Genomic DNA, 144,179 nt, shown 5'->3' with positions numbered 1-144,179 from the left:
ACACATAGCTGCATCAAGACTTGTTTGTGTAAAAACTGTTCCTGAAATGGAACCTGTACACCTGTGATGTCAGCCCCAGCAGAATGTCCAGCAACAAGTGATGTCACAGGTGTTTAACACCCATTTAGAATCCTACCCTTTTCTCCATACTGTATTTCTGCCCTGGGGGCCTGTATCTTATTATAATATATATAGGGGGGGGGGGGTTCATAATGATCATGAGCCCAAAATGTAAATTCATTACCCCCGCCCCCCCCCCCAAAAATAAAATAATAATAACACCGCGCTCTTCAAGTTAAAAGGTATTGGTTCAAACTGTACTTACTGGCTGAAATTATGATTATTATTATCATTATATATACAGTATATATATATTGTTACAGAGTGATATGTGATTGACATGTGATTGTCAGGGACCCCCTTGTTTAATTATAATATGTCAATTTACGTCTTTGCATCAGAGGATCAAACAGGAAGTGGGAGTGGCTTAGAGATTATATCCGTGGCATTTCAGGTGCGCAGGCCCCCCCCCCCCCCTCTCTGCCATGTTGGTCTGCTAGTCTGATCAGGAAGCCATGTATCGCTCCTGTTCCCCAGTGCTCTATAAAATAGGTTATACACATTCAATAGCTCCCATATTTTTATAGGAGATGTAAGAGGCTTTGATCCACGTCCCACCGTCAAAAAACGCAATTGACGAACATACTCGTCCTTGGCACTCTACGTTAGTATTTGAATTGACGAACATACTCGTCCTTGGCACTCAATGAGTTAAGAGATATCCTTGTCAGTGGATGGCTGTTAAACACTGTCTGAAATTAAAAGACTACAGTTACCTTAGCAGGGGGCAGCTTCCGCTTCACTGCTCCGCCGAGTCAGCTTTCTGAGGCACCACAGCTTCTTGCTCCTCCTCCTCCTCGCTGCCTCCGCCAGCGTTACTGCCCTCGCTGTCAGACGAGCTGGCAGGCTGCAGATGAATCTGGATAAGGAGAGATGAGTACGTATGAATTTTCTCATTAAAACATACTGATATCTTAAAACCGTAGGTCCCTGGCACATCTGTCACCAAGTATTGTAGTCGACAAATGTCGACAAAATGTGTAACCCCCCCCCAGACACACACACACACACACACACACACACAGTGTCTCACACTTGCAATTGCAACATTTCAATAGGAAGAAATTCACAAGTTGATGTACAGTTGTTTTGCTAATGAGTTCTACAACAACGGACATGACGCAGACTACCACAGACATCACAGATTTCGACCAAATGATCAATTATAGAAATGAGGATGATAAACGACAAAAGATCAACAGGCAGGTGAAAAATCTGTGGATAATACAGGATGAGACCTGAAGGGAGAGTAACTGCTAAATCGATAGCAAAGGAATCTATCAGATTCTGTTTCAATTTACAAATATGCATATTTCCCTACTAGTAAACAAAGTTAGCCGGTGTGACAGCCTAACTGGTCGCTCCACTATCCTGTCTCCATACAATATGCGTGCGTGTGATTGTTGTTTACTGTGCGTGTGATTGTTGTTTACTTCCTGCAGCAGCTGTTGTGCACTTCTGTCCGCATATTCAACAACTCCACAATGAAACACTGAAGTCTCCGGCGGATGAAAACTACCCTTCTTTGCTTTTTTACCATCTTTTAATCTCCACTGTGCCTGTCCAACAAATAAATAAACTTAGGCTGTCACACCAGGGCTAGAGTCAGACACTCACGCCTCGCGCCACTTGGCGCTAATGGAACTAGGTTCCATTGCCGTTGCCACCCAGTGACGCGGTTTGTTTACCAAAATACTGCTCGGCTGATCCCTCGTATAGCACTTGTCTTAGTGACAAGCAAGACAACAGTAAACGGACAGGTTTTGGCATTGAGTTTGGCGTTAAGAGAGCGAGCTCCGACCCCCAGTAAAACAGCAGGAGTAACGTTAACTCTAGCCCCATAACATGACGCCACTGTACTTACTGTAGCCTACAGCAGTCAGTAAGTACAGTAAGTGGCGTCACGTTAACTCCAGAGTGTCCCTACTTAAGCTTAAGCTTAGTTTTCATTACATGTAGCAGCATTTAAATACAGTACTGCGAAACGCTCATCCCATAATACAAATGTTCGCATCGCATCCCATAATAGTATGATGATACTTGGGATGCCATTGCGAACATAGATGCGAACAGGTTAGCTAAAAGTTTAGCGTCACCAGCGAGGGGCCCCACCGTTGCGGTCGAGGTACATTTCGAAATCCCTCCAGGCCTGAAAATCTTTCTAGGGGAAACACTGCAGGAGGCGAGACATAACGCTGCAACGAACGCGGCTTTCACAGTCTGTGTTAAAGGGGCTATAGATTGAGACAGCTTTCCTGATTTCCCCTCCCCTGATCAGGTAACATAATGACTTTGGAAAAACAGTTAGCAAGCACGACTCCCATAAAGATATATAAAAAGTATACGGGTGCCTGGGTCGGAGGATACTAGTAGGTGACAGATGTCCCGGCACACGCGGTTTAAGAAAAAATATCTTATTTATTGTGGGCAAGCAAGGTGATGAACGTTTCGCCTAGAAGCCTTCTAGGCGAAACGTTCATCACCTTGCTTGTATAATAAGATATTTTTTCTTAAACCGTGTGTGCCGGGACATCTGTCACATAATGACTTTCCCACACTGAGAGGCTATGTTCAAGTGAGTGGATGTACCCGATGGAAGTCAGCAAAGGAGCTGTGGTGGTCATTGCTGAGGTGTCATATATCCTATGGAAAAAGAAAAGAAAATGCACATTCAATTTAGAGATGTAATTCCAAAACAAGTAGTGCAGTGCAAGTGCTTTAAGCTGTGTCAGCCCCACCTAATCGTGTTGTCCATACAGGAGCTGAGCACTCTGTTCCCTGTACTAGGGGAGAAATAAGCACTGGTTATGCTTAAAGAGTGGCCGTGCAGCTGGCAGACCGCCTGGCTCTCGGTCTTCTTCAGACAGCGGCTATCGTAAATACTCACAAGCCTGCAGAGAAGAAGGAAAATTAGTTTGGACTATTTATAGACTGGACAGACTACAGCTGAACTGACTACAAGCAGGCAATCCAATTTAACAACTTTAGAAAACAAATGATCAAAGTGATTACTGCTCTGGAGAAAATATAAATTAATCAAAGATATGAGTCATACCTGCTCTCGGCCACTGCAAAGTACTGCTTGTTTAGTGGATGGACGCTAACACAGTGAAGGCTCTTGGGGTTGAGGGTGTAGAGGGTGTGGAGGGACTCATGGGAGTTGCTGCAGAGAAATTAAAAACATTAAGAGATTAGAAGCAGCTTTGTACCAGTCTGGAAAACATTATGCATGTTTCTGACAATGTTGTTTATGATTAATAAAAAAAGAGAGCAGGCGGTTAGCACTCTTCATGCTTACTGACATTCAACATGATGAAGAGAGATGGTAAAGAATAGAGAAGTGCTGCATTTTTTAAATCATTAATACAACAGTTGAAGAAGATGGCAGTATGTTACCCTGGGGTGCGCCTATCCACAATGGCAACATCTCCACCAAATTGCCCGACAACTAGTGTCATACAGTCATGTGACAGGAAGTCAAAGGTTTTCAGGCCATCTTCAATAGAATACACCTGGTAGGAAGTAGAAAATGATTCAGATCAGCTGGTGAAGTAGGAATATCTTAAAACTGGAGTGGGTTTACAATTCATGCACGATTTTACATCAACTTAATGAGGACATGGAATGTTTTTTTAAACATCTCCACTGATTTATAAGTTTGTTGCAAAGCAGTAATGAGTAAGTCCAGAATATTTCAGCAAAATTAACAGATGTTGTGCTTGAGGGCGGCTGTTCCAACTACAGATTGTTTATTTTTTCTATATGCACACATCCAGGGAGAATCGAATTGAAAACCTTAACAAGCGTTAATGACCCATGCCAGCAGGCGGGGGAGGATTTCTCAATGCAGAAAATATATAGAGAATATATAGAGAAGGTAAACACTGTCCATCTGCTTATATTACGGAGATTGTAAACTGATGCAAAGTGGGTTGAAAATCGGCAAAGCCTTCCTTTAATTACACATAGCTGCATCAAGACTTGTTTGTGTAAAAACTGTTCCTGAAATGGAACCTGTACACCTGTGATGTCAGCCCCAGCAGAATGTCCAGCAACAAGTGATGTCACAGGTGTTTAACACCCATTTAGAATCCTACCCTTTTCTCCATACTGTATTTCTGCCCTGGGGGCCTGTATCTTATTATAATATATATAGGGGGGGGGGGGTTCATAATGATCATGAGCCCAAAATGTAAATTCATTACCCCCGCCCCCCCCCCCAAAAATAAAATAATAATAACACCGCGCTCTTCAAGTTAAAAGGTATTGGTTCAAACTGTACTTACTGGCTGAAATTATGATTATTATTATCATTATATATACAGTATATATATATTGTTACAGAGTGATATGTGATTGACATGTGATTGTCAGGGACCCCCTTGTTTAATTATAATATGTCAATTTACGTCTTTGCATCAGAGGATCAAACAGGAAGTGGGAGTGGCTTAGAGATTATATCCGTGGCATTTCAGGTGCGCAGGCCCCCCCCCCCCCCTCTCTGCCATGTTGGTCTGCTAGTCTGATCAGGAAGCCATGTATCGCTCCTGTTCCCCAGTGCTCTATAAAATAGGTTATACACATTCAATAGCTCCCATATTTTTATAGGAGATGTAAGAGGCTTTGATCCACGTCCCACCGTCAAAAAACGCAATTGACGAACATACTCGTCCTTGGCACTCTACGTTAGTATTTGAATTGACGAACATACTCGTCCTTGGCACTCAATGAGTTAAGAGATATCCTTGTCAGTGGATGGCTGTTAAACACTGTCTGAAATTAAAAGACTACAGTTACCTTAGCAGGGGGCAGCTTCCGCTTCACTGCTCCGCCGAGTCAGCTTTCTGAGGCACCACAGCTTCTTGCTCCTCCTCCTCCTCGCTGCCTCCGCCAGCGTTACTGCCCTCGCTGTCAGACGAGCTGGCAGGCTGCAGATGAATCTGGATAAGGAGAGATGAGTACGTATGAATTTTCTCATTAAAACATACTGATATCTTAAAACCGTAGGTCCCTGGCACATCTGTCACCAAGTATTGTAGTCGACAAATGTCGACAAAATGTGTAACCCCCCCCCAGACACACACACACACACACACACACACACAGTGTCTCACACTTGCAATTGCAACATTTCAATAGGAAGAAATTCACAAGTTGATGTACAGTTGTTTTGCTAATGAGTTCTACAACAACGGACATGACGCAGACTACCACAGACATCACAGATTTCGACCAAATGATCAATTATAGAAATGAGGATGATAAACGACAAAAGATCAACAGGCAGGTGAAAAATCTGTGGATAATACAGGATGAGACCTGAAGGGAGAGTAACTGCTAAATCGATAGCAAAGGAATCTATCAGATTCTGTTTCAATTTACAAATATGCATATTTCCCTACTAGTAAACAAAGTTAGCCGGTGTGACAGCCTAACTGGTCGCTCCACTATCCTGTCTCCATACAATATGCGTGCGTGTGATTGTTGTTTACTGTGCGTGTGATTGTTGTTTACTTCCTGCAGCAGCTGTTGTGCACTTCTGTCCGCATATTCAACAACTCCACAATGAAACACTGAAGTCTCCGGCGGATGAAAACTACCCTTCTTTGCTTTTTTACCATCTTTTAATCTCCACTGTGCCTGTCCAACAAATAAATAAACTTAGGCTGTCACACCAGGGCTAGAGTCAGACACTCACGCCTCGCGCCACTTGGCGCTAATGGAACTAGGTTCCATTGCCGTTGCCACCCAGTGACGCGGTTTGTTTACCAAAATACTGCTCGGCTGATCCCTCGTATAGCACTTGTCTTAGTGACAAGCAAGACAACAGTAAACGGACAGGTTTTGGCATTGAGTTTGGCGTTAAGAGAGCGAGCTCCGACCCCCAGTAAAACAGCAGGAGTAACGTTAACTCTAGCCCCATAACATGACGCCACTGTACTTACTGTAGCCTACAGCAGTCAGTAAGTACAGTAAGTGGCGTCACGTTAACTCCAGAGTGTCCCTACTTAAGCTTAAGCTTAGTTTTCATTACATGTAGCAGCATTTAAATACAGTACTGCGAAACGCTCATCCCATAATACAAATGTTCGCATCGCATCCCATAATAGTATGATGATACTTGGGATGCCATTGCGAACATAGATGCGAACAGGTTAGCTAAAAGTTTAGCGTCACCAGCGAGGGGCCCCACCGTTGCGGTCGAGGTACATTTCGAAATCCCTCCAGGCCTGAAAATCTTTCTAGGGGAAACACTGCAGGAGGCGAGACATAACGCTGCAACGAACGCGGCTTTCACAGTCTGTGTTAAAGGGGCTATAGATTGAGACAGCTTTCCTGATTTCCCCTCCCCTGATCAGGTAACATAATGACTTTGGAAAAACAGTTAGCAAGCACGACTCCCATAAAGATATATAAAAAGTATACGGGTGCCTGGGTCGGAGGATACTAGTAGGTGACAGATGTCCCGGCACACGCGGTTTAAGAAAAAATATCTTATTTATTGTGGGCAAGCAAGGTGATGAACGTTTCGCCTAGAAGCCTTCTAGGCGAAACGTTCATCACCTTGCTTGTATAATAAGATATTTTTTCTTAAACCGTGTGTGCCGGGACATCTGTCACATAATGACTTTCCCACACTGAGAGGCTATGTTCAAGTGAGTGGATGTACCCGATGGAAGTCAGCAAAGGAGCTGTGGTGGTCATTGCTGAGGTGTCATATATCCTATGGAAAAAGAAAAGAAAATGCACATTCAATTTAGAGATGTAATTCCAAAACAAGTAGTGCAGTGCAAGTGCTTTAAGCTGTGTCAGCCCCACCTAATCGTGTTGTCCATACAGGAGCTGAGCACTCTGTTCCCTGTACTAGGGGAGAAATAAGCACTGGTTATGCTTAAAGAGTGGCCGTGCAGCTGGCAGACCGCCTGGCTCTCGGTCTTCTTCAGACAGCGGCTATCGTAAATACTCACAAGCCTGCAGAGAAGAAGGAAAATTAGTTTGGACTATTTATAGACTGGACAGACTACAGCTGAACTGACTACAAGCAGGCAATCCAATTTAACAACTTTAGAAAACAAATGATCAAAGTGATTACTGCTCTGGAGAAAATATAAATTAATCAAAGATATGAGTCATACCTGCTCTCGGCCACTGCAAAGTACTGCTTGTTTAGTGGATGGACGCTAACACAGTGAAGGCTCTTGGGGTTGAGGGTGTAGAGGGTGTGGAGGGACTCATGGGAGTTGCTGCAGAGAAATTAAAAACATTAAGAGATTAGAAGCAGCTTTGTACCAGTCTGGAAAACATTATGCATGTTTCTGACAATGTTGTTTATGATTAATAAAAAAAGAGAGCAGGCGGTTAGCACTCTTCATGCTTACTGACATTCAACATGATGAAGAGAGATGGTAAAGAATAGAGAAGTGCTGCATTTTTTAAATCATTAATACAACAGTTGAAGAAGATGGCAGTATGTTACCCTGGGGTGCGCCTATCCACAATGGCAACATCTCCACCAAATTGCCCGACAACTAGTGTCATACAGTCATGTGACAGGAAGTCAAAGGTTTTCAGGCCATCTTCAATAGAATACACCTGGTAGGAAGTAGAAAATGATTCAGATCAGCTGGTGAAGTAGGAATATCTTAAAACTGGAGTGGGTTTACAATTCATGCACGATTTTACATCAACTTAATGAGGACATGGAATGTTTTTTTAAACATCTCCACTGATTTATAAGTTTGTTGCAAAGCAGTAATGAGTAAGTCCAGAATATTTCAGCAAAATTAACAGATGTTGTGCTTGAGGGCGGCTGTTCCAACTACAGATTGTTTATTTTTTCTATATGCACACATCCAGGGAGAATCGAATTGAAAACCTTAACAAGCGTTAATGACCCATGCCAGCAGGCGGGGGAGGATTTCTCAATGCAGAAAATATATAGAGAATATATAGAGAAGGTAAACACTGTCCATCTGCTTATATTACGGAGATTGTAAACTGATGCAAAGTGGGTTGAAAATCGGCAAAGCCTTCCTTTAATTACACATAGCTGCATCAAGACTTGTTTGTGTAAAAACTGTTCCTGAAATGGAACCTGTACACCTGTGATGTCAGCCCCAGCAGAATGTCCAGCAACAAGTGATGTCACAGGTGTTTAACACCCATTTAGAATCCTACCCTTTTCTCCATACTGTATTTCTGCCCTGGGGGCCTGTATCTTATTATAATATATATAGGGGGGGGGGGTTCATAATGATCATGAGCCCAAAATGTAAATTCATTACCCCCGCCCCCCCCCCCAAAAATAAAATAATAATAACACCGCGCTCTTCAAGTTAAAAGGTATTGGTTCAAACTGTACTTACTGGCTGAAATTATGATTATTATTATCATTATATATACAGTATATATATATTGTTACAGAGTGATATGTGATTGACATGTGATTGTCAGGGACCCCCTTGTTTAATTATAATATGTCAATTTACGTCTTTGCATCAGAGGATCAAACAGGAAGTGGGAGTGGCTTAGAGATTATATCCGTGGCATTTCAGGTGCGCAGGCCCCCCCCCCCCCCTCTCTGCCATGTTGGTCTGCTAGTCTGATCAGGAAGCCATGTATCGCTCCTGTTCCCCAGTGCTCTATAAAATAGGTTATACACATTCAATAGCTCCCATATTTTTATAGGAGATGTAAGAGGCTTTGATCCACGTCCCACCGTCAAAAAACGCAATTGACGAACATACTCGTCCTTGGCACTCTACGTTAGTATTTGAATTGACGAACATACTCGTCCTTGGCACTCAATGAGTTAAGAGATATCCTTGTCAGTGGATGGCTGTTAAACACTGTCTGAAATTAAAAGACTACAGTTACCTTAGCAGGGGGCAGCTTCCGCTTCACTGCTCCGCCGAGTCAGCTTTCTGAGGCACCACAGCTTCTTGCTCCTCCTCCTCCTCGCTGCCTCCGCCAGCGTTACTGCCCTCGCTGTCAGACGAGCTGGCAGGCTGCAGATGAATCTGGATAAGGAGAGATGAGTACGTATGAATTTTCTCATTAAAACATACTGATATCTTAAAACCGTAGGTCCCTGGCACATCTGTCACCAAGTATTGTAGTCGACAAATGTCGACAAAATGTGTAACCCCCCCCCAGACACACACACACACACACACACACACACAGTGTCTCACACTTGCAATTGCAACATTTCAATAGGAAGAAATTCACAAGTTGATGTACAGTTGTTTTGCTAATGAGTTCTACAACAACGGACATGACGCAGACTACCACAGACATCACAGATTTCGACCAAATGATCAATTATAGAAATGAGGATGATAAACGACAAAAGATCAACAGGCAGGTGAAAAATCTGTGGATAATACAGGATGAGACCTGAAGGGAGAGTAACTGCTAAATCGATAGCAAAGGAATCTATCAGATTCTGTTTCAATTTACAAATATGCATATTTCCCTACTAGTAAACAAAGTTAGCCGGTGTGACAGCCTAACTGGTCGCTCCACTATCCTGTCTCCATACAATATGCGTGCGTGTGATTGTTGTTTACTGTGCGTGTGATTGTTGTTTACTTCCTGCAGCAGCTGTTGTGCACTTCTGTCCGCATATTCAACAACTCCACAATGAAACACTGAAGTCTCCGGCGGATGAAAACTACCCTTCTTTGCTTTTTTACCATCTTTTAATCTCCACTGTGCCTGTCCAACAAATAAATAAACTTAGGCTGTCACACCAGGGCTAGAGTCAGACACTCACGCCTCGCGCCACTTGGCGCTAATGGAACTAGGTTCCATTGCCGTTGCCACCCAGTGACGCGGTTTGTTTACCAAAATACTGCTCGGCTGATCCCTCGTATAGCACTTGTCTTAGTGACAAGCAAGACAACAGTAAACGGACAGGTTTTGGCATTGAGTTTGGCGTTAAGAGAGCGAGCTCCGACCCCCAGTAAAACAGCAGGAGTAACGTTAACTCTAGCCCCATAACATGACGCCACTGTACTTACTGTAGCCTACAGCAGTCAGTAAGTACAGTAAGTGGCGTCACGTTAACTCCAGAGTGTCCCTACTTAAGCTTAAGCTTAGTTTTCATTACATGTAGCAGCATTTAAATACAGTACTGCGAAACGCTCATCCCATAATACAAATGTTCGCATCGCATCCCATAATAGTATGATGATACTTGGGATGCCATTGCGAACATAGATGCGAACAGGTTAGCTAAAAGTTTAGCGTCACCAGCGAGGGGCCCCACCGTTGCGGTCGAGGTACATTTCGAAATCCCTCCAGGCCTGAAAATCTTTCTAGGGGAAACACTGCAGGAGGCGAGACATAACGCTGCAACGAACGCGGCTTTCACAGTCTGTGTTAAAGGGGCTATAGATTGAGACAGCTTTCCTGATTTCCCCTCCCCTGATCAGGTAACATAATGACTTTGGAAAAACAGTTAGCAAGCACGACTCCCATAAAGATATATAAAAAGTATACGGGTGCCTGGGTCGGAGGATACTAGTAGGTGACAGATGTCCCGGCACACGCGGTTTAAGAAAAAATATCTTATTTATTGTGGGCAAGCAAGGTGATGAACGTTTCGCCTAGAAGCCTTCTAGGCGAAACGTTCATCACCTTGCTTGTATAATAAGATATTTTTTCTTAAACCGTGTGTGCCGGGACATCTGTCACATAATGACTTTCCCACACTGAGAGGCTATGTTCAAGTGAGTGGATGTACCCGATGGAAGTCAGCAAAGGAGCTGTGGTGGTCATTGCTGAGGTGTCTATATCCTATGGAAAAAGAAAAGAAAATGCACATTCAATTTAGAGATGTAATTCCAAAACAAGTAGTGCAGTGCAAGTGCTTTAAGCTGTGTCAGCCCCACCTAATCGTGTTGTCCATACAGGAGCTGAGCACTCTGTTCCCTGTACTAGGGGAGAAATAAGCACTGGTTATGCTTAAAGAGTGGCCGTGCAGCTGGCAGACCGCCTGGCTCTCGGTCTTCTTCAGACAGCGGCTATCGTAAATACTCACAAGCCTGCAGAGAAGAAGGAAAATTAGTTTGGACTATTTATAGACTGGACAGACTACAGCTGAACTGACTACAAGCAGGCAATCCAATTTAACAACTTTAGAAAACAAATGATCAAAGTGATTACTGCTCTGGAGAAAATATAAATTAATCAAAGATATGAGTCATACCTGCTCTCGGCCACTGCAAAGTACTGCTTGTTTAGTGGATGGACGCTAACACAGTGAAGGCTCTTGGGGTTGAGGGTGTAGAGGGTGTGGAGGGACTCATGGGAGTTGCTGCAGAGAAATTAAAAACATTAAGAGATTAGAAGCAGCTTTGTACCAGTCTGGAAAACATTATGCATGTTTCTGACAATGTTGTTTATGATTAATAAAAAAAGAGAGCAGGCGGTTAGCACTCTTCATGCTTACTGACATTCAACATGATGAAGAGAGATGGTAAAGAATAGAGAAGTGCTGCATTTTTTAAATCATTAATACAACAGTTGAAGAAGATGGCAGTATGTTACCCTGGGGTGCGCCTATCCACAATGGCAACATCTCCACCAAATTGCCCGACAACTAGTGTCATACAGTCATGTGACAGGAAGTCAAAGGTTTTCAGGCCATCTTCAATAGAATACACCTGGTAGGAAGTAGAAAATGATTCAGATCAGCTGGTGAAGTAGGAATATCTTAAAACTGGAGTGGGTTTACAATTCATGCACGATTTTACATCAACTTAATGAGGACATGGAATGTTTTTTTAAACATCTCCACTGATTTATAAGTTTGTTGCAAAGCAGTAATGAGTAAGTCCAGAATATTTCAGCAAAATTAACAGATGTTGTGCTTGAGGGCGGCTGTTCCAACTACAGATTGTTTATTTTTTCTATATGCACACATCCAGGGAGAATCGAATTGAAAACCTTAACAAGCGTTAATGACCCATGCCAGCAGGCGGGGGAGGATTTCTCAATGCAGAAAATATATAGAGAATATATAGAGAAGGTAAACACTGTCCATCTGCTTATATTACGGAGATTGTAAACTGATGCAAAGTGGGTTGAAAATCGGCAAAGCCTTCCTTTAATTACACATAGCTGCATCAAGACTTGTTTGTGTAAAAACTGTTCCTGAAATGGAACCTGTACACCTGTGATGTCAGCCCCAGCAGAATGTCCAGCAACAAGTGATGTCACAGGTGTTTAACACCCATTTAGAATCCTACCCTTTTCTCCATACTGTATTTCTGCCCTGGGGGCCTGTATCTTATTATAATATATATAGGGGGGGGGGGTTCATAATGATCATGAGCCCAAAATGTAAATTCATTACCCCCGCCCCCCCCCCCAAAAATAAAATAATAATAACACCGCGCTCTTCAAGTTAAAAGGTATTGGTTCAAACTGTACTTACTGGCTGAAATTATGATTATTATTATCATTATATATACAGTATATATATATTGTTACAGAGTGATATGTGATTGACATGTGATTGTCAGGGACCCCCTTGTTTAATTATAATATGTCAATTTACGTCTTTGCATCAGAGGATCAAACAGGAAGTGGGAGTGGCTTAGAGATTATATCCGTGGCATTTCAGGTGCGCAGGCCCCCCCCCCCCCCTCTCTGCCATGTTGGTCTGCTAGTCTGATCAGGAAGCCATGTATCGCTCCTGTTCCCCAGTGCTCTATAAAATAGGTTATACACATTCAATAGCTCCCATATTTTTATAGGAGATGTAAGAGGCTTTGATCCACGTCCCACCGTCAAAAAACGCAATTGACGAACATACTCGTCCTTGGCACTCTACGTTAGTATTTGAATTGACGAACATACTCGTCCTTGGCACTCAATGAGTTAAGAGATATCCTTGTCAGTGGATGGCTGTTAAACACTGTCTGAAATTAAAAGACTACAGTTACCTTAGCAGGGGGCAGCTTCCGCTTCACTGCTCCGCCGAGTCAGCTTTCTGAGGCACCACAGCTTCTTGCTCCTCCTCCTCCTCGCTGCCTCCGCCAGCGTTACTGCCCTCGCTGTCAGACGAGCTGGCAGGCTGCAGATGAATCTGGATAAGGAGAGATGAGTACGTATGAATTTTCTCATTAAAACATACTGATATCTTAAAACCGTAGGTCCCTGGCACATCTGTCACCAAGTATTGTAGTCGACAAATGTCGACAAAATGTGTAACCCCCCCCCAGACACACACACACACACACACACACACACAGTGTCTCACACTTGCAATTGCAACATTTCAATAGGAAGAAATTCACAAGTTGATGTACAGTTGTTTTGCTAATGAGTTCTACAACAACGGACATGACGCAGACTACCACAGACATCACAGATTTCGACCAAATGATCAATTATAGAAATGAGGATGATAAACGACAAAAGATCAACAGGCAGGTGAAAAATCTGTGGATAATACAGGATGAGACCTGAAGGGAGAGTAACTGCTAAATCGATAGCAAAGGAATCTATCAGATTCTGTTTCAATTTACAAATATGCATATTTCCCTACTAGTAAACAAAGTTAGCCGGTGTGACAGCCTAACTGGTCGCTCCACTATCCTGTCTCCATACAATATGCGTGCGTGTGATTGTTGTTTACTGTGCGTGTGATTGTTGTTTACTTCCTGCAGCAGCTGTTGTGCACTTCTGTCCGCATATTCAACAACTCCACAATGAAACACTGAAGTCTCCGGCGGATGAAAACTACCCTTCTTTGCTTTTTTACCATCTTTTAATCTCCACTGTGCCTGTCCAACAAATAAATAAACTTAGGCTGTCACACCAGGGCTAGAGTCAGACACTCACGCCTCGCGCCACTTGGCGCTAATGGAACTAGGTTCCATTGCCGTTGCCACCCAGTGACGCGGTTTGTTTACCAAAATACTGCTCGGCTGATCCCTCGTATAGCACTTGTCTTAGTGACAAGCAAGACAACAGTAAACGGACAGGTTTTGGCATTGAGTTTGGCGTTAAGAGAGCGAGCTCCGACCCCCAGTAAAACAGCAGGAGTAACGTTAACTCTAGCCCCATAACATGACGCCACTGTACTTACTGTAGCCTACAGCAGTCAGTAAGTACAGTAAGTGGCGTCACGTTAACTCCAGAGTGTCCCTACTTAAGCTTAAGCTTAGTTTTCATTACATGTAGCAGCATTTAAATACAGTACTGCGAAACGCTCATCCCATAATACAAATGTTCGCATCGCATCCCATAATAGTATGATGATACTTGGGATGCCATTGCGAACATAGATGCGAACAGGTTAGCTAAAAGTTTAGCGTCACCAGCGAGGGGCCCCACCGTTGCGGTCGAGGTACATTTCGAAATCCCTCCAGGCCTGAAAATCTTTCTAGGGGAAACACTGCAGGAGGCGAGACATAACGCTGCAACGAACGCGGCTTTCACAGTCTGTGTTAAAGGGGCTATAGATTGAGACAGCTTTCCTGATTTCCCCTCCCCTGATCAGGTAACATAATGACTTTGGAAAAACAGTTAGCAAGCACGACTCCCATAAAGATATATAAAAAGTATACGGGTGCCTGGGTCGGAGGATACTAGTAGGTGACAGATGTCCCGGCACACGCGGTTTAAGAAAAAATATCTTATTTATTGTGGGCAAGCAAGGTGATGAACGTTTCGCCTAGAAGCCTTCTAGGCGAAACGTTCATCACCTTGCTTGTATAATAAGATATTTTTTCTTAAACCGTGTGTGCCGGGACATCTGTCACATAATGACTTTCCCACACTGAGAGGCTATGTTCAAGTGAGTGGATGTACCCGATGGAAGTCAGCAAAGGAGCTGTGGTGGTCATTGCTGAGGTGTCATATATCCTATGGAAAAAGAAAAGAAAATGCACATTCAATTTAGAGATGTAATTCCAAAACAAGTAGTGCAGTGCAAGTGCTTTAAGCTGTGTCAGCCCCACCTAATCGTGTTGTCCATACAGGAGCTGAGCACTCTGTTCCCTGTACTAGGGGAGAAATAAGCACTGGTTATGCTTAAAGAGTGGCCGTGCAGCTGGCAGACCGCCTGGCTCTCGGTCTTCTTCAGACAGCGGCTATCGTAAATACTCACAAGCCTGCAGAGAAGAAGGAAAATTAGTTTGGACTATTTATAGACTGGACAGACTACAGCTGAACTGACTACAAGCAGGCAATCCAATTTAACAACTTTAGAAAACAAATGATCAAAGTGATTACTGCTCTGGAGAAAATATAAATTAATCAAAGATATGAGTCATACCTGCTCTCGGCCACTGCAAAGTACTGCTTGTTTAGTGGATGGACGCTAACACAGTGAAGGCTCTTGGGGTTGAGGGTGTAGAGGGTGTGGAGGGACTCATGGGAGTTGCTGCAGAGAAATTAAAAACATTAAGAGATTAGAAGCAGCTTTGTACCAGTCTGGAAAACATTATGCATGTTTCTGACAATGTTGTTTATGATTAATAAAAAAAGAGAGCAGGCGGTTAGCACTCTTCATGCTTACTGACATTCAACATGATGAAGAGAGATGGTAAAGAATAGAGAAGTGCTGCATTTTTTAAATCATTAATACAACAGTTGAAGAAGATGGCAGTATGTTACCCTGGGGTGCGCCTATCCACAATGGCAACATCTCCACCAAATTGCCCGACAACTAGTGTCATACAGTCATGTGACAGGAAGTCAAAGGTTTTCAGGCCATCTTCAATAGAATACACCTGGTAGGAAGTAGAAAATGATTCAGATCAGCTGGTGAAGTAGGAATATCTTAAAACTGGAGTGGGTTTACAATTCATGCACGATTTTACATCAACTTAATGAGGACATGGAATGTTTTTTTAAACATCTCCACTGATTTATAAGTTTGTTGCAAAGCAGTAATGAGTAAGTCCAGAATATTTCAGCAAAATTAACAGATGTTGTGCTTGAGGGCGGCTGTTCCAACTACAGATTGTTTATTTTTTCTATATGCACACATCCAGGGAGAATCGAATTGAAAACCTTAACAAGCGTTAATGACCCATGCCAGCAGGCGGGGGAGGATTTCTCAATGCAGAAAATATATAGAGAATATATAGAGAAGGTAAACACTGTCCATCTGCTTATATTACGGAGATTGTAAACTGATGCAAAGTGGGTTGAAAATCGGCAAAGCCTTCCTTTAATTACACATAGCTGCATCAAGACTTGTTTGTGTAAAAACTGTTCCTGAAATGGAACCTGTACACCTGTGATGTCAGCCCCAGCAGAATGTCCAGCAACAAGTGATGTCACAGGTGTTTAACACCCATTTAGAATCCTACCCTTTTCTCCATACTGTATTTCTGCCCTGGGGGCCTGTATCTTATTATAATATATATAGGGGGGGGGGGTTCATAATGATCATGAGCCCAAAATGTAAATTCATTACCCCCGCCCCCCCCCCCAAAAATAAAATAATAATAACACCGCGCTCTTCAAGTTAAAAGGTATTGGTTCAAACTGTACTTACTGGCTGAAATTATGATTATTATTATCATTATATATACAGTATATATATATTGTTACAGAGTGATATGTGATTGACATGTGATTGTCAGGGACCCCCTTGTTTAATTATAATATGTCAATTTACGTCTTTGCATCAGAGGATCAAACAGGAAGTGGGAGTGGCTTAGAGATTATATCCGTGGCATTTCAGGTGCGCAGGCCCCCCCCCCCCCCTCTCTGCCATGTTGGTCTGCTAGTCTGATCAGGAAGCCATGTATCGCTCCTGTTCCCCAGTGCTCTATAAAATAGGTTATACACATTCAATAGCTCCCATATTTTTATAGGAGATGTAAGAGGCTTTGATCCACGTCCCACCGTCAAAAAACGCAATTGACGAACATACTCGTCCTTGGCACTCTACGTTAGTATTTGAATTGACGAACATACTCGTCCTTGGCACTCAATGAGTTAAGAGATATCCTTGTCAGTGGATGGCTGTTAAACACTGTCTGAAATTAAAAGACTACAGTTACCTTAGCAGGGGGCAGCTTCCGCTTCACTGCTCCGCCGAGTCAGCTTTCTGAGGCACCACAGCTTCTTGCTCCTCCTCCTCCTCGCTGCCTCCGCCAGCGTTACTGCCCTCGCTGTCAGACGAGCTGGCAGGCTGCAGATGAATCTGGATAAGGAGAGATGAGTACGTATGAATTTTCTCATTAAAACATACTGATATCTTAAAACCGTAGGTCCCTGGCACATCTGTCACCAAGTATTGTAGTCGACAAATGTCGACAAAATGTGTAACCCCCCCCCAGACACACACACACACACACACACACACACAGTGTCTCACACTTGCAATTGCAACATTTCAATAGGAAGAAATTCACAAGTTGATGTACAGTTGTTTTGCTAATGAGTTCTACAACAACGGACATGACGCAGACTACCACAGACATCACAGATTTCGACCAAATGATCAATTATAGAAATGAGGATGATAAACGACAAAAGATCAACAGGCAGGTGAAAAATCTGTGGATAATACAGGATGAGACCTGAAGGGAGAGTAACTGCTAAATCGATAGCAAAGGAATCTATCAGATTCTGTTTCAATTTACAAATATGCATATTTCCCTACTAGTAAACAAAGTTAGCCGGTGTGACAGCCTAACTGGTCGCTCCACTATCCTGTCTCCATACAATATGCGTGCGTGTGATTGTTGTTTACTGTGCGTGTGATTGTTGTTTACTTCCTGCAGCAGCTGTTGTGCACTTCTGTCCGCATATTCAACAACTCCACAATGAAACACTGAAGTCTCCGGCGGATGAAAACTACCCTTCTTTGCTTTTTTACCATCTTTTAATCTCCACTGTGCCTGTCCAACAAATAAATAAACTTAGGCTGTCACACCAGGGCTAGAGTCAGACACTCACGCCTCGCGCCACTTGGCGCTAATGGAACTAGGTTCCATTGCCGTTGCCACCCAGTGACGCGGTTTGTTTACCAAAATACTGCTCGGCTGATCCCTCGTATAGCACTTGTCTTAGTGACAAGCAAGACAACAGTAAACGGACAGGTTTTGGCATTGAGTTGGCGTTAAGAGAGCGAGCTCCGACCCCCAGTAAAACAGCAGGAGTAACGTTAACTCTAGCCCCATAACATGACGCCACTGTACTTACTGTAGCCTACAGCAGTCAGTAAGTACAGTAAGTGGCGTCACGTTAACTCCAGAGTGTCCCTACTTAAGCTTAAGCTTAGTTTTCATTACATGTAGCAGCATTTAAATACAGTACTGCGAAACGCTCATCCCATAATACAAATGTTCGCATCGCATCCCATAATAGTATGATGATACTTGGGATGCCATTGCGAACATAGATGCGAACAGGTTAGCTAAAAGTTTAGCGTCACCAGCGAGGGGCCCCACCGTTGCGGTCGAGGTACATTTCGAAATCCCTCCAGGCCTGAAAATCTTTCTAGGGGAAACACTGCAGGAGGCGAGACATAACGCTGCAACGAACGCGGCTTTCACAGTCTGTGTTAAAGGGGCTATAGATTGAGACAGCTTTCCTGATTTCCCCTCCCCTGATCAGGTAACATAATGACTTTGGAAAAACAGTTAGCAAGCACGACTCCCATAAAGATATATAAAAAGTATACGGGTGCCTGGGTCGGAGGATACTAGTAGGTGACAGATGTCCCGGCACACGCGGTTTAAGAAAAAATATCTTATTTATTGTGGGCAAGCAAGGTGATGAACGTTTCGCCTAGAAGCCTTCTAGGCGAAACGTTCATCACCTTGCTTGTATAATAAGATATTTTTTCTTAAACCGTGTGTGCCGGGACATCTGTCACATAATGACTTTCCCACACTGAGAGGCTATGTTCAAGTGAGTGGATGTACCCGATGGAAGTCAGCAAAGGAGCTGTGGTGGTCATTGCTGAGGTGTCATATATCCTATGGAAAAAGAAAAGAAAATGCACATTCAATTTAGAGATGTAATTCCAAAACAAGTAGTGCAGTGCAAGTGCTTTAAGCTGTGTCAGCCCCACCTAATCGTGTTGTCCATACAGGAGCTGAGCACTCTGTTCCCTGTACTAGGGGAGAAATAAGCACTGGTTATGCTTAAAGAGTGGCCGTGCAGCTGGCAGACCGCCTGGCTCTCGGTCTTCTTCAGACAGCGGCTATCGTAAATACTCACAAGCCTGCAGAGAAGAAGGAAAATTAGTTTGGACTATTTATAGACTGGACAGACTACAGCTGAACTGACTACAAGCAGGCAATCCAATTTAACAACTTTAGAAAACAAATGATCAAAGTGATTACTGCTCTGGAGAAAATATAAATTAATCAAAGATATGAGTCATACCTGCTCTCGGCCACTGCAAAGTACTGCTTGTTTAGTGGATGGACGCTAACACAGTGAAGGCTCTTGGGGTTGAGGGTGTAGAGGGTGTGGAGGGACTCATGGGAGTTGCTGCAGAGAAATTAAAAACATTAAGAGATTAGAAGCAGCTTTGTACCAGTCTGGAAAACATTATGCATGTTTCTGACAATGTTGTTTATGATTAATAAAAAAAGAGAGCAGGCGGTTAGCACTCTTCATGCTTACTGACATTCAACATGATGAAGAGAGATGGTAAAGAATAGAGAAGTGCTGCATTTTTTAAATCATTAATACAACAGTTGAAGAAGATGGCAGTATGTTACCCTGGGGTGCGCCTATCCACAATGGCAACATCTCCACCAAATTGCCCGACAACTAGTGTCATACAGTCATGTGACAGGAAGTCAAAGGTTTTCAGGCCATCTTCAATAGAATACACCTGGTAGGAAGTAGAAAATGATTCAGATCAGCTGGTGAAGTAGGAATATCTTAAAACTGGAGTGGGTTTACAATTCATGCACGATTTTACATCAACTTAATGAGGACATGGAATGTTTTTTTAAACATCTCCACTGATTTATAAGTTTGTTGCAAAGCAGTAATGAGTAAGTCCAGAATATTTCAGCAAAATTAACAGATGTTGTGCTTGAGGGCGGCTGTTCCAACTACAGATTGTTTATTTTTTCTATATGCACACATCCAGGGAGAATCGAATTGAAAACCTTAACAAGCGTTAATGACCCATGCCAGCAGGCGGGGGAGGATTTCTCAATGCAGAAAATATATAGAGAATATATAGAGAAGGTAAACACTGTCCATCTGCTTATATTACGGAGATTGTAAACTGATGCAAAGTGGGTTGAAAATCGGCAAAGCCTTCCTTTAATTACACATAGCTGCATCAAGACTTGTTTGTGTAAAAACTGTTCCTGAAATGGAACCTGTACACCTGTGATGTCAGCCCCAGCAGAATGTCCAGCAACAAGTGATGTCACAGGTGTTTAACACCCATTTAGAATCCTACCCTTTTCTCCATACTGTATTTCTGCCCTGGGGGCCTGTATCTTATTATAATATATATAGGGGGGGGGGGTTCATAATGATCATGAGCCCAAAATGTAAATTCATTACCCCCGCCCCCCCCCCCAAAAATAAAATAATAATAACACCGCGCTCTTCAAGTTAAAAGGTATTGGTTCAAACTGTACTTACTGGCTGAAATTATGATTATTATTATCATTATATATACAGTATATATATATTGTTACAGAGTGATATGTGATTGACATGTGATTGTCAGGGACCCCCTTGTTTAATTATAATATGTCAATTTACGTCTTTGCATCAGAGGATCAAACAGGAAGTGGGAGTGGCTTAGAGATTATATCCGTGGCATTTCAGGTGCGCAGGCCCCCCCCCCCCCCTCTCTGCCATGTTGGTCTGCTAGTCTGATCAGGAAGCCATGTATCGCTCCTGTTCCCCAGTGCTCTATAAAATAGGTTATACACATTCAATAGCTCCCATATTTTTATAGGAGATGTAAGAGGCTTTGATCCACGTCCCACCGTCAAAAAACGCAATTGACGAACATACTCGTCCTTGGCACTCTACGTTAGTATTTGAATTGACGAACATACTCGTCCTTGGCACTCAATGAGTTAAGAGATATCCTTGTCAGTGGATGGCTGTTAAACACTGTCTGAAATTAAAAGACTACAGTTACCTTAGCAGGGGGCAGCTTCCGCTTCACTGCTCCGCCGAGTCAGCTTTCTGAGGCACCACAGCTTCTTGCTCCTCCTCCTCCTCGCTGCCTCCGCCAGCGTTACTGCCCTCGCTGTCAGACGAGCTGGCAGGCTGCAGATGAATCTGGATAAGGAGAGATGAGTACGTATGAATTTTCTCATTAAAACATACTGATATCTTAAAACCGTAGGTCCCTGGCACATCTGTCACCAAGTATTGTAGTCGACAAATGTCGACAAAATGTGTAACCCCCCCCCAGACACACACACACACACACACACACACACAGTGTCTCACACTTGCAATTGCAACATTTCAATAGGAAGAAATTCACAAGTTGATGTACAGTTGTTTTGCTAATGAGTTCTACAACAACGGACATGACGCAGACTACCACAGACATCACAGATTTCGACCAAATGATCAATTATAGAAATGAGGATGATAAACGACAAAAGATCAACAGGCAGGTGAAAAATCTGTGGATAATACAGGATGAGACCTGAAGGGAGAGTAACTGCTAAATCGATAGCAAAGGAATCTATCAGATTCTGTTTCAATTTACAAATATGCATATTTCCCTACTAGTAAACAAAGTTAGCCGGTGTGACAGCCTAACTGGTCGCTCCACTATCCTGTCTCCATACAATATGCGTGCGTGTGATTGTTGTTTACTGTGCGTGTGATTGTTGTTTACTTCCTGCAGCAGCTGTTGTGCACTTCTGTCCGCATATTCAACAACTCCACAATGAAACACTGAAGTCTCCGGCGGATGAAAACTACCCTTCTTTGCTTTTTTACCATCTTTTAATCTCCACTGTGCCTGTCCAACAAATAAATAAACTTAGGCTGTCACACCAGGGCTAGAGTCAGACACTCACGCCTCGCGCCACTTGGCGCTAATGGAACTAGGTTCCATTGCCGTTGCCACCCAGTGACGCGGTTTGTTTACCAAAATACTGCTCGGCTGATCCCTCGTATAGCACTTGTCTTAGTGACAAGCAAGACAACAGTAAACGGACAGGTTTTGGCATTGAGTTTGGCGTTAAGAGAGCGAGCTCCGACCCCCAGTAAAACAGCAGGAGTAACGTTAACTCTAGCCCCATAACATGACGCCACTGTACTTACTGTAGCCTACAGCAGTCAGTAAGTACAGTAAGTGGCGTCACGTTAACTCCAGAGTGTCCCTACTTAAGCTTAAGCTTAGTTTTCATTACATGTAGCAGCATTTAAATACAGTACTGCGAAACGCTCATCCCATAATACAAATGTTCGCATCGCATCCCATAATAGTATGATGATACTTGGGATGCCATTGCGAACATAGATGCGAACAGGTTAGCTAAAAGTTTAGCGTCACCAGCGAGGGGCCCCACCGTTGCGGTCGAGGTACATTTCGAAATCCCTCCAGGCCTGAAAATCTTTCTAGGGGAAACACTGCAGGAGGCGAGACATAACGCTGCAACGAACGCGGCTTTCACAGTCTGTGTTAAAGGGGCTATAGATTGAGACAGCTTTCCTGATTTCCCCTCCCCTGATCAGGTAACATAATGACTTTGGAAAAACAGTTAGCAAGCACGACTCCCATAAAGATATATAAAAAGTATACGGGTGCCTGGGTCGGAGGATACTAGTAGGTGACAGATGTCCCGGCACACGCGGTTTAAGAAAAAATATCTTATTTATTGTGGGCAAGCAAGGTGATGAACGTTTCGCCTAGAAGCCTTCTAGGCGAAACGTTCATCACCTTGCTTGTATAATAAGATATTTTTTCTTAAACCGTGTGTGCCGGGACATCTGTCACATAATGACTTTCCCACACTGAGAGGCTATGTTCAAGTGAGTGGATGTACCCGATGGAAGTCAGCAAAGGAGCTGTGGTGGTCATTGCTGAGGTGTCATATATCCTATGGAAAAAGAAAAGAAAATGCACATTCAATTTAGAGATGTAATTCCAAAACAAGTAGTGCAGTGCAAGTGCTTTAAGCTGTGTCAGCCCCACCTAATCGTGTTGTCCATACAGGAGCTGAGCACTCTGTTCCCTGTACTAGGGGAGAAATAAGCACTGGTTATGCTTAAAGAGTGGCCGTGCAGCTGGCAGACCGCCTGGCTCTCGGTCTTCTTCAGACAGCGGCTATCGTAAATACTCACAAGCCTGCAGAGAAGAAGGAAAATTAGTTTGGACTATTTATAGACTGGACAGACTACAGCTGAACTGACTACAAGCAGGCAATCCAATTTAACAACTTTAGAAAACAAATGATCAAAGTGATTACTGCTCTGGAGAAAATATAAATTAATCAAAGATATGAGTCATACCTGCTCTCGGCCACTGCAAAGTACTGCTTGTTTAGTGGATGGACGCTAACACAGTGAAGGCTCTTGGGGTTGAGGGTGTAGAGGGTGTGGAGGGACTCATGGGAGTTGCTGCAGAGAAATTAAAAACATTAAGAGATTAGAAGCAGCTTTGTACCAGTCTGGAAAACATTATGCATGTTTCTGACAATGTTGTTTATGATTAATAAAAAAAGAGAGCAGGCGGTTAGCACTCTTCATGCTTACTGACATTCAACATGATGAAGAGAGATGGTAAAGAATAGAGAAGTGCTGCATTTTTTAAATCATTAATACAACAGTTGAAGAAGATGGCAGTATGTTACCCTGGGGTGCGCCTATCCACAATGGCAACATCTCCACCAAATTGCCCGACAACTAGTGTCATACAGTCATGTGACAGGAAGTCAAAGGTTTTCAGGCCATCTTCAATAGAATACACCTGGTAGGAAGTAGAAAATGATTCAGATCAGCTGGTGAAGTAGGAATATCTTAAAACTGGAGTGGGTTTACAATTCATGCACGATTTTACATCAACTTAATGAGGACATGGAATGTTTTTTTAAACATCTCCACTGATTTATAAGTTTGTTGCAAAGCAGTAATGAGTAAGTCCAGAATATTTCAGCAAAATTAACAGATGTTGTGCTTGAGGGCGGCTGTTCCAACTACAGATTGTTTATTTTTTCTATATGCACACATCCAGGGAGAATCGAATTGAAAACCTTAACAAGCGTTAATGACCCATGCCAGCAGGCGGGGGAGGATTTCTCAATGCAGAAAATATATAGAGAATATATAGAGAAGGTAAACACTGTCCATCTGCTTATATTACGGAGATTGTAAACTGATGCAAAGTGGGTTGAAAATCGGCAAAGCCTTCCTTTAATTACACATAGCTGCATCAAGACTTGTTTGTGTAAAAACTGTTCCTGAAATGGAACCTGTACACCTGTGATGTCAGCCCCAGCAGAATGTCCAGCAACAAGTGATGTCACAGGTGTTTAACACCCATTTAGAATCCTACCCTTTTCTCCATACTGTATTTCTGCCCTGGGGGCCTGTATCTTATTATAATATATATAGGGGGGGGGGGTTCATAATGATCATGAGCCCAAAATGTAAATTCATTACCCCCGCCCCCCCCCCCAAAAATAAAATAATAATAACACCGCGCTCTTCAAGTTAAAAGGTATTGGTTCAAACTGTACTTACTGGCTGAAATTATGATTATTATTATCATTATATATACAGTATATATATATTGTTACAGAGTGATATGTGATTGACATGTGATTGTCAGGGACCCCCTTGTTTAATTATAATATGTCAATTTACGTCTTTGCATCAGAGGATCAAACAGGAAGTGGGAGTGGCTTAGAGATTATATCCGTGGCATTTCAGGTGCGCAGGCCCCCCCCCCCCCCTCTCTGCCATGTTGGTCTGCTAGTCTGATCAGGAAGCCATGTATCGCTCCTGTTCCCCAGTGCTCTATAAAATAGGTTATACACATTCAATAGCTCCCATATTTTTATAGGAGATGTAAGAGGCTTTGATCCACGTCCCACCGTCAAAAAACGCAATTGACGAACATACTCGTCCTTGGCACTCTACGTTAGTATTTGAATTGACGAACATACTCGTCCTTGGCACTCAATGAGTTAAGAGATATCCTTGTCAGTGGATGGCTGTTAAACACTGTCTGAAATTAAAAGACTACAGTTACCTTAGCAGGGGGCAGCTTCCGCTTCACTGCTCCGCCGAGTCAGCTTTCTGAGGCACCACAGCTTCTTGCTCCTCCTCCTCCTCGCTGCCTCCGCCAGCGTTACTGCCCTCGCTGTCAGACGAGCTGGCAGGCTGCAGATGAATCTGGATAAGGAGAGATGAGTACGTATGAATTTTCTCATTAAAACATACTGATATCTTAAAACCGTAGGTCCCTGGCACATCTGTCACCAAGTATTGTAGTCGACAAATGTCGACAAAATGTGTAACCCCCCCCCAGACACACACACACACACACACACACACACAGTGTCTCACACTTGCAATTGCAACATTTCAATAGGAAGAAATTCACAAGTTGATGTACAGTTGTTTTGCTAATGAGTTCTACAACAACGGACATGACGCAGACTACCACAGACATCACAGATTTCGACCAAATGATCAATTATAGAAATGAGGATGATAAACGACAAAAGATCAACAGGCAGGTGAAAAATCTGTGGATAATACAGGATGAGACCTGGGAGAGTAACTGCTAAATCGATAGCAAAGGAATCTATCAGATTCTGTTTCAATTTACAAATATGCATATTTCCCTACTAGTAAACAAAGTTAGCCGGTGTGACAGCCTAACTGGTCGCTCCACTATCCTGTCTCCATACAATATGCGTGCGTGTGATTGTTGTTTACTGTGCGTGTGATTGTTGTTTACTTCCTGCAGCAGCTGTTGTGCACTTCTGTCCGCATATTCAACAACTCCACAATGAAACACTGAAGTCTCCGGCGGATGAAAACTACCCTTCTTTGCTTTTTTACCATCTTTTAATCTCCACTGTGCCTGTCCAACAAATAAATAAACTTAGGCTGTCACACCAGGGCTAGAGTCAGACACTCACGCCTCGCGCCACTTGGCGCTAATGGAACTAGGTTCCATTGCCGTTGCCACCCAGTGACGCGGTTTGTTTACCAAAATACTGCTCGGCTGATCCCTCGTATAGCACTTGTCTTAGTGACAAGCAAGACAACAGTAAACGGACAGGTTTTGGCATTGAGTTTGGCGTTAAGAGAGCGAGCTCCGACCCCCAGTAAAACAGCAGGAGTAACGTTAACTCTAGCCCCATAACATGACGCCACTGTACTTACTGTAGCCTACAGCAGTCAGTAAGTACAGTAAGTGGCGTCACGTTAACTCCAGAGTGTCCCTACTTAAGCTTAAGCTTAGTTTTCATTACATGTAGCAGCATTTAAATACAGTACTGCGAAACGCTCATCCCATAATACAAATGTTCGCATCGCATCCCATAATAGTATGATGATACTTGGGATGCCATTGCGAACATAGATGCGAACAGGTTAGCTAAAAGTTTAGCGTCACCAGCGAGGGGCCCCACCGTTGCGGTCGAGGTACATTTCGAAATCCCTCCAGGCCTGAAAATCTTTCTAGGGGAAACACTGCAGGAGGCGAGACATAACGCTGCAACGAACGCGGCTTTCACAGTCTGTGTTAAAGGGGCTATAGATTGAGACAGCTTTCCTGATTTCCCCTCCCCTGATCAGGTAACATAATGACTTTGGAAAAACAGTTAGCAAGCACGACTCCCATAAAGATATATAAAAAGTATACGGGTGCCTGGGTCGGAGGATACTAGTAGGTGACAGATGTCCCGGCACACGCGGTTTAAGAAAAAATATCTTATTTATTGTGGGCAAGCAAGGTGATGAACGTTTCGCCTAGAAGCCTTCTAGGCGAAACGTTCATCACCTTGCTTGTATAATAAGATATTTTTTCTTAAACCGTGTGTGCCGGGACATCTGTCACATAATGACTTTCCCACACTGAGAGGCTATGTTCAAGTGAGTGGATGTACCCGATGGAAGTCAGCAAAGGAGCTGTGGTGGTCATTGCTGAGGTGTCATATATCCTATGGAAAAAGAAAAGAAAATGCACATTCAATTTAGAGATGTAATTCCAAAACAAGTAGTGCAGTGCAAGTGCTTTAAGCTGTGTCAGCCCCACCTAATCGTGTTGTCCATACAGGAGCTGAGCACTCTGTTCCCTGTACTAGGGGAGAAATAAGCACTGGTTATGCTTAAAGAGTGGCCGTGCAGCTGGCAGACCGCCTGGCTCTCGGTCTTCTTCAGACAGCGGCTATCGTAAATACTCACAAGCCTGCAGAGAAGAAGGAAAATTAGTTTGGACTATTTATAGACTGGACAGACTACAGCTGAACTGACTACAAGCAGGCAATCCAATTTAACAACTTTAGAAAACAAATGATCAAAGTGATTACTGCTCTGGAGAAAATATAAATTAATCAAAGATATGAGTCATACCTGCTCTCGGCCACTGCAAAGTACTGCTTGTTTAGTGGATGGACGCTAACACAGTGAAGGCTCTTGGGGTTGAGGGTGTAGAGGGTGTGGAGGGACTCATGGGAGTTGCTGCAGAGAAATTAAAAACATTAAGAGATTAGAAGCAGCTTTGTACCAGTCTGGAAAACATTATGCATGTTTCTGACAATGTTGTTTATGATTAATAAAAAAAGAGAGCAGGCGGTTAGCACTCTTCATGCTTACTGACATTCAACATGATGAAGAGAGATGGTAAAGAATAGAGAAGTGCTGCATTTTTTAAATCATTAATACAACAGTTGAAGAAGATGGCAGTATGTTACCCTGGGGTGCGCCTATCCACAATGGCAACATCTCCACCAAATTGCCCGACAACTAGTGTCATACAGTCATGTGACAGGAAGTCAAAGGTTTTCAGGCCATCTTCAATAGAATACACCTGGTAGGAAGTAGAAAATGATTCAGATCAGCTGGTGAAGTAGGAATATCTTAAAACTGGAGTGGGTTTACAATTCATGCACGATTTTACATCAACTTAATGAGGACATGGAATGTTTTTTTAAACATCTCCACTGATTTATAAGTTTGTTGCAAAGCAGTAATGAGTAAGTCCAGAATATTTCAGCAAAATTAACAGATGTTGTGCTTGAGGGCGGCTGTTCCAACTACAGATTGTTTATTTTTTCTATATGCACACATCCAGGGAGAATCGAATTGAAAACCTTAACAAGCGTTAATGACCCATGCCAGCAGGCGGGGGAGGATTTCTCAATGCAGAAAATATATAGAGAATATATAGAGAAGGTAAACACTGTCCATCTGCTTATATTACGGAGATTGTAAACTGATGCAAAGTGGGTTGAAAATCGGCAAAGCCTTCCTTTAATTACACATAGCTGCATCAAGACTTGTTTGTGTAAAAACTGTTCCTGAAATGGAACCTGTACACCTGTGATGTCAGCCCCAGCAGAATGTCCAGCAACAAGTGATGTCACAGGTGTTTAACACCCATTTAGAATCCTACCCTTTTCTCCATACTGTATTTCTGCCCTGGGGGCCTGTATCTTATTATAATATATATAGGGGGGGGGGGTTCATAATGATCATGAGCCCAAAATGTAAATTCATTACCCCCGCCCCCCCCCCAAAAATAAAATAATAATAACACCGCGCTCTTCAAGTTAAAAGGTATTGGTTCAAACTGTACTTACTGGCTGAAATTATGATTATTATTATCATTATATATACAGTATATATATATTGTTACAGAGTGATATGTGATTGACATGTGATTGTCAGGGACCCCCTTGTTTAATTATAATATGTCAATTTACGTCTTTGCATCAGAGGATCAAACAGGAAGTGGGAGTGGCTTAGAGATTATATCCGTGGCATTTCAGGTGCGCAGGCCCCCCCCCCCCCTCTCTGCCATGTTGGTCTGCTAGTCTGATCAGGAAGCCATGTATCGCTCCTGTTCCCCAGTGCTCTATAAAATAGGTTATACACATTCAATAGCTCCCATATTTTTATAGGAGATGTAAGAGGCTTTGATCCACGTCCCACCGTCAAAAAACGCAATTGACGAACATACTCGTCCTTGGCACTCTACGTTAGTATTTGAATTGACGAACATACTCGTCCTTGGCACTCAATGAGTTAAGAGATATCCTTGTCAGTGGATGGCTGTTAAACACTGTCTGAAATTAAAAGACTACAGTTACCTTAGCAGGGGGCAGCTTCCGCTTCACTGCTCCGCCGAGTCAGCTTTCTGAGGCACCACAGCTTCTTGCTCCTCCTCCTCCTCGCTGCCTCCGCCAGCGTTACTGCCCTCGCTGTCAGACGAGCTGGCAGGCTGCAGATGAATCTGGATAAGGAGAGATGAGTACGTATGAATTTTCTCATTAAAACATACTGATATCTTAAAACCGTAGGTCCCTGGCACATCTGTCACCAAGTATTGTAGTCGACAAATGTCGACAAAATGTGTAACCCCCCCCCAGACACACACACACACACACACAGTGTCTCACACTTGCAATTGCAACATTTCAATAGGAAGAAATTCACAAGTTGATGTACAGTTGTTTTGCTAATGAGTTCTACAACAACGGACATGACGCAGACTACCACAGACATCACAGATTTCGACCAAATGATCAATTATAGAAATGAGGATGATAAACGACAAAAGATCAACAGGCAGGTGAAAAATCTGTGGATAATACAGGATGAGACCTGAAGGGAGAGTAACTGCTAAATCGATAGCAAAGGAATCTATCAGATTCTGTTTCAATTTACAAATATGCATATTTCCCTACTAGTAAACAAAGTTAGCCGGTGTGACAGCCTAACTGGTCGCTCCACTATCCTGTCTCCATACAATATGCGTGCGTGTGATTGTTGTTTACTGTGCGTGTGATTGTTGTTTACTTCCTGCAGCAGCTGTTGTGCACTTCTGTCCGCATATTCAACAACTCCACAATGAAACACTGAAGTCTCCGGCGGATGAAAACTACCCTTCTTTGCTTTTTTACCATCTTTTAATCTCCACTGTGCCTGTCCAACAAATAAATAAACTTAGGCTGTCACACCAGGGCTAGAGTCAGACACTCACGCCTCGCGCCACTTGGCGCTAATGGAACTAGGTTCCATTGCCGTTGCCACCCAGTGACGCGGTTTGTTTACCAAAATACTGCTCGGCTGATCCCTCGTATAGCACTTGTCTTAGTGACAAGCAAGACAACAGTAAACGGACAGGTTTTGGCATTGAGTTTGGCGTTAAGAGAGCGAGCTCCGACCCCCAGTAAAACAGCAGGAGTAACGTTAACTCTAGCCCCATAACATGACGCCACTGTACTTACTGTAGCCTACAGCAGTCAGTAAGTACAGTAAGTGGCGTCACGTTAACTCCAGAGTGTCCCTACTTAAGCTTAAGCTTAGTTTTCATTACATGTAGCAGCATTTAAATACAGTACTGCAAAATGCTGCTGATTAAACTGGTAGCTTGTTGGCTACCCCGCTAGCCGGGCGCTTCAGTATGAGTGAGAAACGCTCAGACTCGATAACCTTACCTTTAGTAATTGTATCTTCACTATGGCTCGTTTCATAACTTCTGTCGCCATTTCAGGACAATGCTTTGCCCCTTTCGGAACTGCTAACATAGCTTACGCTACTACGCAGTCCCTTATTAGTACACCGCCGATGTAGCCTAAACAGGTCGCTCCGTCTGCAAAATTGTTCTAACTACTCGATAAAGTTTCGCAAATGAAATTTCAAATGTACTTACGGGTACTTAAGGGTTGTGTGAACCTCCGCGGATGATGTAGAAACACTAGCGCCACTAATAAACATGTTTAATCCCTCACTGAACCCCAGGTCTAATTTCTTCAAAATGAATCAGCTAGAAACACTCGTCTTCTTCTGCGCTGCTGTCATGGGTGGTGCGCAAAGCAACCATAGCGCTCGCTATCACTTCCGGCCCCTGGCGGCCGGAAGTGGCACTTTTGTAGTCTTTTGTAGTTTTTTGTAAGGTATCGGACTAGTGCCATGGCACCGGAAAATAGGGGAAGCTATTAACAGAATTACTGTAATAATCACATGGCTGGCTGTATGTTACTTTTTTTTTATAGCTAAATTATCGCTGGAAGATAAACAATGGAAAATAGGGGAAGCTATTAACAAAATTACTGTAATAATCACATGGCTGGCTGTATGTTCCTTTTTTTTTAATAGCTGAATTGGAGACATGTACTACCGGCCCCACAATATTTTTAAAATACATTAATAGAAACACATGACATTAAAAACATTGGCAAAGTCATGACAGATTGTAGAGTTTAGTTACTTTACAACAATATTATTCAAGTAGTACTTCAAAGTAATCATCAGTAGGGAAATAGTAGTAAAAATCAGGCTTATTACCTTGTCCATTAAATTTCCAAAAAGACCAAAGCAGGCACTTTTCCCATATCCAGTTGGCAGGACAGCAAATACATTTTTGCGGTATACCAATGCTTTTAAAATTGCCTTTTGTTCCACTTTTAATGGAAAAGGTGACACCTCTTCAATTAACCTGTCGACATCCATTCTCACGTGGTGAGGGCTTCTGACTTCATGTGTAATGTGATTGATATAGCGGTTCCGACCGCCAGGGGCCGGAAGTGATAGCGACCGCTATGTTTTTTTTTTTTTTTTTTTTTTTTTAACCATTGACTTTTAATTTACAACTGTAAGGCAATCATCACAAGTGTATACAACTTCGACAAGCATGAACAGACACAAGGCAGCACATTCACACATAATACAGGACAGACGGGGGGAAACACGAAAAAAAATAAAAACAATTTAAAATAAATAAAACATAAGATGGCTAGAGACTTGTTAAAGATAAATAGAGGTCTTTGGTAAAATTCGATTTAATAAATTTCAGGGACTTCATGTAGAGTTGGGTTTCATTAAAGTAGCAGGTAAAGATGGGTGGAGTTTTGATATATTTGCCCTTATGAATAAAGAATTTAGCTAAGATTAGTAACACATTGATCATTAGGTCCAATTTTTTGTCTTCTAATATTACACCAAAAACAATACTATTATAATCAAGAACAGGCATTACTGTGTTTTTTCCATGTAACCAATCGATGAATTATTTCCAGAACAGTTGGGTGTGAGAACATGAAACAAAAAGATGCTCAGTTGTTTCAATATCACCTTTACAGAATATACACTCATTGCTCTCAAATCCAAATCTTAATCTTCAAAATTCACTGGAAGGGTAGAAGTCATTCATTATTTTGTAGTGAATTTCTTTTGTTTTGGGTGGAACTGGATATTTGAAGAATTTTGTTCTCAATCTACATACTGCTGGTTTGTCAAAAATATTCAAAATATTATTTCTACAAGAACGGGCAGTGTATAAATCATTTGTTAGAATAGACCTTGTGAATTGGTTTGAGCACCTTTTATCAAGAAAATGTATTCCATTGATAAAAAGAGTGCTGAGATGAGAACACAACAGAATCTAGCTGTGGCCGGACTGGATAATGATTTAAGCGATGTTCTGTTGAATCCTTTCGTTTTTATTTTAATTTGTTCTTTGCAATTGCTGCATGTATGCTCCGACATCGCGAACACGAAGCCTGCCTGCGCTTCCAAAACTCTTCTGCGCGCATCTTACAAAAAACTACAAAAGACTACAAAAGTGCCACTTCCGGCCGCCAGGGGCCGGAAGTGATAGCGAGCGCTATGGTTGCTTTGCGCACCACCCATGACAGCAGCGCAGAAGAAGACGAGTGTTTCTAGCTGATTCATTTTGAAGAAATTAGACCTGGGGTTCAGTGAGGGATTAAACATGTTTATTAGTGGCGCTAGTGTTTCTACATCATCCGCGGAGGTTCACACAACCCTTAAGTACCCGTAAGTACATTTGAAATTTCATTTGCGAAACTTTATCGAGTAGTTAGAACAATTTTGCAGACGGAGCGACCTGTTTAGGCTACATCGGCGGTGTACTAATAAGGGACTGCGTAGTAGCGTAAGCTATGTTAGCAGTTCCGAAAGGGGCAAGACAATGCTAAGTTACCAACGAAAATACATAAATAAAGTAAAAAGTTGCCAACGCCTGCAGCCTGTCCACGCCAAGCAAACACTAGCAGTGCACTCCCACAACAAGAAACCTCGCGCCAAGCGCCACACGGCTTGTTTTGTAACTAGCTACTCCCCTCTGCGTTGTAACAAAATTCTAACAGCTCATTGGTTGATATTTCCATGTGACACACTTTAGGTCATGCGGAAGCAGTTGCGGAAACCATAGATATGGCGGAAACCAGTTCGAGGCATGGCCGCTCTGTCCTGCGTAGCGTACCTGATCTCTCCTTTGACAGAGGAGAGCCCATGCGGAGCCCATGGGGGAGATGCGTTACTGAGGCAGGAAGTCAGAAGAAGACCCGCCCCCGTCTTCCGGTGGCCTGTGCTGCAGTGTTTTCGTTCCCCCACAGAAATGCAACAGTAGGCAGTCGCTACGATTTAGAGAAAAAATAAGAAGCATGGCCATACCAAACGAAGTTTTTTTTTTTTAGCTAACGTTACCCAGCAAACATCGTCTTGACCGCGACGTCACCAGACGATATAATTGTGGTTTGGCATCTTACTCGCGTCGCCCATGTTTTCTAAACGGAACACAAAATTGAGCGGAATATTTTTCCTGGAGCACAGCACGGTCTTCCGCCCATAGCCGGAAAACTCGGAGTCGGAGCAAGGTTTTTCCATCCAGGCTACGTGAAACAGAAAGCAGTGGGTAACCGTGCATTCCTTTGCACTTGGAATTTTGAAACAAGACCTACGACAGGGAGAAGTGCAATTCAAGACGGAATTCCGAGTGGGAAACTTGGGCAGCAACACTCTGACGTCACAATCAACATGGCGGCGCACAAAGAGACACACACGGTGATAAGTAAGCAGTTACTTTTTCACAAATGTTTCACTTTGTGTTATGAAACAACTTAGTTGCCATTTCGATTCCCATATAGTTGATTTGTGCTTGATCGAAGCATGCACAGCGGTAGCCTTCTAGCGTCCATGTTTGTAGGCATCCACGCAGTTGGAACGCAGAGCGGAACATGGATATTCCGACTCCCGACTTTGAATGGAAGGCAGCAGCATGTGACCATGACGTCCTGTGCCAATACAGGAAGTAGCCGAGCAGCTGCTAGCCCGCTACCGCTACTAGTCATAACAATAATGATTATGATGAGTAACATTAAGTTAATCAACGAGGTGAATTAAACGATTTTGCGTGTCATAAACGTGGATTATTGTTGATGCTGCGCGAATCGGTAAAAAAACGAATGTTACCATTATGGCAAAAGCTGTCATGATCATCATTTTATCAGTCATTTTCTTGTCATCGAAGGTAAGTTGAAAGAGGAATAACGTCAAGTCAAACTCGGTCGACAGGCCTAACGCCTGAGAGTACTAATAGCTAGCTACTGTTAGCTGGTTAACTAGACTTTAAATCCAAATGTTCTGCCTGTTGTCATTTTTGTTTATGTTGTATGCATGGTTTTTTGAGTACGGTTAGTGAAACGTTAGGGTTTCCTGGAAACCTGAAAAAAATCATGGCATTTCAAAATCTTTGTTTTCCAGGCACTTTAAAAGTCATGGAATTAGTCAAATCCTTGAACCCGTAGGGAAAGTAATGGGATTTTGTTGCGACTGCACATGAGTGCTTCTTGTATTTTATGCTATTTTTTTAATGGAAAAATTCACGTTTTGTTTGAATAGCGTCCAGGTGAGGCAGTGACTCTAAGCACTAAAATCCAATATTAAGAGACCGGGGTGAAATTGGTTTTATATTCGATATTCGCCTGTTTTACCCGTTTCTAACTGTAATAGCTTCATGAAAACGGCACCAATTAATTCCAGATTAGTCTTATTTTGTACAGATACGCGAGGCCGACATTTCACAGCTTTGATCAACTCCCCAACCGCAGCGGTTATCGCGCAATTGCCGAGGAACGACTCTGAATATCCTTCTGAGTGCGTGCGGCAAGCTGAATATCTAGGGACCGTCGTCAAAGAGCAATATCCGTAGTTTCACCTTTGTAACAACGGTTGTATTTCCTAAAAAAATAAAAGAGTAGAAATACAAATAAAAGAGTAGAAATACAACTGTTATGGCCATTCTGTTTCTCCACAGTCTAGTCACAGCGCCACCTACTGGCAACACAAAAAGCAGTTTATTCTGAAGACCGTTTGCCCGATTGACCTCAAATTTGGCGTGTGTGCTGCTATGAACCAGATGTAGTCTGGCACTGAATTTCGGACATGTGGATGGTCATAGCGAATATGGTTCTGTGACATATTGATTGTCTAGCAAAGTCCCAAATGTTTTTTTCTGCTAAACAAAGGCTGTGGAACCTTAGCAGTGCGCTTAGCAAAAGATGAGAGGTGGTTTGGTGTCGATCGCTTGACTAACGGCAGAGCTATTTCAAAATAAAAGCCGCGAATATGGTTCTGTGACATATTGATTGTCTAGCAAAGTCCCAAATGTTTTTTTCTGCTAAACAAAGGCTGTGGAACTTTAGCAGTGGGCTTAGCAAAAGATGAGAGGTGGCTCCACGAAAATATTGTATGCTTTAAATCTAAAATGGTTCATGGATTACATTCTAATCTAACAAACCTATCAATTTAAAAGTCAAGCACGTTACCGTGGAAACAATTAAGCTTAGCCCAAAATCACAAATCAGAATGAGGTATATTTTCTATCTTGTAAGGGCTCCTTGGCTGAAAAACATTTGAGAACCTCTGTGTTAAACGTACACAATGATAAAATGTCAAAATTGTCATCTTCAAGAGTAGCATTCATACATTATCATCAACTATCAACTCATTATCATAAACTATTTAAATAACAACACAGAGACATTTTATTAGCTAATGACTTTATTGGGAAACATTGTGCAAAACGTGTGTTTTCTCACCTCTTCTCAGTTCTCAGTGTCCTGGTCTGGACTGAGGAGGCGAAACGGAGGCAGATGGGTCCAACCCATGGTCCAACCTCACTTGTAGACGGGGAGCAGTGGAACATGCCAAGTGTGGTTGAGTAGGGGGGGGGGGGTTAATTGATTACAGTTTTTCACAATTGCTTAAACACATTTCCTGATAGACTACCTCACTACCCATCTCAAAACTCACACACAAAATGCAAAATCCTACACTTCTCTTGCAAAAGCACACTTTGCCCTCAAAACGGTGTTAACTGTTCACATGACAAACACATACATCATATGAGTAGACATTTCTAAGCACCCATTGAACACTGGTGTGCAGAATGGAAAACACTATGAATAGACTACCTCACTACCCATCTCAAAACTCATACACAAAATGCTAAATCCTACACTTCTCTTGCAAAAGCACACTTTGCCCTCAAAACGGTGTTAACTGTTCACTAAATGGTATTTTCTTTTCAAATGACAAACACATACATCATATGAGTAGACATTTCTAAGCACCCATTGAACACTGGTGTGCAGAATGGAAAACACTATGAATAGACTACCTCACTACCCATCTCAAAACTCACACACAAAATGCAAAATCCTACACTTCTCTTGCAAAAGCACACTTTGCCCTCAAAACGGTGTTAACTGTTCACTAAATGGTATTTTCTTTTCAAATGACAAACACATACATCATATGAGTAGACATTTCTAAGCACCCATTGAACACTGGTGTGCAGAATGGAAAACACTATATGAATGCTTTATCAGTAGAATTATGCCTTTGCATGTTCAGTTTCAGGTTGTGCACATTGTGTCTAATGTGTTTAAACAATTGTGAAAATCTGTAAAACCAATTTTTGAGGGGTTAAACTACTTGGAGTCATTATAAATGATTAGGTTTGATGTATGGGAAAGTCAATGTACCGGTAATAATAGTTGTGTTGAAGGGGACTCTTGTTGTATTGTGTGGTTAATTGAAAACTAATTATGTTTGTCTCTGCATAGGAGGGGCTGCATCCTTCAATGGGGGATTCATGTCCCTGCTTCTGACAGGGGAAGGCACCAGGACTGCTGCCTACATACTGTAACTGGACCCATTTGCAGGGGCTTAGCCTACTGGTTTAGTTCAGTTTTGTCTTGTCAAGTTTTGAATAGTGATCTGTTGAATTTATAAAGTACAATAAAACCTTTGTGGGGAAAGCCATAACAAAACTGCCTAGAGATCCATTGTAAGTTACCCAGGCTGTAGGGGTTAAGGCGGAGGACCTCTCCTCTGCAGGCGCAATCCCTGCAGCGATGGTAGAGTGAACAGGGTGAGAGGAAGGAGGCGGGGAGATAGATGGCAGAGGAGGGAGAGGAGGTAGGGAGGCTAGAGAGAGGACAGAGGCAGGAGGGAGGCTAGAGAGAGGAGGCAGGAGAGAGGACAGACAGGAGGTAGGGAGCTAGAGAGAGGAGGCAGGAGAGGACAGGAGGGAGGAGAGGACAGACAGGAGGTAGGGAGGCTAGAGAGAGGAGGCAGGAGAGGACAGGAGGGAGGAGAGGACAGACAGGAGGTAGGGAGCTAGAGAGAGGAGGCAGGAGAGGACAGGAGGAGAGAGAGAGAGGACAGACAGGAGGTAGGGAGGCTAGAGAGAGGACATGAGGGAGGAGAGGACAGAGAGGACAAAGACAATGCAGGAGGTTGCACCTGCGTAGGGAATAGCAAGAGAGGCACCTCCCCCCCCAACCTCCTCCCTTCACTCCCACCTGTCTCCCTCCCCTTCAATCCCTCCTGTCTCCCTCACCCCTCCAACCTGTCCACCACCATTTCCCCCCCCCCCCCCCATCTCCTCCTCCCGTCTCCAACAAAATCCCCTCCTCTGCCATCTATCTATGTATCTCCCGGCTTCCTTCCTCTCACCCTGTTCGCACTCAACCACTCTACCATCTCCGCAGGGACTGAGCCTGCAGAGAGAGGGGAGCAGGCACAGTCCCTGCAGAGATGGTAGAGTGGTTGAGTGAGAACACGGTGAAGGAAGGAGGCCGGGAGATGGCAGAGGAGGGAGGGGAGGGGGGGGGGGGAGCGGGAGGGATGGGGAGGAGGGAGTAGGGGATGGGGAGGAGGGGTGGGGGATGGGGGGGGGGAGGATGGGGAGGAGGAGGGAGGGGTGGGGAGAGGAGGAGGGAGGGGTGGGGAGGAGGGAGGGGTGGGGAGACGACTTCAAATCCCCTGCAGGAATCAAACCTGCACTTCTCCGCATACAATGCGGCTGTTAAGGTGATCGCCTTAACCCCTAGACCATCAGCTAGGTAACTTACAATGGATCTCTAGGCAGTTTTGTTATGGCTTTCCCAATGAAAGACTTGAAAAGGTTTTAGTGTCCGTACCGGGATTCAAACCACAAACCTTTGGGTTGGAAGGCATGGTCTTTCACCACTGGACTACAGCCCAGCTCAAACACACAGCACATGCAGCAAGTCAAATAGATGTGGTTAAGATCAGGGTTTTCTTAACCACGACCATACCCTAACCCAATTGATATGGTGGTCGTGGTTAAGAAAACCCTGATCTTAACCACATCTATTTGACTTGCTGCATGTGCTGTGTGTTTGAGCTGGGCTGTAGTCCAGTGGTGAAAGACCATGCCTTCCAACCCAAAGGTTTGTGGTTTGAATCCCGGTACGGACACTAAAACCTTTCAAGTCTTTTTTGAATATTTTGTTTTCAATTATTAATATTATTTTCACATTTACTAATCATTAACCACTCTATTCAGGAATTGACCGACTAATCAGCAACTATCTAATGATTAACTAATATATTCACGAACTGACATGTATTAAAACAGTTAACTACTCTGAGTCTGCACTGAGTGCTCATAAGTGTCAAAATAGAAAACCAGATTCAAACATAGGCAGAATGGTTCCAGGTCCATGTTTATCATACCAGAATGTTAGCACAACAATACAAAACTCACAGCAACAAGTAGACCAGTGGTTTATTGATAGTATTCTGTGACATCACCACACAGACATCTTGGTCTGCTTGTAATCAATTAACAGGTGATTAACCACACAGCCAATGAGCTGTGTGTAGTGTAAAGTGCCATATTGGTCGGAAATGCATGTGACATCATGGGAATACTATGAATAGACAAGTCCAAGTGAATCAGTTGTTATTAAGCTTTATGAAGGCTACTTAAACAAGATAATTTAGGATAGATATAAATGTACCAAATGTTATAGCTATGTTATAGCAGACGTTTTGTCATTTCTAAAAAAATAGATTTTTCAGGTTCGCACAACATAGTATTGCATAAGGAGTTGCTCATAATAACTCTTTTTAAATCTTTAAAGTATTTTAGTTGCTGTTCTGGGTATGGCATTATCCCTGAGAAGGCTACATCGGTACAGCTGGGTTTCATTCAGGTTCATGTGTAAGGATACTCATTCTACAGCGGGTGTTTATATGATATACTGTGCAAATCTATATTTTTTAATCTCTTAAATTACATAATATTCCTTTGGTTTCTTCAGTGCGGTTTGCTGATATGTCAAAGAGATAGTTACACAAATAAATGACAAAACTCATAAGCAAACAGAAATGGTGAAGTGCTGCTCATTTCAGAGAGATACCGTATTGCACAGACAGATGAGATCATCTTCACGGTGGAAGAGGTTTCTCCTGCTGGAGCAGGAGTGAGCTCATCTGCCAGGGTTAAACAAGGTCGTGAGCCAGGGGTGAGTGAGGTCGTCTGCCAGGGGTGAGCGAGGTCGTCTGCCAGGGGTGAGTGAGGTCGTCTGCCAGGGGTGAGCGAGGTCATCTGCCAGGGGTGAGCGAGGTCGTCTGCCAGGGGTGAGCAAGGTCATCTGCCAGGGGTGAGTGAGGTCATCTGCCAGGGGTGAGTGAGGTCATGAGCCAGGGGTGAGCGAGGTCGTCTGCCAGGGGTGAGTGGGGGTGAGCGAGGTCATCTGCCAGGGGTGAGTGGGGGTGAGCGAGGTCATCTGCCAGGGGTGAGTGAGGTCATCTGCCAGGGGTGAGCGAGGTCATGAGCCAGGGGTGAGCGAGGTCATGAGCCAGGGGTGAGCGAGGTCATCTGCCAGGGGTGAGCGAGGTCATCTGCCAGGGGTGAGTGAGGTCATGAGCCAGGGGTGAGCGAGGTCATCTGCCAGGGGTGAGCGAGGTCATCTGCCAGGGGTGAGTGAGGTCATCTGCCAGGGGTGAGCGAGGTCGTCTGCCAGGGGTGAGCGAGGTCATCTGCCAGGGGTGAGTGAGGTCGTCTGCCAGGGGTGAGTGAGGTCATGAGCCAGGGTGGATGGGGGCAGATCAGGGCATGGTGGGGCAGGGCAGCAGCATCAGCATGAGACACAGAGGACTGGGGCTCAGTGCCAGCCCCGATGAGTCTCTCCCTACACACACACACACACACACACACACACACACACACGGGTCAAACCAATAGAACTGGAAAATAGAATGCCCATTGGTCACACTGTATTTGGGCGTGTCACAAACAAAAGGCAAAGTAAACAGAGTTCCAGTTTAGATGATGCCGTCACACTTAGTTTCTGTTGCTCCATTAAGACTGAATGGGAGGAGCTGCTTTGTAAGTGTGGCAACACCTGATTCCAGCAATTCTGGGTACATGTTGTGTTTCAGAGCTGTTAGCTACATGTTGTGTTTCAGAGCTGTTAGCTACATGTTGTGTTTCAGAGCTGTTAGGTACATGTTGTGTTTCAGAGCTGTTAGCTACACGTTGTGTTTCAGAGCTGTTAGCTACATGTTGTGTTTCAGACCTGGCTACACGTTGTGTTTCAGAGCTGTTAGCTACATGTTGTGTTTCAGAGCTGTTAGCTACATGTTGTGTTTCAGAGCTGTTAGCTACATGTTGTGTTTCAGAGCTGTTAGCTACATGTTGTGTTTCAGAGCTGTTAGCTACATGTTGTGTTTCAGAGCTGTTAGCTACATGTTGTGTTTCAGAGCTGTTAGCTACATGTTGTGTTTCAGAGCTGTTAGCTACATGTTGTGTTTCAGAGCTGTTAGCTACATGTTTGTTAGCTACATGTTGTGTTTCAGAGCTGTTAGCTACATGTGTTCAGAGCTGTTAGCTACATGTTGTGTTTCAGGCCTCTTTTGGTATGGTATGGTGTTTATTCTTAATCCCCGAGGGGAAACATGGTTTGCCACCAGAGCGAGAACAGATACAAACAAGAAACAGTAACATACAGCACAATAACAATAATACAGTGGAGAGAGAGAGAGCCTCACAAAGCAAGGCTAGCAGTGTTCATTAAAGAATTTTACAGAAGCAGGAACAAAAGATCTTCTAAATCGCTCAGTAGAGCACCGAGGCATCAAAAGCCTATTACTAAACGAACTGCGCAGGGCATTAAATACATTAAACAAAGGATGGCCTTCATAAGAAAGAATAGAATTCAATTTTCTCCTTGTTCTCTTGGCTATAATCATCTCCAAAGAATCAGGGGGAAGGCCAATCACTGAGCCTGCCTTTTTAATCATTTTGTTTATCCTATTTTTGTCCATGACAGTGAGGCTGCCCCCCCAGCAGAGCACAGCATAGAAAAGGACACTAGCTAGGATACCTTGGTAGAACACATGAAGAAGTGACCTGCTGATGTCAAATGATCTAAGCTTCCTCAAGTGGAAAAGTCCAGACTGGGCCTTCTTGAACACAGAATCTGTGTTCTTCTTCCAGTCCAGCTTACTGTCCAGGTGGACACCGAGATACTTATAAGACTGGACTATTTCTACCTCCAGCCCTTTAATAATGACAGGGGAGACTTCTGCCTTCTTCCTCCCAAAATCAATAACTAGCTCTTTGGTCTTTTCAACATTGAGCAGTAAAAAATTGTCATCGCACCAGGAAACAAATAAATCAATCTCCTTTTTATAGGCCCGATCGTCACCTTTGTTGATGAGACCAATAAGAGCAGTGTCATCAGAGAATTTCTGCATATGACACATGGCCTCACTATGTCTGCAGTCCGCAGTATAAAGAATAAAGAAAAAAGGAGCTAAAACTGTTCCTTGAGGGGCTCCAGTTTTTGTCCAGATGATATCTGATACAGTGTCGTCCAGCCTAACAAACTGAGGTTGAGGCACAAGATATCTCATGCACCAGGCGATGGTTGAATTATGCAATTTATATTGAATCAGTTTATTTGCTAGAATGTGTGGCTGGATAGTGTTGTTCAGGCTCCATCTGGGCCCTTCTTGATCTAACTTCGTTCTCTCTCTTTCTTAAAAAAAAAAAAAAACTAACCAACCTTGTACCACTAACCTAAACTTGTACCACTGTTCCTTCAGAAGTTGTAGTTGTCATAGACTGTGCTCCATAGTTGATTGCTCTATTGCTGACAAAAAATGTGTTATTGTAAGTCGCTTTGGATAAAAGCGTCTGCCAAATGACGTAATGTAATGTAATGTAATGTAATGAAGGCGCTCGAAAAATCAAAGAACATTTCCCTAACAGAGTTTAAATAAACGTCTTACAAATAAAGAAAAGCCACTGTCAAATCATGCGATTTAAGTGAATGTTTTGAGCTTTGAGAGGTTTGTTCATGTTTACCCATTTTGGTGGATTGTCCCAAGATCATACAAATGATGTGATTTTTGTGAACTTAAAGGCCCAATCCGTCAAAACTCACTATTACTGACGCCGGTGGCCGTTAGTGTAACTGCAGGCAGCGTGTGAACGAGCTGACGCGCGGGCACCATACTCGCACGCGCACAAGCAGTTGCCTGGCAACAGCAGAGCTGTTCGTTGCTTTGTAACGTTAACTCATAAAAGTCACTTGAAAACGGCAACCTGGACAATTTATCGGTCAGATCAGCCTCGAGATGCCCAGGAAGGATTCTGGGTGAATTAGGGGACGTTATTGTGGCATGTTTGGTCGTGTTTTGGCTTGCGTTGACTGCGGGCAAGTCGATACTCATGTTAGCAAAAGCCAGGAAATAGCCTTCTCCCCCTGTATGTATGGTAATGCCTGGAGTTGACCAAACTGAACAATCAAACAATGTTTCATAAGCATAACAGTAACGTTAGGCATATTTAGGACTGTTAAATTCATTATCCACACAAGACGGTAACGTTATTAGTGGGGCTGGTGGTAATTTCTATAAATGTAAATGAATATTAGTTAGCCGCGATTAGCATCAAGCTAATGCTACTAGTATGTGCAGTCCCACTGCAGTCAGAGCCTGCTGGCTGCGGGAAGTGGATACTCATGTTTGCACAAGCCAGGAAATAGCCTGCTCCCCCTGTGTGTACGGTACCGTCAAACAATGTACCGTAAGCATAACAGACAGTAGGCTAACGTTAGGCATATTTCCGACTGTTAGATTCATTCATTATCAACACAAGACAGTAACGTTATTAGTGGGGCTGGTGGTAATTTCTATAAATATAGCTAAATCTATTAGTTAGCATCAAGGGGAGCGTGCCTATGTTCCCACAGCCCTATGTTCCCACAGCCCTTTCTTGACTATTTTATAGAGCAGCAACGCGTTGAAAATAGAACAGTGGCGTAACATAGAGCAGCGCGTGTGCTGCGCGTTGCATGCTGACAAGCCACGGCCGGTGTGAGACTTTACATTAAATATAATTGAATCTAAAAGGCGCGGCGCGTTTTTTTGCGCGACATACATGTTCGGTGTATTTTGGCCTTAAGGAGCTAAGTTTAGCAAAGGACGTGTCAAAATTATGCCAGAGAACAGCACATGTCCACAAGCCAGGGCTACTAGCAAACAATCAAAATAAGATTAATTTTTTATTTATTTAAATAAATAAAAATATTGCACTATTTATGCAGTTAACTCAACCTTTATTGCACTATTTATGCAGTTCACTCAACATTTTTGTGCCAGGAACAGGCAATCTGCAAGTGCTGTCCTTTGAAGACTATTTCAAGATTTATATTTCTGGCGCCAGCAACGCCAATGGATCTTTTCTCCTCTCGTTTCATGACGGTGGAAACAGAAATTCTGAACAACTAAAACCTTTCCTCCACGGTTTCCAGGGATCAAGCTTCCATGAATAGCAGCCATCTGAGCAAACACTGTGGACCACTCAGCACCAATGGGGCATGGCCGCGAATTACGATCAAAATATAAGGGGGTCGTCGGAACTACACCTCTCCACCAAATATCGTGAAAATCCGTGCTGTAGTATTTACGAAATAGTGCATTTGGTTTTTCAAACTGTCGCAATAGAAACAACTATGGACGGATCGTGATCAACAAAAAAGTGTTCCACGCAACACGCCTTCACCAAATTTGGTGCAAATTGGAACATTCTGCATCGAAACGTTTAGATCACATTGTGTTTTGTTATTTTTTGTGGTTTTTTGTCTCTTTGACCTTACTCAGTCATTCGTAGTGATGCATTGTGTAAGTTGGATTGTGAATGCCTTTTTGATTCTTCATTAATACAATAAAATAAAATTAAAAATTAAAATGCACACAGACAAAGAGTAAGTAAATCTTAGTAAACGTGGGAACATTATGAGAACTAGTGCAAACCACTTCTTGTAGTTTAGGGGGCTGGGGCCAAATCTGATATGGATGAATTGCTAACTAGTGCTAGTCATATTGTGTATTTTTTCATGATCATGTGTATTCTTGCATGATCAAAGGCACGCAAAACTTTGAGACTGGTGTGGTTGTGCAACAAGACTATTGTTGGGAAATGTGGGAACACAGGGCCTTATTTTGGAAGAAAAAAAAATCTAAGAAATGTGGGAACATAGGGCTGTGGGAACATAGGGCTGAAATCTTAGAAATGTGGGAACATAGGGCTGTGGGAACATTGGGCTGTGGGAACATAGGGGTGACCCCCGCATGAAGCTAACGACTCACCACCGCAGCTAAATGCAGTCAAACAATAATGTTCCATGACCATAAGCATAACGGTACTAACGTTAGGGTTGCATTACTTCACACAAGACGGTAATGTTAGCAGAGTTTCTGACCAGGTGGTCAGATACTTGTACTACGGAGTGACAGTAAAAATCTTGAAAATCCATTAGCAAGCAGCTAACGTTATCTGGTCAAAACCACATTACAGTAGCTACAAGCAGCAAGTTCCCTTCATGAACCGAAAACACAGTCCTGACTCTAGTTTCCCCCCCGATGTCGGTCACATTGCTGCTGTCTGGCCAGACGGGCTTCATTAGATAAATATTTATTTATTTAGTCTGGACTTTTTCTGGAGTCTGTGTTTGTTGTTTCCTTTAGCTAGCAGCTAGCGACGAGCGTAACGTTAAAAGCTACTTCAGCCATTTCCTGTTAGCGTCTAGACAAGAGACAAGCTCGACGTGAACGCGCGAGACGTCACATCCTCTAGCTGTGGCGGGAGATGCTATCCACTTCGAAACTGCGGTTTTCCATGTATCTTCTGAACGGCTGGTCGGAGAGAAACGCCCCTGGTCGCCATTTTTAACACCTTAAGTGCCATAGCCGAAATAATTCGTCTTACATAATCCAACGCTTGAGTGCCAGAGCCGAAATAACTCGTCTTACATGTTTTTTTGACGGTGGGACATCAATCAACCCCTTTTACATCTTCGAGATAACTATAGGAGCAAGAGCATGTGTGTAATCTATTTTACCGACCACTAAGTGGCGACAGAGACAGAGAGAAGCCACAGCCACGGGACCCGTACACCAAAAGCAGCCGCCTCCCGCGGAAATGGCTTGGCGATTTTACAGTCAGAAGCCCGGAGACACACACACAGAACGGACAGAGATACCCTCCCCCCAGAGCCGCGGAGCAACGCGAACACACACACACACACACACACACACACACACACACACACACACACACACCGCGGGAGCAAGCCATTCAAGGAAATGGCTTGGCGATTTTACAGTAATCCATTTCAGACTCGTCCCCGCACGCAGGCAGGCAGGCAGACAGACAGGCAGGCAGCAGCAACGCGCTTCTGACACGCCCGCTGTTAGAGCCAGGAGGAAGGAGGAGAAGACACACAGAGGGAGGAGTTTGAATGAGAGGGGTGTTTCCTGTTGTTATGGAGGAAATTACTGTTCAAAACTATTGTTTAGAATGTCTGACGGTCTTACTGATGCCAAAAATGAATGGTTAAAGTGACTGTTTCACAAAAAGCCATTTATCTCTGAATAAATTTCCAGACGCTGAAACCATGCTGTACTCAACGGCTAATATCTACATAACTACTAACTCTGCAAACTAACTCTTTTAGACAGAGAAAGCACACATTCTATTAGTTATTTTTAGATGATTGGTGTTCATGAATTCTTAACAGAAAAGAATCCTCGGCTGTTCTAAAATGAGCCAGAATCGTCAAAAACACCCCTGGCACAACTTACCTACAGGAATGAAAACATGGCTGGCACTCAATGTGTTAAGTGACGTCAAAGCGCATTCACTCAGTGCCAATAATAAACACTTTGTGCACATTTATTTCTCGCCAGAACCAACGGAATGGGCCTTTAAGTACATGTTTCTAATTTATCAATGGGCTTTTTAATTTATTTTTTTAATGATCCAAGTTGCAGTGGTTTACCTCTGAAGTCGGCAGGCCTGTCCTCCCAAGGTGACAGCACAATACCCAGGGCTTTCCACTGGTTACCTGACAGGGCTGCTTCCTGTTCAGCTGTTACTGCCACAGCCTGCTCATAGGAGAACATGCTGATCTGGTTCGGGTTAAACACCACCTGCAGAAGGTGACATGAGCCAAATGAGGGGAGGCACGAATTGTCAAGATGAACACACCAACATAGATAACAAGACATTTCGGGTCCCAGAACAAAAGCTGAATAGAACTCCATAGACTTGTTTTGTGGAAGTCAGGTCAGTGTACAGTAAACTAGTAATAATAGTCATTTAAGACTTACACTAAACTGCTCAGGTGGTATCATTGAGATAGCCAGAGGTGTGATTCCTTCAATTTGGTCCCTCACCAAAGCTGACATGGACATATCTGGAAGACCAGCTGCACAACGAGAAAGTGAAGTAGCATCAATGCTCCCAGAGCTAAACAGCCACCAACATAACTGAGTGAAAAATCACATTTAGCAGATGATCACAGAGAGGATTGTTCATATCAGGGTGCTCAACATGAGGAGAGTGGATGTGTCTTACCTGCCAGAACTCCAATCTCAATGAAGACATCAGTCTTCCAGTTACCTGTGGGTCCAAATGCAAGACTGTGTTGCAGAAGGTCGACGAGAGCCAGCAACTGGTCTGGTGAGCAGGACAGCCTCAGCTGACCCAGCCACAGCACAGCCTTACTGCAGCCACCAGGGGGAGACAGCAGGTCACACAGTAAGTAAAGGGGACAGAAGTACCACAGGAATGAGTCCGGACCTGGATGTTAACACTTCCGCCTCTTATGTGTAAAAGTCAATGGGATTTATGTGTGAGGATTTTGGTTGAATGCTTGAAATAAGGTCTGTGGTTAACAAAAGTGTATGACTTTTATGATTTTCAGTACAGAAGCGTAGGCTACAGTGCAAATGAAGCTACAGTGTAAATGAAGCATACAGTGTAAATGCGTTTTTTTATGAGATTTTCAGAAAATGCTTCAACAGTCATAAAAGCGGTCCTCATATATCTACACACACACACACACATACAGTACATATAGTGTGTGTGTGTATATATATATATATATATATATATATATACACACACACATACAGTATATACATATATACACACTATATATAGATCTTTTTGTGAATGTACAGCCCATTTTTAAACCAGCAGTATTTATATATAATACTAGTATAATAATATTATACTAGTAAATAGATAATAATATTATAGTATAATAATATACAATATAATAGTATAATAATAATAGATATATATACACATACACTAGGGTATTCACGACTACTGAATTTTAGTAGTCATCGACTACTTCCAAATAATAGTTGACTAGTCGATTAATACCGCTGAAGATATATTTTTTTCACACAATAGAAATGATCAATTCTCATCAAAAGGGTCTCAAAAACAGCCAGTAAAGGGTTAACTTAATGTAGGCGGGACCAATGTGGAGATATGTGAAATAGCAGAGTCCTGATTGGCTCTGAGAGGCTGTTTACAAATGAGCCATTACACCCCAGCAGCTTGTCTGAGTTGGAGATAGCGACTGTTTGACTTCAGTAACAACATAGATGAGTCTTTCTGTCTATTCACCTTATTCACCACACCCACTTTTTCTCTCTTCCGCGTTCAACGCAAACGTATTTGTTCTTCCGGTTCAGCGCTAGTTGCCTACTGTGGCTAATATTAGCCGCTAGTTAGTTATGTTATATGGCAGTAAAATGCCACTGAATGACCAAATTGATATAACTTTTAACCATTTCGAGTAACACTGTTTCCATACGGATCACCAGCGTTAGTTTGTTTTTTATAAACGTGGCTATATTCATAACGTTTCTATCTCGGATGCGTTATTTTGAATCCCACATAGGTTACGCCTGGCGCAACCTAGGTGGGTTTCAGGACAAAACAGTCTCGACTCCACTAACGTCATCTTTAGAGCACAATATTCCTGGAATGCAAGTTTAACTAAACAGTTACATGTCCTCTGCATTCTACATAAAATTAAGATATTACGGGTTGTTTTATTTTGTATGTTACATACTTATTGGCCAAGATATGTTAGTTTATGGGGGAGTAATTCTGCCAGTTTAGGAGGAGAGTGTGGGCGGCCATCTTGCCTGCGAGGTTTTTGGCAAGTCTAAAACGGAAATACTATTACGAAATGACGTAATGCGGAAGCGTCCATGTGTGGGCAAAGAATAAGGTGAATAAGTACCTTCAATTCTGTTGATTTAACATGGCGTCATGTGGAAAATGAGTGTTCAAACAAATCTATGTTCAATTTATGTATTTATTCTTCACCACAGATGAACGATTAGTTGATTATGATGCATAGTGTCGACTAGTGTTTTTTTGTTGACTGTGAAAGCCCTAATATACACGTATAAACACTAGGGCTGTGAATCTTCACTAGCCTCACGATTCGATTACGATTCAGAGGGCTACGATTCGATTCGATTCGATTATCGATGCATCTCGATACATCTTAAATCAATGCATCACTTTTTTCCCCCAATATTCCCCAATGATTTATTTTTTCTCACTTTCTTTTTTCTCACTGCGTGACTACTTTTAAAATAAAAGTGCATTTGGAATTGCATTGTATTATGATCCATAATTAAAATAAACAACTGCATGTACTTCCATTATATTTTATTTGATTATTAACACATTGACTGCCAGCCGTTTTTTTTTTGCTGTAGGTAGCTTCTGCCAGGCCGTTTTTTGAGGATTCTGGCTCATTTTACAAGAGCCGAGGATTCTTTTCTGCTTGGAGTTTGTGAACACGAAGTTCACAAAAGTACTAATAGAATGTGTGCTTTCTCTGTCTAAAAGAGTTAGTTTGTAGAGTTAGTAGTTATGTAGATATTAGCCGTTGAGTACAGCATGGTTTCAGCTGTCTGAGAGTGAAAGCTGAGATAATCGCAGTTTTGTGAAATTCAATCAAACAGGCAGAACAGTCACTTTAACCATTTATTTTTGGCATCAGTGAGAGATCAGACATCCAAACAATATAGTTCCGAACGCCCTCTCCTTCAACTCCTCCCTCCGTGGGCGTGTCTAGTGGCTTTCAGCCTGCGTTTGTCACAAGCGAGTGCTCTGCTGCTGCTGCTGCGAGTTTGAGCAGCCTCCCTCCCTGGCAGCGAGTTTGAGCAGCCTCCCTCCCTGGCAGCGAGTTTGAGCAGCCTCCCTCCCTGGCAGCGAGTGTGGATAGGGCTCACTCGTCTCTTGGGTTTGAGAGCCCCGATGAAGCCCCGTGCGACTCTAGGCTTTATGCTGCCCACCCAGTCCATTTCTGGAACCCCCCACCGCAGCAGCGCGAAAGCGTTCCCGCCTACAGTATGAGAATGAGGCTCGTTCGTTTCTGGGTTTTCGGAATGCGTGCGATTCTGGCCTTTCTGCGGGCGTTTCAAAGTGTGTTTCACCCATAATATATTATGCAAATTTGCAATCCCCCGTGTGCTGCTGCTGGCGCGGCCCGAGAGCGGCGAGTCTGGTGACTGATGACTGTAAAATCGGCAAGCCATTTCCTTGAGAATGGAGGAAGCAGCCGCGGGAGGCGGCTGCTTTTGGTTGACTTTCTCTCTGTCGGGAGGGCACCGTCGCCACCTAGCTGGTCGGTAAAATAGATTATACACATTCTCTTCCTCCAATTCTGGGATAGGAGACGTAAAAGGGGTTGATCGATGTCCCACCGTCAAAAAAAAAAAATGTTTATGTAAGCCGAGATATCTCGTCCTTGGCACTCAACGGTTGGATCATGTAAGCCGAGATATCTCGTCCTTGGCACTCAACGTGTTAAAAAAATAATAATAATAATAATAATCGATTCTTGACATTTGTGAATCGATGCAGAATCGTGCACGTCCGCATCGACGATGCATCTTATAATCGATTATTTTTGACACCCCTAATAAACACACACACACACGTCTCACCTGAACTCCACAGCATTGAAAAAACGCATCTCTGTTGTTTTAGCTCCACACACGATGTATCCCATCGCCACAAAAGTGCTGGAGTCCAGCTGTGAAGGTTTCTGCTTGGTGGCGTTTAACAAGCGGCTGAACAGCACAGCCAGCTAGGATGAAAGCCATGGAGAGAATGAGTGAGCGTAAAATAGCCTCAAACAGGATTGTAGGTGGATGTATTAGCAACGTACTTGTACCTTCACCCTGTATTGTATAGCATGCCAGTGCTACTTGTACAATTTGTTTCAGAAAGCGAGTGAACACACAACACAGTGGATGTAATATGTCTCCGGCTATGACCGAAGCTGATACCTGTCTGTCTGTCCAGGTGTTGACTGATCCCATGGCGTAGATACTCCTCAGCTCGGACAGACGGAGGGTGCCCAGCTCTGCTTCTGACATCTCCACCGCTAGTCCACCCAGCTGAGCGACCAGGGACGGAGACATGGAGCGGATGTGGCCATGCACCTTCATGCGCGTGTTCACGCATACACACACGCATGCATGCACACACACACACACACACACACAAAATCCCAGAGAGACCCCAGTTAAAACATGGCAGACATTTTAGCAACATTTCACATCCATAAAACCATATTCACCAACTTAAAGTCTTTATTTATTGTTTTTGAAAAGCGTAGCAAACAATATACTAAAACAATATATTCTTCCAACAATAAGAAATCTATTAAATCACCTTTGTACATTTGTACTACATGTTTTGCAATTAAAAAAAGACAACCCTAACAACTGGATTTAGGAGGGGTTTCAAATGTAAACAGGAAGTATGGAAATGTCCCATAGGGAAGAAGCCTGGAATGAAATGCATGTGTGATGTGACGTGATGTGATGTTCTCACTGTGGTAGTTCCTGCATGATGGATGGCTGGAAGAGAGTCTCACCTCTTTGACTTTCTTGAGCAGCTGTTGGCGTTGGTAGGGTGTAAGGAACGGGTCGTGGCCCATCAAGGAACGGGTCGTGCCCCCCCCCCCCCCCTCCCCCCCCTCCGGCTCTGGCTGATGGCCCTCCAGGCTTATCACCTTCCCCTCCCCCTCATCCCCCAGGCTATAGACAAGTTTCCCAGCGCTGGCCTAGGGCGGCGCCATAGCAGCCTTATATGTCCCCGGCTTCCGGTTAAGTCCACATAGCGTCCACAGCAGCCTGATGTTGCCAATAAGCTACGACTTAAATAGAGACTTATTACATCATATGTTTTCCGCCCCCTGTATGTTGAGTGTTGGTGAAAAAGAAAAATATAGCAGACACTTTCTTTACTGTAGAGCGCCGTTTAAAAGCTGCACAACAAGCAGCATCAGTCCCGCCGGCCAGCGCTGGACCCGCTGTGAGGAAACACACAGGAGGAAACCGAAATGTCAAAACAGACATCCCTTGCTAGGCCAGTCCTTTTTTTTTAATCGAGATCATGCAACAAGTAGCCTACTTCAGCCGAGGCCAGCAAGACGGCAGGAAAGAAACAGAAGCGTGCCTGCCGCCGTCAAAAGCAAAAGAGACCCGACGTAGGCTGTCAATTTAGCGGAGGTAAAAAGCCTTTTTACCTACTCGGGCGAATCAATCAATCAATCAATGGCTCGCGCTTGTTGCCCGACGCTCGTATGATGAGGAGATGAATCAAAATGCTTACCACCAATAAAGCCACATGCGAGCCGAGAACGAGTGCAGGAGAGCTGACGCAGGTGCCAGGTGTGGAGTGGGAGAGATTAAGGTGCGTAGCCTATTGCTGGAGATTCAAGTTGTGCGCTGTCTGCACTCTGCACTGACACTGTCGCACTTATTACTTTTAGCTGCGTTGTTTTTTCATCAAGGCAATGTCCAGAAGATATGGGTTCATGAATGTCTGCAAATGCAGATAGATAGGCTACAGTAGGAGTGTGCATGCATGTTGTCTGTTTCAATAACGAAAGCGTCCTTACCGAGAACGACGTGCCGACCAATTAAATATTCTTGCTGCGAAATCGGCCTCTTAATGACAACACTGGAATAATAGCCGTAATATTCATTCACAACGGGGGTAATTTGATGAAATACATAGCGTTACAACATACCCGACTTACTTTGTTGCTGTGGAGATATTGGTACGCTTCGGAGCTTTTGAGATTGTTCATCGCGTTGCCATCCACCGCCATTGATTCCTCAAAATACGCTATAATCCTGCCTGTAGTTACGTTCGGCCATTTACACATATTATCTTCCCATGTGTCCAGTGTCAACGGGTGTGGGATAGACACTCTTTCATTAGATAGGAGACTCGCAGAATGATCCCAAGTTTGCATTTTTTCGGCGGTCGCTATGGCTACTACGGTAGTACGTTACGCTTCTCCGTATTCACAAACACCGGAACCGACAGACACGATCGCGGCCGAGTCCGGAAGCAAACCGGAAGTGCCCAGGAAACTTGTCTATACCCCGTCACCCAGAGACGAGGCTACACCGCCCCTCCCCCCCCCAAAGGGCTTCAGAGCTGATGATGCCCCCCCCCCCCCCACCCACGCTGACCATCACAGCGGACCAGGTGAGGAATCAGCTTATGAGGCTACACACTAGGAAAGCAGCTGGCCCGGATGGCGTCAGCCCCATGCTGCTCAAAGCCTGTGCCCCCCAGCTTTGTGATGTGCTACAGCTGATCTTCAACAAGAGCCCGAGTCTCCAAAGGGTCCCCGTGATGTGGAAAATGTCCTGTATCGTCCCTATACCTAAAAAGCCAAGACCCTGGAGAAACTCGTCCTGGAGCAGCTCAGGCCTATGGTCAAACCATCCCTAGACCCCCTCCATTTCGCCTACCAGCCCCGACTGGGAGTGGGGGACGCTGTCATCTACCTGACCAACCGCGCCTACGCCCACCTTGACAACCCGGCCAGCACTGTGAGAGTCATGTTCTTCGACTTCTCCAGTGCTTTCAACACCATCAGGCCGGCTCTACTGGGTGAGAAGCTGACGGCGATGCGGGTGGATGCCCCCCTGGTGGTCTGGATTGTGGACTACCTGTCTGGCAGACCACAGTATGTGCGCCTGCAGAACTGTGTGTCAGACAGAGTGGTCAGCAATACAGGAGCACCACAGGGGACGGCCTTCTCTCCCTTCTTCTTCACCATCTACACCACGGACTTCACCTACCAGACAGAGTCTTGCCACCTTCAGAAGTTCTCTCACGACTCTGCGATAGTGGGATGTATCAAAGATGGCGACGACGATGAGTATCGGGATGTGGTGGCCAACTTTGTCACATGGTGTGAGCAGAACCACCTGCAGCTCAATGTGTCAAAGACAAAGGAGCTGGTGGTGGACCTGAGGAGGGTCAAGGCTCCGGTGACCCCTGTTTCAATCGACGGGGTCAGTGTTGACATAGTGGAGGATTACAAGTACCTTGGAGTGTACATTGACAATAAACTAGACTGGGCTAAGAACTCTGATGCACTCTACAAGAAGGGGCAAAGCCGTCTCTACTTTCTGAGATGGCTGAGGTCCTTCAACGTCTGCCTAGTCTCTTAGAACAGACGAGTTGGCTTCCGCAATTTTCAAATGCTCTCGCCATACCGTCTGTACGTCAGACCCCCAGAACATGCACAAGGAAGTAGTGAAAAAAACCTTCAGACCGGAAGGAAGTTCGACGGAATCTGACCAATCACGACACGCGTGTCCACGAAAAATATGTTCCCCCCGGAAACTTAAACCGATGCAGGTTGCTAATGCTAGCAGTGCTTTAGAATTACCATGGAAGCTACGCCGACGAAACCGGTGAAATAAGACCCTGATAGACGTAAACGATGTATCCGCGGCTTGGAGGAACCTCGTGCAAGACGTGAGTTAAAGAAAGTGATGAGGTAAGTTGCTAACGTTACTGAGCTTATCGTTCGTCTTACTAATCAGCGTTAGCTAACGATAGCTACAGCAGTATACAGCTAGTTAGCTAATGTTAAATTCTGATTGGACGAATGAGCGGAAGTCCCGCCTTTCAACTTCCTCTTCCGTTTGGTGCATGATTCTCCCCCACGAAGTACAGACTGTATATAGCTGCATCTGCCGGATGTAGATAAGACAGTCTGTTTTAAGAGACTAACGTCTGCCGGACCATGCTGAGGATGTTCTGAGTCGGTAGTGGCTAGTGCCTTCCTGTATGCTATTGTGTGCTGGGGCAGCAGGCTGAAGGCAGCGGATTAGTGTTAATTTCGTCGACGAAAAATGTTAGTCGACTACCTTTTTCCCCAAGACTAAGACGAGACTAAAATGTTCAGACTTTTAGTTTCATTGACTAAGACAAGACTAAAATACTCAAACTTTTAGTCGACTAAAACTTGACTAAACAAAAAGACGATGAGGTTGAATAAATATGATAAAAACTAACAAGGACATTTGACACAGGACTAAGACTACGACTAAATTTAAAAATAGACAACAAAATTAACACTAATTATAGACTGTTTCCCCCCCTCAATGCAGCAGTTCAGTTTCCTGTGTTGCAGCATCATAGATCTAGCTGACATTTAGCTGTCTGAAAAACATTTGCAGTAGTTACAACAGAATCCACCCAGTCTTAGCTAAGGGTCTTATCTATATGTGTATGAAGCATTGTGTTCCCAAAATGTACAGCTACTTGCTTGTCTACATTATATCCAGAGAGGTCTGAGTGCTTTCCACACAGCACAGCCAGCCTCCCTCCATTCTCCCCTCAGCTGCGGGCTGAGCAGGGACTGTAAATATGCCGACACTGGCCCGGGTGGGCAGGGTCAGCATTAATTTCCCTGGGAAAGAGTTGCCAACACTGCTTCGAAATACCATTACTAGTGAAGCGCATCAGCAGATTCAACAGTTTTCATTGACTAAAACTAGACTAAAATGTGAACAGTTTTTGTTGACTAAGACTAGACTAATATACTTATGGTTTTATTTGACTAAGCTGAGACTAAAATGCTCAAACTTTTAGTCGACTAAAACTTGACTAAATAAAAACAGGATGAGGTTGACTAAATATGACAAAGACTAACAAGGACATTTAACACGGGACTAAGACTAAGACTAAATAAAAAAATAGCCGACAAAATTAACACTACAGCGGATGCCAACAGACTCAACAAACTGATCCGTAAGGCCAGGGACATTGTGGGGCTGTATCTGGGCTCTCTGACTGCGCGCACACACCTACACACACACACACACACACACACACACACGCACGCACACACCTAAACACACCCACACACACCCACACACACACACACACACACACACACACGGTTGAATGCTCTCATTTAGGACACTTCATGCCCAAAAGAACATGTGGGACCAAGTAAAAGTTAGCTTTCCTGCTCAGGACTAGACAGGAAGTGGTGCGATTTTGCTGCGTCAAGTTACCTACTGTATGAGTTAACCAGGGTGAGACAGGAAGTAGAGCGATTTTGCCTTCAGAGTAAAAGCTTAGATTGTGAAACTTTTTTCAGATTTCCCCTCCATTTGTACTTGGCCAATTTCCCCCTGCTCTGCTGCCCAGGGTCACTGCTCCACCCTCTGCCAATCTGGGGAGAGCTGTAGACTAGCACCATGCTTCCTCCAAGACATGCCAGCCGCTTCAGGACACATACCCTTAATCTGGCTTCCCACCCGCAGACCCATTGCCCGACACCCGACTAATCCGGGGGCGCGAACCTGCGACCCTCGTGTTGGTAGGCAGGGAATCTACCGCTACACTACCTGGACGGCCTAGATTGTGAAACTTTTGAGAAAAGTTGGAAAATAAAGCTGGGCTGTGCAGAGCAACAGAAATTGTTTGAGAGGTATAAAAGTATAATGTAATAATATAAACGCACCACACACTGTCCAGTCTTCAGAAAGTAATACAATTATTTATCTATTATGTATTAATTTAATTTAATTAATTAAAATGTATTTATCAATGTCCTTTGTTGCTCTGTAAAGCACTTTGCACAAGCACTGACAATTGTTTAAAGGGCTTTAGAGATGAATTTGACATAGTTTTCAAAGCTATCTGGTTTTACCTTTGGAGAAAATGAGGAGTTGGAAGATCTCTCTCTGGAGCATTCTGGGGAAATGAAAACACCAGCATGTACACTTTAACTTTGAAATAACCACTAAATAAAGATTGTGAAATAAACTCCTAAGTGTATTACTAATAAATGCCACTGGATGAATTAGAGTACCAGTAGTCATGTGTCAATAGAAGTTTAGAAGACACCTACCCCCTGCACCCAGGGGTGCTGGAGGACCTGAGCAGCACTGAGACGCAGAGTGGGTGCTGGAGGAGCTGAGCAGCACTGAGACGCAGAGTGGCATCCCAGACCAGCAGCTTGGATATGAGGTCCTTGGCTCCCTCTGAGATGTGAGCCCAGTCCTTGTCTGGAAACTCATACTTGCCCTCCTGGATGCTCTCAAACAGGTGACTCTGAGGAGAGATAATATCACAGAAAATTAGTTAATATTGTTCATATATCACAGTTTCGTAGTGTTACAGTCATCCCCCTTTCGCATGTAGATATGATCAATATTTATGTCTTTGTTGTGGCTGTTCATCTTTTGATCTTATGGTGTCTTTTTGTCCATACGGGGCTTAAAATGGCGTCTGCCTCGGCCCTCGAGAGGTCAGTCTGGTACGCACAGCCACATCACCTGTGGACAGTTGATATTAGTGTCTGTCTCATTTTGCTTTGCTTTGTCACTTTTGTCCTGTCTCGTGTTTATGGGACCCCTTTGATCACGTGAGGACGGTCCTGGATCGCCTCACGCAGGATGCTTCTGGAGGCCACATCAGCTAAAGCCTCCAACCTATAGTAGCAGACTCCAAACTAATTCAACCCTACTCCTCCTACTACATTAAGAATTTGATCGATCAATCTATGTTAACCGATTAATCGACAATGTAGGCAAAATGTAACTTTCACTGCTCATACAGTGGAAGAAGAAAGCCAAGCTAGCAGACACAAAGTCCAGGGTGGAGAATTACACCCAAAAAGACAACAGTCATCATTGTAAACATTGTAATACAATGTTGAAATATCTCACGCCCACAATAGTCCATGGGCCAAGGCTGAAATTTTGACATATCGGTACCACCTGAGGTGACCGCACGATTTTGTTATTTTTGTCTTCCTACATGTCTCTAGTTTATATTTTGGTATGATAACCCTTCCGATTTGGTAGCTTAAGGATAGTTATCACTCTGTAAACAAACCTACCCCCAAAAAATGACAAAACCCTGATTTCATCATATCTCTGAACCACACATGATAACGCAGAAAATGTGATGTCTACCCCTATGTTTTCATGGTCAGGGATTACAATGACACTCTATACAACATCATAAACTGTTCACATGAATAGTTAATGGTGAATTCAGTGATGTTTTGGTGAATTCAGTGGTGTTTTGAGAAAGATACAATGCAATTAGTCCATGGGCCAATGGTGAAATCGGTACCACCTAAGGGGACCGCGCACTTTTTGTATTTTTGTCTTCCTACATGTCTCTAGTTTATATTTTGGTATGATAACCCTGCCAATCTGGTAGCTTATTGATAGTTATCACTCTGTAAAAAACCTTCTCCATATAAATGACAAAACCCTGATTTCTGTGTATTAGTCCAGATGATATGTGAAAATCATGTTCACTTTTTCATAAAAGCATGAAACTTGGTACGCATATAGTTTGGGGCCCCGTAAATCTTCAGAAATTGAGCCATCACAAAAATGCTTCGTGGTGGCCATTTTAATTCCGCCATAAGTGAATTATGTAGTTTGCATCATATCTCCTGAATCACACATGATAACACAGAAAAGGTGATGGCTACCATATAGAACATCATAAACTGTTAAAGTAACTAATCAATGGTGAATTTAATGACGTGAGAAGGAAATCACAGTTTCTGATAACTGATGCTATAACCTCAATTCCATGACCACTCTCTGGCTAACATTTTTTGATGAGTAATTTGGGTCAGGGTTACTTCTATGGGCCTTTTGTTAAAATAGCCCCCAGGCCCCTCCCAAACATCCTGCGACTTTCTGCCAGACGGCCAAATCCAAGATGGGGTTTACCATTTTTAGAGTAAGGACGGAGATTAACAATGGTGAATTATAGCTATTTTAATTGCAAATTCATGCCTACCAAACATGGTTTAGTATTGACAATTATTGTGTTTTGAGGGTAATTTCATAATTATGTTAGTCTCGCTGGCCAGCCTCCCCTCCCTACCGGGAGAGGATAGCATCAGTTATCAGATACTGTCATTTCCTTCTCACAACGTCATCAAATTCACAATTGATTAGTCACTTTAACACTTTATGATGTTCTATGGTATCATTGTAATCCTTGACCATGAAAACGTTGGGATAGACATCTCCTTTTCAGTGTTAGCATGTGTGGTTCAGGAGATATGATGCAAACTATGCTTATGGCAGAATTAAAATGGCCGCCACAAGGCATTTTTGTGATGGCTCAATTTCTGAAACTGTACAGGGCCCCAAACTATAAGCGTACCAAGTTTCATGCTTTTACGAAAAAGGGAACATCATTTTCACATATCATCTGGACTAATACACAGAAATCAGGGTTTTGTCATTTATATGGGGGTAGGTTTGTTTACAGAGTGATAACTATCCTTAAGCTACCAAATGGGCAGGGTTATCATACCAAAATATAAACTACAGACATGTAGGAAGACAAAAATAACAAAATTGTGCGGTCACCTCAGGTGGTACCGATTTTTGCCTTGGCCCATGGACTATCTAGGACCAAATAGAAATGGAACTGTGTCACATGATCTTGCATGCAAGGTCAGTGTTTGTTACATGTATGCTAAAGACACGTCTGCTGCAATATCCCACTGATCCCTTCCTCATGTTGGTGTTCATCACACAAGCCAAGGTCACTGTGGGTTTCCTTTCTTACACTAGCAGCTTCAAATATATCTTGGTATAAACAGTGAAGTCTAAATGTAACAGAGGTATTCGTCATTGCAAAATGGCACCATCTACTGCATACAGTAGATCTAACACCTATTTTCAGCATCCCAATGCTGCATCTGACCGTAATTGCCACGATGCAGTGGCATGGTGGTCTGCAACAGCATTGGGGTCAATTCAATCAATCAATCAATCAATTCCAATGAAACATTGGAAGTGAATTGGAATTTCAGGAAGTTTAGTGAAATTAATATTTTTTTTCTTGCCGGATATCTGAGATTATACTGAATATCATGCAATGTTAAAACATTTATCAAGTATTTAACAAGTATCAGCTAGTCAGATACACTAACTTAATTAGGTACAGTGTTCTTGAAGCGGGGCGCAGCGTCGAACGAGATCCGGCACCCAGAGCAGCAGCATCACCAGCTTTTTCTCTCTAAGTCCTGGGGGTCAACAACTAAACAAAAAAACGTAATTTAGCCACCTAAAACAACGCCCACCTAAACAAATCGATATCCGTGTACATGCACGCTCTATTTTGACAATTTTCAGCGCTTTACTTTTCCGCAAAACAGCAGTTTCATTCGGCACTGCTTTTTCTCCCAACCGTACAACTACCGTATTCCTCCGCTAAAAGCCTGCACAGAGCACAGAGCCGCGGTTTACAAAACAGGAAGGCTTAGAAGAGAGATAAAACACTGACTTACTTTAGAGACAACAAGTCACCTGGCCTCTCTGGTCTGGGACGTTTTCCACAATTTATCCTGGGAATGGTGAAAAAGGTCTGCAGCCAGGGCACCCAGGCATTTAGACAGGAGGCGCATCTCTCTGCCTGTTCACTTCACTCTCTGCAAAAGTTCCTCTTCTGTATTCTCTCTGGTTCATAATTGTATCCTCTTGTCACCAAGGTGAATGGCATATCATCCTCGCTATCAAAATCACTCATAAGACAAGCTAGGAAGATCATTGCTGACCCCTCTCATGTCTTGTATTCAGAATACGAACTGCTTCCATCTGGCAGGCGTTACAGAGTCCCAATCAAGAACAAAAAAAGACACCTCAACAGATACAAATACTCTTTCATCCCCATATCAGTCAGTCTCCTAAACTCAGGTCATAGGTAATGTATTGTTGATTGTACTGTAAATTATTGATGTTTGCACTTTGGTTGTGTGTTTGCACATGTCGGCACTGGTGTGCTATGCACTATTGTTTTTTGTTGTTGTTTTTGTTATGGCACTGTGTACCTATGTGGCAGCCTGTATGTCCAAGACAAATTTCCCTCGGGACAAATTAAAATAATCTTGAAATCTTGAAATAATCTTGAATCTTATTAGGCAAATCCTTCAACTAGGCAACACCACGAGACAGACTGAACAGGACTCCCTCGTATGATATGAGATGATCTTTGCGGTTGGTGTAAACTTAGAGGCCATCTGATGAAGCGCATCACCTCACACCTCCTGACAGACTGAGCTGAATCAGTTGTACACCGGGGCAGATAACCCGCAAAGAAGTTGTGTAAACGGGTGAATCATGGAAGTTGGAAACCCTCATTAGTGTTATGCTTGCCCCTGTCTTTACCCTGCCTTTTTGACACAAAATGGCCCCCGTGAAAAGGGTGTATTGGAGCAAACGAGTCAGAGAGATAACATTAGCGTCCCTTACTTAGCCTCTCAGCTGTAATAAACCTTTGCGAGTGACTGTGTATGTAGCCTGCCTGCATGTATGTGTTTACGTCACGGGTGACGGGTCGGGCTCTTATATTAACGCGGCTAACAGCTAACGGCTAACGATGTGACAACACAGTCTGTTGAGTGGGGAACAGAACAGACAAGATGGTGTCCCAGTACCTGGACAAAGACAGTGAAGAAGATGACGGTGATGATGGCGGTGAGGAACATGTCTCTCATGGGGAAATGGTCCTTGTCCAGCAGGTAGCACAGGGAGAAGGCGATGGCTCCTCGCAGGCCACCGTAGGCTATAATGAACTGGTCCTTGGTGGTCAGCTTGACGATGTGGAACTTGTTGATAACGTAGACCAGAGCAACCACACCTGGGAAGGACAATGTCATGAGAAACTGGGTTTGAGTGTGTGTGTAACAGATTTGGGTCAAATACTGTAATATTTGCTATTTTTTTTGCCTATTTAGTTGCCAGAGTTGACCATTTAGGGCCATAGAATGGGGCTGTATCATAAAACTTACTGGCAGGTTTAGAGTAACGTTAGGGGCAGATACCGTCACGGTAGGGTGCTTCAAAATGCGAAATATTGGGAAGCAATTTGCAAATTTTGCATGACCCGTTTTCTCCATTCTTCCACCCATTTTGGTCACGGTCTATTGTAAAAATGAACGTTAACTAATGAAAATTATCATTTTGAAAAAGAGAAGATGACCATACACGTCACATAAACGTTTTAGCAGGTGCTGGAGTGTAGCAGAGATAAAGTAGCCTAAAGAGAAGGCTGCTGCCACCAATGCTCCTATATATTTATCTTACAGAGCATTGATAGGTCTTCATCAGGTGATGATCACCACTGACCAATTCATAATCTCAGTCAGTGACATCATAAACATTTGGTTTACCATGCCCAACATCATCTGCCATTCTAACATGTCTCTGCTGCCCATTGACAGATACAGACTCAGAGGCAGACTGTTGCATATGTCAAGCTTAATTAACATGTTGGTTGTGATTGGCTGTGATCACCTGTGTTGCAGCTGACTAATAACTAATGTGGATCCATCATGGTATTCACAATCATAATTCATAATTTTATGAATCGGGGTAAATTACCGTGGTGCAGATTTTGCGTGCTGCTGTTCTGTCACTGCAGAGTTTTATGAATTAGCCCTAATAAAAGTCAAATGACTTTTCTCTCTGATTGTGTGTTTTAATAAGCTACTCTATGTGAGATGGCTCCGTAGGCACTGAAGTGACCACAAACCCACTGACCGCTACAACTTAAAAACGGTTTTCCATCACAAGCTCTCCCATCACATGATGTGTGTGGCAGTATCTTGTGATGAGCTCGTGACTCTTGGCAACAACCAATGAAGTCACAGACAGACAGTATATCATCAAAAAAATCACTACAAGAGTGACGGTAGCAGCACGCCAAAAATTGAGATGCAAGACTTCAGATTTCCACTTTCTTTTTTTATTGAGGGTCAACGCGTTTCGGCATATGTGCCTTCATCAGAGCATGCTCTGCTCTGATGAAGGCACATATGCCGAAACGCGTTTAAATGCAAATTAAAACACCCTGGCCTTTTTATCTCTCTTATTCTTTTGAGCGGAGTGGAGCGGTGAGTGCGAGCGGGTGAAATCTGTATCGAGCGGGGAGCGGTCTGGAGCGGCCGTGAGCGCTGGAGCGGGTGGAAAGGACCGCTCTGGGAGCGAGGAGCGGTAATTATCACCGCTCCGCTACCCTAACCCTCTGGTGTATATATATGTATATATATATATATATATATATATATATGCTCTGCTCATTGCTTAACATATTATGTACAGTACTTGCTCTATAGTGAACTTTGTGACAAACGTGTTTCATAAGAAGCTATTCACTTGACTTGTGCATAGATTATCAACGGCAGTCCACCATGACATCATGTTTCCGTTTGAATGTATATCTTAACACACCCCCGCCTGCCATCACATATACGTTCAGAACGTTTGGAAAGCACTACAGTAGAGCTGACCTATGACCCGTGCCACCAGACACAGGATGACAGTGACCGTGACGAAGGTCCAGTTCCAGGAGTGCTGTCCGTCCACCGTGGCCACGCCCAGGAAGTTGAAGATGAGCGTCTCGCTGACGCTGCTCCACATCTTCAGGAAGTACTTGATGGTGGTGTGGGACTTGTGGGATATCTTGGCCTCCACGTAGGGTCGCATCACTGCCCCGCATGCTATCAACCTGTAAGGACAAGGGACAAGATGCTAATGCCTTTTGCATCAGTTGAATGGATAATAAAGTGAGTGAACATTTGATTGTTTTATGAGATTTGAAAAGTTTCCTAACTCCTCAGAAAATGTTCGCTCTTCTTTCTGAATCTAGCTTTGATGGTCTTAGTATAAAAGCAAACATTATCAAATCACTGATTATTGCTTCTGAGAATAATATGGGAACAGCAGTGTTTCCCCTAGAAAAATTTCAGGCCTGGAGGGATTTCGAAATGTACCCCGACCGCAACGATGGGGGCCCTCACTGGCGACACTAAACTTTTAGCTAACCTGTTCGCATCCATGTACGCAATGGCATCCCAAGTATCATCATACTATTATGGGATGCGATGCGAACAGTTGTATTATGGGATGTGCGTTTCCCAGGCAACGACACACGTTGACACGTTTTGGAACAGCGCTGCACGCTGGCACAATGCTCCTAAAAGCAAAATGCTTATTGTTTTTAATGATTTGGCATCTTCTATTACTGTCAACACTGTCAACACCAGCATTGTTGTATTGTAATAATATGCCATAAAGGTTTATTGAAATTTTGGGGAAAGCAGGAAAAAAAATCAATCTTTTTTCTGGCCTGGCGGGGGCGCCGTTGGCCTGGAACACACTGGAACAGGCAATCTGAACAAAATAGCATTTTCAACTCTTCTCCAGCAACAAAGGGGAACAGTGATGTCAGAGGTTACTGCATAACAAATTGCTCCAATTTCCAGCCTAAGTTCCATTCTGATCAGAAAACACACACGACAGCCAGAGAGAGACGTCCCCATCCCAGTCTGGTAACCACTTCTACTATCATGTCAAAGATGCATTCTGATCAGGAAAACACACACGACAGCCAGAGAGAGACGTCCCCATCCCAGTCTGGTAACCACTTCTACTATCATGTCAAAGATGCATTCTGATCAGAAAACACACACGACAGCCAGAGAGAGACGTCCCCATCCCAGTCTGGTAACCACTTCTACTATCATGTCAAAGATGCATTCTGATCAGAAAACACACACGACAGCCAGAGAGAGACGTCCCCATCCCAGTCTGGTAACCACTTCTCCATCATGTCAAAGATGCATTCTGATCAGAAAACACACACGACAGCCAGAGAGAGACGTCCCCATCCCAGTCTGGTAACCACTTCTCCATCATGTCAAAGATGCATTCTGATCAGAAAACACACACGACAGCCAGAGAGAGACGTCCCCATCCCAGTCTGGTAACCACTTCTACTATCATGTCAAAGATGCATTCTGATCAGGAAAACACACACGACAGCCAGAGAGAGACGTCCCCATCCCAGTCTGGTAACCACTTCTACTATCATGTCAAAGATGCATTCTGATCAGGAAAACACACACGACAGCCAGAGAGAGATGTCCCCATCCCAGTCTGGTAACCACTTCTCCATCATGTCAAAGATACATTCTGATCAGGAAAACACACACGACAGCCAGAGAGAGATGTCCCCATCCCAGTCTGGTAACCACTTCTACTATCATGTCAAAGATACATTCTGATCAGGAAAACACACACGACAGCCAGAGAGAGATGTCCCCACCCCAGTCTGGTAACCACTTCTACTATCATGTCAAAGATGCAGAGGCCGAAAAACTAATGTCATCCAAGTTGCATAAGGCACTACAGCTGCTCATCATTCCACCTCTACAGCAATATTGGATTGCCTCAGGAGGTCCCTGAAGACCATCAAGGACACAAACCACCCCCACATGTGAACCACATGTTCTCCCTGTTACCCTCAGGGAGGAGATACACTGTCCCAAAAGCACGCACAAATCGCTTGAGGGACAGTTTCTTCCCGCAGGCCACGAGACTCCTTAACATACACAAATAAACTCCCAACAATCATGTAGTAGCTGTACTGCAGCTGCTACCATTACGTATGTTTAATTCTAATTAGGTCTATGCTATTTGCACCTGTGCAAACAGAATGTTTAATTATTAAACATTATTATAATTATGTTTAAATTATGTCTATACTATTTGCACCTATGTGCAGTGAATATGTCACTGTTTTTTGGCTTGTTTTATTGCTTGTTGTGTCTCTTGTTGTTTTTGCACTCATATGCCCTGCTATTTTGCACTATGTTGTAACGGAGTCTACAGCACAAGAATTTCACATGTGATACTTGTACTACGGACTGGAGTGACAATACAAATCTTGAATCTTGAATCTTGGATTGGCTATAAGGGCATGAGGGAGGGGTGAGAAAAGGAATTGACACTGGGAAGCTGTTTCATGACTCTTATATCAGGGGCTCAGGGGCTCCTGGCCTTTCAACAGACTGTCCTTGACTGAGCGTCTCCGAGGTGCTCTTTTAAGAGAGGCATTAAATAGACCAATGGCCACAGGCAGGAATGATTTCCTGTGCCTCTCCGTATTGCATCTAGGTGGAATCAGTCTCTCACTGAACGTACTCCTGTGTTTGACTAGCACGCCGTGGAGTGGGTGTGAGTCGTTGCTCATGATGGAGCGTAGCCTGGACAACGTTCTCTTCTCTGACACCGCAGTCAGAGAGCCCAGATCCAGCCCCACAATGTCCCTGGCCTTACGGATCAGTTTGTTGAGTCTGTTGGCGTCCGCTGCCTTCAGCCTGCTGCCCCAGCACACAATAGCATACAGTGCTTCCCCACCTGGTTCTACAAGTCCTGGATCTCCCGCTGATGTTTCTCATCCTTGATTTTGGAGATGAGCTCTTGGGTCAGCATCCACTCCTTCGCCCCCTGCTCACTGCAGAGGTCAAAGTAGTGGATTCTCTCCTCCTTCAGGCGTGTTGTCAACCTAAAAGAGACAGGCGAGCAGTGAAACTGTGGGTCAGGCAATTTATACATGAATGAATAAAAACAGCTTCATCAGAAGTCCTGTCGTTTTTTCTGAGTCACAAATGAGAAATGGTCTCTTGTCGTACAACCAGCACTCATGAAAAGAAATGAAAAAAGAAGAGAGACTCACATTCCCTTCAAGTGTTTTGAGTCCTTAGGTGCTTACCTGTTGATCTCTAGCTCCTGTTCCTCACGCTGTCCTTTCAGCTTCTCCAGACTGCGTTTCAACTGGATGTTCTCAGTCTGTATAGATAGATGGTTACAGAGTGAGATGAGAAACAGTAAATGTACAGTATGAAATAGGCCACGCCCATCACGGGGGAAAAGCACAGTTCATTTCCACACACCAGTGTCATTTTCCTTGAATTAAACATAGCTAAAAGCTGTTGTGTGGTGGGCTGCGCAGACAACAAATGTAAAAAAAAATCGCCAGTTAACATTTTTTTGTACTCCCAAGGAAAACAAGGAAGCCATTGAGAATTGGCAAGAAGAAAAATGTGGATGTTGCTGTCAATGAAGTAAGTTGGAGTGTTCATCTTCCGCATATACGATATTTTTGTGCAACACCCGACCATGCACGCGACATAGGAGGAATGCCAGGATTGGAGGGGAGATTGTGTTTTCCCCCGTTTTGGGCGTGGTTTCTGAATGATGGCACGCTCCGCAGTGTCTCTATGGGGGGGAGGTAGGTGGAGTTTAACAGTTTATGAAAACTCATTCAAATTCATGTGTGCTTCTTCATGCTCTACCTTGCTGTTCCAGCTGCTTGGTCAGCACGGCCACATCCTGCTCCATCCGCCAGTTGCTGCAGGCATCGGTCATGAGCAGAAGGTCATGGAGAGGAGACCAGCTGCCACTGGAATGAAGGCAAATTAAAGTATTACATTTTAATGCCAAATATTGTTCCAACTGTAGGGCTGTCCCAAATACTAATTTACCTCTGGATTCAAATGCTAGCCCTACATTACGCCCTTTGAAGACATTTGATAAATCACACAAGCTTTCAGATCAAGTCCAGAATTATACCTGGTTGAAGGAGAAGGCACTGTTTCACAGAACCATGTCGCTGGGCGGTGGGCTGGGAGCTCTGGCTTGTTTGTTAACTGTAAAAAGATTGAAACAAAGTCATGACATTTAGTCTAAAGACAGGTAGGTAATTTTTTATTTATTTATTTCAGGGACAGTGCAACATTAATGAACATTTCCATGTAAATGTGCCGGATTATAGCCTTAGCTAATTTCCATCCGTAGTCCCTCGACAGGTGAGGTACAAAAAAGTTTAAAAAGAAGAAATAGAAAAATTAGTGCATACATAGGGCAACTGACAGGGGTGCAATGTAGGTGACACATACATACACATAGGGTAAAAAGGAGAGGAGACATACATATACATGAAGGAGGCATTTAACTTTGCAATTCAAGTGGGCACATACAGACCTTCAATTCCGGTATGTAATACAAATAAAACAAAAACAGGAAACATTAGGGACATTGACCAAGGTAGACATAGGACTTACAAGGATATATATATACAAAAACAACACATGAAACAAAAGGGTTTAGATATGGTCGCAGTTTTGATTTGATCTGAGCCATGACTTTAACAGCCCCTTAAAGGTGTGAAAACTGCTACTCTCTCTGACTGACATTGGTAGGCTATTCCACAGTTTGCTACCCCTGTAGGACAAAACATTTTGTCCGACAGAGGACCGTCTCAGAGGTAGTTCACAGTCACCTCTCGACGAGCTTCGCGTGGTGTTCTGGGTAGCTCTCCGTTTGATAAAGCATTCTAAAGGAGGTGGTGCTAGCCCATGAAGGATTTTATAAATCATACAGGCAATTTTAAATTTTTTATAATTGTCAAAGCTGAGGAGCTTGTACTTTAGAAGTATATTGCAATGATGGTAAGATAGGTTTCTTATCTAAAATTTGCAGGGCCTTTTTATATAGAGACTCGACGGGCTTCAAGGTGGTTACTCCTGTGAAGGACCAGTGAGGCAGTATGTAGTATGTAGTATATGTGCAAAAATCATTGAATGGAGAAAGGTTAGAGCCGCACTGTCAGTCAGAGATGCTCTAATCTGCCTAAAATTGCAGAGATTGAATTTTAGAGTGTTCGATACCTTTTTTATATGACTCTTGAAAGAGAGTCATATAATAATAGCTCGTAAAATAACAGGTTAGTGATGTGAGTGACCCACTTACCCAGCTGTGAAGTGACTTCAGGCCCATGGCCACGTTAATTAGCATGGCTGCCATTTTCCAGTTGAACTGATGAGTTGTAGGAGTTCACTTGTTGGTTTGCAACCTGGCAATGTAAAAAAATATTTAATTATAATTAATGTGAAAATCAACTTTTCTCCATCAGATATAGATCAACACATAAGCACAGTGAAACTATAAAAGGCACTTATAGGAACATGTCCACATATATGTGAGTCACAGCACTAAAACCAGGGTTAGTCAGCAGCATGATAATCGCATTCTGAGAAACATTCAGTCAACAAATGAACTACGGTAACTACATCAGATTTCTCAAGACAGCCTGACACGCCCACACAGTCCGCGGGAGAAAATACACTCTAAAAACTAATTGATTCTCATGACTTTTGCCATGACTGTCAAACCTAAATTTATATACTTTGCGACGTTCATCATCGTTCAAATTTGGCTGGTGGCTTATTAACATAGGGTCCTGTGATGTGATGAACTCAAAATGCTAAATAATAAAGAAATATTTCTGGTTTCCAGGGACTTTAAATATCAACAACTAGCCAACAGATATTATTAAAGCTGGTGGGCTTCATGGAAAGAGTGTGACTCGGTTGACCGTTATATCAAACTGGTAATTCAGTGTCGTTTTATTGCCACACAACTAACGTTATTAGCTCACAACTAACAACTATGTTCCAGGTCATCTCAAAAACAATGCAACGGACACAGCGTAGCGTTACATTAGGCCTTGGCCACACTGATCCGTGGTGTCTGTCCGTGTGCGTTCATTTCTCTGTTCACTTCCATTCATTTTCAATGACAGCTGTCCGACTGTCCGTGGAGTACTCAGAAGCGTACGTATCCAGAAGATTTGCATACGTTTTGATGGACAGAAAGTTGAAGAGGGATGAACTTTTTCTGGATAGACGTATCGGATGGTCGGATGGTCGGATAGTCACTGTCCGTTTAGCCAATCAGAGTCGAGGTCTCGAGAGGAGGCGTTCCGAGATTTGTTTCAACTTTTCAAAGAAGATGCCGGCCGAGGCGGTGAAGGAGGCTATAATTAATGCTGTGTACACCATCCCGCTGTTGTCCAACGTGCCACATTGCTCTTAAAGGGCTCGCGCCGCATTAACTACAGTAATAATCACATGGGGGGAAAAAACACATTTTCACATGAGTGGGGCACGCGCAAATACCACCGTGACGTCACGATGTACCAAATCGCCCATTCATTTGAGGGCACAAAAAAAAGCAGGTTTGAACCCATAGAGGGAACTTATGCTGCTGAAATGATAGGGGTTTGTACAATTTTAACAGATTGGTCACAGATGTGGAGATTTTGACCAGAATCCTTCACATACCACCCCAAAAGCCATATATATTGGTTAAAAGCTGAAAAAGGTGTTTGGGGGTTTAGTCCTGCTTTAACTATACTTACTAGTTTCAACTACATTTGCTGGGCAGTCATTATTGGTGTCTACAAAAACAACATTTTGATTGAGTTAAAGGCTACAATGTAACAATGAGAACAATTAGACTACCATAACCTGAACATTACTGAATTTAGTTCATTGATACACAAATTTCAAACCAACTCACTAAGTTAATTTGAACCCAAGTAGCTGCCAAAATAATGGAAGCATTCAAGTAATTGAGGGATGCATTATTATAGAAAGCAGGCTAAATTGGCACCCCCCAATGGGGGGGAAATCGACAGGATGTTTTATTTTATTATTCTCGTGAATTCCTGCCCAGCTTGATCTGCTCTGTGCTGCTTGACGTGACTCTTGAGAGAAGCTAAAATACACAGGCTGATTTGTGGAGCAGAGCGGAGAGCCGCTTCGGGGACGCCTCTGGTGGACACAAGTATTCACTAGACAGGCTACGTCCGCCTCATCTCGCCGTCGTAATGCAACGTTTCCTGGTGGAATCTCAATCTGCCCGGCTGCCCGGCAGAGACTTTAGTCCCAAAAGAGAAAAAAAACTTGAATGGATTTGCATCAAAGGAGATTTAGAAGTGAGTAGACGCAAATCCGTCTGAAGAATAAGTAAGTAGACGCGTCTACCTGCGTTTAACCAGACCGTTTAACGTCTCACATTCAAAGCACTTCATACTCCCAGAGCTGGCGTAAGCCATATAAAAACCCTCTGGCTTTACCCAAAATTAAAACGTCCAGAGTTTGTGTCTTTGAAAACAAACTGCTAAAGCTGCGTTCACACCGACCTATTAAATTTTTTCGCTGGCATCGAGTTTACATACAAAGTCAATGCAAACGAGCGATTGAGCGTATATTCGCCCGGGAGAAAAATCGCTGGGCGTCCGAGCGACAGAGACAGAACGATAGGGCGAAAATACGCCCGAGATGAAATATCCCAACTCGAGCGAAATTACGCTGGCATCAGTCGCTCGCTGTTCAACGCTGATTGGCTGCCGTGTGAGAGTGAGTCAAGGATCACACTGGCTTGGAACAAACCGCTGGTTTATTGTGTGGCAACAAACTGCATTGACAGCTGATTGACAGGCTGACAGCTGACATGAAGTGAAGTCTGTACTACCGGTATAGAGCTCGCATTAGGAGCACGCTGATAGGCTTAGCTTGTAAACAACTACGGTGGCTCGGCCTCGTAGTGGACAAACATCATGACATTGCGTAACGTTATAGCCCCCACATGTCCGTCAATTATTGTGCCTGTTGACGAGCGATTTAAACAGAGCGACAGAGCGATTCCAAAGGGTTGAATCGAGCGACAGAGAGAAAAATAAATATCTCGGTGTGAACACAGCTTAACCAAGGCCAAGACAATAAGCACGTTTCCTTCACAACAACTGGCCAGGTGGCACAATTTCATCTGTTTTCCTCTAGGAGGCAGCCAAACTTCATTTGTCTGAAACATCAAAGCGCTATAATGAAGAAAATGTGAGTTAAGGTTAAGTTCTGGTCCCACACCGGCCCGCCCAGTTGTTTAGTGGTGGAAAAAGCTGAGTGGACTTTCTAGCGGTCTGCAGAGGGAGTGTGTTTTACCCGCATTTCTTCTTCTGGGTGTGTCTTGCTTTGATGAGGGCCAGGATGGCTGCTTCATCATAGTGGTGGTTGCACTTCTTATTCTTCATGGGATTCACCATATCCACCTTGAGAAGCATAATAATGCAATTAGTAAGATAGAACCTAACGAGTGGTTGTCGACTCAACATGGGGTCTGGGGACCATCAGGGGGTCCCCAGTAAGCTGGTGATTTGTTAAAGTTAAACATTTCATTGACAGGGTGGGTCTGGGTAGTGTAGAGGTATAATAAGCACTCGCCTACCACCACGGAGACCCGGGTTCAATTCCCGGGCAGCGGTATTTTCGGCGTGCTCAAGACGTTCCTACAGACACAATTGCCCGTGTCTATCGGTGGGAAGCCAGCGGCGTATGAGTCCTGGTCGCTGCACTAGCACCTCCTCTGGTCAGTTGGGGCGCCTGTTCGGGGGGGAGGGGAACAAGCTAGTTCACACGACTTCATCATCTGTCAATAATGCCCCGACCCACCTCACCAGGTAGGACTATGTGAACATGGGTGAAAAGACGAGGGTAGTAAACATTATCCAGCTGTTTGGGTGTGTTATCGTCAAAAACCCAGTCTAGCATCATCTCTGTTGAAATTTTACTTCCAGGCAGGGGGGGGATATTTAGTGATTTGGGGGCAAGTGCAGCAGACAGATAGTGTCTTGCTTTATTTGTATTTTGCTTTCCCTAGCTGAATGTTGGTATTGGCAGTGGTAGGAGATTTAAATTCTTATATAATGCTGGATATTTAAATTAATAATAAAAACGCACCCATTAAGATTTTGCACCTTTTTTTCTTTCTCCAACTCTCTTTCTTATAGTATATAAATAATCTGATGCAAAAAACAATCGGGACACCCTCCACGTGAACATGCAAAACGGAGGGTTAAGGGCCAAGGGGTGACTTATCATTATGAGAACATGAAGTAGCTATGTAACGAACCTCCCGTGCTGCCGACAGCCTGCTCTGTTTGCTGTCCGAGTGTCCGTCACATAGATAACATCTCCCGCTTTATCTCCCGCTGCTGTTTGTAATCGATATATGGCCTTATTCCATACAAGCAGCAATTTAATTGAATCGTCCATAATCTTGAAATCAGATCATATCTCTATGCTAAGATAGGCTGCTACGCTACAAAACACAACAGACGGAGTGAACTCTGACCTGCCCCGGGTGTGCTTCATGAGAAGAAGCGAGAAGCGCTTCTGTTTGGTAACAGAATAAGAAGAGAAAACCACAGAAGAAGAACATAAGCACATCTGAGGTTCATTACATAGCTAATTCATGTTCCCATAATTATATAACAACCAACTGCGAGGTGACAGAAAATATGTTATTTACAGTGTGAACGACATATGCCCCATTTACGCCTGTTTTGGCCAGTTCCAGGACTCTACTTGGATCTGAATATCTTCTAGGGAGATCAGAATGAAACCAAAGTTATTTGGGCGAGTAAAACATATTTTAAGCTGGAAATAAGGTCTGGGGTGTAAAAAACAGGAATTCTCCTTTAAGAATGAACAATAGAGCGACTTGTCAGTGGGACGACAAAGACGGGAGGACGTTCACCCAAGCCTTAAGTGGGGGGTTGAGTCAGTCAGGGGGTGAGTTCCTCCATGGCTCCTCCTCGCAGGGCGCTGGACATGGCCCTACTGCGGGCCAGCCTGGAGTTGGAGGGAGGAGAGAGCCTCATGGAGCAGACCAGGGCTCCCACCTCCTCCTGCTTCTCGTCGTGCTGGAGCCTCATGGAGCAGACCAGGGCTTCCACCTCCTCCTGCTGCTCCTCGTGCTGGGACAGCTGCCGGTTGAAGGCGATAGCGTGCGCAGCGAACTGGGTCAAGTCTTTGGTGCTGCTGTTCCTGTCAGGAGAGAGAAGGGAGAAGAGCATCTGTAAGATCATGGATGCCTGTCTTTAACTAACTCTTCTGGTCCGAAAACGCCTACTGTCCGTTTGGAGTATGAAGACAAACAGTTTTGGGGACTCCAGAACGGGAGAACTCTCTCTCACACACACACACACACACACACACACACACACACACACACACACACACACACACACACACACACACACACACACACACACACACACACACACACACACACACACACACACACACACACACACACACACACACACGCGGTTGAATGCTCTCATTTAGGACACTTCATGCCCAAAAGAACATGTGGGGCCAAGTAAAAGTTAGCTTTCCTGCTCAGGACTAGACAGGAAGTGGTGCGATTTTGCTGCGTCAAGTTACCTACTGTAGGAGTTAACCAGGGTGAGACAGGAAGTAGAGCGATTTTGCCTTCAGAGTAAAAGCTTAGATTGTGAAACTTTTTTTCAGATTTCCCCTCCATTTGTACTTGGCCAATTTCCCCCTGCTGCCCAGGGTCACTGCTCCACCCTCTGCCAATCTGGGGAGAGCCGTAGACTAGCTCCATGCTTCCTCCAAGACATGCCAGCCGCTTCAGGACACATACCCTTAATCTGGCTTCCCACCCGCAGACCCATTGCCCGACACCCGACGGTAACCCGGGGGCGCGAACCTGCGACCCTCATGTTGGTAGGCAGGGAATCTACCGCTACACTACCCGGACGGCCTAGATTGTGAAACTTTTGAGAAAAGTAGGAAAATAAAGCTGGGCTGTGCAGAGCAACAGAAAAGGTTTGAGAGGTATAAAAGTATAATGTAATAGTATAAACGCACCACACATTGTCCAGTCTTCAGAAAGTAATACAATTATTTATGTATTATGTATTAATTAATTTAATTTAATTAATTAAAATGTATTTATCAATGTCCTTTGTTGCTCTGTAAAGCACTTTGCACAAGCACTGACAATTGTTTAAAGGGCTTTAGAGATGAATTTGACAGTTTTCAAAGCTATCTGCTTTTACCTTTGGAGAAAATGAGGAGTTGGAAGATCTCTCTCTGGAGCATTCTGGGGAAATGAAAACACCAGCATGGGTTCTTCATGTACACTTTAACTTTTAAATAACCACAAAATAAAGACTGTGAAATAAACTCCTAATTGTATTACTAATAAATGCCACTGGATGAATTAGAGTACCAGTAGTCATGTGTAAATACAAGTTTAGAAGACACCTACCCCCTGCACCCAGGGGTGCTGGAGGACCTGAGCAGCACTGAGACGCAGAGTGGCATCCCGGACCAGCAGCTTGGATATGAGGTCTTTGGCTCCCTCTGAGATGTGAGCCCAGTCCTTGTCTGGAAACTCATACTTGGCCCTCCTGGATGCTCTCAAACAGGTGACTCTGAGGAGAGATAATATCCCAGAAAATTGGTTAAAGCCCCAATCAGTAAGATTTTTGACATTTTTTACTGAAATATAACAGCTTTTTATTCACAGGACATGGTAGATTGACTTTTAATAGGGAGACCCTCGTCTTTATTTATCCCACACCGCCCTCCATTGGCCAGCACTGGGACTAAGCAGTTTGTCTGTCACGTCCCGTAGCAAGAAAAAAGAAAAAAGAGAAGCATGCGCTGTACAGCGGAAGCGCTGTGCTCATGAAAACGAGGAAGTAACTCGATTCGGATTTGCTACGAAAATGATGTTTCACCCGATGTCACAACATGTACATAGAGCTTTCTGGCGCTGTGTTTTGTTGACTTTGAACAGCGATATCGTTATCGATACTAATGCACGCAGAGGGCGCAGTTGGAAACTTACTGAATGGGGCTTTAATATTGTTCATATATCACAGTTTCGTAGTGTTACAGTCATCCCCCTTTCGCATGTAGATATGATCAATATTTATGTCTATTTGTTGTGGCTGTTCATCTTTTGATCTGCTCTGCTCATTTAGAAGGATATAGAGGCACCCTTTATACCTCTATATCACCTCTTTGTCCGTATGGTGCCTTTTTGTCCATACGGGGCTGCCATAGGCGTACTTAAAATGGCGTCTGCCTCGGCCCTCGAGAGGTCAGTCTGGTACGCACAACCACATCACCTGTGGACAGTTAATATTAGTGTCTGTCTCATTTTGCTTTGCTTTGTCACGTCTGTCCGGTCTCGTGTTTATGGGACGTCTTTGATCACTTGAGGACGGTCCTGGATCCCCTCACGTAGGATGCTTCTGGAGGCCACATCAGCTAAAGCCTCCAACCTACAGTATAGCAGACTCCAAACTAATTCAACCCTACTCAACGCATGCCTACATTCACCCATTCACTAGGGCTGGCACGGATCACGGATAATCCGTGACCCGTACGGATCAGCCCCCACGGTTCGGAACGCGGTTCGGAACATCAATAGTCCGCGGACCCCCCCCCCCCCCCCCCCCTTCGTTTCATTTAACGTTTAATGTTAGTGTATGAGAACGCCCAGCGCAGCCAGACACAGACAGGCATAATCATGGCAAGCACAATTGAGCTTCCTCATCCCTTGTCGCTGCTGTAAAGTATGTCTGAAGGCTGTGGCTAGTGGCTACTAAAGACAGAGTCACACAAACTTATTTCAACACCTCTGAAAAAGCACAGGAATGCGATCAGCGTGTTGCGCGCTGCACAAGATAACGAGAGCCACAACACACACACACACACACACACACACACACACACACACACGCGCGCACACGTTTCACAAACACATTATCACCGGACGGTGAAATGTTGCCTTAGGACACATAACAACAAAACAACACGTGGGGCCACTGAGTAGCTTAACGTAGCATCAACGTTATATTTCCAGACTGACCTGGTCTGGTCTGTAGGTCTGTACCCGTGTCATGTGACTGGTGCAAGCAACAGCCACGAAGTTAGGCATAGCAGTGCCACCTAAAACAGGAAGTTGGGTCGTTCTGCCTTCAGAGTAAAAGCATACATTGTGTCACTTATGAGAAAAAAATATTTTTTGAGCTGTGCAGGGCAACAAATGGTTAGAGAATTATAATAGTATTAAAAAAATCTAATCGAAAATCTAATTTTGAGAGAAAAAATCTGATATATATATTTTTTTGCTGATCCGAAAAATCCGTGATCCGTGGCTCAAAATCCGTCACGCGATCCGATCCGTGGGTTTTCTGATCCGTGCCAGCCCTACCATTCACACACACATTCATACACCAGTGGCGGCAAGCTACCATGCAGGGTGCTGGCACAGCCATCGGGAGCAATTTGGGGTTCAGTGCCTTGCACAAGGACACTTCGACGTGTGGACTGGAGGAGCCGGGGATGGAACCACCAACCTTCTGATTAGTGGACGACCCGCTCTACCTCCTGAGCCACAGCTGCCTACATAATATGTTATCTAGACAGAAAGAAAAGTTTTCTGTCAATAGATGAGTTCTATTTAGAAAAGGTTCTATTTGGAAAGGAACATTTCCCCCCCACAAAGACACACTACCTTCTAACGGTGCAAACACACTGGAAATGGAAGCATGTGGATAGTTTAATTTCGGCGTCCTTGTTAACGGAGTAGACGGACCACACCGGCCGTGGCGTGGCACGGGGTGGGACCACACCGGCCGTGGCGTGGCACGGGGTGGGACCACACCGGCCGTGGCGTGGCACGGGGTGGGACCACACCGGCCGTGGCGTGGCACGGGGTGGGACCACACCGGCTGTGGCGTGGCACGGGGCGGGCGGCTCCTGCCCTGCAGCGAGCGTTTCTGCGTCTGGCCTATTTTTGACACGAGCGGTCACGTGCAGCCAGGCATGAAGTCAGTACAAGTTGTGACATTTATCATCGTTTTCAAAGACTCGACTCACGTATGCCCCTGGGTTTCTGTTGCAGTAGAGTGTGAGGGGGCTGTTACAGGAATAAGTGATTTATTTTTCATTGTAGCTATGTAGCTAGAAATATAACCATAAAGCAGTGGTTTATTTTGGCCTTGAAGGCAATAATAAGCTGAAACATAATTTAAATGTAATGTAACACCCATCTATGTTTTACTATCATTACCATCCATTTGCAGATTGTGGGTTTGAATACAACATTTCTAATTCTAACCAATAAAGACTTGTTTGGATTAACAAGAACTGTGATAGTTTAAAAAGCTGACCACCAAAGATCAAATGTATACCAACCACCTACTACTCTCCACCTCTTAAAATGTTAGACTTGGGAATGTTGTTCCTGTTTTTAATTTAAGAGCAATTCTTATGCTTAGGAATAGGGATGCACCGATCCACATTTTTCACTTCCGATCCGATTCCGATACCTGAATTTGGATATCTGCCGATACCGATATTATTCCGATACCGATATTTTTCTTGAATATACAGCATAGGCAAAGATTTGGCCAATTAAAGATTTTTTTTTAAATATAGGCCTACCTTGCAAAAAGCAGACAAAATAAAGAAAATATACAAGGCAAAGAAGGATAGTATTATACATGGGCCCGTGCTGGAATTGCAAAAAAAAAAATATATATATATATATATATATATATACCGTAAATTCCGGACTATAACCCGCGGCTTTTTTCCTGTTTTTTGGCCTTTTTTGGCCCCTGCGGCTTATATAACGGTGCGGCTTATCTATGGATTTTTTCCCAAAAAAAAAAAAAAATCTCTCTTTTTTAGCACTCTTTCTAACTATAAATCCACTTCTGTTTTAATTTCCTCTCTTGCCCTCTTTTAACAACATAACATAACATAACATAACACAACACAGGTAAGCAGAAAGAAAAAGACGAAAGAAAGAAAGAAGCAATCACCGCCATGAATGAGGAAATGACTCACCTGCTGGAGGCTGGAGATACACGGCTTGGGCTAAACTTTTACTCCGTGAAACACTATCGATTAAGTCCGACATCGCTCAGAGGTTTGAGCAGCTTGAAAACAAGTTTGAAAACGTGCAGAAGTCCATCCACTCACTCACTAAAGAAAATAATGCAACCGTGAACAGAGTTTCTAAAAAAAGCGCATCAGCGCACTGGAGGACAAAAACAACACAGTGAGTCCGAAAGTGGATAAAATGCAAAAACATCGAAACGCTGCACACGCAGGTTGATGACTTAATCAGCAGGAGTAAAAGAAATAACATTCGCCTGATCAATGTAAAAGAGGGAGCTGAGATTGGTGACATGGACGCTTTCGTGGCAAAATCCTGTGTTACATGGACCTGAAGGAAGGCGAGAAACACCAGAGGTGGACAGGGCACACCGGGCGCCTCGGCCACGTCCAGACCCCGGCCTGCCACCGAGGGCCATCTTCATCTGCCTACTCCGCTGGCCCGACCGTCAACTCATCCTCCAGGCTGCGGTATATATATACGGTAAGCAGAAGCACATTGTTTTGTTTTAAAGTTGAAGGCTACATGCCATTTGTTCATTGGAAATGGTTGCATACTTTAATAAAGGAGAATATGTTGAAGAAATATCAGTCTGTTTTTTTTACCGTGGTACCGAAATTGGTACAGAGTACCGTGGAAATTCACTAGTACCGGTACCGAGTCGACTACTGAATTATTGGTACCGTGACATCACTAATTCTCTACAGTATCTCTATACAGTATATTCATTCTGTGAACCAGAAGAGGTTGCACTGGAAAGGACCGGCAGAGAGAGAGGGCGTGGCCTAAAGGACCAGCAGAGAGAGAGGGAGTGGCCTACCTTTCCTGGCCACCACATCCGCATCAATGATGGGGCATCCGAGCTCCCGCAGCATTGAAGACACTGTGCTCTTCCCTGAGGCGATACCGCCGGTCAGTCCCACCAAAAACATCTGGAGGCAAAGGTCAAAGGTCAGGATGTTACCAGAATCACTATCCATATTTACGGTCGGTGGTTCAAAGCCAAAGCCACACAAAAAACTGGAAAAATATTGTCTATTTTGTTGTATTATTAAAAACATAATAGCCTCAAACTGAGAGAGAAAAAAGTCAGAGCATGGTTAACTTGAACAGATTAAAAATACCTGCATACAAGAAAAATACACATCTGCAGATTAACAGGTTGTGCATTTGATGTATATAAAAAAAATAGATCCACACATAATAGTGTCTATTAAAAGCAAATGAAAGGGGATACATTTACAAAAACAGAGTATGGGAAATAAGTAAAAAATCTGTGCAAAAGGGTCTGTTGTACTGCTGTGGTAAGGCTTTAATAACAAGAAGATATAAAACAAGAGCGGCTCAAAGCCATCTATAACTTAATTGGGGGCTAGTGGACTGGACTGGTACATTAATTTCTAGAACATCTAGTTAGGGGCCATAGTGCAGCATGCTGTGTAACGTTACATTGAAAAATATAATTCTATTCTGGAGTGGAAGAGGATTTAGGAATGCATTATAACCATCTAAAATGAGGAAAAAACAACACCAAAGCCTAACTGGGAAACATGTCGAGGAAATCTTTTAAAACTGTAAATAAAAGATTGTCAGTGGGTAAAGCTATGCTGAACAACAACCCTGTTGAGTTGATCGGAAAAACTGTATGTAAATAATGTATGTGACTAGTTACTGAATTGTTACTTTCTCATGCTACCAGGAGGCAACACGCTCTCTGCTGTAAAAGTAACGTTACTACACAGCTGATGTTGGGCTCAGCAGCCAATTTATGGTGTCAGACTTGTTTGAGAGATTTGGAAAGTTATCGTTAGGTGGAAGGTTGTTCTTGGTTCAATGGGTATCTAAACCCCCGAGGCTTAACGTTAACAGAGCCTTACTTAATTTGTAATTAAATTCAAAAGCATTGTGACACTTTACTGTTTAGAGACTAGGGTTATTTGACCCTGCTTTCCAAATAGATAATAACTAATTAGCCTTTTCGCCTTACCTTATACGTGCGGCACTCCCTAACGTTAGTTGAACTGAAATTACAATGGAAATCCGTGCACAGGAGCCAGAGTGGGGAAGACGAAGTAAACAAACAAGCTTGCTAAACAAGCTAGCGTTAGCACAAGTGTATAGGTCAATACGACCACATGTGAGCAAATTATGCCGCAGCCATTTCCACCTCGAAATAAAACAATATGCAGTCAGATGAACAGGTTTAAACGACGCGTATTTCTTAAAACTGCTATCTAGAACTTTGAACTATAACGCATAGTCGAGTCGACTGGCTAACTGCAGTGCTAACAACCTAGCGCTAGACAGGAGCTCGCATCACAAACAATCTTCTTCTTCTTCTTCTTCTTCTTCTTCTTCTATTAGCTTTCCGGCAGACTGGATGCCTTGCGGCACATTGCTGCCTCTCACAGGCAAAGAACTTTTATGCTCTTTGTCACAGGTCTTCTTCTTCTTCTTCTTCTTTCAGATTTTCAGCAGTATAGTGTCAGACTTGGCGTCTTACTGCCCTCCGCAGGTGAAAGATATCAATTATGAAAAAATAAATAGTGTCCACCACCCCCCAATGTGCTCCAGTTAATAATATATTATTGTCCATACTGTCACTCAGACCCAGTTGTCCGGGTTTCCGCAAAAGCATCCCTCAGTATTTTATCGATCTCTGCTCCAGATACATCCACCACATTTAAGAACCTCTTAGCAGCGTCAAGCACCATCTCAATCCTCTCCGTCTTCCCACTCAAATTAGCAGCACAGTTTATAACCATGGCTATGAAAGCCAGGAATTGCTTCTTTTCCATGCAAATGACATTACTCTGGTTAGTTTGTCCCTTTTCCCTCTCCGGTTGTTTTTGCTCTGATTCTTTCTTTCTCTCCTCTGACATCTTAACTGCCTCTGCATATGATATTCCATTTTCCTCTCTAATCTTGCTCACTATTCTTTGCTCAACTCTTTTAGGGCACTGTGCTGACCCCACATGATGATTTCCGCCACAATGCAAGCACTTCACCTCATCTTTTCCTTTTCCTACCATACACCTTTTTCCATCACAATACTTGTCCCCACACCTCCCACAAATCGAACGTCCGCCACATAACCGGGGTGAAATTGGTTTTATATTCGATATTCGCCTGTTTTACCTCCAGGAGGCTTTGTGTTGTCGGGGAGGACGAAGACCCCCGTCTTCTCCTCATCCTGCGGGCTGCCTCCTCCGGCCAGGGGGAGTGTGTCTACGTCCGTCTCCGTGTCGGTGGATGTGGAGGGCACCAGCGTGATGCCTTGAGGGTTCATGTCATGGAACCAGGCCATGATGTTGCCCAGCAGGTTAGCGTTGGCCGCCGCCGCCGAGGACGGGTCGCGGCTGTCGCATGCGGTCCAGTCTGTGGTGTCGCTGGAGGACGAGAAGAGGCCCGTGGATGAGTTGCTGCCGCCCGGGGCCACCGGGATGGGCACGGAGCCGCCGTAGCTCCGCCGGTGACTCTCCGAGTGCCGAGACGCCACGGAGACACTGGCCGAGTACTGGCTGTTGATGTTGCCCAGCCTGGCCAGGTTATCTCCCAGCTCCAGCAGCTCTGAGCTGCTCAGCGAAGCTCTGGGGAGGACCTCCACTCCACGCCTGGAGCGCTCCGCTCCAGCCGGGAGGGCAGCGAGGTGCCGATGGCGCCGAGCGACGCTTCGTTGGCGAGGAACTGGTGGCTGGCCCCGCCCGCCATCGCAGAGTCCTGGAGTGACAGCTGGATGGCCAGGAGAATGTTAGGGTCATCGTCATCTAAAGAACCAAGAGCCTGGAACACGACAGAAAAAACCTGTTTAGCATTTATGCAACCAGGTTTAAAACAATCAAAACATCTGGAAGACTGACCGCAAAGGCGAGACCCTTTTACTTGATTATCATAGTTGTCATCGTCGTCGTGCTTAGAATTGCACCAGTTTGACAACTATAGTGTCACTACTTTTTCAACCATTTTTTGTAAGGGAGGATGCCCATGGAAATGGCACTGAAAGAAACTAGGAAAGTACCTGTGCCCACACACCTAACACCCACATTCAGAGGAATCCTGTTAAGTGAGAAATGAAATGCAGACGTTGCATAAAATAGCCACAGCTATGGCAACGTTTCACAGATGTTGCTCTTAAAAGCGGATTATACTCCATTAGCCCTTCTCCTAATGTCTCCCGCGGGTGGGGCTTGAGCAGAGCACACACACGCAGACACACTGACAAACATACATTTGCATAATGTCCCAAGATGCATTGTGGCATTCATAAGTTGACAAGGAAGCAACCAGATGAAGCTAAATAAGTGGTAGCTGTATTTAAGAGTATTGTTAACTGGTGAGATGATGCAATGCATGTACCTGCACCTCATTAAGGCAGTGTGTTCAGTTCACTTCAGTGTGCCCCACATTTTAGTTCAGCTTGACCATGTTGCCGTTTAAACCTCCTTAGTTCGTCCTGTGTGTTCCAGTTTGTGACATTCGTTCTAGGATTGAGTCCATGCTGTAAAGTAAGTGTCTGTTGTTGTTTTTATGTTAAATCTTGCCAGTTTCACCGTGTGTCTACGTGTGCTCAGCATGAGGAGAGATATTTCCGTTGCAATTGTCACAATGCTTATCTGGTAGCTAATTGACTGGAGTATTCAGTTTATTGTGATCTGTGCTTAAGTTGAAGTGTTTATTTCTGCTGCTGTAATTGTTAAGTAGATAGCATTCCTATGTATGGGGGGAATGTGTGCTCAACTCCATTGTGTGCGGACGCCATTAGCAGTACCTTGTTTGGCCACAGGGCGTCGACATTGCCCTCCGTGATCTTATTAACCATACATAAGGTTAAATTGGTTTATTTCTGTTAAGAGTCGACTATAGTAACTTACTCGGCTGTATGCAGCTTTATGTTATGGTGAAAGGAGCATTACAATGCTTATTGTTATATTTTATGTTTACTGTAAATGGGTCTTGGTTTAATTTCGTAATATGGGGAAATATATAGCTTTAATTTCACTGTATTTTATATTCTGTAGCCCTGAAGATCTAAGTGCCTAATTGTGGTTTATTTGTGTTATTTCAGACTAATGATAATACTACATGTCACAACAATAAATACTGGATCGCAGTACTGTTCAACCAAGAAGTTATGTCTCCTCATCGTCATTCTGTGTCCTGACCGACACCCCATCCTGTTCACTGCTAAAACCTGAAAGAGCTAGCCCTACCTAATTAGCTCAGTAACAGTAGATAATAATGATATTTATTTTTACCACACCGTGCAATTGTGGAATATTTCAATGTTGGCCAAAATAAAAAAATACAATTTGACTATATGAATTAACACCTTGGTCCCTATCGTTGCATCGGCGCTGTTTCTAGGCCGAACGCCTGGCGCAGCTCAAATCAGTGGGCGTGGACAAGCGCACTTGATATCGTCGTGCTGGCGCTAGACGCAGCCTCAACCATTACAACCACGCCTTTTAAGCGTAAAATTATGCACCGTCATGCTCATTGGATAACTGCAATAAACGAATTGCACGCTTGCCTTTTTAGCTCCAATTCCAGTGATCCCGCAAAACCAGACGAAAGCCAAACGCTCTGCCCCCCCCCCCTCCCTTCATCCAGTCTGTCTGTCTGCATTATAGGCTATTATTCCATATTATTATGCTTCTCAAACCAATCTAACTGCAGTTTCAATACTGCAAGCATGTAAATACGCTACACTATAGCAAGATCAAAGTGAAAATAATGTTCTAAAGGCATCAGCTACAAAAATATAGCCTATCCCTATATGATGAGATTAATTTTATATTGGTGAAAGTTTGTTCAGAACGATATCGTTTTCTCTCCCCTGCTGCAGGTAGAATGATGCACATAAATATACCCTACATTATGTAAAGTCATTGCATAAATGTGTTTTTATTGTAAAACTAAATGTGAAGTTGGGCCAAGTTATTGGAGCGGACATCACAGTATAGCACATGCGCGTTCTGAAGCGCGTTCCGCTGACACTTATCTAAATGACGTTAAATCGACAAAGGATATATATAGGCCCAGGAGGACATATATGTTTCACTTAGGGTGGTGTTTTAATTTCGATGATTTATTTGGTCCAATATTGAAATGTTCTACAATTGCAGGCTGTGTTACCATTACACATTATTTTAGATCGACCTTTTATATCTATTTCGCCTCATTTGGTTGCTATTTAGTAGCGAAATGTAGTACCCAATTGCATGCTGGGGCATTCACAGGCAGTCAGAGAGAGACAGTCGTATTGTGCCTGTCAGACTGCCTGCAGCCTCAAAGCGGTACGGACGGAGTTGTTTTACCCAGGCTGGAAGCGTTGTCACACAGGCTTGTGACAGTAACTCAACGCGGAAGGATTTATTTCACAATAAACTGGTAAACGCACACCAATGCCTGCTCCTGTCAGTAGGAGAGAGGGAGAGAGTGACACAGAAAAGGGTGACAGAGGAGAGAGGGGAGGGACTGGCCCACTGAATAGGCCTGCTTTTCAAAGGCGCAAGGCGCTAAATTAACGGCAGGTCGGAAGATAGGAGTACGCCGGTATTTAGCGCCGACACGCCCACTTTGGCCCATTCTGGGACTGCGCCACGCCCATTCGGCCTAAAGCGCATTTGGCAGCCTAAAGCCATATTGATATCGTCCCAAAACAGGCGCAAGGCACGTTTTTTTGCGTTTAAGGCCCGTTTTAGCGCCGAAGGCCTGTGGGAGAATAGGGCCCCTTAAGTCTAAAGCACATTTTTAGAAGGGGGGTATATATATATCTCACAACTAGAACGAGTTGTAAGCATGACTGGGAACTTTGGAGACCATGTTGTGGCAAGCTTGTGCATAATATTTTAGATCCCTTCGCGTGCAGCAGGCAGATTGGCTCGGGCCTGCGCTGCGCTGGCCAAAAATGTTCTAAGTTTCCTTTTTGTAAAACAAACCAAGGTGAGAAAGCACTGGCGGGCGAGCGTTTAATACATTTTTCAAAGGAAATCATTTAAAATATTGTTATGGTGCAGCATCTCTTATCATCAGTAAATTAAAAACCATTCTTCAACAAACATCGAGTTCATGAAAGGTTAAACACTGGTGGTGAGATGTGGTGAAAAATGCAGTGAAATATCTAAGGTGCTCTCGCTAGGGTCATCAGGGTCAGGAGTGTTGCTACGCAGACTCGACATGTCACCTCGCCTCCTTTGCCTGTGTCTCCGCCTGTACTGGAACTCTGCATACTCCTTTAAGCAACAACAAAACACCAAATTAAAAACAGAATTCACCAAAAACACTGATAATGGCAACTTCATAATCCTTCAATGTTGTTTTCATTGCAACAGATGGTCTTATGTCCCTTTTATTCACATTGCATAGACTTTTTTTTTCTCAGGTTCAAATCTGAGTCTTGCCAAAAATGCATCAATGTGACTTGTGCTAGCTAGCTAGAATTACGGTATATATACATATATACCATATATATATATATATCGTAATTCTTCCAATAAGCGCCTGTATTCTAATTGCCGCCAGTCTTCCATTTCCCGCCGGGGGTCCAAGTTGATTTAGCATAATACGCAGACTTGAATATGTGCGCACACACACACACACACACACAGAATTCTAATCCAACCTATGTGTTCCACTTCCGCATAACGTAATTTTGTAATCATCTTTCGTCTACGTAATAATTTTTAGACTTTCCAAAAAGAACCCTTTCAAGCAAAAAAACAAACTGTTTTAAAGTTTCAATATTTTTTCAGATGACAACGTAACATTCCAAATATGTGACCAGTTTATCAGAATAACGGCTATTTGGAAATATTTAACGAGCAGCGAGGACAGAGCGCTGGCTGTGTGACCAGTCGGACTAGCTAGTATCTGTCAACCTACTGTAAGCTACAGTAGAAAACACTGTCCACCCAAAGTACTCCGATTCATAATTACTTTCCATATCACTTAGATGCAGACGCCTGAGTTTGCACAAATGCATCTCTCAGTATTTTATCTATCTCTGCTCCAGATACATCAACCACATCCAGAAATCTCTTTGCAGCGTCAACCACCATTTCAGTCCTCTCCGTCTTCCCAGTCATACTAGCAGCACAGTTTAACACCATGGCAATGAATGCCAGGAATCGTTTCTTGTCCATACAGATAACATTACTGTGACTTGCTGGTGGTGGACGGGTTAGAGGGAGGACAGCAGGTGTTCACTCTCCCCTCCCTCCTCTGCCATCTATCTCCCCGCCTCCTTCCTCTCACCCTGTTCTCAATCTACCATCTCTGCAGGGATTGAGCCTGCAGAGGAGAGGTCCTCCGCCTTAACCCCTATGGCCTGTGTAACTTACAATGGATCTCTAGGCAGTTTTGTTATGGCTTTCCCCAACAAATGACGCGAAAAGGGTTTATTGTCCTTAACATGTTCACTGCCGTGGACGAGATATCTCGTCAAGCAGAAACCAACGGTTGACTGCCAATGACGAGATATCTCGTCCAAATTTTTTTTTTTTTTTTTTTGACGGTGGGACGTCGATCAACCCCTTTTACATCTCCTATTAAAATATGGGAGGTATTGAATGTGTATAATCTATTTTACCGACCCACTAAGTGGCGACAGTGCTCTCCAGACGAGAGAAAGCCAAGCAAAAACAACCGCGTGAGGAAGCCATTCTCATGAAAATGGATTGGCGAAAACGCTTTCGCTTTCGCTTTCGCGCAGGGAGCTGGCGGTGGGGGATTGCAAATTTGCATAATAGATTATGGGTGCAACACACTTTGAAACACGCAGCATAAATAAGACCAGAATCGCAAAAGCTTCATCAAAGCTCTCAACCGAAACCCCAAGAAACGAGCGAGCCCATCCAGACTCGCCCAAAGAGCGGCCGCCAGCAGACAGGCAGCAGCAGCAGCAGCAGCAGAAACTCGCTTGTGACACGCCCGCTGCAGAGCCAGGGAGGCAGGAGGAGAACACACACACGGAGGGAGGAGTTTGAAGGAGAGGGGGGTTTCCTGCTGTTATGGAGGAAATTACTGTTCAAAACTATTGTTTAGATGTCTGACGTCTTACTGATGCCAAAAATGAATGGTTAAAGTGACTGTTCTATCGAATTTCACAAAAAGCCATTTATCTCAGCTTAAATTTTCAGACGCTGAAACCATGCTGTATTCAAGTGCTAATGCCTACATAACTACTAACTCTACAAACTAACTCTTTTAGACAGAGAAAGCACACATTCTATTAGTTCTTTTGAGATATTTTGTGTTCACAAAATCTTAGCAGAAAATAATCCTCGGCTGTTGAAAGATGAGCCAGAATCCTCAAAAAAAAAACTTGGCAGAAGCTACCTACAGTAAAAAAATAACGGCTGGCAGTGAATTTGTTAATAAATTAAACAGATCACTATTCAAAACTTCCCCACTTGTCCCCTTCAACACAACTATTATTACATTGACTTTCCCATACGTCAAACTTAATCATTTATAATGACTCCAAGTAGTTTAACACGTTCAGTGCCAGCGACGCCATATGGCGTCATTAGAAATTTACCGTACAGTGCCAGCGACGCCAAATGGCGTCATAACTCCAAATTGTTTTTTTGACGGGGGGGTGTCGATCTAAGCTTCTTACGTCGCCTCTAACAATATTGTAGCTATTGGAGGTCGATAACCTATTTTACAAACCCATTAGGTGGCGACAGCACTCTCCTGATCAGAGAAAAAGGAGCCAAACACACAGAAATAGTCACTGGGCAAAATGAGGAAATCGCATCGCATCCGTCCGTATGCATCGACGTGCCTCCATAAACGAGCACAACGCCAGCTGTGCCCCCAGCAGCAGCATCCGCTGTCACAACTGAGCACTTCCATGTACGCTGCAACAGCACATTCACATAATCAGCATTATTATTCCGAACTGGAAGCATGCCAGCCCGTGACAAACACACGCGGAACCAAAAAGCTGAATGTCGCGCACCATTCACTGTGTGTGCGCAGCAAACTCAGCAGAGACTGAGAGCCACCAGACACATAAGACACACCCAGGAGGCGTGTGCAGTTGAGGGGGGGGGGGGGGGGGGGGAGCACGGAGAGCAGCAGAGCAGCATACACTTCACCCAGACAGACCCAGACATCAGAAAATTCGCTTCAGAGTCAGAGATGTGCTTGAAATGTTTAATTTCACAAAAGGCTCATTATCTCAGCTCGTAGAAAAAAAGGTATGTTTTTCGTTCAACCAAGCTATCTTCTCCGGCTCATAACTAAAGAACGGAAAATGGGATCAATAAACTTTTTTTTGCAGGTGATAGAAGAGAGTCTCATCGTTATTTGTGCGTGTTCAGTGTTTACATAGTAATTATTAAAAAAATTATATGACTGTTTTAAAATGCATTGCGGCCTATGTGGCACAGCAAGCAACCTTTTGCCCAAGGGCCGTGGCACTGAAAGTGTTAACCCCTCAAAAAGTGGTTTTACAGATTTTCACAATTGTTTAAACACATTAGACAAAATGTGCACAACCTGAAACTGAACATGCAAAGGCATAATTCTACTGATAAAGCATTCATAGTGTTTTCCATTCTGCACACCAGTGTTCAATGGGTGCTTAGAAATGTCTACTCATATGATGTGTTTGTCATTTGAAAAGAAAATACCATTTAGTGAACAGTTAACACGGTTTTGAGGGCAAAGTGTGCTTTTGCAAGAGAAGTGTAGGATTTTGCATTTTGTGTGTGAGTTTTGAGATTTGTGTTTCGGGTTTTGAGAAAGTGAGGTAGTCTATCAGGAAATGTGTTTAAGCAATTGTGAAAAACTGTAATCAATTAACACCCCCCCCCTCCCCACTCAACCACACTTGGCATGTTCCACTGCTCCCCGTCTACAAGTGAGGTTGGACCATGGGTTGGACCCATCTGCCTCCGTTTCGCCTCCTCAGTCCAGACCAGGAAACTGAGAACTGAGAAGAGGTGAGAAAACACACGTTTTGCACAATGTTTCCCAATAAAGTCATGAGCTAATAAAATGTCTCTGTGTTGTTATTTAAATAGTTGATGATAATGAGTTGATAGTTGATGATAATGTATGAATGCTACTCTTGAAGATGACAATTTTGACATTTTATCATTGTGTACGCTATTTGCATGGCGGTCAGGACTATCACTGGAACATGTCAAATCTGGCTTGATGAAGCACTAAGGGGGAGTAAAAGGATCAAAGGATTTGATTGACATACAGCCACTGGACAGCAGGCTTTGAAGTTTGCTATTTCAGCTATGAATTGCAGTACCTCTATAAATAGCAGAGCATGTGATGGCATTCTACCAGCGGCTCAAAGTGGTGGAAGCGGAGTCGTCTTACCAGGATGAAAACAGCCAGGATGACGATGACCGCGGTGGTGATGGTGGCCAGAGGGAGGCGCACACACGGGCGCTTCACCACCTTGATTACTGCAGACACAGCTGGCAGCTCGACAGCTTCTCTGGAAACAGCCGCTGTGATCGGGAAGGAAGGGAGAGGAAAGATGAGGGATGGATTCAAACAGGTACGAGGAGCGGAGCGCGTGACGTTTATAGACCGAATCACCGTTCAATCAATCGTTGTGCCAACGACAGTCACTTCCAGTTAGACAACTGCCGATTGATTTGAATTGCTTGAATTGAAATCGGCAAAGCTGTTTATTGTTTATCTCCGTTGTCATTTTCAGCCGTAACTGTAACCTTTAAAGATATATACCATAGTTGAACAGGGTGGTCCGACCTATCCAAACCGACGTTATAAAGTGTTGTTATTAATGAGATATAAAAGCATCCCACGTGCATTTGAGCCTTAATAATTTGTTAATAGTTTGTTCCTTGCCCCCCGTTTGGGCCGCTCCATTAAATTGTATGTATATGATGCATTAAACAAACTTGTGGTTCAGTCTATACAGTCATCCGTCTCGCACGAGTAGCCCAGCTTCCTCAGCACCACTGACGTCTCCTCGGCCACCTGGGAGGGAGGGGGGCAGACAGGAACACCTGGGAGGGAGGGAGGGGGGCAGACAGGAACACCTGGGAGGGAGGGGGGCAAACAGGAACACCTGGGAGGGAGGGGGCAGACAGGAACACACAGACGGCAACGCTAGTCAAAACATCAACACATTGAAGCTTCTGTGGCCCCACCTGGGGTGGAAGGACTAGGGCTGGATATCGACCAAAATAACCCAGTAGTACTAGTACCAAATATGATCTAAACATCTCCAGTCATATGATACCTGCATTCCATAATTTTTTTGTAAACTGATCTAGAAAAAAATCGTATTTGTATGGTTTTGCTCACAGCCAATTACAGCGAGCGTTCAATTTAATGCGGCGTGTGATTGGCCCTCTACCGCAGCAGCTGCCACAACCCATACAGTCTTGTGGTGGTGAAATTGAGTGTGGTGTATGTGATGGAGTTAAGGTTAAGTTTATTGCATATGGACATCACAGAGCATTGGAGATGCAACATACATGTATGCACATGTAACACCTACTACGATAATTGAGAAACAATACTATCACTTATAGAAATAGAATGGACCAGAAGGTTCTGGGTTCGGCTACTGGAGCACAGTGAATGTTTAAATGAGACTCAGAGATCAAGAATTAAATGTGTAATATGCCGGCTTCTTTAGTATTGGAAGAATAAAGAATGAACAATGGTTGGTACCAAAAACAACAATAAGACAATGACAAAAATATCACAGCGTGTTGATATCAGAATAGTGATCACTTTTGAGTTGAATCTTTTTCCCAGTTATTCAATCTCGGGTGCACCCTTTAACCCGAATTATCAGTTTCAACCTTTAAATTCAGTTCAATTCAATTCAATTCAGATCAATCAAATCAATACATTTCAAAACTAGAACGACCGCAACGCGGACTTATGCCTCCGCCATTAGTTCATTCTTGAGTCCAAGTGGATGTTGGAGCCAAATAGGAAGAAATTGCATCAAGGCGTTTCTGTGCAGAATTGGATATTTGAGCCAAATGTGAAGAAATTTAGTCAATGTGTTACTGAGATATGGCGTTACCGAGCTTGAAAATGGCATTTGTTAGGTCACTGTGACCTTGACCTTTGACCTTTGATAACCAAAATGGAATCAGTTCATCCTTGAGCCTAAGTGAATGTTTAAGGCGAATCTGATGAAATTCCGTCCAGGCGTTCCTCAGATATCGCATTAACAAGCTTGAAAATGGCGTTTGAGAGGTCAGTGACCTTGACCTTTGACCTTTGACCACCAAAATCTAAACAGATCATCCTTGAGCCTAAGTGAATGTTTAAGGTGAATCTGATGAAATTCCGTCCAGGCATTCCTCAGATATCGCGTTAACAAGCTTGAAAATGGCGTTCGAGAGGTCACAGTGACCTTGACCTTTGACCTTTGACCACCAAAATCAAATCAGATCATCCTTGAGCCTAAGTGAATGTTTAAGGCGAATCTGATGAAATCCCGTCCAGGCGTTCCTCAGATATCGCGTTAACAAGCTTGAAAATGGCGTTCGAGAGGTCACAGTGACCTTGACCTTTGACCTTTGACCACCAAAATCTAATCAGATCATCCTTGAGCCTAAGTGAATGTTTAAGGCGAATCTGATGAAATTCCGTCCAGGCGTTCCTCAGATATCGCGTTAACAAGCTTGAAAATGGCGTTCGAGAGGTCACAGTGACCTTGACCTTTGACCACCAAAATCTAATCAGATCATCCTTGAGCCTAAGTGAATGTTTAAGGTGAATCTGATGAAATTCCGTCCAGGCGTTCCTCAGATATCGCGTTAACAAGCTTGAAAATGGCGTTCGAGAGGTCACAGTGACCTTGACCTTTGACCTTTGACCACCAAAATCTAATCAGATCATCCTTGAGCCTAAGTGAATGTTTAAGGCGAATCTGATGAAATTCCGTCCAGGCGTTCCTCAGATATCGCGTTAACAAGCTTGAAAATGGCGTTCGAGAGGTCATAGTGACCTTGACCTTTGACCTTTGACCACCAAAATCTAATCAGATCATCCTTGAGCCTAAGTGAATGTTTAAGGCGAATCTGATGAAATTCCGTCAAGGCGTTCCTCAGATATGGCGTTAACAAACATCCGTACGGACGGACGGACGGACATCCGTACGGACGGACAACCCGGATCCATAATGCCTTCGGCCTGGCTTCGCCGGCGGAGGCATAACTAATAAAATAAATACCAAAACGACCCCTCTTCTGCAGTAGTGTATACTGCCACTCCACTAACTAATTCACAGTTCCAGGGAAGGGAAGAGGTAAGCCCGTACGATCCAGTCCAAAACGAAAAGAAAACGCGTCGAGAGGTAAGTGTGAGTTCAAAGTCCAGGGGAAAGGGGTGTGTGTGTATCCGGGGGAGATGATTGTGAAAGGGGGAAATGTGAATGAGTAGCCTGAGTGTGGGGTGTTTGCAGCAATCGGCCTCCCACACCGCAGAGTGCAGCAGGACCTGTTCAGTGATCACGACACGGGATGGGGGGTATCCTGGGATAATGGTCCTCGCTCTAGATCCAGGTGGGAAGGCTCGCCATCAAGGTCACGAAGAGATCGATTTAAGAAGAACAAACAAAAAAACCTGACCTGTCAGGGTCAGAGAGGTATCATGAGTATCAATGTACTGTATCTACTGTCTGTTCTACAGCATCATATCTACTCTCTGTTCTATAATACATGTAGTTTTCATCATGTAATTTGCATTACCATGAAGCGTAAAATAAAAGGAAACAATTATGCAATACTGTGTCTGGTTCACATTTGTTGTACATCACATCATATTGCATTTGTAATAAACATTACATCTCTAAACAAGTTATCTGTACCTAAGGTGCAGTAACAGTGTTTTACATAAAGTGCAAAATAAATTGAAATATATCATTGTAAAATAATTAACTCCTCTTTGTAACAAAATAGCTATACAAACAACCAATCATTCAACAAGTGCACACACTTTAAGGCAATAAAGTAGAAAATAAATGACAATCATTTTTGTAAAAGTGCATGTTCTCACCGATTCCGTGAGCAGGCTGGACGCAAAACAGTGTTTGGGGCGCCCAGTAAGGCCACAGGGTTTATACATATATATATATATAAGACCAACGGAATTTCAATGTGTTGTTACTGTGCAAACTGCAGCAGTTAAAACAGCATTTACTCTTAAATTAACTGAAATGAAATAAAATAGTTTGGGATTGAGTGAGTTACCTTGCGTTTAGAACGGGTTGTGACGGAATGTGCTGGAAACGTTCCGACGTGCTCAAAGCTATCTCACGCCGCTAATTCACATGGACAGCCAATGTACTGTAGCTTCCACAGCTAATTCACAAACAGCTAGCAGCCAGGCCCGTAGCTACCATTGAGGACACTGAGGTCATGACCTCGGTATTTAAAAAAAAATATATATATATATATATATATATTTTTTTTTAGAAAAATAGCCCCGGCCCCCAGATCTATTCATCTGTCATTGATATTTTAATGTGACAGTTGATCAGAAATGCAACAATTTGCTTCCTCTCTGTATGCTATAGATGGTAAATCATCTCTTAGTCCTCTGTGACAGTATTTTCCTGTGTGTACCCTCTAACACATACCCGCCACACAGGGGGGCTGTATGTTGCCCATGTGTGCTTTATAGTAACGTTCAGTCAGAACTCATTTATAATTAAGCCCATAGTTAATGAACTAATCATGTACAAAACACACACACAGTCACATATTTTATATACTGTATATGTTGTAAGCCTAATTTTTGCCATCACAGCTGCTTTTTACATGTATGGGATAATACAGGCTAATATACAAAGTGTCCCAAGCTCTGAGTCATTATAAACTCAATTAGCTACAGAAGCTAATGTTCACATTCAGTCCTTGTATATTTCTCTCATGTGTTCATCATTCCTTTCCTCCTCTGTGTGTGTGTGATTGAGAAATGAGATGCAGGTGGTGTTCATCCTAATTGGCCTGGTCAGGTGTCAGATTGCTGCTGGCTGATTGGCTGGTGGAGAGCATTTAAGCCAGCTGATGCCATCCTGTCGTCCCTTGCTCTCCTCATTCCCAACGATGATGGCTGCTGTGCTGACTGCTGTGTTCTGTCAGGTAGGAACTGTGTGTAGACCTACTTTAGTAGTTCTGCAGAACTTTATTAAGATGTGTCTTTATCTTGGTAGACCTGTGCAGTCTAAACTGTAAATAGTTACCTTCCAGATCTACACTTTTGTACACTGTAAATAACACTTACCCAAGTAGCAGAAAGTAGGGGGAAAGCCCTTTAGTTTTTTGTAACATTTTCTGATGTTTATTTTGTAGGAGCTTATAGGTAAGAGCTGTGTCTCTTATTTAATCCATCATTTTCTTTTCTTAGGTAAATTTAAGGTTGGGGATTAGTTTGATTGGTTAGTTGTGTTGGGGCCATGCTGTGCTCTGAAACTAAACCTGCTACTTGTGAACTTGTGATGGTGGTTTGGCTGATCATCCTTGGGAGTGGGAAGAGTGGGGGCACTTTTGTGTTGCGGTCCCATTCCCTGAGGCCGGTTCCTAACATAATTGGGTGCTCGTCTGCTTTCCTCATTCGTCAGCACGTCGTGAGTGTGTGTGTATATTTTATGTTTGTCTGGTGGGCAGTCTTTGTGCAGGTGGTAAATGGTGTTAGTCAAGGTGGCTTTGCATGGAGCTGAGGAAGCTCATGGTGGTAAAGCTGGTGGAGATGTTTGTTGGAGGAGGAGCCGGTCAGAGGGGACCAGTAAGACTGAGGAGGGGCGTGACAAGGCAGGGCCGTCAGTAGCACAGTTTCTCCTCTTTCTGTGTAGACTATGCTACCCTACAAGAGTCTCCGTACATAGACTTGCCTGTGACTCTGACTCCCAAGCCATCTAAATCAGTGATACAGACGTATTTACAAGTGTCACAGAAACATTTCAAAGCCACATATTGAGAAGGGTTCATCGCTTCTCGACGTCGGGGTAAGAAAGCTCGACGCTGCTCATAAATGCCTCTTTTCATCTGAAGTCTGTGCTGGTGATATTTTTTCCAGGTTAGAGCTCTCAGCCGTCAGAGCGCTCAACAGCGCCACTCTGGCCGAAAGCTCGGTAAAAAAAAAGTCAGACTCACAGGCAAGTCTATGTACGGAGACTCTTGTAGGGTAGCATAGTCTACACAGAAAGCGGAGAAACGGTGCTACTGACGGCCCTGCCTTGTCACGCCCCTCCTCAGTCTTACTGGTCCCCTCTGACCGGCTCCTCCTCCAACAAACATCTCCACCAGCTTTACCACCATGAGCTTCCTCAGCTCCATGCAAAGGCACCTTGACTAACACCATTTACCACCTGCACAAAGACTGCCCACCAGACAAACATAAAATATATATATACACACACACGACGTGCTGACGAATGAGAAAAGCAGACGAGCACCCAATTATGTTAGGAACCGGCCTCGGGGAACCGGACCGCAACACAAAAGTGCCCCCACTCTTCCCACTCCCAAGGATGATCAGCCAAACCACCATCACAAGTTCACGAGTAGCAGGTTTAGTTTCAGAGCACAGCATGGCCCCAACACAACTAACCAAACTAATCCCCAACCTTAAATTTACCTAAGAAAAGAAAATGATGGATTAAATAAGAGACACAGCTCTTACCTATAAGCTCCTACAAAATAAACATCAGAAAATGTTACAAAAAACTAAAGGGCTTCTCCCCCTACTTTCTGCTACTTGGGTAAGTGTTATTTACAGTGTACAAAAGTGTAGATCTGGAAGGTAACTATTTACAGTTTAGACTGCACAGGTCTACCAAGATAAAGACACATCTTAATAAAGTTCTGCAGAACTACTAAAGTAGGTCTACACACAGTTCCTACCTGACAGAACACAGCAGTCAGCACAGCAGCCATCATCGTTGGGAATGAGGAGAGCAAGGGGCGTCAGGATGGCATCAGCTGGCTTAAATGCTCTCCACCAGCCAATCAGCCAGCAGCAATCTGACACCTGACCAGGCCAATTAGGATGAACACCACCTGCATCTCATTTCTCAATCACACACACACAGAGGAGGAAAGGAATGATGAACACATGAGAGAAATATACAAGGACTGAATGTGAACATTAGCTTCTGTAGCTAATTGAGTTTATAATGACTCAGAGCTTGGGACACCTTGTATATTAGCCTGTATTATCCCATACATGTAAAAAGCAGCGGTGATGGCAAAAATTAGGCTTACAACATATACAGTATATAAAATATGTGACTGTGTGTGTGTTTTGTACATGATTAGTTCATTAACTATGGGCTTAATTATAAATGAGTTATGACTGAACCTTACTATAAAGCACACATGGGCAACATACGGCCCCCTGTGTGGCCTGCGATGGAATTGCAAAAAAAGTTTTTTTTTTTTTTTTTACAGTGCACCTGAACGCAACATGCAAGATACCCGCTGAATAAGTGTCCAAATGTTCATGTCATTCTGGCCAATATTCTTCTGTTATAGCATTTCAGTCTGGAATATGGAATATCTTTCAATAATCTTTATGACTAAAAGGCCAAAAGTAATCTCATGTGTAAGAAATGGCTGTTCTACATTGAGGTAGAAATTTAAATAATTAACTTGTTGGTTTTGGATTTATTTAGCTTCAAGAGTGCATGTTCGTGTGACCCTCAACACAGGCTTTGAGAATCCCGGCCACTTACTGATACTTATGCTTAAATTAACCCACTCATATTCTGGTTTATTTCAAGAAAAACATTTCGGATAGTGGAAATTCTAATTGGCTGGTAACTTTAAAATCTAGCAGCCATATTGGCAGGTGGTGAAAAAAGTTAATTTCAAGCCCTGCAGGGAGAGTGTGGTGACATAGGAGTGAGTGAGAAAAGGATCAAATATTGGTGGTTAAGACTGAATAATGACATCACAACTGTTAATTTAAAATTAGTTATTCCTCTAAACCTGGCTTCAAATGCCCCAATTTTTTCGCGCTGGCGCCGTTCAGCCCTCAGCAAAATCTGGTAGCGAGGACTTTTTTTGTGGCCCTCTCTATCATCAAAGTTGCCCATCCATTACGGCATGACAATATTTGTTCGGCCCCCGGCAACAATCTGGATTTCTCATGTGGCCCCCCATGAAAAATAGTTGCCCACCCCTGCCCCTAGCGTCTCCACCTCTTTTAACCTTTATTAAATATAGATCTACTGCCAATCCGACCCGGCTAACTAGAGCCATCACCAACAGGGATTGTGAAGTTCCGCTCAGAAGAACCCTGTTTGGTCAAAACGTGCTATCCTTTAAAGCAGTGATCCTCACTATTTCTTCGATGAGAGCAGCACTGGCAGGACAAAGTCAATAGGAGAGCCACTTTTACCGCAAAACACCAAAAGCCACCCCAACCAAGCACATCTGCCTACCATTTTTTTGTTTGATTGTTTTCCACACACACACACACACACACACACACACACACACACACACAGAAAATCTTTCAGGCCTGGAGGGATTTCGAAACGTACCCCGACCGCAACGGTGGGGGCCATCGCTGGCGACGCTGAAGTTTTATCTAACCTGTTCACATCTATGTTCGCAATGGCATCCCTAGTATCATCATACTATTATGGGATGCGATGTGAACAGTTGTATTATGGGATGTGCGTTTCCCAGGCAACGACACACGTTGACACGTTTTGGAACAGCGCTGCACGCTGGCACAATACTCCTAAAAGCAAAATGCTTATTGTTTTGAATGATTTGGCACCTTCTATTACTGTCAACACCAGTATTGTTGTATTGTAATAATATGCCATAAAGGTTTATTGACATTTTGGGGAGAGCAGGGGGGATGAAATCTTAAAAAAAAAAAAAAAAAATTTAGAGCCGCCAACTAAAGCTTCGAGAGCCACGCAATGAGGAGCTAGGCTTTAAAGGAAGCGCTGTATGGAACAGCCTACCTCCCTCTATAAGGGGTAGCTCCAGCTTGGCCACCTTCAAGGGCCATCTGAAGGCGTGGCTGAGAATTAACCAGTCTTGTGACCATGTGTGATTGTGCAGGATGCTCACACATGTACTAACTTTTACATTAATCATTTATTTTTCCTTTTCTCTCTTTTACTAATTGTACTATTACTGATATGTAATGTATATGCAATGTGTATCATCACACTGTTGAGATGACTGGAGGTTTCCCAGGTCATTTTTCTTATTGCATTTATACTATACAATGGCGTTCGTCCTTTCGCTAAGAAGTAGCAGCATTATGAGCAAAGGCTTGTTGGCATGTTGTCTCCTTACTGTACTGATCAGTGAGACAGCCCCTTACACCAGGCAGCATGTTGGACTGAGAGACAGAGACAGTGGACCATAGTCTTTTAGTGGCATCTGCTGGGCGGAAGTTGAAGAACACATTAGGATCTAATTCAACATCCATTCTCCTGTGTGATATTTTTTAAACCATTGAGAGGTCTGAGATTTGCTGCAGGGTATTGTGCATCATTTCATCAATTCCCATAAATCTAGTGCTTAAAATCCAACCAATGTTTGCACCGCTGTAGAACACCGCCAATGCAGACGACTGGCCAGATGCGCTGCATCAATGGACCGAGTCCGACTTCCGCTGGAGTGTTGCATCGGCCCTCACGGTTTCTCCCGTGTCGGGGGTTGGCTATATTCTTTGGTTGCTAGTAGGGATGGCGAAAATGAAAAAACTAAATTGACCACAACCAACCCGCATTAACCGATCATTAATCGGTTAACCAAGAACATTAAAATGCGCTATTTGACTGTCTGTGACCGTCTGAAATGGGAATCTTTTTTTATGTTAATTTTTGCTTGCACGTTACAAATATACATACTTCAGCATGCGCTGGGAGGCGTCAGCAGTGATGTTAACTGGGGTCGTAAGGTGTTTCGGGTCTGTTCAACATCATACACCCTCGCCCAGTAGACCCAGCCGAGGCCGATTAAGCCCCCGACCCGCATCCCAGAAGCAGCCGCTCACGGATCAGCCTTCCTACTCTGTCTGCAACGTTGCCCGCGGAAGGGTCGATCACGCCCAATCCACTGCAATAGAGTCAGTGCTACACCGCAGCATTGCAAGACCCTTCGGTGCATGGAGGCAAGTATGCTGACACAACCACAGTAAATTCTTCACTTTCCTGAGAGTGATTTACATACTTAAAGTCGAACTGAACCTGTTCGTCACGTGCATAATGCGTCCGTTTCAGACTGAAAACATAGTTTGTCTAAGATGACAGGTTGAGAGGCGGGTCATAGTATCATGTCGATGATTTTATTTGACAATTCTGGGGACTGGATTGGGCTTTGGCCAATCCTGGCGTGTTCCGCCTCCAAATCGAGTGGGATTCAGTGTGTTGTGGCGCTCCCCTCGGGAAGACCCTTTTGACGGGAGGTTAGTGGCTGAGTGGAGCTCAGCGACCCGCAGGCAGCCAGCTGCCTTCGTGTTGCTGAGCGGAGAGTGCAGCACGTCGGCCTAGAATCTCCGAAGTGCGACCCCTAACAACCAAGCTCTCGGATGCGCACGCCATTATCGCTACGATATCCCTGGAATGCGCGTTTTAACGAGCCAGTTACATTTCTTTGCATTCTCAGAGATTATAGTTTTTGTTTTTTGTTCATGTTTCTAACAATTGGCCAAGTTAGTAGTTAGTTTATGGGATAGGAATTCTGCCAGATGACAGGCACTAGGCGCCATTTTCTACTTCATTTGGAAGAGAAAATTATCCAGAAATGAAGATTTGATTGACAGCTGCATGTCGTGATATGATTGGTTGAAATGGGGTAGAAATTTGATAGTACTAGGTGACGTCAGCAAACTGTACATTACTGTTATCAATGAAATCTTGAAAAATGAACTTTTGATGTGAAAAAGTGTGAAAAACTAAAGAAATTACCGGTAGATTGTTGTGATTTTGTTTGCATACATTATTAAATACCGTAGGTGCACTGCATACCCAGGTATTTGAACTAAAATAAAATAAAAGTCATTTTTGGGTTCAGCTCGACTTTAAGAGTAAATCCACTCAGAGTTTGAGCACAGAAGTCTCAAATTTGAGTTTGCTTAAAACCTTAGCTTGAGAGTGTGCTATTATCTTTGTTTGTGTCTAGCATTGAGTTATTACAGTATGTATTCACCTTATGTAGCCGCACCCATTTGACCCAGCTGTAAGGTCTGAACATAAGGTGTATACTGTGTTCATTTGTCAAACTTCTGTAACACTTATTTTCAAAATACTGGGGGGGGGGGGTGAATATTATGAATAAAGGACTGAGAGGTTGATGTGCTCTACACTTCCTTGTTCTCTCTCCCTTTGCAGCAACAAATAAGACACTCTTACCTGTAGCGATAATATACAGTGAGTGGTGGAATGAGGGTCGGCAGCAGGGCAGACTGGCAAAACTGTCTGTTTATCTAACTGTTTACCAAAAAAAAGGGGGGGTAGGCTATTCGGGAAATATTGCAATATTTTTCAGTTACACCAGAAGTGATCCTACCTGGCTCCGCTGACGTCCACTCCAACCATCAGCTGTCCATTGAGGGACAGGAGTTCGTCTCGGAGTTTGATGGCTCCACAGCAGGCGGCCGGGCTCCTCTTCCTCACCTCCGTCACCCAGAGGCAGCCCACCTCCAGGACGGGCCCCGTAGGTCTCCTCCTCCTCCGGCTGCCCTTTGGCCTTCCCTCTGGGTCCCCAAAGATCGGGATGTTCCCAAAGCTCAGGCCAAACTCAGCCACGTCCCCTCCAGACTTATGAAGGCAAACAGCACAGACTTCCACCTCTACAGCCTCCCCGGATGAGGGGGCTCTGTCAGCCTCCCTGGAGGAGGGGGGTTTGTCAGCCTGGGTGAAGTTGAGCTGGATGTACTCCACCAGCTTGTGGATGGCAGCCAGGCAGAGGACCATGTCCCCCCCAGTAACACTGGTGGAACTGCTGCTGCTGCAGACACTATCAGGCTCCCCATGCTGAGAGGACTCCTGGAGGAGGGAGAAGAAGAGCAGCCACATGCTAGATGAAATGTGATGACATTGTTTCATGCATTAGTAGGACTGGATTCCTGCTAGTTTGCTTAGCACACTGGTGTACTCACCACATTATGAAATAATAAGTAAGGGTTAATGCACGACGAGGTGTCCATTATCACTTTTTAAGGGACGACGCGAGAGGCGTGAACCGGTCCGAGGCGCCAGCCGAGGAGCGGTTTGTATGTAAACATACTTGGCCAATAAAGCTGATTCTGATTCTTCTTGTCTTACTATCGGGAATATGGCAAATAGGTGAATCTCCCAAAATGTTGGCGTGCTCCTTTACATCCCCTCCATGCGTTTCTGAGTCATATTGTAAACGTATTGTAACATATTGTAACGTTATCAATAATCAATAATCAACTCAAGGCGGATTCCATTTCTGCACTTAATTTCCAAGACGTACAGCTGCTGATGGCTTGGCCGCAGTCACGCCAAATCCTACGCCAATCCCGCAAAACCCCGCTAGCTCTCTCTCCTTAGCTTCACACCACCGCCCTCTTCTCCTGCTCCACAACAACTCCCTTCAGTTCCTCTGCCCTCTCCCATTCAATCCCCGGAGGAATACAACACGTGACTAGCACTACGCAGAGAGACGTTCAAGACTATACAGTCTTAAATCTTAATGTCTTAATCAGTCTTAATGTATGGATAAATAAACCCCACACAAACCAGCCCTCTACAATATTATTTGACAAACAACTTAATCTTCTGCTGAAGTTCAAAATGTTAAAGGTGCTGGAAGCGGTATTAAAATAAAATAAAATAAAAATACCGCATCAGATGTACAGATGTTTGGTGTTTCAGGAGTAACCAACATCGCCATTTGCAACATTTTGTGTTGCAAAGAGCTTTCTTCTGTGCTGCACTTTCTTGCTGAAACTTTGTTTGTAAGTTTTATATGTCTTGTTTTTTCTCTCTGTTAGTTTGAAGTGTGTAGATATTCCTAACCAGTGATACTTGACCTGTTTAAAACCTGTTCATTGCTCACAGCCTGGCCTGAGGTGGCCAGCCACTGTGGTTAGACGCTGATTGCTGGAAGGTGTGGCCTGACTCCCTGTTGAACCAGTATTTCTCAGCATAGTCAGTCTAGAGCGGCAGCTCTAGCAGCAGCCTCTGGGCATGAAGACTCTGGGCACAAAGGGAGTCTATCTGTGGGAGTCCATCGAGGGTAGGCCAGAGAATAGAGTTTTTGTTACTTCTCTTTGTCTAACTACTTGCTCATCTACCTAACTATGTGTCTTTTCCTCATCCCTGTAACCTCAGCCCAAATCTGGGCGATTTCAACATCCAGACCAAGGTAACCTTGCAATCTCTGCCTTTCCTTAACTTCTTCTCATCCTTCGACCTCTACCTCTCTCCAACCTCACTGTCTGTGACTCCTCTTCCTCACTGTGACTCATCCGACCACCACTTTATAACATTCTCCCTTCCCACCTCCTCCTCTCTCCTCCAAACCATCTCACCTGACCTATCTCCCTTCCTCACTACTCTCAACTCCTTTCTGTCCTCAGGTCTTGTTTTGGCTACTCTAAAGACTGCTAGAGTCAAGCCTCTGCTTAAGAAACCCTCCCTTGACCCTACTGCTATTCAGAACTACAGACCTGTCTCTCTTCTCTCATTCCTTTCCACACACAAAAAAACTTTACCACTCTATTCCTTCAAAGGGTCAGAGAGTGGAGGTTGTCCAGGAGTTTAAATACCTGGGTATTATTTTAGATAGCAACCTCTCGTTCAAAAAGCAGATAAAGAAAACTGCAGGGACTGTCAAACGTAATCTTCGGCAATTTAGATTAATTCGATGTCAGCTGAACACAGATGTGGCGAAACTGTATCTTCATTCTTTCATTTTATCACATCTGTCTTACTGTGCCACTACTTGGTCCCAGGCCAATAAAACAACAACGCAGCCACTCTTTACTCTATTCAAGCAAGCGCTGAAGGTCCTGGATAAAAAACCTAACAGTTATCATCATTGTGACATTATCAAGAAATATAACTTTCTAACACTTGAGAATTTTCTGTTGATGGCAAATGTCTGTTCCTTGTGTACTGTCCCTGCTTAAATAAACAATAAAGATAAAGGTTGTAGCTGTCATAGATTATGTTGCATAGTTGATTTCTCTATTGTTGACAAAATGTGTTACTGTAAGTTGCTGTGGATAAAAGTGTCTGCCAAATGACGTAATGTAATGTAACGTAATGTACCGTAAATTCCGGACTATAAGCCGCGGCTTTTTTCCCGTTTTTTGGCCTTTTTTGCCCCCTGCGGCTTATATAACGGTGCGTCTTATCTATGGATTTTTTCCAAAAAAAAAAAAAAATCTCTCTTTTTTAGCACTCTTTCTAACTATAAATCCACTTCTGTTTTAATTTCCTCTCTTGCCCTCTTTTAACAACATAACATAACATAACACAACACAGGTAAGCAGAAAGAAAAAGACGAAGCAATCACGCCATGAATGAGGAAATGACTCACCTGCTGGAGGCTGGAGATACACGCTTGGGCTAAACTTTTACTCCGTGAAACACTATCGATTAAGTCCGACATCGCTCAGAGGTTTTGAGCAGCTTGAAAACAAGTTTGAAAACGTGCAGAAGTCCATCCACTCACTCACTAAAGAAACTAAGGCAACCGTGAACAGAGTTTATAATGCGGAAAAGCGCATCCGCGCACTGGAGGACAAAAACAACACAGTGAGTCCGAAAATGGATAAAATGCAAAATCGAAACCCTGCACACGCAGGTTGATGACTTAATCAGCAGGAGTAAAAGAAATAACATTCGCCTGATCAATGTAAAAGAGGAGCTGAGATTGGTGACATGGACGCTTTCGTGGCAAAATCCTGTGTTACATCCTGGACCTGAAGGAAGGCGAGAAACCACCAGAGGTGGACAGGGCACACCGGGCGCCTCGGCCACGTCCAGACCCCGGCCTGCCACCGAGGGCCATCTTCATCTGCCTACTCCGCTGGCCCGACCGTCAACTCATCCTCCAGGCTGCGGGGAAGAAGCCCCTCACCTGGGAGGGTACGCGCTTTTTCGTCCGGCAGGACCTCTCCGCATTGGTGCAACAGAAACGCGCAACATACAACAGCATCATCGAGTCAATGGATATCGCTTTGGCGTACTGTACCCAGCGAGACTCGTCATAACCAGACCGGACTATCTTTAGCACTCTTTCTAACTATAAATCCACTTCTGTTTTAATTTCCTCTCTTGCCCTCTTTTCACCACACCGCGGACACTGTGTGCCCAGCGGCGGAACAAGAGCTCAAAGTGAAACTGCCGAATATCTTTTGAGTTGGACTGGTCAATAGTACTGTGAGTAACTAAAATAAAAAAATAAAAAACGGAATTCTCTCTTCTTTAGCACTCTTTCTAACTATAAATCCACTTCTGTTTTAATTTCCTCTCTTGCCCTCTTTTCACCACACCGCGGACACTGTGTGCACTGTAAAAAAAACAAAAAATACCACAATGTGTGATTTTGTCTGGGGATTAGTGACCTGACTTTTGTTTTGTTGAAATGTTAATAAATGGGAGCTTCCCCAAACAGCCATCTCTTTCCCGACAATCCCCTCTGTGCACGAAGCCTTACATATGGTAATTAAACATCAAAACACCCGCGGCTTATAGACCGGTGCGGCTTATAGAAGAAAAAAATAGTCACCTTTGAAGGTGCGGCTTATAGACCGGTGCGTCTTATAGTCCGGAATTTACGGTAATTTGCCGCGGTGCACCACGACGGTATAAAAAATCTAGGCTGCAGTAATACATGGAGAGGATAGGTGGCAGCAGAGTACTTGAATCCTTTTAGGACGATACACTCTGTGAGCACAATGGCAAAGTGGCGCTGTCCATTTTTCGGTTCATTGACTCCACAGGAAGCAATATTTTTTTTCGGATGATGGCGAAGGCTGGAAGCACCCTCTCTGCCTGTGATTGGCCTAGCGTCAAACGGTCATCCAATCACATTCGCTTGGCTATCCTGCGTCTCTTTCTACTGTCTGTGGTCAGACAGACAGCAGTTTTGCTTGGTAGCATATAGGCATGGGTCGATTTCCGGTTTTACCGGTTCGGTTCGGTATACGAGCCCAAACCGGTTTGATCACGTGCAAACCGGAAAAACCTTAAAGTCCCTGGAAACCAAAATCCACAAAAACGTTCTAACTATGTTATTTAGGGTCTTATGTTAGTAATTTTGTGCCTCCGAAATTATTATACATTACTTTCAACCCAAAGCCTTAAAATCGACACTTTTCTACAAGATTCTACAAAGTACTTCCTCATTGAAGACAGCAGTGCGCGAGGTGCTAAAACGCAGGAGCTTATGACGTCATAAGCTCTATATAACCTTTGTACACGCGCGCAATCCGCACCCACCCTCCTTTTTTTATTTTTTTATTTTTTTTATTAACAATATAGATGTACAAAATATGTCAGACAGACAATCACACATCACCATACTTAACACATTGAGTGCCACAGCGCTTCAGTAAAATTGTCTGGAGCCTGTGCCAGATTCACTTCCATTCAGTTGAAAACAGCTATAGAATTTTTTCTATTAGGGCTATATTGACAGGGCTGGACTCTAATGAAACATTGGACACTCCTGCTTCTTCCAAAGAAGAAATTTTGTTTCTAGACAGTTCCATTATGAAATGACAGCCTCTGAAAGAAGAGCACTTTCAAGGGTTTTCTGCTTTTTTTTTTTACTTTTCAAGATAAAGTCACTTTTATGAATACTTTTTGCACTCTAATTTCAAGCACATTCACTGACTCTGGCTGGTGTTTTCTGATGTGGTGGCGTGGTGTGGTTCTGTGCAGCCTGCGTGCCCCCCCCCCCCTCTGAGCTGCGGGCTCCTCCCCACACGCACACAGTCTGTTTTCGCTTCCTCCGTTTTTGCCCCGGGTGGATCCCAGCGCAACAAGGAAATGGCAAACGGGAGTTACGGGACTGAAGGAAAAGGTTTGGCCGTTCGGCTTCGGGTGCTGCCTTTCTGGCAGGGAATCGTGTGGAGGAACTATATGCAGACGGATGGACAGAAGCAGAAGAGCTCAGTTGTGGGCGCGGATGCAGCCAACTGTCAGCTGCAGACAGAGCAATCTATATGGCTCTGGCTGCAGCATGCATCGGTTTCCCCTTTGATCACGGCTTTTTTTTCGCTTTCTCCTGCACAAAGTAAAGGATCTGAGGTGGGTGGCGCAGCTCCCGTGTAGATGTTTAAGGTGGCGCCGTGTGATCCCTTGAAGGGATTCATGCTCACTGGCTGGGTACGACCTTAAACAGCAGAATTATGGAATAATATGAATTATGATTTTAGGACGTCCACAGACGTCCTTGGCACTCCTCGTTACTTTTTTTTAGGACGTGCACAGACGTCCTTGGCACTCAATGTGTTAAGAGCTATAAACAAACAAATGAATAAGACATACACCCACCCTCCTTTTGTCCGTTCTTTGCCCCCAGTGACAGCGTTCCCTCGCTGTCCGTCTCCCTCCCACTCTGTGTGCCGTCGTGCCAAGCGCTATGCCTCTCTCTCTCTCTCTCTCTCTCTCTCTCTCTCTCTCTCTCTCTCTCTCTGGACTAGTGAGAGAGAGAGCACAGAGAGAGACACACAGGCTGGTGACGCGAGGTTACTCTCTCTCACACACACACACAAACAGACACAGTAGCAGCAAGTCTCTCTCTCTCCCTCTCCGAGCAACGAACACACACATACACACACACACACTCGTGCTGTGGACACACAGCACGAGTGCTGTGTTCGACACACAGCACTCGATCTCTTTCTCCGTTTCCCCCCCCCCCTCTGTCTCCACTCAATCTCTTTCTCCGTTTCCCTCCCCCCCTCTGTCTCGCGCTCTCTCTCTCTCGGAAAACCTGCTGCAGACGGGACACGCCCACACAGTCCGCGGGAGAAAATACACTCTAAAAAATAATTGATTCTCATTAGTTTTGCCACGACTGTCAAACCTAAATTTATATACTTTGCAATGTTCATCATCGTTCAAATTTGGCTGGTGGCTTATTAACATATGGTCCTGTGATGTGATGACCTCAAAATGCTAAATAATAAATAAATATTTCTGGTTTCCAGGGACTTAAAAAAAAAAAAAAAAAAAAAAAAAAGATTTTTTTAGTTTTTATTTGCCAGTCCATTCTGATTGCACTATTGTTCGTATTAGCCTCTTCTCAAGTTGCACTAGTAGGCAAAAGTCTTATTTTGTTTATTATGTTGATGTTTGAAGAAAAGTTAAGCTGAATAGTTATGAGAAATAAAAACAGTGTGTTGTTACAGTTAAAATGTTCTGCTTATTTGTATTCAGTGTTCGTGCTGGTTGGCAGCATACCAGCTTAGAGGTGCATTATCGCCACCAACTGCAGTCGCTTTGATACGTTTTTTTGGGGAATATCGAACCGGTTTCAAAATGTTCAAACCGACCCATGCCTAGGCCCTATATTGTGTGAATTTGTGAGTTTTGAAGTTTATAAGGCAGCTCAGCTGTAAGCCAATCCATTCTGATTGCACTGCTTGTGTTTTTATTAGCCTTTTCTCAAGTTGCACTATAGGCAGAAGTCTTATTTCATTTATTATTTTGATGTTTAGAAGAAAAGTTGAGCTGAATAGTTATGAGAAATAAATACAGGGTGTGTTTGTTACACAGGTGTCCTGCTTCTTTTTATTCAGTATCATTGCTGGTTGACAATACCAGCTTAGAGGTGTATTATCGCTATCAGGTGGACTGAAGTTACACTACAGACAGTTATGGGCCACACGGGAGCCCTGCTTAAAAAATTTTTTTTTTTTTTTTTATTACAAAAAAAATCGGTATACCGGTTCGATCCGGTTTAGACGGCAATATCGAACCGGTTTTAAAATTTTCAAACCGACCCAGCCCTAGTAGCATACATGAAAGACGCCACTGTGTGTTTATGTTTTTGATCTCTGGTTTATAATGCTGCCGCTACTCTTGGCAGTGCACGTATGTAGCCTACAGACAAAAAGAAAAGAAAAGATAAAATATTAATGAGAATTGATCAAGGGTTATATAAAAACAGTGTCAATGCCCATTTACTCATTCTAACACAAGAGTGACATGTATTTGAATTGAAATATTAATCAGAGCAACAATGTGATTGAATTTGGAATGACAAGAAACAAATACATGTCTGTGCAATAGGCTAAGTAGGCCTAAATAACTCAGATATAGGGTTTGCAATTGTAACGTTCCATATAATGAAGTATCTCATGCTTGTTCATTTAATGATTGTTTTGCACCTGCTGCTCACGTTATGAACAAATGCTTAGATGACCATAGCCTCAGCAACAACTAACTGCAGTCATGTATGAATGTTAGCTGTCCAGCAAACACTAATATCTATAGGAATCATGCTTGGAAGTAGCCTACTTTTCCCCCTGCTGCATCGTGACATTGAATGAAACTATGTTTAGGCTCGTTTGAGATACTTCTGGCTCGCCTGGAAAGAAGGTGGGAGCAGCCGATTACAGTCAGCCAATCAGAGGCAGAGAGGGGGCGGGTCATGGCTTCGCCTAGCCTTCGCCATCATGGGAAAAAAAATATCGCCCGCAGGAAGTGAAAGAAGAAGTTAGCCAACCCTATTTTTGTTTTTCTTCGGTTGCTAACAGAAAGTTAACAGAAACATTGGAGATGGATGGATGGATGGATGGATGGGGCAAGGGTTCTGAGAGTTGGGGAAAAGTCTGAGCTGGTGTTACTTCAAACCAAACCTGGCAAGGATGCAGTGGATTTGTTTAGCATTCACGTTAGCTGTGGCTAGCGAACGTTAGCTCTGCTGACGTGGCCTACACAGGCAGCAGCAAATGAAACGTCCAGGGATTCTGTCTTTAACTCCAAAAACAACCCTCTAACTGCTAACCGGGAGCTAAGTCCGACTATAAACCATAATATCCGTATCGTTTCACCTTTGATTGATTTTTCTTACACCAGATTAAAGAAAACATGTATGTGATATTGACTGATGCCCTATTCGGTCATGGTTTATAGTGGGACTTAACATGCCTGGCCCATTCACTTCAATAGAACTGGCCCCAATGCTAAATTCAACACTAACATGTCTGTCAACATAAAGGCAAAAAGTGGGACGCCTTTAGACCCAGGGCCAGTCATTGCTACTGGTTAGGGTTAGTCAGTCATTGCTACTGGTTAGGGTTAGGGTTAGTCAATCATTGCTACTGGTTGTTCATGTAAAAGAGTAGCGAGGCAGGGAAACTAATGCTATTTCTTTATCTAACGTAGCACATTTCAAACATAATGGCACTTACTGGGCTTTACAAAAAACATATACAAGCCTATGTGTCATTCATTGTTGGGAGGGTTAGGCTACTTTTCAAATATATATTCCACTACAGAACACTGAATACATGCCCTAAAATGTATTTTGTAATGTATTCCATTAGAATACTCAAGTACCGGTACCTATTAGGAATACTTTGGAATACTTAGATTTAAGGTTTTAAGCTTTAAAACATTACATAATAATAATAATAATCATCATCATCATCATCATAATAATAAAAAATACTAATAATAAAAAAGAAAATGATAATAATAATAATAAAGACATGTATAAAAAAAAAGATACTTTAGTACTTTAGCATAAAGAGATACTCAACAACCCAAATCAGAGGTATCAGCTCAGCCATTGGTCATGTCAGTTTTTCAAAAAGGGGCGGGCAGGTTTGAGACTTTCGAATCCGCCCACTCCACATTTGGATAGGATGAACTTTTGTGGGGTGGGCAAATTTCAGAGCCAATGGCAGACCTCTGTGCAGTTCCTGCTCGCGCATGTGTGGTTTCATTCACAGCCAGCCTCCGTTGTAAACAGACTGCTCCTCCAAAACTGATCACAACAACAGCAGAGCCAGGGCAGGCTAGCCCTAGCCTAGCAACATAGATTGATAGTAAACTACCAGAAACACAGTTATCTTTATGATCTTTTAATAATGTTAGTAGAGGCAAATTTTAAGAAATTCCCTCAAGGCATTCCTGAGAGATCACGTTAACGAGCATGAGTTGTCATGATGGTGGTGGGAGTCTGCTATTTTAGAAAGGGGGGAAGCAGTTACCTTGTAGTGGTTGTTGTCATGACGGTGGTGGGAGTCTTGGTCAGGTCTTGTGGTCTGAGCCCTGAGCCAGTCCTGCAGCAGTGGGAGGAGGTTGTGGGCATTGTCCTGAGTGATGGGCATCCTGCCATCCTGCCAGGACCTGCAAGCACTTCAACAACCCCTGGTGTCTGCGTGTCAGGCCATCTATACACAACACAGATGGGAAAGGTACACTCATTGTAGAAGTACAGTTACACTTACTTGTGTAAAAAAATACTGGTAAAAGTAGAATTACTGATTCAACAGCACTTTGAGATTTATCTTAAATGAAAAGTACATGACAAATAAAATGTATTATTATTATTATGTCTACGCAAACAAAAGTAAAAAAAAAGTACAGGCTCTCAAATGTCTGTCGGCTGTTTCTGTGCAAAGCCAGGGATGTACACAGTCACGCCACCGACTTTGTCCCAGTCAGGTGTAAACGGTGTATAGGGCAGAGCTCATTCCTCTACACAGCAGCTGTGCTGTGGAACAGCCTGCCCACAAACATTAAGACTAGTTTATCTTTTTCCTCTTTTAAATCTTCTGTAAAGAGCTGGATCAGGAGCAGCAGATCCTGTTTTTTAGGTTTTTTTACTGACTGTTTTCATTAGGCCTTTTGTACTGCTTTTATTATTGTGTATCATATTTTTAGTCTCCCTTGTTTCTCCTTCCTCCAGCGTGGTGGACACACACACACACACACACACACACACACACACACACACACACACACACACACCCCCATAGTCTTTGACACCTGCACTTTAAAACATGCACTTATATTCTTACACACTCACACGCACCCATACATTCATTCACCAGTTCATATTCCACACTGACACCTCAAGGACCGCAAAGGAAATAAGCTTCTAGCTTTATTGTGTTTATCCTTTTGATGATGGTGTTTCTGACTGTATATCTAATGTATACATGTTTTTCATTATCAATAAAGATGTCAAAATCTAAATCAAAGGTTATGGAGTATTTATTTATTTATTTTTTATTTATTAGTTTAGTTGTACAGGGACAGTGCACATCAATCAACATTGCTGCAAATGTGCCAGTTTTAGCTGGATACCTAATTTTCAACTGCAGTCCCCTGGGCAAGGTGTTGATTGCCGGATAAAAACAGTAAAAACAAAGACGAATGTCAGATGTTGCCTAGTCTTCCTTGGCCGGCCCGTGGGTGGGTACGCCAATCACCAAGGTGTGCTCTGATGCAATCATCATCATGGTTGTAAAGGTATTTTTTTAACCCATTGATACCTGATGCATCCCTTTAAGACTGTGAACCACAGGAGGTACGGTGTTGCAGTGGTAAGCACTATCGCCTCACAGCTCGAAGGTCGTGGGTTCGATTCCCACCTGGGCCGATGTGAACACTGAAGGAATGCGTGCCCGTCCGCATGTCGTCGAGTGCCCACCACCCGGGTGGGGTCGGCAAAATGGCCTTTCTGTGTGGAGTTTGCATGTTCTCCCCGTGCCTCCCGGGGGTCTCCTTCATATAGGAACCCCCTTCACAAAAACATGCAACATCCTTGTTGCTTATATGGTTCCTCCTCTGATCGTTAAGGGCGCCTGTTCAGAGGGAACTGGTTGGAATAGCGTGAACCTCCCACGTGCTATGTCCTACCGGTGAAGCTTCCTCGGGCAGGTGAAAAGAAGCGGCTGACTTGACTGCCCATGTCTCGGAGGATGCATGGAATCAGTCTCGGCTCTCCCCAGATCGGCAGAGGATGGAGTAGCAACCAGGATTGAGTAATTCAAATGAGCACTAAAACGGGGGATAAAAATGGGATAAAAAAATCGGGGGGGGGGGGGGGGGGAATTAAGAAAATAAGACTGCGAACCACGTCACGCGGTTCGCGGTCTTGAAGGGATACACACACAAATGAGGGATATACATCTCCAGCACACTCACCTGGCAGGACAACACCACAAGCATCATCAAAAAAGCTCACCAGTGGCTGTACTTCTTAAGGAAGCTGAAAAGGGCGGGGCTGAACTCCAACATCCTCAGCTCCTTCTACAGGTGTGTGGTGGAGAGCACACTGACACCATGCATCACCGTGTGGTATAGCAGCTGCACGGTGGCAGAGAAGCAGGCGCTGCAGCGGGTGGTCAACTCCTCTCAGAGGACCATCGGCTGCAGCTTATCACCCCTGTCAGACATCTATAGCAGCAGATGCAGAGACAGAGCCCTCTGCATCATGCAAGACTCCACCCACCCTGCACATTAACTGTTTGTCCCTCTCCCCTCGGCCAGGAGGCTGCGCAGCATCCGGGCAAAAACCACCAGGCTGAGGAACAGCTTTCTCCTGGATGCTGTCAGACTGTTGTTCGACTCTGCCTGTGATTACTGCACTTTAAACAGATTAACTCTAAAATAATGCACTTTTTGAGAGATTTATCATGCTGCTACCCCATTGCTGCTGTCTTTTACTTCCCTTTAGTCTTTTAGTTGTTGTTGTTTTTAGTCTTTTTTAGTATGTTTTTATTGCTGTCCATTATTGCTGTCCATTGTTGTTTTAGCTGGTTGTAGTTTAGATTTTATTTATTTTAATGTAACTTAATAGAGCTGTTTTGGTTTTAGGTATTTATTCTTAATCCCTAATAGTTATATTTTTTATGCTATAGTTTTTAGGTTACTTAGTACTGAGACCTGAGTACTACATTTCGCTCATTATGTTTGGCATGATGAATGACAATAAAGTATCCTTGATCCTTACCACGGCCCCTCCATGTATTTCTCCTCACAAAAAGTGCTCCAGGGCAGCAGCGTTTTTTCTATGCAAAAATGCTAACGTTGTGAACATCCCCATACACAGCAGATAGGATACCCTAACCCTACCACTGCTCTCATACTAGATATTCTTACAGGCTAATGTGAAATTAACTGCTTAACACATTCACTGCCAGCCGTTTTTTTTTTACTGTAGGTAGGTTCTGCCAGAGGGTTTTTTTGAGGATTCTGGCTCATCTTTCAAGACCCGAGGATTCTTTTCTGCTAAGATTTTGTGAACACACAATATCTCAAAAGAACTAATAGAATGTGTGCTTTCTCTGTCTAAAAGAGTTAGTTTGTAGAGTTAGTAGTTATGTAAGCATTAGCAGTTGAATACAGCATGGTTTCAGCGTCAGAAAAATTATTCTGAGATAAACGGCTTTTTGTGAAATTCGATAGAACAGTCACTTTAACCATTCATTTTTGGCATCAGTAAGACGTCAGACATCTAAACAATAGTTTTGAACAGTAATTTCCTCCATAACAGCAGGAAACCCCCCTCTGCTTCCAACTCCTCCCTCCTTGTGTGTTCTTCTTGGCTGCAGCGGCCGTGTCACAAGCTCGTTTCTGTTTTGCTGCTGCTGTGCCTGTCTGCGCGGCCGCTCTTTGAGGAAGTCTGGATGGACTCGCTCGTTTCTTGGAGTTTTGGTTGAGAGCTTTGATGAAGCTTTTGCGATTCTGGTCATATTTATGCTGCGTGTTTCAAAGTGTGTTCCACCCGTAATCTATTATGCAAATTTGCAATCCCGCACCGCCAGCAATCAGCGCGAAAGTGAAAGCGTTTTCGCCATCCATTTTACTGTATGAGAACGGCTTCCTCGCGCTTTTCCCTCCAGTTTTGGCTCGCCTCTTTCTACTGTGGAGAGACATGTCGCCACTCAGTGGGTCGGTAAAATACATTATACACATTCAATACCTCCAATTCTGGTATAGGAGACGTCCCACCGTCAAAAAAAAAAAAATGATTTTTTTTTAACGTAAAAACACGTCATTGGCAGTGAACCGTTGGATTTTGTTTGACGTAAAAACACGTCATTGGCAGTGAACGTGTTAACATAGGAAAACTTTGGTTCCGTTTATGTTTCCACACAGACCCGAGCGAGTACCCGATTACTCATTCATAAGGAGAGTACTCGAGTATTTAAATAGCTTAAAATGCCCATCCCTACTGCTGAAGCTAAGCTTGCTGAGTTAGCTTGTCAAGACAAGGTTTCAGATTATGGCTAATCAGTGGGAAATGGAGGAAAAGGTTTATGGGCCCCATTGACAAATAAAGGCTCCTATCTGAAGGAAGGAATCTGGTTGAGCCTTTATTTTTGTGCTGAACTATGGAGCGCTCACTGTGGCAGATATAGACACAGAACCAGGCTACCATGGGACCACAGTTAAATTACTATCCAGAGCTCTCAGCTCGGGCTTCAAATAAACTGTTTGGCTTTGTGGTGCCATCTGGCTCTGCTATTTCTATGGGCTTTAACTCAAAGCAAATGCTGCCAGGGAAGCTTTGTGGAAGACTGAGGCAAACATACAGAAAACATCCCAATCCTCCTCAGTCACAGGTGCTGCTCAAAGACAAATAAATGCCTTCTATTTCCATTTTTCATTTGTGGATTTTGATGGATTGTTTTCACTTCTGTTTCATTAAATTTAACAGAACTGACAGATCGCCTAGGGCCAAAACCCTAGGCTCGCCCGCTATGCGGGCTCGCGTGCACGCAGCTCAGCCGCTGCGCAGCCCCGCCCGCAGCTTGGCTGCTGCCTGGCCTCACCTGCTCTATTGACATGTGCAACACACATTTGCTCAACTTCACATCACTGATGACATCGCTGTCACTGATGATGTCACAATCCCTATTACATCACTGTTGATTTCACCATGCCTATGACATCATCAGTGCGTATGACATCATCAGTGATGTCAACTTGATGGTCAACAATGATGTCACTGATGACATCACCGATGATGTCATAGACATTGTGACATCATCAGCGGGACAAAAACACAGTCCACTTGCTCCCTTTTATATAACTAGCCATCTCACGCGCCACAAGTGCTCGATTCCTAGTCGCTATCAGCCTCGCCCACCCTGCAGCTCGTCGAGCTAGCCATGCAGCTGACATACGCAGCTCGGCCACATGGGCTCACATGCTCTTATGACATCCCTGATGATCACATGCTCTTATGACATCACTGATGAATGACATCACTGATGATGTCACAACTTCCATCTTATGACATCACTGATGACATCATCAGTGATTTATGACATCAATGATGACATCATCAATGATGTCACTATGACATCATCAGTGGGACAAAAATGTAAACAGAGAACAGAGCCTACACTGCAAAATTTAGGCCATGTTTAGACGACAACAGTCTGCATAAAACAGCAAACTCGCGTTGCGTTCTCACCTTTTATTTCATGTTTATACACAGCGTTTGTGATAACGATTTGCGTGCAGACTGAAGCCGCAGAAATCTCAGAGCAGCATCAAGTGAGTCAGAATAACATTGAAGCTTCTGGTTAAAACAAAATAATGGTCATTAAATAAACTAATAGCCTTATTGATGCATGTTGCAACGTTTTGTGTGTGTGATCCGAAATATACAGAAGACAACACAGGCAACTAATAGGGCTGGGTCGGTTTGAAAATTTTAAAACCGGTTCGATATTGCTGTCTAAACCGGATCGAACCGGTATACCGATTTTTTTTGTAATTAAAAAAAAAAAAAAAAAAAATTCAAGCAGGGCTCCCGAGTGTGGCCCATAACTGTCTGTAGTGCAACTTCAGTCCACCTGATAGCGATAATACACCTCTAAGCTGGTATTGTCAACCAGCAATGATACTGAATAAAAAGAAGCAGGACACCTGTGTAACAAACACACCCTGTATTTATTTCTCATAACTATTCAGCTCAACTTTTCTTCTAAACATCAAAATAATAAATGAAATAAGACTTCTGCCTATAGTGCAACTTGAGAAAAAGGCTAATAAAAACACAAGCAGTGCAATCAGAATGGATTGGCTTACAGCTGAGCTGCCTTATAAACTTCAAAACTCACAAATTCACACAATATAGGGCCTAGGCATGGGTCGGTTTGAACATTTTGAAACCGGTTCGATATTCCCCCAAAAAACGTATCAAAGCGGCTGCAGTTGGTGGCGATAATGCACCTCTAAGCTGGTATGCTGCCAACCAGCACGAACACTGAATACAAATAAGCAGAACCTTTTAACTGTAACAACACACTGTTTTTATTTCTCATAACTATTCAGCTTAACTTTTCTTCAAACATCAACATAATAAACAAAATAAGACTTTTGCCTACTAGTGCAACTTGAGAAGAGGCTAATACGAACAATAGTGCAATCAGAATGGACTGGCAAAAAAACTAAAAAAAAAAACTAAAAATTTTTTTTTTTTTTTTTTAGGTTTTTTCGGTTTGCACGTGATCAAACCGGTTTGGGCTCGTATACCGAACCGAACCGGTAAAACCGGAAATCGACCCATGCCTAGCAACTAAAAGTCAATTTTAAGACGTAGCCCTGATTTTTATTGACCCAGTTATAATTATGGTTATATAATTTTAATTTGAAGATAAAAATGCTTAGCTTCTTCTATTCTGTCTATTTCTAACGGGCTTGATTTAACTTTGTAGGATTAAACTTTTAATTAATTTAATGATAGAGTGACACAGAAGTCACCAATGGTAATAAACTGCTCCAGATTGGATTACAGAATAAAACCCCAGTGAAGCAACATAAAAAAGACCAGTTTTCATTGGGGCACAATTGAGTTTCAATTATTCAATGCGGGAGACAGTGATTAATAGGCTATGTGCAACGTTAGTAGCGGGCACTTAACTCAGATTACCGTATGTGTTTTTAGCAAATCGTTATCACGTTTGTTGAATGTCAATGCGACTCATTGTGCCTGTGCCATAAGCCTGTATAGTATTGGGCTAGTTCAATGCTCATATTGCCTACCATTGTCTTCCATGTTGAAGGGCGGCTGTGTCATCACTTGAATTGCATTTCTCCACTTTACACAGCAACAGAGGGGCAGCGTTATCAAGAATTCCACTCTGGGACCTGTTTTCATTTTTTTGCGTTTTCATGCCCCAAGAACGCCATCACCGTGTAAAAGGAATGCACTAAAAAAGTTTGCAATTTTATGCAGGGAGCGTTGCCGTGTAAACAGGGCCTTAGATAGATAGATAGATAGATAGATAGATAGATAGATAGATACATACATACATACATACTGTACATACATACATACATACATACATACATACATTAGGGATGGGCGCGAGTACTCGGGTACTCGAGCACTCGTTCATAACGTCAGTACTCGAGTAACGTTTCTGCTCTTCGGGTACTCGCCCCACTCCCCACCCCTTTAAAAATGGTCTAGAAGATCTACGCACGCATCATCATGTGGATCTGGAAGCATGAACTGCACGGGCGTCAAGTCAGCCAGAATGTACAAGTACGTCATCCGCTTTGTTGCTTTCAAAATAAAACGCTTATTGTAACGTAACCTTATTTATTTTGAGTAATGCGTTACAGCCACAGCAGTAATGCGCCTATTCCAAGCGTGACACGTGCTGAAGCTCGAGTAACGTTTCTGCTGTTCGGGTACTCGCCCCCGGGCTGGGTATCGTTCAAAATTTTTCGATATCGATACCATTTCGATACTTGGATTTCGATACCGGTTCCTGAACGATACTTTTTTCGATACCAATTTTTAGAAAAATCAATTTTAACAAAAATAAAACTGCATTACACATTGAAATTATTTTACAAATCTTTAGTTTTCCCCCCATCTTAAGTTTTACAGCAGAAAAAAATAAAACCTACTGTATTTAACATAACTTTAAGTTCTCTAAACGTATTGCCGTCCCTACAAAAAATATTGGAAGTACTACAAAGGAAAGAAATGTAAAACAAATAAATCAGTGGAATAGTTTTCAGTGCAAAACAGAGAGTTGCAAATCAGGGTTTAATGCTCACTGATGCAACAGAACTCTATTCTTGTCCAAACTGATGAGATGGCTCCACTTCATGCATGGAAGACTAGTTGAGCATTGACTAGCCTATCAATATAGCCAATGGCACAAAGTGAATCCCATTTATATTCAACAAACTATCATGACATCAGCGTTTGTTAACGAGTTGCTAAAAATACATAATGGGCGATAACGTTTGCACATAACGTTAACGCTAATTAATTAAACATTAACGCTAGTGTTGCAGATCAGTGTTTAATGCTCACTGCTGCAACAGAACGTCATTCTTGTCAAATCTGACGAGACAGCTCCACTTCATGCATTCACTGACTAGCCAATCAATATAAATGAATCGCATTTACATTCAACAAACTATCATGACATCAGCGTTTGTTAACGAGTTGCTAAAAATACACAATGCCCGCTTGCGCATAACGTTACGGCGGCAATTAATTAAACGATCTGCTAGCTACAACTCACAGCCAGATGCATGGTTTGTCAGACTGAGGGATCTGATAACCGCTAACTTGCGGTAAGCTGACCCACCTCTCAATTATTTCTCTTATCTGTGGAAACCAGTCCGTGTTGTTTCTGTTTCTTTTCCTGCTTTTCATCATCTTCGCCATATGGTACTCCAGGATAGGAGTAGCTTCTTCTTCTTCTTCTAGTGTTTTATGGCGGTTGGCAAACAACTTATGGTGCATTACCGCCACCTTCTGAAATGGAGTGTGGATCAGAATGGTTTCCTAAAACACTACACTATCCTGACTATATTCTTTTACTTAGTCCAGTTTCTTCTAGAAATGAAAATATATCCCTATATCCCACATTCCCTGAATTCAACTGCAATATTGCTTTTAAATCCAGCTTGATACTATTGCTCTCCAATCTGTTGTTGAGGATCTGTCTTTCCTGTTGATAGTATGGACAATAGGAGTAGCTTGAGTGGCTAACTTCTTGTATAATATATCCGCACCGCACGCCTGGCACAACAAACACACCGGCTAAAGTGGGCGTAACGTTTCCTGCATGCCTCTACATGACAGCCAATCACCAGCCGTATTAGAGCGCGCGTGCAAGCATGTCGCATGCTTATAGGCTCAATGACGCTGTTTTGTTTTGGTATCGAAAATTGGTATCGATTGACAAGGGAGGCTTCGATACCCCTTAGTATCGATGTTTCCATTTCGGTGCCAAGTAAGTATCGAAACTCGATACCCAGCCCTACTCCCCACCCCTTTAAAAATTGTCTAGAAGATCTACGCACGCATCGTCATGTGGATCTGGCAGCAACCAGCAGCAACTGCACGGCCGGGCGTCAAGTCAGCCAGAATGTACAAGTACATCATCCGCTTTGTTGCTTTCAAAATAAAATGCTTATTGTAACCTTATTTATTTTGAGTAATGCGTTACAGCCACAGTTTCACACCATATAACATCACAACGAGTATTTTGATACAAGGATGCTGCTTCATTCGTTGAAATACCTTTTCTCTTCCAACGTGCATCAATAAGCTATTTACTTTTGTTTAAGTAACATTATTTTGAAAGTTTTAACCGGAAGTTTTCCAGCTCTTCCCGAAAATGGTGGCTGGAGATATTCTCCCGAATGAGAAGCACGCTTCTTCATAGCGCACGCCCGATAAAACTCATTCAAAACGTTGCACTAGTTTACTGACTACACTGTCGTTTCCCATAACGTTAGTCACAAGAAATGTGGAGAAAGAATCACTTTTTGGGAGACAATCGCTTCATGGTGATCACTATTCAGCTGCAGCTAGGGTTGCCAACCGTCCCTTAAAATACGGAATTGTCCCGTATTTGTAAACAAAAAACGTGTTCCGTATTGAACTGATACGGGACGCGCTTTGTCCCGTATTGGAGAAACAATGCAGTGCAAAGAGTGACGGGCTATTTGTATTGAGTGAGAAACTCTGTAGCTGCTGGAGCTGCTCTGCCCCTCAGCCTGTGTGGTGTCATGTTACGTCCAACTACCCTAGAATGCGCTTCTCATTGATTGTTGTGAGTCACGACTAATGAGAAGCGATGTCAGCATTACTAGATTCAACTAAACTCTGACGACAGCACATTGAGTAAGCTATTTACATTGTATCTAATCTATAGTAGTAACATGCCATTTTGTTGTGTTCAGAAGATTTAATCTGAAATCTAAAATGTTTTTTCACTAATGATTTAAACTGCCAGGTTTGTTCTATTCAAAAGAATATGTAACGTTGCTGTTTGCACTGTTAAAAGAAAATGTAATGAGTAGATGCGAAGTTGCATTACCGGTAGGCCATATCAAAATACCGTTTGCACTACTGTTTATTGTTCTTTCTTAAAATACAGCTGTTTTAGCCTATTAAGAATGAGAAACCTCTGTTTTGCAATGCCCAAATAAAATTCTTGAATGATAATCTAGGAATAGGCTATACGTGCAAAAATAAAAAAAACTGATCAAATTCAGGTTTGCTTGTCTTAAAGGAGAATTTCATTTTTTTTTAACCTGGAGCCCTCTCCTCACATTAATTATTATCTGACGACTCACCCAGTGTTCTTCTCCGCAGCGTTTTTTTCCGTCTTAGGCGTTGTTTTGAGATCAATAGTGTGCAAGCCAGTCCTAGAATGGAGCTCCGTGGGGGCCACGTGGCAGCATGCTTTTCATCCATGTAAATAGACAGTTTTATTCCCGTTTTCGACCCATATCGTCATAGTCTGATCCCTAAAGAATTGTTTTGGTGTTATAAAAAAGTGAATCAGGCTCTTCCAGCCAAAGTCTCTCCAGGTCAGTGAGTTCGTGACAGAGCAATGAGCCTCCCAAGCCTGAAGCCACACCTCCTCCGGTACTTCCACACTCAAATCCTTTTCCCAGCGCTGTCTCACATAATCTGTTGAGTTTTTATTCATTGATGTAATGGCGCTATACAGTTTACCGATAATTCTTCTTGTATCTTCCCCGTTATAAGCTTCTATAAAAGTGTGGATCAATCTTGAGAGAATTACAGGTTCGGGCCCTCTAACCTCCTTCAGAAAATAATGACGAGGGAGGTACGGTAGTGCAGTGGTAAGCACTATCGCCTCACAGCTCGAAGGTCGTGGGTTCGATTCCCTCCTGGGACGATGTGAACGCTTAAGGAATGCGTGCCCGTCCGCATGTCCTCGAGTGCCCACCGCCCGGGTGGGGTCGTCAAAAGGGCCTTTCTGTGTGTAGTTACAGAAGAAGAAGCACATCTGGCAGGTTATAGTTGACTTGCGGCCAGTTTGTTATGTTCTTAGTTAGCCTAGCCTAGCAGATATTTATCTGATTTCAAGATTATGGATGATTTATTTGAATTCGATGGCTGCACGTATTTATTTGAGTCGGTCCGGAATAGCGTCATGGATTACAATCTGAGGGGGGGCTCAGATTGTAATCCATGACGCTATTCCGGACCGACCCAAATCAGGAGCTGCTATGGACAGCAGAGCCAGGATGAACACACTGTGCCAAGGTAATACATAATTAATTTTCTTGTTGTCGGGATGATATAATAAGGATATGATCCGCTGTGTCGGAAAATAAGCTATTTATAGTACGTAAATATAAGCATTTCACATGCCCCGTATTTCTCGTTTGTAGCTGGCAATCAAAACTGATTATCGTTTCTGCTGATGCTAATAAAACCGAACTTCTCAGGGTGACTTAAAAATAATATTTAAAGCTGGAAATAAGGTCCAGGTTGTAAAAAAAAATGTAATTCTAAAAAAACGAAATTCTAAACGTAACGGCCCGGTACACACATCTTGCGTCTGCTGTGCGTCTGCGTGGCGTTACCTGTTGATTTTCATTTCGGCGCCCATGTTAACAGGTTACAGCAGCCACACCACCGGCATGAGACGCGCATCTCAGGCGCATGTCTTGCGAGGCGTGAGACGCGCGTCATCTAGAGAATAGAAGCGACGCCTATTTTTTCTGCTTACCGCGCGCGTGTCTCTAGCGTGTCTCTACACAAATAGACATTAAAATTATATTTTACAGGGGCAGCCACAGCCAAACAAGGCTCGTTTTGATTTGAGACAGGAGGAGGAGGTCACAGCTGCAGTTCTCCTGCCCTCTGAAAACCACATACAGTACATAGGCTACAACGTGGCTTCGTTCCTCCCCTCCCCTCCCCACACACACACACACACACACAAATCAATACTGCCTCGATTATGAAGTGAGCCCAAGCGATCTTCAGTTAAAATCATCATTGTATTGTTTAGCCTATAGCAAATTTAATAAAAGGTAAACTCTATAGGAAGAGAGTTGGCAGACAGACAGCAACGCAGCAGCTGCAACGCAGCAGCCACGCTGCCTGTATGGATGCCGCGGGCGTGCCAGCAGCAGCCCCCACGCCACGCACACGCACTAGGTAGGTAGACGCAAGATGTGTGTCCCGGCCGTAACCCTCACTGCATCTGTATTGTTATCCGATTTCAACATCTGTCATTGTCATATGAGGGACTAGATCTCGACTGCTGTAGTTGTAATTGCCTGTGGTCATATTTCATATCCAGGTGATCTGTAAGTCTGATGCACCGACAGGCGATGTGCTCCTGGACGAAGCCCTGAAACACATCAAAGACACCCAACCACCAGAGACTGTGCAGAGCTGGATCGAACTGCTCAGTGGTGAGTCAAGCTCCTTCAGTGGCCTTCTGCAGTAGTATCACATTAAACAATTATTTGGACAGTTTTGCATCAATGCACATCTTACAAAAACTAATTAATGGGCCAATTCACAATTCATATATATATATGTATGTATGTATATATATATATATATATATATATATATATATATATATATATATATATATACCGGTATATACTGTGTGTATATATATATTTACACACACTATATATATGTGTATATATATATATATACACACACACACACACACACACACACACACACACACACTATATACAGTATATATGTATATGTATATATATATACTGTGTGTATGTATGTATGTGTATATATATATACAGTATATATACTGTATGTGTATATATATTAGGGCTGTCAAACGATTCATTTTCTTAACACATTCACTGCCAGCCGTTTTTTTTTTTACTGTAGGTAGCTTCTGCCAGAGGGTTTTTTTGAGGATTCTGGCTCATCTTTCAAGACCCGAGGATTCTTTTCTGCTAAGATTTTGTGAACACAAAATATCTCAAAAGAACTACTAATAGAATGTGTGCTTTCTCTGTCTAAAAGAGTTAGTTTGTAGAGTTAGTAGTTATGTAGGCATTAGCACTTGAATACAGCATGGTTTCAGCGTCTGAAAATTTAAGCTGAGATAAATAGCTTTTTGTGAAATTCGATAGAACAGTCACTTTAACCATTCATTTTTGGCATCAGTAAGACGTCAGACATCTAAACAATAGTTTTGAACAGTAATTTCCTCCATAACAGCAGGAAACACCCCTCTCCTTCAAACTCCTCCCTCCGTGTGTGTTCTTCTTGGCTGCAGCGGGCGTGTCACAAGCTCGTTTCTGCTGCTGCTGTAACCTCGCGTCACCAGGCTCACTGCTTTGCTGCTGCTCCTGTCTGCTGGCGGCCGCTGGGCAAGTCTGGATGGGCTCGCTCGTTTCTTGGGGTTTCTGTTGAGAGCTTTGATGAAGCTTTTGCGATTCTGGTCTTATTTATGCTGCGTGTTTCAAAGTGTGTTCCACCCGTAATCTATTATGCAAATTTGCAAAACCCCACCGCCAGCTCCCAAGCGCGAAAACGAAAGCGTTTTCGCCAATCCATTTTCATGAGAATGGCTTCCTCACACTGCTTTTTGCTTGCCTTCCTCTAGTCTGGAGAGCACTGTCGCCACTTAGTGGGTCGGTGGAATGGGTTGTACACGTTCGGTGGCTCCAATATTTTTATAGGAGAATATAGGTCAATTTTTTTTTTTTTTTTTTTTTTGATGACTCAACTCGTCATTGGCAGTCAACCGTTGGATTTTTTTGGACCACTCAACTCGTCATTGGCAGTGAACGTGTTAATCGTGATTAATCGTGATTAATCGCGATTAATCGTGCGATTAACTATAATTAATCGCGATTAATCGCATCTTTGTATCGCATGTTTAAAATGCTATTATTTTGCATTGCAAAGCATTTTTAATTAGATATTACTAATTATTACCAGTGTGTCGTGATTGGGAATCAAATGAATGCAAATAAATGTACTTTGTGATCTTGAATTTTAGATTTATTTTCAATTCAATAGAAATGCAATGTAGTCAGGAGGTCACAAAATGTCTACAAAATGCATCTTGAATAGAAAATAAATGCACAATAATTGTAAACACGCTCCAGAACCGATACTTCCGGCGGTGTCGCTGTGGAGCAGTCGAAACCCAAAATGACACAGCCGAAGAAGGCTGTATCTGAGCTAGAAACTTTGGCACTTCCATGTGAATAATGGCTCAGTATTGGAAACTGTATATTGATAACGTGTATATCGCGTGATGCCATTGGAGCCGACCTCCCAGTGGTTAGAGGACCCGCGCATCCGAGACTCCGAGTCTCGCACTAGCTAGCTGGCCGCTGGCTACTTTTAGGTGATCGCTCGCTTCAAACTCGATGGACTTCGGTGATATTTTAATTCCGTTTTACACAAGGTGCAAACTACGGCTCTTGACTTATCCACTGTGCCATTTGGGAAGTAAAACGAGCCATTTAAAAGCGTATTGCTGTCGTTCTCTTCCATGCCTGCCTGCACAAGCAGGAGACAGGAAACCGAACGGCTTGACTACAAGTACGGTGCGAGGAAGGGACAAAATAGCGGCATGCGATTAACGCGATAAAAAAAAAAACGCGTTATGATCGGCGCGCATTAACGCGTTAACGCTGACAGCCCTAATATATATATATATACTGTATATTTATATATGACATTCACATTGGATGCACATTGCACATGCAACATTGCGTATCTGATTAATATGACATATTTGGGTGATGTACCCCATCAAATTGCTGTAGTGGGCTGTTTTAAAGCTAGATCAAAGTTTCTGGTGTCATCTGAATGGAAGAATTACTAAATTTGAATATGAAAAATATAAATGTTGCTATAATAAACTTTGATTACCAGTTCTTTTCATCAAATTATTAGCTATAATTGGGAGTGATGGTGTTACAGTAGGCTACTGGTGGAAGTGCACGGTCACAATCTGGCCCTCTGGTAGCGAGGATTGTTTTTGTGGCCCTCTCTATCATCAAAGTTGCCCATCCCTGGCATAAAAAGTCATGCATGCATGACATTTTGCAGTAAGTATGCTGGAACATAGGGGGAAGTATCGAGGGAAGTGACAAAATAAGATTCTGGGGCTTGCTGCAATTCTATTTTAAGATTTCGCCCACAAAAATACAAAAAAAATGCTGTCCGTTTCACAAATTCTCCTAAAAAATGATTATTTTCCAGCACTTTATGGTGAATATCACTTCCTCACTTGTATTTAGAAAACTGCCAAAGTTCATAAGCTTCAATTTGAGCCCAAGATGAAGTTCCTACCTCAGAAATTACACTTCCTTTGGCTGAAATTCTGCACTATACCTCAAATCAGAGAAAACTGAATTTTCAGTCACTGGCCGTCCAGGTGATGTGAAAATGATGTTCACTTTTTCATCAAAGCATGAAACTTGGTGAACTTGTACAATTTAGGGCTCTGAACATTTTCAGAAAGGGAGCCATGTGGCCCGCCTACGCAGCAGTCAAGCGCCGGGATTGGCCAGGAGCGAGTCTTTTATTCCCTTTTGACAGCTCGGATCTCCCACATCACAAACACTGCGCCCAGCCCGGCGATTTCATTAACGGCCCCGAACAAAATTATTTTCGCTTGTGAAACAAGCGAAAATAAATTTTTAGGTGATATTATGATGCATGGTGATATTAGGTGACGCTAAGCTAACATCTAAAGCCTACCTTTAGACAGTATCTCCGATGGTTGGATTAGCGCTTTGGAGCAGACAAGTTGTGAAACAAGCGAAGGCATGAAACTAAAGTTTCATGCTTTTATGAAAAAGTGAACATCCTTTTCACATCACCTGGACGGCCAGTGACTGAAAATTCAGTTTTCTCTGATTCTCTATAAATATGTAATTGTATGCATAAAATAAGCATATAATTACATATTTTAGAAACATAGGAACACAATACAGATATCAATACATTTAGAGGAAGCAGGAGAGGCTGAGCTCATCATTAAGTCCATTAGGCTCCACCGTATTCAGTGTGTGAATCCAGAAGGCTTCACGCCTCAACAGTTTTGTGACAAATATTAAGGCCGGGGAGATGAAGCAGCGCTTCTCGGACAGAGGGTATGCCAAGACTGACATCGCGGCAGCCTATGAAAGAGCTGTGCGCACCCCGAGAACCCGCCTCCTCAACAAAACTGTCTGTATTACACCCGTACAGCCACGCCTCTGCTTTGCCACCGAGTTCTCTCCCATCAGCGGAGCCATCAAACAGATCATGATGAAACACTGGCACATTCTTCAGTCGGACCAAATCATGAAGTCCCTCTGTACTGATCCCCCCCGAATCGCCTTCAGGCGAGCCCGATCACTGAGAGACAGGTTAGTACACAGCACCATGACTCCACCCCCCTCTACTCTCACCTGGCTACAACCCCCTCCCTCGGTTTTCTACAGATGTGGCCACTGTACTCATTGCTCAAACTGATCGGACACAAAACATTTCCTTCACCCCCGGACTGGTAAAAAATATCCAGGTTTCGATATTGTCACAAAACTGTTGAGGCGTGAAGCCTTCTGGATTCACACACTGAATACGGTGGAGCCTAATGGACTTAATGATGAGCTCAGCCTCTCCTGCTTCCTCTAAATGTATTGATATCTGTATTGTGTTCCTATGTTTCTAAAATATGTAATTATATGCTTATTTTATGCATTGATCCTCTACCCCCCCCCCCCTCCCCTTTCCCCCTCCCTCCCTCCCACCCCACCCCAACCCCCCTGACCAAGTGCTGTCACAGGATTGGCTTATTAATTGACCACCCCCCATCCCGTCTAACCAATTGCAAACTGCCTTGTGTATTGGGGAGGTATATTTAAACTGCTGTCATTCTGTCATTCCTGTTTGACCCTGATGAAGACGCGTTGCGTCGAAACGTTGGTGCACTTAACCTATTAACACGTTAACTGCCAGCGACGTATGCATACGTCAAGCAGAATCCAACCGTTAACTGCCAGCGACGTATGGATACGTCAAAAAAATCGTTTTTTTTTTTTTGACGGTGGATCCTTGATCTGGCCCTTTTGCATCTTCTATTATACTGTTAGAGCCGCCGGGCGTGTGCAATCCATTCCGCCGACCCACTGAGTGGCGACGGTGCTCAGACTATTGAGTGTTGTTTGGCCAGAAACGCACGCATTCCAGCTGAGCTCAACCGAGGACCCAGAAGCGAACGAGCCTCATTCTCATACTGTAGGCGAAAACCTTTCACACGGGCGCACCCGTGCGCCGGGGGCTTCCACAGGTGGACTGGGTGGAAAGCACACTTTGAAGCGCGCAGCATAAGCCTAGAGTCACACAAGGCTTCGTCAAAGCTCTCAACCGAAAATCCAAGAACGGATTAAGCCACATCCATGCTCGCCGACGAGGGACCGCCAGAGAGAGGCTGCTGCTCACTGCTCAGACAGGCAGGAGAGACTCTGGCTTGTGACTGACAAACACGGAGACACGCCCACGGAGGGAGGAGTTGTAAGGAGAGGGGGTGCGGGTGCTGCTATGGAGGAAATTACTGTTCAGAACTATATTGTTTATGTCTGATGTCTCACTGATGCCAAAAATAAATGGTTAAAGTGACTGTTTGATATTGAATTTCACAAAACTGCGATTATCTCAGCTTTTTGTCTCAGACGCTGAAACCATGCTGTACTCAACGGCTAATATCTACATAACTACTAACTCTACAAACTAACTCTTTTAGACAGAGAAAGCACACATTCTATTAGTACTTTTGTGAACTTTGTGTTGACAAACTCCAAGCAGAAAATTATCCTTGGCTCTTGTAAAATGAGCCAGAATCCTCAAAAAAACCCTCTGGCAAAAGCTACCTACAGTAAAAAAAAAAAGGCTGGCAGTGAATGTGTTAAAAGAAACCTTCTCACCAGTGACCCGTGTGCTCCAGATTCTTCCTTTGCTGTGACAGTCCCATGAGACTCAGGTCCCACACACAGTCCCATGAGACTCAGGTCAGGCAGATGGAGGTCAATAGAGGCGCTTCCATTTCTCTCTGTATGATATAATAATATTAGCCTGATGCTCCGTCTGCATCTGTTCCAGCCTGTTGTGCAGCTGGATCTCGCTCAATACTGCATCAATTTAAAAAATGTCTGCTCTGGTTTAGGGCTGGGCGATATGACGATAGATATCGTTTTCATGATAGAAAATGTATTTCGTTTCATATGATGCTCTATCATCGTGTATATCGTTGTGTTGCAAATCACACTTTATCGCAATATTGTCCGTCATTTGGACGACGCTGTGCTTTCGTCATTCTGTTTTCACACACGCACCAGACTCTTGTCAACAATGATTATGAGTGACACAAATCAGCCGGTGAGTAGAAAGAGCAGGGAAAAGTTAGCTCCACTCTAGTCTCACGTAGTCAGACCCACCGTCGACTCATCAAGCTTCCACGTCTGGCACTGCCGTCCGCCTAGTCTACCCAGGCATTTGCGCTGTGTTAAGTCCATGTTTCATCCATATTTTTTGGCAAAACATCTCTCGTCCTCCCAAGGAAATCCATTGAGGAGCCGAAAACCAAACGTCTAGCTTGCTAAAGCTAGCTAGTTAGCTTTAGCTTCCTTGGGTGAGAGTTGTGTTGGATAACCGGGAAATCACGAAGTGGAGCATTTTTGTTCCTTTAAACTGGTTTTATGCTCACACGAAATCGCCGGCGCTGACTGCGCTGATGGTGTCGCCGCAGCTCGGCGGAGGGTGCGTACAGCTGCTCGAAAATGTGACTCCGCGGCGTCAATGCGGACGTGACGTGACCAGCACGAGAGCTGTGATTGGACATACTTGTTGTGAGGAATGAGGAAATGCAATTTCCTCATTTAACAGTGCTTGTCCCTCATCTAGCAAAGCCTTCTGCAGGCTCACCGGAATTAGTTTTGAAATGGAGGGACAATAAAATGTCCCTCCACCGACATGATTGCAAGTTCTTGGTAAACAACACGATAGCATCATATGTAATGGACATGAGTGAACCACAAGCCACCTAGTGTTTTAGAGGTGTACCACAGCCAACGTGCTGAGTTACGTTCGACTGCAAGGCTCCAAGTCGAGGCTGCGCAGAACCCTGTCAGCACCTTTATAAACAAGCTGAGAGAACTGGACTAAACTATAAATAACTTATTCTGCTGAGGAAGGCTTACGCCGAAACGTCCATTGTCACTGCTGCTGCTTGAAGGTATTAAAAAAAACCCAAAAGGATTTATTTTGAGTGCTGGCTTTTTGTCCTTCTGTTTATTGTTTGCGCCTTGCACCGTAATTTTTTGAAACTTTTGAGAGTGCTCACCAGTCGTGACTTTCAGTCACTGACTCTTTGGACAGCTCTAATGTAATCTTTGAAAATTGAGCTGGTGGTGTGGTTCAGTTTGTGTTTCATTCTACTGCCCTGCAACTCATTATACATTTGTTTGGGTTGTAAAGAATAGCCAATATTAGCCATGCATATCTGTATTCTGAATGCATGTATCATTTGTGGGATTTGACTGACAAAATTTTAACTGGTTTAACTGCTACATAAATAAATGGCCATGTGGTAATTTTTTATAAACTATCAATTGAATTTACAAAAAATATGCTATATCGTGATATATATCGTTATCGGGATATGAAATGACCTATATCGGGATATGAGATTTTGGTCATATCGCCCACCCCTACTCTGATTAGTTAGTTAAACATAACACATAATAATAATAATTATATGGTCCAGGTTGAAAAATACTGAAATTCTCCTTTAAAAGTTTGATGGGGGAAAACTGCTATCCCAGCACTAGTGTTAACAGTCTTGCTGTGTTTGTGGTCCATCTCTAGGAGAGACATGGAACCCGCTGAAGCTCCACTACCAGCTGAGGAACGTGCGTGAGCGTCTGGCCAAGAACCTGGTGGAGAAAGGAGTCCTGACCACAGAGAAGCAGAACTTCCTGCTGTTTGACATGACCACCCACCCTCTGACCAACAGCTCCATCAAGCAGAGGCTTGTCAAGAAGGTCCAAGAGGCCGTACTGGAGCGCTGGGTGAATGACCCTGCCCGCATGGACCAGCGTCTGCTCGCTCTACTCTTCCTCGCTCACTCCTCTGATGTCCTGGAGAACGCCTTCTGCCCCCTGCTGGACGAGCAGTATGAGCTGGCCATGAAGAGAGTGCGCACGCTGCTGGAGCTTGAGCCAGAGGCAGAGAGCCTCAAGCCCAACACCAACCAGCTGCTGTGGGCTGTGGTGGCTGCCTTCACCAAGTGAGACAGACCAAAACAGCTCTTCCTGGTGGTGTTCAAGTCTCAGTGCACGTTGAGGTAGGACTAGAGAGCCAAAGTCGACACCCCCTTCCGGGTTAGGCATATGAACCAAGAGATTCATCCACCATTTTATGTCCCAAAGACGTTTTGTAAAATGCTTATGGAAATAGTTTTACTTTTTTGTTTGTTTTGGTCCGAGTGAAATGTTCTATGGCAGGGATACTCAACTTGCTTTGCCCGGTGGGCGCTTTTGCAAAGTGACAGGAGGGCAGGGGCCGGTTAATAAACAATAGGAAGAAAAAGCCAGCACTCAAAAAGTCCTTTTAAATATTTAATTTACCTCAGTAAGGAGCAGTACAACACATACATGTTTCCTCAGTGTGGTCGGTTAATAAACAAACATTATTAATAATTTTTCTTTTTTTCTGTAGCGGATTCTAGGTTTCTTGGGTGCCAGCTGGAGTTTTGTCTGACAATCAAAGCAATAATCAGAGTGATAATGCAAACACCGTTCAATATAAATCCAATGTGAAAACCATTCACACAAAAGAAAAATATAATTTACAGGCAAGGCCAAATAATCAAACAAACTACCGGTAGATGTTTTTCACCAAAAATAGTGTTTTGTTTTTAAATAAATAATACCGATAAACAAAAGTTAGAAATTCAATTTGTTCACTTCATTTCAGTTCTCAAATCTGTTCAGAGTAAACCCTTGCCCCAAACAAATCAATAAAGGATCTCTCCAAAAAGAAAATTAACCAAACATCTCCGACTTTGTGCACACAGGACAGTTATACTTAAGTTAAATGCCGGGCGGCAAGCAGGCGGCAATATTTGACAATTTAGCTGGAGCTCAGTCAAACTTTATTTAACATTAATTTTCATTGTGAATTAGAAAATGGTTGGGGGGCCACTCTACACCCTATCGCGGGCCACAAGTTGAGTATCACTGTTCTATGGTCTCTCTCTCCTGATTCTGAACATAGCTGAATTGCTTGGTTTGATGGAGTAAAACTATTTTTATGAGCATTTTACAAAATATCTATGGGAAAATAAATGGCGGATGAAATCTCTTGGTTCGTATGCCTAACCCGGAAGTGGACGTGACTTTGGCTATGAGACTACTGGCCTCAACACAGTGACCTGACTGACTGAGTGGAGCCCTGCCTTAGGATTGGCAGTGGGCAGCTCAACATACAGTTTGTCCCTCTCTGTTGACTCTCTCTTTTCTTTGTAGATATCTCTTCTTGTTTCTCCCTCTCGCTCCTCTTTGTACCAGATCGTCGATGCCTTTCTGGCTAAAAGAAAAACAGGAACTCTTGGAGCTTTGATCACAATGTTTTTGATGATGGAGAAGGGAGAGGCCAAGATGTTGATTTTTGATGTTGATTTTTGTTCTTTCTTTCCTATTGGTCACATTTCCCCCCCAATGATTCTTCAAAGTATGTACAGTATGCTAAAGTGTACCAGCTAACTAGCTAACTCACCTCAAAATATAACATGGTGTACATGTACAACACCATGTACAGACCATAGATATCTAGGAATGACATTAATGCATTTTCCTGACAGTTCTTCAAACAATTTCTTCTTCCAAACGCGATTGAAGATTTCCTTTATTTTTTCTCTTCTGTTTATGAAAGCTGCTCTTAAGACAGTTTATGGGCTTTTTTAATCTGCTCTCCAGGCATTTTCTGTGACTGTGACGTTTCTTGGAGACGGTGTTTCGTCTTGGAGACAACGTAAAAACTGACATGGCATGTCAATCTGAAAAGATGAATATATAAAATAACAAGATAAAATGTGTGAAAGTCTAGATTTCCCTGGTTGTATTAGGGATTCTAATCTAGAAATAGTGATGTCTGAGGGGAACAGTTGAAAGCTAACATAATTTTAACCTGGATCCAGAGGTTAAAATTCCCTCTCAATCTGTAATCCATGGATCACAAAGTGCTTTACATACAGGAAATAAGTGGTGCTTTACATACAGGAAATAAGTGGTGCTTTACATACAGGAAATAAAAACAATAGGGGGCGCTAAACAATTCAGTTGAAGCAGTGGGATATGGATGTATGTTTCTAAATGCATGGTTCTCTGACTGACAAGCAGGGGTATGTGTTGCATTACCTGTTTAACCATGCTGGTCATTATAATTCTGTTGGATTGTTGGTTGAATATTGATTTTTGATAGCCTTTTAGGCCAATGGCCATGCTAAGCTACAGTATGCCTGAATCCAGCACTATCAATGATGTTCATCTCCCACTGTCTAAAATAAGGGTTTACATAACTGAAATAAGGTTTACACAGCCTGAACTGTTTCATTGTTAAATTTAGATTAGTAAAGAACTGTTACTGATATGTAGTGTATGCCAATTCATGTTTTAGTGGGTATTATGAATGCAATGATTTGATTGTAACAAGTTGTGGCAACAATGTGGATGCTTTGAATATTTGAACTGTACCTTTATTTTTGGTTTAATTAATATTAATTTAAGATTAGCCAATTATGGAATTATGGTCTGAACTTTACAAAGACTAAAACATGTTCTTGTCCACCATGTCTTTTACAGTTTGATGGACTTAATAAGTCCAAGGATCATCCAACTTTCTCAACACTTAAATAAACAATTAAGCAGGTAAACCCTAAATGTAAGTTGTGTCAGTCTACTAGTTTTGTGACATCTGGATCAGAATGTTAGGAACTTCAGGTATCTAAAAGAACGTAGGTATCTATGCTATACATTACATACATATGGTATAGGTATTTATTTATGTAAATCAATGAGCTGGCTGTTTCATCACTTCCAGATGAGAGCGGGACATTTGGGGGGGGGGGGAACATAATTCTAAGATGACTGAAATATTAATGTCCAAGAGCCATCAGATGGTATTTGAGATACAGCGTACTCACAAACACAACACACATTGGAATATTGTGCCAACTGAGCGCTGATTGCATGAGCAGGACTATACAGTAATAGCATTTCACTTGGGTTTGTGTCTATAAATGTGCAGGATGGGGTGGGGGGGAATCTGAACACTTAAAAATTATGTAGACTTTCAATTTGAGTTAAAATATGAAAATCACCAAAAACAGAGTTGCTAGGTTTTCACATGACAATAGCGATATGTACTATAGAGACAGTCCGCATGTCTGGGGAATGCCCATACAGGCTCTAGGAATGCCCACAATAGACGCTGGTTAGCCGGCTCAGCCTGGCTGGGGGCGTGGTCAGGGTGGGGTAAAAACCCCCGTTCTATCCATTCAGCAAAGTTAGAATTTAGCCGATAGCCCAGCCCAGGCAGACACGATTGGGGATTTAATCACCGCAGTAAACGCACATCTGAGCAGACATCTTGTGTTCTGCTCTAGAACCCCCGAACCTGTAGTTTAGAGCCGCAGCAGCGTCTTTTGGTGAGTCAGCCCATGAGCTATATCGGTGGTTTTACTCCACTCGCGGCCAGCCGTTTAACATCTTGTGGGCGTTCCCAGACATGCGGACTGTCTCTATGTCGATACGTCAATGTGTTTACTCAGTGCACCAGGTGTCCGGACAGCACCTCCTTGCAGATGGGCTTGTTGAATCTGTCTGTGCCAGCAGACTGAGCTGGCCAGGGAGAAGAAATCACACCTGTGTGTCATGACCCAAATTATGACCATATATGGGATCTAATTGATGCAAGCAGGGGGGTGCACTCCAGGTATATACCTGGGCACCAGACAAAGCGCGCACCATGTGAGATCCATCCATTGTTCCACATCCCCTTTCCCCAAGTCTTAGGTTGTAACTTATAGGCAATAAAAGAAAATAATTGTGAAAATGCCAAGAACTGTCTGAGATCATCTTTCCTGCACTTACAGGGCTGCTCCGCCAGGGTAAGCGAGAACTCACAGGCCTCCAGAGCTACGTTCTCATGGGTGTTTCATCACTTCCAGATGAGAGCGGGAAAGTTTGAGGAGGAAAACTTAAAGGAACACTCCGCCCATTTTCAAACAGCTTTGTATCATTAGAACATCAGTAGTATATCAGAAAACTGTAAACTGTTTTGACAGTTATTGAGTGTTAAAGTGTGGACCAGTGACATCACTGGTCCACACTAACTCAAATTAATAACTAATTAACTCAAATCAACTCTCAATAACTGTCAAACTAGATGAATGATCAATAGTTTGACAGTTATTGAGAGTTGATTTTAGTTAATGAGTTATTCATTTGAGTTAGTGTGGACCAGTGATGTCACTGGTCCACACTTTAACACTCAATAACTGTCAAATTAAATGACAGACTTCAAAACCGTTTACAGTTTTCTGATATACTACTGATGTTCTAATGATACAAAGCTGGTTGAAAATGGGCGGAGTGTTCCTTTAAGCCGACTCAAATATGAATGTGGTGCAATTTGTTTTCACTTACAACTCAACACAGAGAGGTCTGATGATAACATGTCCCAGACACATCAGTTGAGTGGGGATTTGTGTCCACGCTTACCTGGATGATGCTGTGCATGTGGGCGGACCTCCAGCAGCATGACCAGAGCCCAGCACACATTCTTCCTCACCTCAGAGTCCTCATCTGCTGCCAGCGCAAACAGACTCTGGGAGGGGAGATCAGCGTGAGACACAAGACAGAGGAAGGAAGGAGGAGACAGGAGATCAGCGTGAGACACAAGACAGAGGAAGGAAGGAGGAGACAGGAGATCAGCGTGAGACACAAGACAGAGGAAGGAAGGAGGAGACAGGAGATCAGCGTGAGACACAAGACAGAGGAAGGAAGGAGGAGACATGAGAATCAGGCAGTGTCAAAGTGAGGGAATAAGACAGACATGCTCTGTTACGCCTAACCACACAAAATATTAACGTGGTTATGTCTCCCCTCTGAACTTGAGCGCACAGCTGATAGGTATGTGGTTTGTTTACATGGCGTAACACTGTGCGCCTTTACGCACAGCAGGTCTGATCCACGTTCACTCATACAGTGGACTAAATTATCACCTGCCAAACAGAGTATGGTAGCGCTTCACAGATGACACACATGTGCAGTTGGCGACTGCACATGTGTCGGAGGATGCATGTGCTCATCTACAACTCTCCCAAGATGGGCAGAGAAGGTGAAGCAACAACGGGGACAGCAGAGGGAAAGAAATCTGAAAAAATAAAATAGGCTGATTGGTCCAGTATGATGCGAGATCGACTGAAAATAAGCAGTACAGCTGATGACAGTCTGCTTTGCTTTTCTCATTGTTGAACACTACTCTTGTCACTCAGTCTACTTTGTGAAATCAGAAATCTGGATCAGAAATGTTAGGAACTTCAGGTATCATTGTAAATCAATGAGCTGGGTGTTTCATCACTTCCAGATGAGAGCGAGAAAGTTTACAGAAGGAAAACTTAAATCTGACATGAGTGAAATATGAAAACTCACCTCTATGAAGGTGTCAATGTTGTCCATCAGGGCCTGGGCTCTGCTAATGATGAAGTGGTTCACACAGGCTATGCGTGGGACCTGCAGGGAGAGAGGAGATCGACCCAAACAGTAACCACAAGTCAACTGGTGAGAAGGATTACAGTGGTAGACGGATCAATAAGCGTGCCTTACCGCAAGCTGTGTATTGACGCGCGGCGGCATTAAAACTAATTGAGGTGTAGTTGCACCGTTGACCACCAGGTGTCATCTGTGAGCATCCTTGAGATCAAGTGTTGAATGTGACACAATAGGGCGCGCCGGGAAGAAAACAAAAGGTAATTACGGCAGCTAAATAGGCCCCAATATAGCGTTAAAATAAAATAAAAATGTAGGCTATCATGCAAAAAGTAGCCTGTAATGTTAATTTAATTTCGGACCGTCTGAATATGTTTTATTTATAGAGAGCGAGGCGAACCAACAGCAAGCAGAGAAAGAGAAATGGAGATCTGAGAGTTTCTTCATTGCCCAACCGTGACAGCAGCGAGAAAAAGGGAGCTGGATATATCATTTTTCAAAATGATTTACATGGACTGCGGGCGCTATTAGAAAAGGGTGATGGATTTGTCTTGTCAGCTGACATTTGGACAAATAGGAGAGGGCACAGCTTCCTGGGCATCGTGGCCAGTTTCATTGACGGGACGTTCAAGGGGCACACCGTTCTGTTAGGCTGTGATCACATACAGGGTCCCCATACCGCTGATCGCATTTACCAAAAGTATGAAAGAATTGGAACGTGCAACGACGTGTTTATTCGTGTCATATGCGGGGCAGGTGTTGAAACTGAAAGTAAGACTAGCGCCATATCAGAGAGAGGGAAGGAGGGGATGGTGTATGTCTGGACATGTCTGGATGCATGCAGGGGCAGGTGTTGAAGCGAGTCATCCTGGAGCAGATGCCCCAGAAATATGACAATGATTCAACCCAGAGGATTATGCGGAAAGCAACTCTTCTGGACCCAAGATACCGGGCGGAAAACATGGATCCCACCGAAGTGATACCCAAGCTGAGCTGGTAGCAGAGATTGTGGCAGCAGTCGGCCCCGCTGCACGCGTGAGAGTGGAGGGTGAAGAAGACGAGTCAGGTGCTGGTGGAAAGATAACCAGGCACGGCTTCCACTCATGGCCGGCTTGGCAGGGAAATATTTGTGTATTTGTGCCACCAGTGTACCATCCGAGCGTGTGTTCAGCACAGCAGGGATTGTTGCAATGCCACTCCGAAGCAAATTATTGCCCGAAAAGGTAAAGCTGTTGGTATTCTTGGCCAGAAACCTGTAATGGTAAAACGAAGCAAAAAGGCTAATGGCTAAAGGCCTATAGCCTTTAACCAAGCCCAAAATGTTTAATTTCGAATTCCTTTAAGTTTATAAGATCGTGTGGTGGGCTTGTGTTGTTTAAATCCCTGAAGTTCGTTAATACAAGCTTAATTCATTTAAGATAATTGCATAATTCGTTTTGTATTTATTTTACACAGCAATATCTACTGGTTAATTTTACCAGGCTAATTTATTTTAATTTTTGTGTGTGAAATGATGAAGGTTTTCCCAATGTCCCACTGTGTTTTTGCAAATAAAGTGTTGTACGGAAACAAGCTTGTTTCTTTTATTTCTGTTTATTATAGTAACATTTTTATTTGTCTTATATGGCTATTATTAGGAGGGGGGGGGGGGTTGATTAAATTTTATGAAGTCGTTGCGGTGCTGTTTGGCTGCCCGGCCTGGCACTGCTGCGAATGCGCATTCACAAACATGTCATGTCACGGAGTCAGGCGCGACATAAACTGCAGGCTAGTAGGCTGCTCAGTTAAAAACAACAATAAATATGCTGGTCGGTTACTTATTTTATTTAGCCTTCTATATTTTAGAAGCATATTTTTATGTTTACATTTTCTCAGTTTCTGGGATAGTCGGACAAGTGAACATGAAGGAAGAGTAGAGACTTATGGAACCCTGACTGAAGACGTTTGTTTATTCATGTAGCCTAATTAAAAACATTTTCAATGATAGCCTGAGGTGTCTGACTGCTGAATGTAGCCTATTAAAGGCCTTTGGCCTAACTGCAAAGTGCAAACTCAGCAAGCAACAATAAATTAAACAAATAGCCTATAGCAGCATTATTGGGCACCTAAGTAAATACATGCACTGTCTGGCATGCCTAGAATGTCTCTAGAACGTGAAATTAAATAACTTGAAAACTAATAAATGAAGAATCACTTGTAAAAATTTTTTTTAATAAAGTGGCTGGCTGCTCGGTTCTGCCCGTTTTCGTTTAGCATTTATTTGCGTCGGGACTTCACTGCATTGAACTGCTCCGCTGCATGTGCAAAGTTGAAGGCCTCCAAACCCTTTCCACAACTTGCGATCTGCATCAGCCTTGTGACTTCTGCAGGGACACTGACTGGAATTGGGGGAGGGGGATGGAGGGTGGAATGTTTCACCCCTATTAGACCCTACCTGTCTATTGTCTCATGTGGCCAACCTATTGAAATGTAAATAAAGGAACGGGGGCAGTCCCGATGAGAATAGGCCTACAGTAGCCTATATTACAATAGGCTATATATAAAATCTGTGGCTTTCAAGGCTGGTGTGAAAGAGCCTACATAACCAGAGTAGGCCTATATTGTTTGATAAAAATATGTTTTCAGACAATGGGCACGGCGCGCGCGCGCGCACACATACACATACACACACACACACACACACACACACACACTGCTCCCCTAGGAGAACCGCAGGCTCTGCGCACGCTGTGCCTGCTGAGCGACATGACGGGCGGCCAGCGTGGCCGAGAACCAGATGACAAATAAATAAAGTAGCTACTCTCACCTCTTGATTAAGGTGTAGGCTATGGGAGTTATTTATTTTATTTATAATAATACAGATATTTATAATAAAACATATATTATAGTTTTTATGGTAGCCTAGCCTATAGCCTATTATTATTATTATTATTATTATGGATGGCCCTCTGCAGCTGTACTAAATACGAATAAAGCAAGGCCATAAAAATTAGTTCGTATAGTCTAGAGGGAACAAATAAAAGGAGCTGAATTGCCGTGGAGTGCGCAGTAGTTTTAATGCGGTTGATCAGACTTCTCTCTATTATAGGCTATTGCTTTAAGGGATGCAGCCGCGCGCCGGTCAAGCCACTGCTGTTATTTCCAAATACACACACAAAGGATACTGTTGGCAGAGTACATGAAACATTCCACCCCCCATCGCAAGTGATTTTATTCTGCATGTAGAATATTCAGCAGGAATGCACAAATGTCACACAAAGGAATAATAATAATAATAATTATGACGTGATAAGATCATTCATTTTAGCACCGCGTGCTCCGCTCTCTTCAATGAGGAAATGGAAATCCAGACCTTGTAGAAAAGTGTCGATTTTCGGGGTTAGGGTTTGAAAGTAATTCTCTCTCTTTTCAGAGGCACACAATTACTCACATAAGACCCTACATTTAATAGTTAATTTAATAGTTAGTTTGTGGATTTGGTTTCCAGGGACTTTAATCATCAAGGGGAGACAAAACACGATTGATTTCGTAGGCTGAGAGCGAGAGCCTCCCTGCTTGCTGCATATACTGTACTGTAGGTAGTTGTGCACTGCCGCCCCCTAGTGTCCCACTTTGATACCACATACTAACGGCAAACAGAATTAACGCCGCGTTGCGGTAAAAGACGCTTATTGATCCGTCTACCACTGTAGAAATCAAATCAGAGGGTGTGGGTTTTAAAAAGGGAATATCGCCCAGTTTAAGATTTCATATACAACAATGCTGCCAAGTTGGCACAGCCCTCAACCTCATTGTGATGTGCTAAAAAATATTTCAAAATCAAAGCATTTGGGATTTTTGTGCAAAATCTGGATACCACTGTAGCACTCTACTGAGGTCACAACATTCACATATTTGTGACTGTATAAAATCTCAATGGGTTTTAAGGTGTGGGTTGAATTCCAATTCAGTAAACAGTAGCTTAGAACATGCAGTTCATAAAAAGAATGCATTGGAGTCCATGTCTAGGAGAAGATTTAAATAAAATAAAAAATATGAGTATGTGTGTAATTACATAGGTTAGCCTCCACAGATATTTTTACCTATTTTTCCAACAAGTCAATGTCAATAGGACCGAAAACACATCCCATGTAGTTTCTTTCATGTTGTAGTGTGAGGGTGGAAATGTCTCATTGAAACCTGGAGGAGTGGATTCCACTGGCAGAGTTGGTGGAGCTCACAAAATATTGATCATAGGAGTCAGCAATGAATACTTAAACTGAGCGGTATGTAAGTGTGAGGGGTAAAGTGAGAGACGGAGTATCTGGATCAGACAGTATGAATACAAACACCTTCACTGACAGTCACATGATGTTGTGTGCATCACGCCCAGATGCTAAGTAAAGAGGACTGAAGGGAACGAGCACGAGGGGAGAAGATACCCGTTCATATCTGATTACAGTTCCCTGCTGTACCTGATGTTTGGGCTGCAGTGCTTGAAGAACTGGAGGAACTTGGGGATCATGATGTTGAGGGGTCTGTTCAGAGCGTCGCTGTCCAGCAGCTCCGACCAGTCCTCGCAGATCTTCTGCAGTGCTCCAAACGAACCCTGAGACACGGACACACACAGATAGGCTGTCAAATCAAACACAAAACATAGAGGGAGACAAAGGAGAGAGCGAGAGTGGATCAGAAAGTCATCATGGGAACAAATGCCTCCTTGTGTGTGTGTGTGTGTGTGTGTGTGTGTGTGTGTGTGTGTGTGTGTGTGTGCGCGCACGCATGTGTGCGTGGTGTGTGCCCTTATGACATCACTTTTGACATCATCACTGATTACATCACATCATTAGCTAATTAGCCTAATTTAAAAAAATGAGGCTCCATCAGGTCACCCGCACGGGTGCCCTTTACACACCCTGAAGGTTTCAGCCCAATCGCACGTAAAACGACATAGCTGTGGCCAAACACAGAACTTGAAACAAACAAAGTCAGATTTCTTTGCTTGGCTGAATATGATTTGATAAAACTATGGGGGTAAAATGGTGTCAGATCAGCTGTAAATGGACAAATTATGATTCACAAATAGATAGTACAATCTGTAAACACATAACACGATCCACAAATGTGAAACCCAACTCACAAATATATTTAAAATCCACAAACACACACACCATGATCCACAAATGTGAAACACAACTCACAAATATATTTAAAATTCACAAACACACACATCATGATCCACAAATAGAATTCAGTGACTTGTATTTCAAAACCAGAATTTCTGTTTGTAGATTGTTTCGCATTTGTTTTCAGAGTTTTGACACTATTGTACCGCTGTTTTATGGTGTAATTTTCTACAAATGCACTCTTCACAATTTGCAAACAAACACAGTCTAACTTGTATTTTCAAACCACTGTTTCCAGACACACATACAAATCATGTGCAATGCACAGTGTTCAAGTCTCAAATCTGTTTGCACATCAGTGTGTGCGTGTGTGGATCGCTATGCTAGGTCTTCAATTGTTGAATTGGTGTTTGCACATCACAGCCTGTGTGTGGAATGCATTGCATTTGTGTACAAATCGTTTTGACACTCTTGTTGCACAGATAAAATCCACAAATGTAATCAGCCAATGAGGGGGATCGCTTGCAATGGGATGTCCCGCCTCCTCCATAACCCCTCCAAAATAAGAGCACCGGGCTTTTGCCTGTCTGTCTGGCCGGCCGCTACCTCAGGCAGGAGATATGAAGTGAAGAGAAAGATGATGGTGCCTGCAGACTGCAGAGACTGGGTGTTATGTTAGTGCTTGGAATGACCACTAACACATGCATTCAACAGGGAACGTCCAGTGTATTTAGTGCTTGTTTACACTCTTCTTCGTTTCTGATCTCCCACTCTACACTCTACTCCTTTACTAGCAGCGCCCTCTAGCGTCAGCAGGCTGTAACCAACATATATCCGATTCTGAACACAGCACTGGGACGAATGGAGGTCATGGTGAAGGATATAATGGGATGTGTGGGAGACTGTGAGCAGTGGAGGGAAAGAAACTGATGGTCCGCTTTTTTTTAGAGAGACTGGGCTAATTACAAGACTTTGGATGGATTAATCCAGAAGGAGGCGCTAATGCAACATTTTGGGTGCCAACCCTCCATTAAAATAAACAGAAGAAGAGTATCCGGTCTGTTAAACTTTACAGTCTGTCAGGCGTGGAGTTCATGTTCCCTTTCAAAGCTGCCAGTAATACGTTTAGATGTTACTGTCAATGGTTAGATGATGTAAGACGACTTGCAGACACATTTTTGCTCACAACAATAGACTGTCGATACGTTCGAAATGCGATAAAGCCTGCATTATCCTACTTGCAGAGGCATCTGTTGACTCCAGGAGACTTGAACAGCTCAACAACTAATGCTAGCTCAAAGTAGCATTAATTTCTAAAGGTAAGAAGACTAATGTTTATGTAATTTATATTATTTTCTTCTTCTTGGTAACGTTCACTTTACCAATCATTTCCAATTCACTGTCCATTCTGTAACTGCCTTAACGTTAGCTAGGTTGAGAAAGTAGGCTAGCTAGCAGCAACGTTAGCAACAACTCACGTCAGCTTGCCTACCTGTGCTATGTTAAGTTTACTGCTTGTGTTTGCTTTTTATATTAGCTAATGCATATCGAACACTTGTTTACAATAACCATTAGTAGCAGTTACAACTAATGGGGATCCAAATAAACAATAGATTGATACTGACTCTTAATCAAAGCTATAGTTAAGCTATAGGATTGATTAAGAGTAGTGTCAAGGGTGTGTGGTAAATACAGAGATGGTAAACTATCCAAGGTGAGCAGTCAGTTGATCTTAAAATAGGTGAGTAAACTGCCTCATTTCAAAGAGGTGTGTAAACTGAGTTTACTTGCGTTTAGCCTCCACTATGCCCCTGGCTAGCGTTAAATGGTAATCCATTTCCATGCTGATCTGATTAATCATTTTTGCTCTTTTCTTTCTCCCTGTGTCCATCTCTCTCAGCAGCCCATCCATCCAACACGCATGGCACAGTCATCAAGATGATGCTACTGCAGCGCTCCATGTTCGAATAAACAACATTTTCCCTATTTGAGATTAAACAAGTTGCAGTGCCAACTAGATTCGACTGGAATGGTAGGTAAAGGACGACGGTGTTAAACGTTTAACAATAAAGGTCATAATAATTTGTTATATTAAGTTCAGTGCCTTACAATTAATTATAATATTTGTTTGAAATACATAAAGAAACAATTCTGTGAAGGTTGAGTATTGAGTTTGTTTTGCATTTGCTTTTTAATACAGCTTGTATTAATCCATACCAAAAATTAAAGCACAATAAATTGATCCATGCAGGGTGAAGGAGTACCATATTTGGGATGGGCTTATTCCTCTTTATATGGTAGGTTCAGTCAATCAGCTGTGGGTCATCTGTTGCCTAATGTCAAACTATCAGGGCCCTCTTTATATCAAAGGGGATAAACCAGTCTGAAGCCTCCCCTCACTGTGACCTTCAAGTCACATAATTTCTTGGATGAAGAAGCACCTAATTACTTGCTTTCAAATGTTTGTTTGCTCAGTATATTCAAGAGTTGAAACAAAATGATCACAAGGAGAGGATGACTTTAAGTGCATTTATTGCTGAATAAATAATCAGTTTAACTACCATATTGCAAAACAT

General features: G+C 43.4%; 4 protein-coding genes across 11 annotated transcripts; 1 reads left to right on the top strand and 3 right to left on the bottom strand.

The window, feature by feature from the left end:
- Nucleotides 1-40,362: 40,362 nt before the first annotated feature.
- Nucleotides 40,363-47,425, bottom strand: LOC310770813 (putative stereocilin-like protein). The gene is made up of 4 exons (XM_083663528.1): nucleotides 47,297-47,425; nucleotides 47,050-47,147; nucleotides 46,719-46,869; nucleotides 40,363-40,559 (listed from the first exon to the last, which is right to left on the bottom strand). Exons 2-4 carry the CDS (start codon nucleotides 47,131-47,133, stop codon nucleotides 40,477-40,479), a joined length of 318 nt encoding a protein of 105 aa, XP_083519654.1. The 5' UTR covers nucleotides 47,134-47,147; nucleotides 47,297-47,425; the 3' UTR covers nucleotides 40,363-40,476.
- LOC310770811 (uncharacterized protein) lies at nucleotides 47,355-81,789 on the bottom strand. 3 transcript variants are annotated; one of them, XM_083663519.1, is made up of 17 exons: nucleotides 81,652-81,789; nucleotides 74,860-75,025; nucleotides 74,648-74,691; nucleotides 73,315-73,604; nucleotides 71,721-71,827; nucleotides 68,686-68,788; nucleotides 67,507-67,583; nucleotides 67,230-67,336; nucleotides 66,647-66,723; nucleotides 66,292-66,439; nucleotides 63,381-63,598; nucleotides 61,527-61,729; nucleotides 56,955-57,157; nucleotides 56,754-56,797; nucleotides 51,055-51,210; nucleotides 50,710-50,852; nucleotides 47,355-47,445 (listed from the first exon to the last, which is right to left on the bottom strand). In XM_083663519.1, the coding sequence occupies exons 10-16, from the start codon at nucleotides 66,330-66,332 to the stop codon at nucleotides 50,749-50,751; spliced, it is 969 nt and encodes a 322-aa protein (XP_083519645.1). In that variant the 5' UTR covers nucleotides 66,333-66,439; nucleotides 66,647-66,723; nucleotides 67,230-67,336; nucleotides 67,507-67,583; nucleotides 68,686-68,788; nucleotides 71,721-71,827; nucleotides 73,315-73,604; nucleotides 74,648-74,691; nucleotides 74,860-75,025; nucleotides 81,652-81,789; the 3' UTR covers nucleotides 47,355-47,445; nucleotides 50,710-50,748. The 3 variants fall into 3 exon arrangements, with proteins under 3 accessions (XP_083519645.1, XP_083519646.1, XP_083519647.1); XM_083663520.1 differs by lacking the exon at nucleotides 81,652-81,789 and adding an exon at nucleotides 76,474-76,491; XM_083663521.1 differs by lacking the exons at nucleotides 73,315-73,604; nucleotides 74,648-74,691; nucleotides 74,860-75,025; nucleotides 81,652-81,789 and adding an exon at nucleotides 72,004-72,118.
- Nucleotides 81,790-82,116: 327 nt separating this feature from the next.
- Nucleotides 82,117-135,609, bottom strand: LOC310770812 (PDZ domain-containing protein 2-like). 6 transcript variants are annotated; one of them, XM_083663523.1, is made up of 8 exons: nucleotides 135,509-135,609; nucleotides 110,668-110,850; nucleotides 101,025-101,503; nucleotides 90,411-90,580; nucleotides 89,860-89,993; nucleotides 89,352-89,458; nucleotides 85,700-85,748; nucleotides 82,117-82,296 (listed from the first exon to the last, which is right to left on the bottom strand). In XM_083663523.1, the coding sequence occupies exons 2-4, from the start codon at nucleotides 110,785-110,787 to the stop codon at nucleotides 90,418-90,420; spliced, it is 762 nt and encodes a 253-aa protein (XP_083519649.1). In that variant the 5' UTR covers nucleotides 110,788-110,850; nucleotides 135,509-135,609; the 3' UTR covers nucleotides 82,117-82,296; nucleotides 85,700-85,748; nucleotides 89,352-89,458; nucleotides 89,860-89,993; nucleotides 90,411-90,417. The 6 variants fall into 6 exon arrangements, with proteins under 6 accessions (XP_083519649.1, XP_083519648.1, XP_083519651.1 ...); XM_083663522.1 differs by lacking the exon at nucleotides 85,700-85,748; XM_083663525.1 differs by lacking the exon at nucleotides 85,700-85,748 and having other exon boundaries at nucleotides 90,411-90,551.
- LOC310770809 (Golgi phosphoprotein 3-like) lies at nucleotides 110,866-132,162 on the top strand (the record flags this gene model as incomplete). The annotated part of the gene is made up of 5 exons (XM_083663518.1): nucleotides 110,866-110,874; nucleotides 112,620-112,855; nucleotides 112,958-113,018; nucleotides 123,034-123,148; nucleotides 130,593-132,162. The coding sequence occupies 5 exons, from the start codon at nucleotides 110,866-110,868 to the stop codon at nucleotides 131,015-131,017; spliced, it is 846 nt and encodes a 281-aa protein (XP_083519644.1). The 3' UTR covers nucleotides 131,018-132,162.
- Nucleotides 135,610-144,179: the final 8,570 nt, after the last annotated feature.

Source organism: Poromitra crassiceps, assembly GCF_964638095.1.
Source record: "Poromitra crassiceps genome assembly, contig: HAP1_SCAFFOLD_233, whole genome shotgun sequence".
Taxonomy (NCBI): Eukaryota; Metazoa; Chordata; class Actinopteri; order Beryciformes; family Melamphaidae; genus Poromitra; species Poromitra crassiceps.
The sequence above is the reverse complement of the archived record's forward strand: the minus strand, read 5'-3'. Positions and strand labels throughout refer to the sequence as shown.

Coding starts and splice junctions, on each gene's coding strand:
- LOC310770812 (XM_083663523.1), bottom strand. CDS start 110,787: ATGCCCATCACTCAGGACAATGCCCACAACCTCCTCCCACTGCTGCAG. Junction 101,504..110,667: donor ATGACAACAACCACTACAAG/GTAACTGCTTCC, acceptor TCCCTCCTCCAG/GAGTCCTCTCAGCATGGGGA. Junction 90,581..101,024: donor GTGGACGTCAGCGGAGCCAG/GTAGGATCACTT, acceptor CCTCCCTCCCAG/GTGTTCCTGTTTGCCCCCCT.
- LOC310770813 (XM_083663528.1), bottom strand. CDS start 47,133: ATGTCCATGTCAGCTTTGGTGAGGGACCAAATTGAAGGAATCACACCT. Junction 46,870..47,049: donor TACCACCTGAGCAGTTTAGT/GTAAGTCTTAAA, acceptor CACCTTCTGCAG/GTGGTGTTTAACCCGAACCA. Junction 40,560..46,718: donor CAGGCCTGCCGACTTCAGAG/GTAAACCACTGC, acceptor GTGTGTGTGTAG/GGAGAGACTCATCGGGGCTG.
- LOC310770811 (XM_083663519.1), bottom strand. CDS start 66,332: ATGAGAAACATCAGCGGGAGATCCAGGACTTGTAGAACCAG. Junction 51,211..56,753: donor ACTCCTCATTTTCTCCAAAG/GTAAAACCAGAT, acceptor ACGCGCATGAAG/GTGCATGGCCACATCCGCTC. Junction 50,853..51,054: donor ACACCTGGACAGACAGACAG/GTATCAGCTTCG, acceptor CTTTCATCCTAG/CTGGCTGTGCTGTTCAGCCG.